Raw genomic sequence first — 136225 nt, forward strand, 5'->3', positions numbered from 1 at the left:
CTGACAAATCTTCTGTATTAATTTGCTAGGATTGCTGTAATAAAAGTACCACAAACCGAGTGGCTTAAATAGAAATTTATTTCGTCGCAGTTCTAGAGGCTAGAAGTCTAAGATCACGGTGTCAGCAGGGCCCTGCTCCCTCGCAAGGAGGAAGATCTTTCACAGCTTCCGGTAGCTCCTTGGCGTGGGCAGCAGCAACTCCAGTCTTCACATGGCGTTCTCCCCGTGTGTGCGTGTCTGCCTCTGTGTTCAAATTTTCCCCTTTAATAAGGACACCAGTCATGCTGGATTAGGGCCCACTCCAATAACCTCAGTTTAACTTGATTACCTCCGTAAACAGCATCTTTCCAAATAAGATCACATTCTGAGGTTCCGGGAGTTAGAATTCCAATATATCTTATTTGGGGGCAGATGGTTCAGCCCATGACATATCCCGACAGCCTATTGTTGCAGAATTCAGACTGGATTCAGATGGGGGTCAAATCCAGGCTTATTACTAACCTCTCTGGGGCTCAACTTCTTTCCTATAAAGCAAAGAGATCAGGCAAGGTAATCTTGTCATCCAGCTCTAAAATCTCCTCAGCTTAAAACCTCTCTCCACCTTCATCGAAACCCATCCATTTGATATTCATTCTCCGTGCACCTGGCTCTCCACCTTAATTCTCTCAATAATGGGTTACATTTGAAAAACACTTGATAATGAAATGACATTGTCCTCAAAGGTCCCAAGAAAAGTCTCACAGGAACTGCAGGGGCAGTGGACCATCAGAGGGGGTGCATATTTTGAATACAGATGGGACTTACCAGGACACATCAAAGCCCACTCCCCACTACGTGGGCCCCCACATGCCCCTCAGTGCTACTTATAGCTCCCGACCCCCTCAGACATCTGGTATACCAGCCTTTTCACACTTCCACCTCAGCCCTGACACCTGAGCCACAGTCTCCCACTCTGTCTCACCAGGACAGCTGCTTATGCAGAGCTACGACTGTTGTCCTTAGTGATAAAATTACCCTGTGAGGGCTGGGAAACCCACCCCACGCAACAGGCAGCCTGCAGCTGACAATGAGGTTCCCCGAAAACACTCAGCAGCCAAACTCCAAACGCTTGTTAGCACAAGTGTCTGCTCTGCTTACATCTCCTCACACAGAAGTTTTGAGCCCACGGAAGTGAGACAGACATACAGTTTTGTATTCCCTCTGCAGGCCCATGGTCATCCATGGGAGAAGCCAGTGGGCAACATTGGCATGTGCATTCGCTCTGGTGGGAGCACATTTTCTGTTTTCTTTTCCTACCCCCTGCTCATTGTGGAAAAAATGAAAACTATAGAAAAACATGCAAAGAAAGCATGAAAATAATCAGCCACAATCTTACCATACAGAGGCAGTTATTGTGACATCTTGGCGTTTTTGCTTCCAGAATTTTCCTGAGCCATTGTATGACATAGTGGAAATCATATTGAATACATTATTTTGAGTCCCACTTATTTTTTGCATGTGACATTCTCACAGCATTTTGCTAAGCCTGGTTGTTAATCAACTTCATAATGAATACTATTTGGGAACCTGGCAACTCCGTTGATGAAGCAAAAATCCAGTCTGAGTCAATTCTTTGGACTCACTGGTAGTTGTCCTTCACATTGACTTTAGGATTTCTTCAGGCCCCAGGAAGGTTGAGGGGTCTTGTTTACTATTACAAAACTCCCCTTAAATCGCAAGCCTTCCGGCCAGGCCACCAATTAAAGGAAAAGTGGTCAAGGCATTCCTTGGTACTCCAGTGAGGCAAATGGAAATCTAAGAATCGAGGAAGTCCAGGACCAAATGGGGGCAACAGTCCCTTGAGTGTTCTCTCAGCATCTCAGCTACCAGGACCAGCAGCATGAGTTGGAGAGAAGTGGCTCAGTCTCACCCTAAGTGTCCTGTAGGGTCAGAGATGGGAAGAGAAAGCCCAGGTGGACGAAACCCAACTCACGCATGCTCCATTGCCTCAGATACCGCCCACCCAGTGCATTTAACCCTCAGCGGCTCTGCAAGGCACCCAATCATCAGCCCCACTTTAAAGACGAATTAACGGAGGCTTAGGGATTATAGGTGACTTGCCTAAAATAAGTAAGGGGCTGAGCTGGGATTCCAATCCAAATCCAAAGTTTTTATACCACATGCAAGATGCCTCTCAAGGGCACAGAGAAGCCTCTCTTCCTGGAGGAAACTAAATAGATATTCATTTGCATCGGCAAGCTTCTCTCAAAAAATAAAGACCCTGGGTATGTTTGGTGTAGTGGATGATGCGGAATGACAGGTAGATCCTGGTTCAGGACTGAGATAGTCAGTCCCAGATGTCATTCCCCGAACATGCTGGGCATGTTGACAACTGATGGCTCTCAGGCAAGTTCCTCTCCAGGCATTGCCTTGAACAGCCCCTGACTGAAGAGAACCACCTCATCCTAGGTCACACCCCCTTCCCAAAGGCAAACTGCATGCAGTTACTGGTCCATGTAGGGGATATGAAAGACTTGCCCCCGTGCCCCAAAGTGCGACAGTTCTGAAGGGCCATCAGAGTCTACACCTGATGTGCACACATGGGCCCATGACCCCATGGGGTCAGCTGAGACTTTTGTTGCCACGGCCTCTATCCAGTTACTTCTATCCAGTACCTCCCTCTATCCAGTACTACTTCCTTCATTGTCTCACAGACACTGATCCCCACAAAAGTCCCCAATAAACCTTCCGCACATAAATCTCCTTCTCAGAAACTGTTTCTTAGATGACTTGCCCGAGACCACAAGACCATTAGTCATTTATACACTGTGAATGAAGGGGATAGAAAAACGCACATCTTCCCTCTAAGACTCCTGAAAACTGGTGTACTCCCCTTGTACCACACTGAGGGAAGAGGGTTTTACCTGGAAGAGAGGTGTGTTGGGGGGGGGCACAGAGTGCTCTAAGAAAGAGCAGGCCTGGATGGGGTGGCAGAACTGGGGCCTTGAGGCAGCCAGAGGGTGGTGTTCAAGTACTGAGCTCCTGGAAGTGCCAGGAGAGAAGGGACCTAGGAGGTAAGAGAGTGAACCATGGTTCTCAACACTGGCTGCACATGTGAAGCACCTCAGGATCTTTTTAAATATATTATCGCCAAGAGCAGCCGCACTCAACCCTGAGATTCTGACTTGACTGATCTGGGGTGGGGCTCGGGCATAAGCATTTTTTTAATCTTCCCAAGCGATTCTAATGCACAGCCAAGATTAAGAATCATTTGGCTAACAGAGGTGGGCAGGCAGAGAAAGCTTCCTCTAAAACCTACTCTACGAGTTTACTCTGCCCCTGGTGGACAGGCCCTGACTTATCACTAAAGATCACTTCCTGTGCCCCAGGGCATTGCTCACAGAGGGCATAGCCTCACCTCCTGACCATGGGAAGGCCCGAGGACCCTCTGGCAGCAGCAATGTCCCGGCAGGGCTCATGCGTGCACGTGATGAGGGGGCTGCCTTTCTAAGTAGTGGACCAGCTGCAAACCAGGGTGGTAAACAGGAATTCATTCTCAAAGCACTATCTCCTGGGATGCTTGCTAACCTGTGGATTCTCGAGCCCCACCCCAAACCTAGTACATCCGAATCTCTGGGATGAAGCCCGGGAATCCACAATTTTTACAACCCCTCACCCCCACTCAATTAATCTGCTGCACCTAAGTTTGAGAACTGCTACTGAGAGCTCATTTCCAGGGAGCTTTCTCTTATGCACAGTTCACTGAATGAAAGCTTTGCTCCCTGTGCATCAAAGGAGCCCTCGCCTGCTCCTAGTTTTCTGATGCACACTAGAGTAGGAGTCTCTTCAAGTTTCTAGATGACCGGATCAGCTTGCCAGTGAGGAGCTGAGCAGAGCATGAGAATCCTCTCCAGCAAATTCTTTCTAGTTCATTTTTCCTTTTAGCAGCAATGGTAAATACTGCTTGTGAATTGTCCCAAATATTATTTTTTGCAGTGTGCAACTGAATTGATAGTTTTACATAATAAAAGGTTAACGTGATGAGCAAACAGGAAATGAATAAAGCTTGATTGTTCAGACACAGAATTTGCAACTGAGAACACTGTACTTATCTTCACGCTCAGTCCATTGTCTAATGATTGTTCTCTCAAGATGAAAGTATGCTTATAAAATGGATAAAAATAGATATTAATAGACTTGCATGCACCTCCCCAGTAGAATCTTCTTATCCAAGGAAGCACACCATTTCTTTGACCACCCATCTTGGTTTTTGTAATCATAACTGGCATCTCTGAGCTTGACTGAAGTCTGGTCTTTATGAGGCATCTTGGTGTATTCCTCATACACAGCAGTACTTGGCGGTTTTAACTTCCTCAGTAACTTTGTAATGGTGCCAGCATCCATATTAATGAAATTATTTTGATTATTCTTTGTAGATAGTGTGTCAGTGGCAGTTAGCAACCCGGTAAAGAGCCCCACACGGATCCTCTGCTAGTCCAGGCCCCAAGGCTTCCCCTTTCTTCCTTCTCTAAGGCCACCACCTACTCTTTTCTTTTCTTCTGGGGAATCATTTATCTGCTCTGTTGTAGTTACTTTTGTCACCCCAAAGACTGGCTTAGATGGAGACAGTCTTTTCAGGACATTCCTTTCTTTCTGTCCCCTCAAATAAACAAAGGCATCCTTTTTAATTAGTTTTCTTTTTTATTACATTGGGGGACAGATGGAGAAGCCCAGAAATCCACAGGGAGAAGCAGCACTGGCTTAACCAGGCTCTCCAAGATCATTTTCTTAGGGGGTCCCTGGAGGTCTCTCCCATTGGGACTGAGAGCCTCTTTTCAGGTGTCTGATTCACAACTAAACCATCTCACCAGAGCCCCGTGTGAACTTGGGTTGGTGCTGCCACCAGGTCCAGAGGATTCCCAGTCCCTGCAAGAACCTGCGTGCCAAGCCTTTGTCCTGGGCACACTGCCTTTTCCTCCCTGAGGTCTGCTCACCCCCAAGGTTGGTCACTGAGTTTTCTGAGCAAGTGAAACATTTCCCCACCCGTTTACCAAACACCCTTGCTCTGTCTTCAAGCCATTCTGCACCAACTTTGAGCATTTCTTATCTGTACTTCTCCCTACCCCACCCTATTTGTCACCTTTCAGGAAGAAGGAAGAGTTTCCCACAAGAACTGCGGGTCAGCTGAAGAATGAAAGCAGAGAGTACGGCTTACACCAACCCTCCCCAACCCACACACTTGCATTGGCTGACCTAAGTTTTCTTGCCTCAAATTCCTAAGAACTTGTTTATCGGAGATACACCAAAGAAGGAAATAGCAATGCAGTCCCATATCCTGTTTTGTCATCCATTAGTAGTCCCAGGATAAACTATGGTCCTAGTCCATGGGTCTTCCTCAGGCTGCAATGACAGTGATCACCCTTGACTGTGCTTTCATGGACCTGGGTGTCCACCAAAGAAGCTTACCCTGAGGGATGCTGGAACATGGAAAGGGGCAGAGCAAGTACGTGGTAACCTTGCCCTGACACAGACACATCTCTTGGAGGGTTGCCTTCCTGCTCCCTTGGCGTATGCCAGACTTGAGTTTCTCTAGTCCCCTCCCACCACAGCCACCACGTCAGAAGGCAGGGAAGGGGTTCATTTCCTTCCACCCACCCATTACTAAGTTTTCCGCATTAGTAGCAGAGCTCATTTCTCCTTGGCCAAATGCTTCTGTCTTTCTCAGTTCAGCACATGTGGCAACACCAGCAACCAATATATGAAGCCAGTCTCTGGTGGTTTCTTCAGGCAATTTTTACAGTATGTAAACTTACTTATTGAAACAGAACTTTAAGAAACAAATGAAAATGAGTTCCTTTTCCTCCTCCAGGCTTTCTCTTGGTCAGTGTCAGGCTCTACTTCCCTCCCCTGGGTTATCACCTTTATCCTTCCCATAAGAGTCCACAGCTTCCACCTTAGAAGTCCCAGCCTCTCTCCTGACCTGGTTCTCCTAAACTTCCACCGGCCAGGCACTATGTCTGGTTGTACTAAATAATAGCCACCATTTATTAAATAGTTACTATCTACCAGACTTAGTATCAGGAAACTAACCTGCCTTTGCTTTTTTCATTCTCTTGACACCTGATGAGTCAGATTCTATTATTATCACCATTTTGAAGTTGAGGAAACAGGCTTAGAGTTAAGTAGCTGGTCCAAAATTCCACAATAAGGAAGTGGTAGGGCCAGGACACTTTGATTTGGAAACTTGAGTGTTTACGTGGCTTCTCTTGAAGGTAGTGTTGATTTGTCACCTCTTGCTCTAAGTCTAAGGACATGACTCAGGTGGTTCATAATCCATCCAGAACACAACCCACAGCACAGAAAACTCAAGCTGGGCAAGCTTCCAGTCTCTTCTTGCTTTTTGGCAGTCGTGAAAATCACAGAACTTTGTTGACTTTGCTTTTTTACCCACTGGAAAATGTAAAAATACATAAAATCTGTTAGATGATCCATTTATTACGTGGCAAACACTCTGAATACTGGTTTGCCCCACCACAATAGTCCCCTTTGTCATATTTTGCAGGGACATTTGGTTTAATCCCCTAAATCAACACTGGATTTGCTTTCTTATAAAGGAAGAAGAAGATGGAGCTTATCAAAATGAACAGGATGGGGGATAGTTTGCCTTGGGGGGCACCTTGAGGGGAAGGGGTTGAAAGGGAGATTTGGGGTACCTATAATGTTCTGTGTCTTACTTGGGGTGCTGGGAACTTGGGTTTCACTTGTTGAAAATTCGTCAAGCCGTCCACTTGGGATTTGTGCTTTCTCAGCACTCTCACCTCTGCCTGGACCACCTCCACTACCCTCTTCTCTTTCTGGGCTCCCCCTATCTGTCACTCCTCATTGGTGCCTCCCATGACTCCTCAGTCGAGCTGAAGTTTCCCTGTTTTAGGCTCTCATAGACCTGTAAATCACCTCCCCAGCACTGACTACAAGTGAAATGATCCAGCTGTTTTTTTGGTCATTGGCTTCGTGTGTGTCTTTCTCACAAACCTCTAAGCAACCAGGGCTTGCTGTGTCTACTGGGTCTGTGGCTGAGTCTCCCAGGCCCAGCACAGTGCCTGGAATAGGTGGCCACCGTGAGACAATTTGTAAAGGAATGATGGAAGGGAGAGAGAGGGAAGCAGGCAGAGAGAAAGGATAGAGGAGTAGAAGGAAGAAAGTGAGAAAAAGAAGGGAGGGAGGGAGCGAGGAAGAGTTGTGTCTCCAGGATCTGGTGTTTTGAGGCATTGCTAGAGGTTGGCACGGGAGGAGCACTCAGGAATATATTAAGTGAGTGAGCAGAGTCTCCTGAGAAAGAAATCATCCCAAGGGAAGCTAGACTCACTGTGGCCAAGACTGGTTCCAGGACCGTAGCCTAGGTTCATAAGGGAGGGCGGGGACCCTGAGCCCAGTCTGTCTCAGATTTTCTTCTGGTTCAGAGGAGGTTGCAAAAGAGTGATTTCTCTGTCGTTTCTGTAGGACCCTGAGAGAATGAAGTGTCAACCTCTGGGTGCAGGTGGCAGCCTCAGGGGATGGCCATGACACTGGCAAAAGAAGGGCGGGGTGACGCAGCACTGTGGTGATGACTGCATTTTCTACATCCAGTGGGCACTTGAGGCACAGCCCTGGTGGCCCAGGCTTGAGTGACCACAGCAGGGTCTATGCACGTGACAGTGATAGTGGAGGCCTTGGTGGCCTTGTGACAGAGTGGCTATTGTAGGCATGAAGGCAATCAAGCCTCAGTGAAACAGAGACTGGATCCCATGTGGGCACCAACAGGCTGCATTTCAGAGCAGATGCGAACTGCCCAGAGTGGGAAGGATTTGAGGGGCACACCTCACTCCCTTCAGACCTGGAGGAAGTCCAGCCAGAAAATTATGGCTAGAGGTTACTCAGTTTATAGTCTCAGGCTAGAATTCTCTGGAAAACACAAAGCAGCAAGAGTTGGCATCTAAAGAGCACATATGAATGAGGAGGGAGAACATCAAAGAGCCAATGAAGCCCAGAAAGAAAATAGCCCCTTGGGTTTGTGAACAGCTCTTCGTCCCAGGGTCCCTCACGTAAGCCGATCTTACGGCACAACTGTCACCCAAAGCCTCTTGTCTCTTGGCACTAGGAACACATCCCGGGGAGCGACTTCCCTTCTTAACTCAACACTCCCCAAATCTGCTCTGGGGCAACACTCCTGCTCTGAGGGAAAAAAGTATTTTATGAAATGGGAGGAGTCAAAATCAGCATCAGTAAATAGGAAAACTCCCAATTATTTTTCTTTAGGCACTATCTCAAGATAGACTTACGTGGGTAGGGCTTTCTAAAGTATTTTCACACCATTATTTTCTGAAACTATGGCTTTCAAACATTTTTGATTGTGTATCCTATTAGTAAAATCATTTTGGGCACACACCACAAATATACGTATATTTTTAATAAATTACATTTATACAATAGTATGCTTATTGTTTACTGTATTTATAGTGGAAATTCTCTCAGATCATGTTCCTTAGGGTTCAGGCATTCCAGTAAATACATATGAGGGAGATGAAGCAAGCGTCACAATCCTTACTTTACAGATTAGTCATTTAAGACCCAGAAGGGAAGAGATTTGTCCAAGTCAGAGAGCCAAAAACTGTACAGCTGGGATTAAAACCCACTTCCAGTCATTGAGCGATCCGTCCTCACCACCATCCTACCTCCCAGGAGTGTGGTCTGAGCCACACTTAGCAAGGGCTCTGATTTCTTCCTTCCATGTTCCAAACCCCATCTTTTGCCAACCATTACAATTTGGGGATGGATCCAGTCACATGACTTCCTTGTGATTTCCACATTTTTTCTTGCTTTACCTACTTTATCATTCTCTCATAACATAGGGTGAGCCACACCATCAGGGTTCTGGAATTGGGAAGCATCTGCTTTACAGGCCTCATCTCTTTCTCCCCGATCCATTAAGCAAGGATAATGCGGAGACTCTCCCCAGGTCTCACCATGCCCAGGGATTAATATGTTCTGCAATATATTTGTGGAAAGAAGATGCTCTCTCCAGCAGAAAGACCATGTGATGTGATTTACTTTGAGTGGCCGCTCTTGATGTGCAACACATGGCAATTGCACTGCCCGGCTTGAGAACGAGGTTGGAGGAAGGTTGCTTTTCTCAGCACTTCCTCTGCGCTCTGAGAGGGGTTTTGTAGAAACACCAATTCCCCGAAGTAGACTAAAGAAACTGAAGTACCTGGAAACAATGAAAAAAAGCCACAACCCAGGCAGCCAAGAAATAGGCAACTCGGGCTCCAGGAAGTGAAGTGGGATCAGGTGGAGATAGGCTTGGGGGGCGGGGGGTAATGGGAAGATCTTGCAGTTAAATCCAGTATTCTCTCTCCAGGAGGCACCAAGGCACATGCTGGAGTTATTGTTTAACTAAGGCGGGGCAATACCTGGAGTGCCCGTATAAGGAAGAGCCTAAGGAGAGAAAGCAAGCAGATGCCAGCGCTGCCAGCACGCCAGCCTGCCGCTTCTCCAAAGAGACTGCCACCCTCCTCCACCAGGCTCCATCCCACGAAGCTGCTGCTGCCAAGCCTGTGGGACCTGCCCAGTCCTAACTCGGGGAACGCGCCATTCCACGTACCTGACTAGGAAACAGGTAGGGTGTGAGTGGTGACCTCCCAGGACTTGGGACCAAGATAGTGCCCCAAACTTTAGCCAGCATAGGAATTTCCCCAGAGTGTCATCATTGTGTAGATTCTGAGTCTCCACTCCCAGAGATATGTATTCAGTAGCTCTGAAAACTGGGTATTTCTGATATGAGTTGTCTGAGGGTAGACTTTAAGAAAGGCGAGGGTAAAGTTTGTTCCATGGGAGATTAACTCTCCAGAACCGTCTGGCCCCTTTGGCAGCACTGGGAAATCCAGTTCCTATTCCTTGAGGCTAGGCACCTCATCTGAGTCCAGAAGTAGTCAAAAAAGCTACTTCTTTGTCTGTGGCCAAAAAGGGCTAAGAATTACAGAGACAGGCAACACCAAAAGAACCTGAGACAGTACATAAGATTTGTCTGATACAAATCAAATTATTGTTATTAATATTTGCTGGACACTATGCAAGGCACTAATGTTCCCTGATCTTAAGGAGTCACCTCTTTCTCCCAAGAGACAACCATGATGAGGTCCTCAGGGTGACGGGTCCAGCCCCTCTCTCCTCAATGTTTATAAAAGGTCAGACTGAGTGCATCCTTCCTCTCTCAAACCTTTTACGGCAGAGTATGCCATTGACAGATGGTAAGAAAGCCCGAAGCCATGCAAAAGACTAGAGCAGAATTGAGAAAAGAAGGTTGATTTTCTACCACCCTTGGGACTCTGTCTCTTGAACAAGTGTTTCCTAAAGCACGGTGCATAGAACACTAGTGCTGGGAGGGGTGGGAGCTCCTTGATGTAAAATGTCTATGATCAAACACTTGGGTAAATGTTTCCTCCTCCCTACCCCCCTTAGAGAGTCATGATTCAGATTTGCATATAAAGGGTCCGAGAAGGCCAAGACAAAGAAACTAATGCAACTAACTGTGCCAGCACTTCTCATACTGAATACTCGTTGGGGCCAGTGCTCTGGACTCTGGCGAGCCTGGGTTCCATCTCTCTTTCTGTCTTGGTCCCTGAATTCTCAGGGGACTCTTTTCTACCATGCACTACTTTTTGCTTTGTATAACCTTTTTAAATAAAAAATTCTGCAATATAGGGTGCCGGCCTGGTGGTGCAGCAGTTAAGTGTTCATGTTCCGCTTCTTGGCGGCCCGGGGTACCCCGGTCCGGATCCCAGGCGCGGACGTGGCACCGCTTAGCAAAAGCCATGCTGTGGTAGGTGTCCCACGTATAAAGTAGAGGAAGATGGGCATGCATGTTAGCTCAGGGCCAGTCTTCCTCAGCAAAAAGAGGAGAATTAGCAGTAGTTAGCTCAGGGCTAATCTTCCTCCAAAAAAAAAAAAAAGGACATAAGCAGAAAAACTGATGAAATTTCAATAAAGTTTACAGTTTAAGTTAATAGTATTAAAAAAAAAATTCTATAATATAATGTGAAGCCAGGCGTGCTTCCCCATCTGCAAAGCCGGTTCTTTCAATAGACAACCAGGAAAGCTCAGCCAAATGTTTCCTCATCTTAATAATTAAGATATTTGAACAAGGTGATCCCTAAGAGGTCTTCCAGCCCTTTGTAATCTATGATGCTCATGTTGAAAGTCAGCTGACGGTCTTCTCTTCCAGCTCCTGCATAACCTCAGAGATGATCTGGTTAGCTAATAAACACATATAAATTTTTAAGAGATGGCATAGGGTTGTGGAAATGAAGGCTTGCCCCATGGCCGCTGCCTCTGGTAGAATTGTACGAAAGTTGAGACATATCGTGTCCTAATGTAAAGCCCCAGCAATGGGCTACCTCTGAGTCCCTGGTCTGGAAGACAGCCAGGGCTCCCGGGTTAACACTCTTATTCTGCCAAATCAGCCACAAGGGACCTTTAAAACTGAGAGTGGCCAGAACCTCTGATTTCTCTCTGAAAGGATGGTCCCTCAGGCAGTACTCTGCCTCTGATCACCTGCAGGGTCAGCCCAGCCAGGCCCATCTCTCAGGCCTGTGGATCAGGCATGACCAGGACCTCCCATGCAGCTCAGAGACCTGAGCCAGACCCCACCGCAGCCTGTGCACCAGAGACCCTGAGGTGCTTGTGTCCATCAGAACTGACCACACTCCTTCCTTCAGGAGATGCAGCCAGTGACCACCATCTGGATCCAACTCGTTTTCAAGCAGCTGAGGTAGGAGAGGTCCTTTCCCTGGTTCTCTTAGCCCAACATTCTGTCCTCTCCCCAGTCTAATCCTTAACCAGAAGTGGCTGCCAACCAGCTGAGCGACAGCATTTAGCTCCCTCTCCAAAATCTCCAGCTTCCTTTCAGGAACTAAAGAAACTGTCAGATGGCGTTGCCTGGGGGAGAAGTTCAGGGCAGAGGCATTCAAGATGGGCTGGTGCCTACTTCTCTGGCCTGCGGGCCACCTCAGGCACATTCCATCAACTCAGAGGCTGTCCTGATCCAGCGCCCGTGTCTTCCTCTGACACTGTTCGCGAACCCTGTCTTCTCCCTTCAACCGGGTCACTGTCTCAAGAGAGGCACTGGACTCCCCCATGGCCCCTGCCGGCCTCACCTGTCCTGGCATGTGGCCCAGGCAGCAGGCGGGAGCTAGAGGTCTCCACCACATCTCAGGCTAAGGCTCTGCAGGCACGGTCGTTCTCCCCACTGGCCTGTCCCTCCCACCGCTTGCCTCATGCCCCCTCACAAGCAGGCTCTAGGCCATTTCTGTTCCTCTCTCGACTGTCTCTCCTTCTTACCCCAGCCTCCACCTTCAAATGCTCTGGTCTTCTTGGATTTTTTAGAAGTGGGGATGGGAAACAATGAAGGAAGGATAGCGGGAGCCCTCAGAGACTTAAAGCCCCCCTCGGCGTGCTTTTCTCTGCATCACCCACCCACTCAAACACACATTTACACACACACACACACACACACACACACACTTGTGTTCTAAGTTCGTTCTCTTTCATGATGCTTTTTGACATTTAATATAGAAAGCTCTTGTTTTCAAAAGACTTTTCCCCTCTGCTGGCCCACCCTACAAGCGGGACCCCATCCCCCTGGATTAAGATTACTTTCAGAAAAGTCTCAGAGCGAGTAGCTTGGCCTGGGCTTTCTGTACCACTGTCATGGGGACCCGAGCTAGTGGGAGAAGGAGTCTTCTTGAGCCAGAGTGCTTGGCTGGTGGTGCTACTGGACCTCTCTCCCCACCCCTGTCACCTCCACACCAGGGTGGGGAGGTTCCAAGTCCAGGGCTCTGCCCACTCACCTCTGTGGCTGCCACAGGCCTGAGATGCCTGGAAATAGCTGTGCACAGACTGGGACGCCCAAGGTAACAGGGCTAGAGGTCCAAATGCTGCCTTCCCTCTCCTTTTCTCTCCACTGTGTGTGGCCAGAGGCAGAGCCCTGGATCTCACCATATGATCTGGCTTAGAAGGAGGGACCTCATCAGGGAGTGGCAGCCACTGCACGTCTGTGTTCCAGGTGGACCGTGAGTGCTCACATCTGAGGGAGAGGAAAGCACGGTGACATTTGGACACTAGTTCTGCACTGTGGGATGCTGGAACGGTGTGAGGATGCTTTCTTTAGTGGATTTTTCCCTCCCCTCCATCTTGGGCCTCTCATTCCTCCCACTGACTTCCTCCAGATCTCCATCTCCACTAACCAGCTGTCTCTGTCTCTCTGCTTCACTCTGTCTGAGTCTCTCTGTCACTCTGTCATTGTCTCATTCACTTTCTCTTTGTCTCACTTCATTGAAAGCCTAAGATAGGCCAAGTGGAAATCCTTTAACAATGAATCAATTATCTAAATGTGGTATCCACTTCCAAAGAACACAAGGCTCTGAACCCAATACGAAATACGCTCAGGGTTTGGCTGAGCCCCTCTGGTTCAGGCCTCTGGGCAGTGAGCAGTCTGGAGCCTGGGCCTGCTGAGGAGCGTGGGTCTGAAATGGGAGCTCTTAGACCCAGATTGTAATTTGACACATGACAGCCCAACTTCCTAAATCCTCCTAATTTGCCTAAGAGGGGCCTTGAGCTAGCTAAGTAGGAAGTACATTCTCTCTTCAAGGATGAAAAAAGAAATCCATGCCCAGAAATCCGAGATCATATCAAATATTACACAGCATTTCCGGGACATGTACAGTTACAGAATCCAGAAAGAATGTCCCACCTTGTCCTCAGAATACACTGACAGTCGACTCAGGAACTTTCTAGCCCTCTTTCATAATTGAATGATATATATCAAAGAATTTTTGGAATGGGAAGGAGGATCCTTTCATGCAAAGACATGTTTCTTTTTTCTGTTTGCATATGACAAACCTAAACTTAACTGAAACGAATGATATATTCGGTGGGTCCCTGTTTCATTGTCTGCCCAACAGTGTCATTTAGGGTACCTAAGAACCTGCATTCTCAGTTCCAGAAACACAGAATGGTACAGTTGGAAATCACTTGAAAGAGTAAGTCCAACCTTCTTGGAGTTCCAAATGGGGAAACTGAGGCAAGAGGAGTGGACCGGCTTGCCCACAGCTCACAGTCTTAGTGGAGCTGCACAGACTCCTGTCCATCGGGCACTTGTTCTGTCTGTTACCCTGCAGGGCCTCCTGAGAAGGACTGACCCATCAGCTGAGGCCTCTGAGCTCCCTTAGGCTGTGAGTTCCCGAAAAGGCTGGGTCCACATGGCAAGGTGACTGGGGAGAGAGGAGGATGGGGTTGTCCTGTCTATGGGCCACGGAAAGTAGCTTCTGCCTCCTGCCTCTCTCCTGCCAGGCTGTTCATCTCCTTGGCAGTCAGCCTCGATCCTGAACCCAGAGTCACTGGCAGGCAACAGATAGTTCTATTCTCAGCACTTCCCTCTCTGGCACCTGTTCCAGATCTGGGGAGCTTTGTAGCTTTCTAAATCTGAAGCCATGGCGAGAGGCTTCTTTCGTTTCTCCCTCTCCCATGGTCCTTGATGGATATGAGATTTTCTCCGACCCCTCTCAGCCCTAATTAAACAAACAGTAAGGTGCCCCCTTCCAGGGGCAGTGAGATGCTTTCCTTGCAGGTCGGATCTTCAGCCTTGAAGCTGGGCACTGGAGAGGAGTCTACTCCAAGCACTGTCCAATTTCTCCTATTTGATCTTAAGCCTCAGTTTCCCCTTCTGCAAAGTAAGCCCTGCATAGGCTTCCTCCAAGGCCTGCCTTTCTAGGGATCCCAAACCCCACTCATGGTTTTCAGGCCACAAAGACATGGAAACACGCTGGAATGACCCTGAAGTGGGGGAGTAGCTCAGGGAAAGCACTGGCCCAGGGGTTAAGTTTCATTTAAAAATCCAAAATTTGGGGCCCAGCCTGGTGGCGTTGTGGTTAAGTTCACGTACTCCACTTTGGTGGCCCAGGGTTCACCAGTTTGTATCCAGCATATGGACATATGTACTGCTTGTCAAGCCATGCTGTGGTAGGCATCCCACATATAAAGTAGAGAAAGATGGGCATGGATGTTAGCTCAGGGCCAGTCTTCCTCAGCAAAAAGAGGAAGATTGGTGGTGGGTGTTAGCTCAGGGCTAATCTTCCTGGAAAAAAAAAATCTAAAATTTGGGGTTGGCCCCATGGTATAGTGGTTAAGTTCCCTGCACTCTGCTTTGGTGACCTAGATTCACAGGTTCAGATCCCAGGCTCACACCTACTCCACTCATCAGCCATGCTGTGGTGGCAACCCACATACAAAATACAGGAAGATTGGCACAGATGTTAGCTCAGTGATAATCTTCCTCAGCAAAAAAAATAAAAATAGAAATCCAAAATTTATCTTCATTCTCACCCTTCCACCACCTCATACAAGCCCTCCTTGAGAAATAGTCACTGACTGTTTCTATGAGTCAGGGGAGACAGTTCTCCTGACTCACAGTAGATTTGTATGTGCACAAAATACCGTTTTTCTTTCTTTCTCCCTCCCTCCCTATCCCTTCTCTCTTTTTTTCTCTCTCCCTCCTTTCTCCTCTCTGTGCTTGCCTGCATCTCTCCCTCGCTCTCCTTCCCTCTCTCTCTCTCTCCTTCCCCTGCTCTTGCTCTGTCTCTCTCTCCTTCCTCCCCCCTCTCTCTCTATTCTCTCATTCTCTGTCTCCATCCCACCCTGTCTCTCCCTTGCGCTGTCTCTCCTTTCTCTCTCCCCACCCTTCTCCTTCTCTTTTCCCTCCTCTCTTCAAAGCCCTGAGGTGTGCTGATGTGGCATATAGCTGAAAGCAGGTTTGCATGGGGCTTTTTTCCACCCGAGAGCAGTTAAGTGCCTTATTTTCTCCACTTGGGTGGCTAAATTATTCTTGATGTGTTAAACAGTGTAATTAAACACATACACATGCGAGTGCGAGGGCCCCTTCCCCCACCTTTCCCTGCTCCTTGTCAGCAGAGAGTGCCTCAGCCCCAGCCTTCAAGCTCTGTTAGTTTTAATTTGAGTTGTGGAATTAGTAATGGGTTTTGCTGGAACACTGTTGTGGGAAATGGATCGCTCCTCGTACAGGGTTTGGGCACCATTTCAAATGAGTATTTGTTAAAGGGAAAACCGTCCCTTGTCGTGTTCTGCTACATTACATCAGATTTATTTCCATTGTTCTGAAAAACACCAGCCAGGAGAGAGCTGTGCGCATCATTCCTGGGCAGGGAACAATTGAATGGTGCTTCCTGTTTCTTAGCTGATTGAAAACAAATGCAAACAGAATCATCCTCTGTTGCTAAGCTCATCTTGGAGGCCTGGACACCAGGGCAAGCCCTGCACCCGTCGCTGTGAGGCCCAAGGGGAGAAGCCATCCCCGGTTGGGTTGTATGATATCACCGGCAGAAAGGGATTGGGTGGTTTAGTGAAGAAAAAATACAATGTAGAAGAAAAGCAATCGAGTGGTGAGAACCCCAGCAGGTCAAAGTTGAAAGGATCTGCCCAATTCAAGAATTCTTCTGCATCCCCCTTTTATAATCATCCAACCTCAGCTTGACTATCTCCGTTGAAGAGAACGCCTGCCCTCCTGGGTTTGGTCGTCCATGCCATCAGCGGCTCTTTTCTTTGGTGCTGTCCAAGAAGGCAGCCATTGGATATTTGTGGTAGTCATGTAGATATTTAAATTTAAATGTAAATTAATTAAAATTAAATAAAATTTAAAATTCACTTCCTTAGTCACACTTGGCACATTTCAAGTGCTCAATAGCCACATGTGGCTAGTGGCTACGATATTGGACACAGCTCTGGGGTCTAGAGAGACCTGCTCTTGGAAGTCTGGGAGGTGACTGGCCAATGCCTAGGGTGCCCACCACCTGTTACAGGGCCCTGGCCCCTGGGCTCAAGTTCAGGGCCAGGGCAGTGGCACCTGGGGAGATCCTGACAGGGTGATGTTCACAAGACCTACCACATGATTTTTACTATGCCCTATGCCAAGCCATTCACAAGAATCTTCTCATTTAATACCCACCTAGTGCTATGAGGCTGGTTTTATTATCATCGCCTCCAACCCATTTTATGTGTAAGGAAGGAGGCTCCGAGATATTAAGGGCCTTACTCAAGGCCGTTCAGTCACCAAGCAACGTCTGGATTCACACCAAGCAACCAACTTCCACATGTTCTTGACCACCATTCCATGACGTTTTTTTTATTTTTAAGGGACAAGGCCAAGCCCAGTTTTCCAAATGAGAGCATAACCTTGGGGATCAGAGAGTAGCAAGGGGGAGCCCAGTTGTGGGACCAGTGGTGGTTACATCTCTGCTCTCACGGACAGGGTTTTTCTGGAGGGCTGGGGACCAGGACTGCAGGGCTGGGTCTGACGGTCGCTGTAAGTTCTTCAGTCTTTCTCCCAGTAAGCATTTCTAGATCTCCAGCTTCCCAGGAAGTGATTCTAGGTTCCTGTGTGTTTAGCTGATGGGATGTTTGTGGCAATGTCACCACCTTTTCCAGGTGGGTGTAACTCCATGCCAGGAAACCCTGCTTGCAAGCAGACAGCTTCCTCCCTGGCCAGGTTCTCTACGTTACTCTCACACCTTCCTTTGGATACCACTGAGAGTGTTGATGTTCCTCCTGAAATGCAGCCCCCAGAACTGAACATAGCGGACTACATGTCCATGTGGGGTCAAGAGCAGCTTTACAGGGGCCTAGAGCTGTCCCTTCGGGAGCAATGCCTTACTTCTGTCACAGCAGTTCAGATTGCGTCAAATCTTTTACCGCATTGCCTCATTTAAAACAGGAATTCGAGTAAGCCATACAAAATATTTTCGAACTGAAATTGAGCCAAGGCAGGTCCCACTCACTATTTACTTGCACAGTTAACTTTTAAATGTGAAGACATATTTGCAGTTTCCTTCGTTAAATTCCATCATCTTGGTTTTGAGGTCTCTTAGAATTTCGATTCTGCCATCTGCTTGGTTGGTTGTTCTTTCTTTCTTTCCATCATTAAAAAGGATGAAAGAGTTGAAAAGTGTCTTCATTTTCATTTCAACATCTTCATCCAGGACCAAGATAAACACGCTAAACAGGACACGACGAGGAACAGAGTTCTGTGACTGTTACAGTGCAATGATTCCAAGATTATACAGAATCATTCATCCACAATCTCTGGTTCAAAGGGAATTCTATTTACAATCCTCCACTGTGTGATGCTGCACTATTCCTCTGTGCTGTGCATACTGTAGGATACAACTTACCTCGTCTAGCAGCCTGGTCTGGTTTCACCATCTTGTAGAAGGCGACTAAAGGGAGATTTTACCAAATACTTTTAAAAATCAAGATAGCGTGTATATTTATATATATATATAGTGCAACACATATGACCATATATATATATATATATATATATATATATATATATATATAACATGGCAGTCTCCTGTTCCTTCAACGTAGGAACTCTATTTTTGGAAAACAAAAAAAAAAAGAGAGAGAGAAAAAGTTAGGTAATTCGTTTTGGTAAGGCTCTATTTGCTTCCAGAAACACGAGCATTATTTCCTAAGTACTCAAAGTGTTTCTTTGCAAGTTTATTTCTGAATTTTGCTATGAATATCATGCATCTTAAAAATATTATTGTGAAGCTATAAAAAATTTTAAAAATCAGTGCTTTGGGGAAATGAATGTGTTAATTGCAAATAAAGTTCCAGTTTTAAAAAGAGAATCTCTCACAAAGTTTCTTACATTAAGTTCCCATAAGAATTAATAACATTTGGCTCAATTTATAAAAAATAAACTTGTAAGCAAATATTCATAACACATTTGTATTTGTATAAAGTAAAGAATATCTGTGTTCTTCAAAAGACACTGTAAAGGAAGAAAAAGATAAGCCACCAACTGGGAGAAGATGTTTGCAACAACAGATTTGACCAACAAAAGATGAATATCCAGCGTAAGTAAAGAATTCCTACAAATCAATAAGACAAAGACGACGCAATAGACAAATGGACATATGAATATTCATTTCACACCAGAGGGAATATAAATGAAGACTAAACATGCTGAAAGATGCTCAGTCTTACCAGTCAGTGATCAGGGCAACATAAATTAAGACTTCAAAGTGTTACCATCTTACTCCCACCAGATGGGCACAAATAAGAAGCCTGCAAATATGAAGCATTAGTGAGGAGATAGAGCAATGGGAGCTCTTTCACATTGCTGATGGGATTACAAATTGGTACACCCTAGGAAAATAATTTGGCATATTTAATGAAGCTGAATATATTCATATTCTAAACCCAGAAATTCCACTAAGTAGTCATACCATTTCACATGTTCGTCAATAGTCTATGAAAGTTCCAGGTCTTCCATCTCCTCACCAGCACTTAGTTTGCTCAGTTTTTTTTTTAATTTTAGCCTTTTTAATGGGTGTGTGGTGGTATCTCATTGTGGTATTAATTTGCATTTCACTGACAACAAGATGGGGAAAATTTTTTCATGTTGGTTATTGCCTTTTGTTTTTTTTTGGTAAAGTAGCCATTCAAATCTTTTGACCATTTTTTAATGCGTTATCTTTCTCTTATTGATTTATAAGAGTTCTTTATATACTTTGGATACAAGTCTTTTGCCTGATATGTATGTTACTAATATTTTCTCCCGGTCTGTGGTTTGCATTTTTGTTTTCTTAATGATGTCGTTCAAGCTTTTAATGTTTAATTTATCCTTTTGTTTTTTCTTGTAAGGCTCCTATTTTTTGTGTTCTATCAAAGACACATTTACTTACCCCAAGTTTACAAATATTTCCTCCAATGTTTTCTTCTGTAAGTGTTATAATTTTAAGTTTTACCTTTAGGTTTGTGATCTTTTTAACTTGATTTTTAAGTATGGTATGAAGTAAGGTTCATGTTTGTTTGTTTGTTTCCATATGGATATCCTGTTGATCCAGCATCATTTTTTGAAAGACGCTTCTATCCCCATTGAATTGCCTTGGAAACTTTGTCAAAAATTGACCATATATGTTTTGATCTATTTCTGGGTTCTCTACTCTTCTCCATTGATCTATTTGTCTATCTTTTTTGCTAATACTATAACTTTACAAGAAGTATTGAAGTCAGGTTAAGTCATCCAACTTTATCTTTTTAAAAAAATTCTTTGGTTATTCTAGATCCTTTGCATTTAGATGTAAATTTTAGAATCAGCTTATCAATTTCTAAAAAAAAAAAAGCATGCTAGAATTTTGGTTGGGATTGTATTGACTCTATATATAAATTTGGGGAGAATTGCCATCTTGGCAATACTGAACTTTCTAATCAATGAACCTGATATATCTGTCTATTTATTTGGGTCTTCTTTAATTTCTTTCATCAGTGTTTTCTAGTTTTTGATGTAGAGATCTTGGATGTCTTTAACAAGATTTTTTTCCCAAGTATTCTTTTTTTTTTTTGGTGCTATAATTTTCCTATTTTTTTTGCTGCTAATATATAATAATACAATTTATTATTTATACTAATCTTGTGATCTTGCTAAACTCAATTATTAGTTCTAGGAGTTCTTTTGTAGATTTCCTAGCATTTTCTATAATTAAAATATCAGATAAGGACCATTTTTCTTATTCTTTATGATCTTTTGGTCTTTTATTTTCTTACTGAACTGGCTAAGACCTCCAGTACAATGTTAAATAAAAGTATTGACAGTGGGCATCCTTGCTTTAATTTTGATCATAAAGGGAAAAAATACACTCTTCCATTGTTAAGTACAATGTTAGCTGTAGATTTTTCATAGATACCTTTCATCAGTTTGGGGAGATTACCTACTTTTTCTGGTTCCCTGAGAATTTTTATCATAAATATATGTTGAATTTTATCAAATAATTTTAACTCAATTATTGGTTTCCTTTTTTTGTTTGTTTTTGATGAAGATTAGCCCTGAGCTAACATCCATTGCCAATCCTCCTCTTTTTGCTGAGGAAGATCAGCCCTGAGCTAACATCTGTGCCCATCTTCCTCTACTTTATATGTGGGACGCCTGTCACAGTATTGCTTGATAAGTCGTGCATAGGTCCATGCCCGGGATCCGAATTGGTAAACCCAAAGCAGCTGAAGTGGAGCACATGAACTGGCCCCTATTGGTTTTATTTTTAGCCTTTTAATATGGTTAACTACACTATTTGATTTTTCAGTTTTAAACCAACCCTACATTCCTGAAATAAACCCAACTTGATCTTGATGTGTTATCCTTTTTCTTTTCTTTTTTATGTTGTTGGAGTTGATTTGTAAAATTTTGTTAAGGATCTCTGCTCATGAGGGATACTGATCTGAAGTTTTATTTTCCAGGGGACGGATTTCTTTATGAGGCTTTGTTGTTAGTGTTATGCTGACCTGATAAAATAAGTTCAGCAGTGTTTCCCTTTTCCTCTATTTTCTAAAGAAGTTTGTGTAAGATTAGAATTAGTTTGTCCTTGAAGGTATAGTAGAATTCACCAGTGAAACTATCTGGGTCTGTGGGTTTCTTTCTGGGAAAGGTTTTTACAGTAAATTCAATTTATTTATTAGATATAGGGTTACTCCGATTTTCTGTTTCTTCTTGTGTCAACTTTGGTAAGGTGTATTTTTCAATAAATTTATCCATTTCATATAACATCGAAGTTTTGGGTCTTGGTTTGCTCGTAGTAGTCTCTTATTAGCCCTCTAATGTCTATAGGATGTGTGATGATGATTCCTTTATCGATGATGGTATTGGTGATTTGCGTTCTCACTCTTTTGTCCTTGACTAGACTCCAAGGTTGTCAATTTTGTTGATCCTTTGAAAGAAGCAGTTTTTGCTTTGTTAATTTCCTTTACTGTTTTCTTCTTTATTAATTTCTGCTCTTGTCTAGATTATTTACTTCCTTCTACATATTTTGGGTTTTCTTATTTCCCTTATGATGTCATCTTTGACTCATGAATTATCTATAAGTTTTAAATTCCAGATATTTGGGGTTTTCCTAAACATCTTATTGTTATTGATTCTAAATATAATTCTGTTGTTGTTAGAGAATACTGTGTGTGATTCAATCCATGGAAATATATTGTTTTATGACTCAGCATTTATCTATTTTGGTGAATGTATCTCATACACTTGAAAAGAATGTACATTCTGCAGTTAGATGGAATGCAGTATATTTGTCAATTATATCAAGGTGATAGTGTTATTCAGATCTATGTTTTCACTGATTTTTTTTTTTTGTCTGGTTGGTCTATAATTACTGAAATACGGGTGCTAAAACCTCCTACTATGATTGTGGAATTGTTTCTTTCTCCGTTTAATTCTGTTAAGTTTTGCTTCGTGCATTTTTAGATTCTGTTATTAGGTGCCTATGCATTTATGATTTTTATTTCTTCCTAATGAATTTTTACCAATCTTAAATACCCCACTTTATCCCTGGTAATACTCTTTATTATGAAGTCTATTTGATCAATCTATTAATATTCATCCCAGCTTTCTTATGTTCATATGCTATATCTCTTTTCATCCATTTATTTTCAGCTTTTTTATACCTTTGTGTTTAAAGAGTGTTTCTTATAGGCAGTATATAGTTGAGTCTTGCTTTTTTATCTACTTTCTCAGTTGCTACCTTCTAACTGGAGTTAAATTAACATTTAATTATTGATATAGCTGAATTTAGGTCTATTTCTTTGTTTGTTTATCCACTATTTCCCCTTTATTGACTTCTTTTGATTATTAATATGTCTTAGTATTCCATTTTGACTTAGCTATTGACTTTTTGGCTATATCTCTTTTTATTATTTTGTTAGTGGTTGTCTAGGGATTATAATACACTTATCTAACATTTCACATTCTATTGCACCACTTCATGTATGATACAGAAAACTTGCTGCCATGTAGCTCCCTTTAACTCCCTACAGTTATCATATGAATACATGTTCATATGTTACAGTTGTCATATGAATTATTCTGTACACATTGAAGCCTCTCCAGACAATGTTATAATTTTTGCTTTAAACACATATATGTATTTTTAAAAATTTAAGAGGAAAAAATAGTCTTATGTATTTTCTCAGATATTTACTATATACCATTCCTGAAAATTCAATTTTGTGTGTCATGATTGCCCTGCAAATTGAAGAACTTCCTTTATCATTTCTTCTGAAGCACGTCTTTGGACGATGAATCCTATTAGTTTCCCTTTATATGAAATGTCTTTATTTCACTTTTATTCCTGAAATATATTTTCACTGGATATGGAATATCTGATAATTTCTACATCTAGGTCATTGCCAAGTTGGCACCTGTTGATTGTTTTCTCTTGAGAATGGGTCACATTCTCCTAGTTCTTTTTATTTTGAGTAGTTTGGGATTATATCCTGGACAAAGCGAATGTTATGTTGTATAGACTTTGTGTTCTGTGAGAATCCTCTGGAAATTTTTTTTTTTTTTAAGCAGGCAATCAACCCGATTAAGTCCAGTCTATGCGTTCTGGCTCACCTCCTCTGGGAAGTGATTCAAGTCTCAGCTCATTTCTTTAAGCCTTTGCTCTGCTGGTTTAGAACTGTCCCCCACATCCAGAGTACAGATGGTGTAGGCTAAGACTTGTGCAAGTTTATGCACAGAATTAGAGGATCCCATTCTCGGGCTCCTCCCCCTAGAACCTCCCCACAAGTCTGTAGGAACTCCTTTGTGGGAAGATGGGAGAGTTTCCATCAGAGCTTCAGTCATCTGCACCAGGCCACTTCACGACTGGGGCCCAACCTCATGGCAGAGATGGGAGACAGAAAAAACAAAAATCTGGAAATTCACCCTCATGCTTGATCTTCTCAAGTTTTGACTCCCCATGCAATTTTCCTGCTTTTGTTTTTATTTCAGGGACCTCAAGGAATTGTTTTATTTTTTTCCCCCAGAGGTTATAGTTATAGTCAGCAGGAGAGACGCCTATATAGGGGGCTCCTTACATTGCCATAAAGGAACTAGAACTCCTACATAATTTTTAAAACCTGTAAAGCGGGCAAGATTAAAACAATGCAATGTGGAGATACATAAATATGTGATAAAGCTACTTTTCAGTAAAAGCAAGAGAATGATAAGCATGACATTCAGGTGGTGGCCTCTTCTGGCGGGGGGCAGGTGAGGGAGTGGCAGAGAGGAGGGCACAGGTAGCTTCAGCAGTGTTGGTAAATTCATAAGCTGGGGGGTGGGTTCGTGGGAGTTCGTGTGATTATGGTGCTTCATAACCTAAATAGTTTACATATTCTCTTCTATGTATCAAAGTGAACTAATTTAAAAATAAAGAATTTTAATAGTTTGTATAGTTTAAAGTCTTTGGCTACCTATTGTTCAACCGTCCTCGGGAAGGTTTCTACCAACTGTGAGGCTCATTGGGGAAAAAAATCTTTCTTTCTTAAATATGTTTAAAGCTCACTTATCTCGAAAGAATAATAACAACTCTTCAACAACAACAACAAAAAGACAAGAAAATTTCTTAGTATATATTAAAGTTATTCCTAAGAGCATCTGTACACACACCTACACATATTGATTTTCTCCATTTCCAAAGATAATCCAGACAGGGAATTTCCATGTGGAAGACCAACACATGTGGGTGGTCTTATCTGTGGGATGAATGCCCTTACCCTGTGTCCAGGCAGAAGGAGGTTAGGTAATCCACCCATGTATTCTTATAACTATCCTTTTCTGAGTGGGAGAAATGCAAGAAACATTAGGACAAGATTTTTAGAGTCAGAGAAATAAACAATTCAGATCTTTCTATAAGGTTTTATGATGTAAATCTCTTCCCACATATTTTCTCATTTTATTTTTCAACAAAGTATCATTGTGCCCATTTCACAGAAGAGAAAGCTGAGATGCCGAGTGCTTAGAAAACTTCCTCGGGATCGTATAGCTAATGAAGGCCTGAATGACGACTTGACTCAGGATATTCTGAAGTCATTTAACTTTTATGCATCTTTTCCATATAGTAATAAGAGTTTTCCAATAAAAAGACTTGCTGGTTATATATGTGTAAACTTAAATAACTTTCCTTATTGAAGGACTTCTTGGAGTCTTTTGCGAATCTCCATAAGGACCGTTGATATGAAATATTTCCAAAAAAATTTGACCTCATAATCTGTTATTTATGGAGCATTTCATGAGGCTTCTGTTCCACAGAAATACTTGAGAAGAGCTGATATGTGACGTTCATTCCACCAACACTCACAAGAATTCTATGGAATACCTACTGTCTGCCAGGTCTGGTATGAGGTGCTGGCAGACCAAAGATGCTACTGTCTAAGTATCTCAGATCTTTCAGCCATGAAGGGGCCCTCCTCGTCTTTCGATTCATTTGAATAATGTTTACATGCTTGGGACCGTTAGGTGCTGCCTGTCATTTTCCCTCTTGTTCACTAAAATGCTCCACCATTCTCTGAGGTCCTTGTTGATATGCCCCCAATTCCGCTTTGATCTGTGCTCCTTAAACTCATTTATAGAAACCCTAGCCCGCGATGTGACTGTGTCTGGAAAAAGGGCCTTTAAAGAAGTAATTAAGGTTAAATGAGGTCATAAGGGTGGGACTCTAATCCAATAGGACTGTGGCCTTCTAAGAAAGAGATCTCTATCTTTCTTTCTCTCTCTGCCATGTGAGGACACAGTGAGAAGATGGCCATCTGTAAGCCAGGAAAAGAGTCCTCACCAGAACCCGACCATGCTGGCCTCCAACTTACTCCACAGTCCTTTACACAGATCTGATCACGACCCACCTTTTCAATGGCCCTGCAGGGCTTGCAAGGTGTAAAACACTTCACAGTCTAGCTTTCCAGCCGAACTTCCTGGCCATTTCTGCAATACTCCCTGTGCCCAGCCCCCACCAGTTCTCCACCTGGCAAATTCTTCTTCCTTCAAGGCCCAGTTCAAATGTCACCTCCTGTAGGAGAATCATCCCAGACTCTCCTCAGCAGTTCTCATAGCTCCTCTTCTTTATATCCAATGGACTTTGTACGTACACGTTTTTAATTAGATAGTTTCTGTTGAATGATAGCTGGTCGTTAGAATAGCTAATCTATCTTTCACACTTGATAACGAGCTCCTAGGGGGTAAAGATCATGTCGTACTTGTCTTTGGATTGCCGGCATTCAGAAAAGTGCCTGGCACAAGGTCAGTCCTCAATAAATGTTCATTAATGTACAAATACCCCCACGGCCTCTCGTGCACATAAGAGCATACTAAGGAGCTGTTCAGTGCAAGGATGGAAAACTGAGCTGGGAGGAGGGATGCTTGAATTCTAGTCTGGCTTGCCCACCCATTGGCTGTGTCACCAGGGGTGGCACTGATCTGCATCTCAATCCCCTCATTTGCAAAGGGGGGACATCTAAACGCCCTTCCAGGGCTCACATCCAATGATGCAAAGGACTTGATAGCTTGTCTCTAAAAATCTCTATTTTTCTTCCCAGAAAGAAAAGACCTTAGACGTTTTCCAGGGAGAGTCATGGCACACAGCCAGGAGCCTCTAGCCAGGACCCCCGTTGTCAAGTTCAAGGGCCAGGACTTTAACTCCTTGCGGGATCATTGCCTCAGCAGAGGCCTGCTGTTTGAGGATGAGACCTTCCCTGCCAAGACTTCTTCCATAGGTCTGCAGCTGCTCCAGGGACGAAACCTCTTCAGCCTGAAGTGGAAGCGGCCAAAGGTGAGTGAGCCCCCTAGGAGCACACCCCGCTCCTGGGCCCTCTGAGCTGCCTGCCGTGGTGCCTCCCACTGAAAGAAGGATGGGCCTGAGACCTGGTTTTCAGAGATAGCCCAAACCAAACTGGAAGGAGAATGAAATTCATCTGGTCCCTCACAGCTACCATCTTGTATCCTCAATGGGATTGAAAGACCCTGTACCAGGAAACAGGACCCCTGGGTTCTAACCCAGTTCTAACAGTACATCACTAGATTACATGACTCAGTATTCTCATCTGAAAAACGGGAAACCTTGGGCATGAAGATTGTAGCAGATGGTCTCTAGGGTCTCCTCCATCTCCATAATTGAACCCTTCTATCAGTCTTTGTCACTCTTTATTCTCCTCAGGTATCAGTCTTTATCTTCTTTTCTCTTTCCCTGTTAGAATTTACTCAAACAGAAGATATCATTTCAGTCACTTATACAATAGGATGAATTTAAATAATTGCTTCATTTCTCTCATGTTTGGATTTTCAATCTTGTAAAGGCTTGATTCCTAGAGAAGAATTTCAGACATCAGCTGTAAAATTAAGGCAATATCACAGGGCAACATTCACACCCCCCTGACACCCCCACCCCAGGAGATCGCCACTCACTCCACCTGCAGCAAGGTGAGCCCTGTTGGTTTCTCCAGAACTACCTCAGTGTCAGAACATGAAGCTCCAAGGGAGATTTCTCAGCACACTCAGCATCCTATAATCTCGTCAGGGCTTCTGTTGACGCAAAGGACCCCGATAAGCACCGCTTTGAGGGCCCTGATGCCCAAATCTCCTGTTCCTGCTTCCAAAAGCAGCCAGCAGAACCCAGAACAGGAAAAAATTATATAATGTCTAGTAAGTTCATGATGACAGTATTGTCAAGTGTCGCTGAGCACAGACTAAATGCCAAGCATCTACTGAGCACTTTCAATAAAGCCAGGTCAGGTTACGCAGAAAAGGTATTTTCTGATGACATAGGACAATACATAGAACTCTGGAGGGGCCAACTCTTGCCCTGGCTTGTGACAGATTTGTAGCCTTGGGGAAAGGGAGGGTTATTGGAGATCAGATGGGGCTTGGGGTGCTATTTGAAGAAAGATGAGCATGCCTCAGCCTTCTAGGGTCCATCTCACCAGCCAGAGACAAGTCCCCAACGATGACCCTCTTCTTCTGGCCTCCACCTCCTAAGGGCGGCTGAACAAGAGAACTCTATTTAAAGTTTGGAAAAGAGTTATATTTTTTTTGCCTTTGTTATTTTGAGAAGCTGAGATCCTTTTAGAAAGTGTTTTTTTTTCTCCCCACAAGGTGGTAAGCAATAGATGTGAGACCGTATTTATAGTGTTGAAGAATTTATAACATTTCTACTTAGAAAGAGTTGAGAGTTTCTTATCTTAATTCCAGCAACATCTCAACTTGTGATGTCTTTTGGGGTCAAGGAGAAACTAAGGCAAACAGAAGTGAACTGACTTACATAGAATCATGCCAGGAACCTGAAGTGGAAACAGCCAGAGGCCAAATAAGTTTTACTCTCATTCCTCTTCTCATCCAGAAGCTTCTCATCCCACACTCTACCAGGGGTCACTTTTCATTCCAGCACTTCTTTTAAAATGAATATGTAGATATGTCATGTTTCTTTGTGTCCCTTATCACTATTGGTAGCACTTACATTTGCTTCTCTCTCTTCTCTCTCTCTCTCTCCCTCTCCCCCACCCCTTCTTTTCCCTACCCCATTCTTCTTCTCCTCCTTTCTTCTAACAGTTCACCTAGTCCATTTGCTGCTGAAACTTTGTTTTCAGTAGAAGCTCCTTCTACTATTTCATTCAGCTTTTCTTGGTTTAAAGAATTTCCACCCGACCCCACACACCCCAGACTCCGCCCATCAGCAGGCAATCAGGCTCTGCAACAGCCTGTGACTGTGCAGTGGAGCAAATGGCCCTAATGCGACCCAACTCCTCATCAGCCTCAATGCTTCCTACACCCCCAGTCTCAGCAAGAGACAAGGCTGAGAATTACACTGATACATGGAGTATCTATGTGACATTTCCCTGAACTAAATTTGGTACTTAGAGTGACTTTCCTTTAGAATTTTTATTTCATGGTTAATAATAATAAATTGTATCTATCAAGTGTATACACGTGCTAGGTATTAATCTAAGCACTTTACATGCAGCATTTCATTTACTTACCATAACGCTCCTGTGAGGTAGATAATAGGATTATCCTCATTCAATAGATCAGCACTGTCCAATAGAACTTTCTGTGATGATGGAAAGGTTCTTCCTGCACTGTTCAGTACAGCAGCCACTAGTCACATGTGGCTACTGAGCACTTGGAATGTGGCAAGTGTGACTGAGGGATTGAAATTTTAATTTTATTTAACTTAAATTTAAGTAGCCAGCATGGCTTGTGGCTACCATATTGGAGAGCACAGAATTGTAGATGTATGTCTTCATAGCACAGTCACCAATGTGTCACATTGAAGGACTGAAATTTCATCTTTGTCCCCATTCTTTAGTGAGAAACATTTCACTGCTCAACTGAAGAATGGCCTGTGGGCCTAAAATATGTTGTCTGATGGGTGTTTAATGCTCGGCCCCCAGCCCCACTGTGGATTCTGGCCTGTGGCCATCCCAGAATGAAGCATTGCCTATTCAGACAACAACTTTATCTTCCAAGTAGCCAGAACAGAGTTTCTGGAAGGATGATTCACTAGACATGATTTGCCTTGGGACCAAAAGGAGTTCTTCCGAAAAGGGAAGGCTTAACTAAGTGGAGATATGAGTGTAGGTGGTGAAGGCAAGAGATGAGAAGATAACAGAGAGTAAACATGCCACAACCAATTGCCATTGAGCTAAAGAACTTTGATGCCAATAAAGCAAACTTCTCTAGCAAAAATAGAAAAAGGAAGTGACACTGCCTCCTCGCCCAGCCTGAACTCTGGCCACCCTCTGAAAGCGCCTGTGTCTGAATACTAAGATGCTAAAGCTGGTGCTCCTCATCCAAGAACAGCACGCCATCTGGGGAAGTGCATGAGCAGCCTTTGAAAAGAATGCAGGAATCGCTGCTGAAAATATACAAAGTGATGTCACATTGGAAGAGACACCTCCAGATACAATTACAAGAGAGTCCCGGGTTTGCTACCACTTCAGAAAGAGTAGTTTCTAAGATTCCAGGAGCTTTTGCATTACATGAGCTTCTGGCATACCTAATATGACAGAGATTGCTCCAAACTCCATTGAGGAAGGGCTCCACAATCCCAAACTAATTTACTAAGATTACTTAGTTTGACTATGGCTGATGGCTTCTGTGTTAGTCAGGGTTCTCTAGAGAAACAGAGCCAGTAGGATATATATCTATATCCTAAGGATATGTTTATGATAAGGAATTGGCTCACATGATTATGGAGGCTGAGAAGTCCTCAGTCTCAGGTGTGCAAGCTGGAGACCCAGGAAAGCTAGTGGTTTAGTTCAGTCAAAGTGGGAAGGCCTGAGAACCACGCGTGGAGTGCTGGTGGTATAATTCCCAGTGCAAAGGCAGGAGACTGATGTCCCAGCTCAGCAGTCAGGCAGAGAAGGGGGAATTCTCCCTTTCTCTATTATTTTTTCTATCTGGGCCCTCAATGGATTGATAATGCTGATCCACATTGGGGAGGGCACTCCACTTTACTGAGCCTACCAATTCAAATGCTGATCTCATCTGGAGACACTCTTACGAACACACCTAGAAAGAATGTTCAGCCAAATACCTGGACTCCCCATGATCTGGTCAAGTTGACACATAAAATTAACCATCACAACGTCCTTCTGTACAAATGGATGATTCAGAGCCCTCCAAGGGCCAGTCCGTCTCACAGAATCAGAAAACATTGAGGTCGAGAAGACCCTGCCTGCTGGTATGGTCCATGGAGAAGAGCTAAGCACCACGGAGCCTGACTGTCTGATTCATAGTCTGCTTCCTGTGGGACCTGGAACAAATCACTCAACTGCTCTGAACCTGTACCCCTGCCCTTGCTGGGCCTCAGCATCATCTGAGGAGCTCTGAAAATCCTGAGCTCTATGCCTGGCTGACATACTAAAACCAAGTTGTGGGAGGTAGGACCCAGCAGTCTCCATGTCTGGGGAGCTCCCGGGTGGTTCTGAGTCACACTCAGGGCGGTGACTGCTCGCTGCCAGTCTTATCACACTTACTTCATTGCTCCTGGTGTGCCTGGCCCACCTGGTGTCAGGACCTGCCCAGATCTAGAGTGTTTCCATCTTCCCAGCCATCTTTACCTATTTCTTCTCTGTGCCTTGTCTCAGGAAGTCAGCCTAGCCGACTAAAATGCTTCTGGCTATAATCTCTGTCTCTTCCTACCTTTGCTTTTTTTAGATCATCCAACACCCCTCTAAAGCCCAGGGTGGGGAGATAACAGGCAGCGTAGAGAACAGAGACATAGATGCTGGTTTTGTGCCCAATTTTGAAGCAAACAATAGCAGTGTTTGCCCACAAAATTATTGTTATTGATTTTTTATTTGAAATGATTGCCATTTAATTTGCGTAACAATCAAATATCTTTTTGTTCCTGAATTAGCTAAAATTTTTGTTTTTTAATTTTATTTTAGTAAACCAGAGAAAGTTGTATATTTGTCAAATGCTTTCATAGCATTTATTGGAAGGATATAAATTGTTTCTCCTTTAGAACATGTAAATGTTATTTTATGTTATTAAACGTCCTGACGTGAAACCGTTCTGGCATCCTGCTTGTTGATGGCAAACCTTACTTGATAGCGGGTTAGTCTAATAATTTATTATTGATTCATTTGCTGAGTGGATATAAAAATATTTAGGTGTATTTCCATAAGTGAAATCAGTGTGTAGTGTGTGTAAGTGTATTTGTGTGTTTTTTCTCTCAGGTTGGGCATCCACGCTATGCTAGGTTCTCAAAATAAATGGTAGCAGGATTCTTCTTTTTTTTTTTTCTTTTTTTTAAACTCCAAAACTGTAAGTTACACCAGAATTGTCTATGCCCTGAAAGTTTGAGGAAACACAGGGGGAAAATCATGTGTACTTAGAAGCCTTTACAGAAATATTAGAGAGATATTCTTTGATCACTTTAAAATAGTGTTCCAAGGTTATTGATCTTTTGGGGTTATTTACTAATTTGAATCATTTTGGGCCATGTTAATTTTTATCAGAAAATCATCAGTGTTTTTTTAAGTGATTAGTATGGAATTTTACATCATGTTTTTATATTGCTAAAACCTCATTTCTATTTCTAATTTTATTTGGGTTTCTCTACCGTACTTGCCAAAGCTTGGGTCTATCTATAACTTCTCCCCTAAATAGAATTTTATTGATTTTGCTGTTTTTTCTATTTTATGATTCACTAATTGTTCTCTCTATTGCTCCCTTCCACGTATGTTTGCAAGGCTCTTTTTGTCTTTTTCTTTCTAACGTCTGTGAGTTGATTGCCCAATTCATGTTTTTATTCTATCTTGTTTAAATAATGAATGCATTGAGGCTCTGGGTTTGTCTATGATATGGCCTTTTTAATTTTGCAATTACTATAGAAGAAAGGAATCAATATTTATTGAACATGTACCCTGCCCAATGCTGCACTAAGTATTTCATATCCTTCCTCATTTGTAAAATGGAGAGACTCCTGCTTTGCGAGGCTGTTGGGAGACGCCCGTGGAGAAGCGCCTGGCCCTCAGCGAGGGCTTGGTAAGGGCAGCCAGCGCTTCCAAGGCTTTTACATCTGATTCTCCCAACTGCCCTCCAATTTGTATTAATGCTCCCATTTTACACAGGAGGAAACCGAGGCTCAGCAAAGGACAGGAAGTTGCTCCAGGTCACCCAGGGGGAAATGTGGGGCAGGACTCCACAGCATGTCTGTCTGAACCACCCTGGAGCACACCCACCCCTCCTCTGTGGATCACTGGAGCGAAGCCAGGAGAAAACAGCAAGGAAGAGCTGAGGCTGTGGGCAGGTCAGAAAGCTGAGCGCAGTCGTCTTCCTTCCAGTCCAAAGGCCAGGCAGACTCCAGCCTCTTTAATTCCTGCTAGAGGAGGATGGTAGGCATCCGTCCACTGACAGTAGGCCTCCTTTGAGACGTTTACTTCCTTTTGCCATTGGAAGGAAAGGGACAGTTAGAGCCATTGAAATGCCCCACGTTGTTTTGAAATGGAGAGAGTTGCTCCCTCCAGGGCCCTGCTCTCCACAGCGTGCCCCTCAGAGGGTGCTGCCCTGCTTGCTTGTGTCGAGAGACCTCCAAGTTCTGTCCAGCCATGGGTATGGCAGAGAGTCAGGTTGGGGCCGCCCCAGGGTCCCCCTCACCCCGGGAGGACCTGGGCCTGAGGGCACTTCTCCTGGCCATCTGAGAGGGCCAACTGTTTGCAGAGCAGGCGGTAGGAGGAGGCTCAGGGGGTGAGGAATATAGCACACATGCAAGCTGGGCCCTCAGTGTGATGGGGACCCTCACATGAATGCACGTGAGCTGGGCCCACACCTTTGTTTGCTTCTTAGTGGCTCCATCAGGAAACTGGCTGTCTACGAAGGGCCGGCAGGTCGCACAAGGCACAGGGCTCTGTATATTCACGGCTGCTGAGCAAATGAATGCATTCTCACTTTGCAGCCCTGCTCTCTGGGAACTTAATTATCAATGTGAAAAGAAACAAAATAGGAACAATGACCAAATTATGCAAACACATACAACGGAAAGCCAGGAAAAGCTGCACGGAGAGGATGCTGGGGATAATCCTGTGGGCTCTGAGGAGGGGGCAAACCTAGAGGACTGGTGCGGCTGGGGCAGGAGCCAGGCCCTTGGCCCAATGTTCCCCTAAAGAGCCTGGGGAGCCCCCCCAGGAACTCTCACAATCCCCAGGTCTGCTGAGAGTTTCCACCATTCTCCCCAGACATTGCCGCCCTGCCGTATCCTCTAGCGAGCCCCTCTCTGTGGCTAGCAGGCATTACGCGTTTTAGAGGCTGGGGAAGGACTAGGTACAGAGTTACAGCATCTGAGACAAGGGGCCTGGGGTCTTCCAGAGTCAGTGTGTAAGTTAGCCAGGGTGTGGGCAAAGATCTGAGTCATACGCATCCTGTATCCTGTACAGCATGTGGCTGGACTTGAACCCAGAGCCCGGAATGTCTACGCTGACTTCTGAGAGATGACAATTCACAGAGAAAGCTCTATTATGTTTATAAAAGCTTCCTCCTAATAAATCTATCCTATTCATTTTTTTTTTTTTTTTGGTTGTTCATAACCTCTTGAAACACTGCTCATTGGGACCAGGAGGGCTGACTCTGTGATGTAAGGATCCTGAGCCTTTATTTATATTCTCTCTGCATGCAGTTTGCTTATGCCTTTATTGCCTCTCTTGTCAGTTACATATACACCCAAGTGACATCTGCCTTCCTGATAGCAATAAAACCTGAGGAATGAGGAGAACTTTCCTAACTCAGATTTTAAGCACCTGTTTAAGAATTAACCTTTACCCCTCAAAGATAAAGTTAGTGATGTCTTGGGTACCACAGTGGGACATAGAGGAATGAAAGATGCTCATAGCTTTTCTCCATCTTTCTTAAGGATTTATCAAAGGGGATATCAGAGCCTCACTTCATCCTGGAAGGTGCAAGCAGATTTGACATCCAACAAGGACAGGCAGGTAAGAATTCACCCCTCCTGGCCCTGGATCAGGGCAGCCTCCAAGCAGGGAATGTGGAAGGTGGTGTCCACCCAGACCCACAGAGTTCTGTCCCAGCTGAGGAGGCAAGGCCAGCACCCTCAGTGCTGCTGTGGACGGACTGCCCACGCCCTGTCCCACAGCCTGCAAGTCGGCTCAGAAATGGATGTGCAGAGCCATTTGGCATAAGGAATTATTGAAGAAAGGGAGAAAATGGACACAGGGTTTAGTCTGAGCTCTGAGCAGAGAGAAGCATCAGCTGCTGGAAGATGGGAAGGAAAGAGAGACCGAGAAAAGGGAAGCAAACATTTATTGAGCTTCTGCAATGGCTGTGCCAGATACTTTGCGTGTGCTGTTATTTCACGTATGTCTTGAAACATCCCCATTCTGTGAAAATGAAGGGAAATGAAGGGTCCAAGAGATGAAATAATTTCCTTAACTTCACATAAGCAGTAAGTGACAGAGTTGGGTTTGAATCCAGGGCTGTTAGACTCCTTCCCACCTGCCAGCCAGCCACGGGACAGAGTTGTTGCTAAGAGCTGAGCAGTGTGGGCAGGGAAGTGGACACCTGCCTTGAAGGAGGCCCCTGGGCAGTATCAGGTATGGCCAAGTGAAACCCCTGAACAAGAGATGGGTGGCACTGGCTGGGAGGGGAAAGTGGACAGGCAGTTGAGAGACACAGCCAAGTAAGACAGCAACTCTTCTGAGAACAGAAAAGCCCCCACCAGCCAATAATCCTCCTATTAGGGTTCCAGCTAACTGGAGGAAGAAACTCTCTGTGAGTGTCTTTGTGGCTTCTGCACCCAGCACAGCGTCTGACACGAGGTGGCATTCAAATAATTGATAGTGTTGAAGGTGAAGCAGGGAAGACTCAAGAGAAGGGGGTGAGAATGCTCAAAAGGGCTCACAACGATGTCCAAGGAGAAACCTAAGGCCACATGTCCCTCAAAGGGGAAGAGGAGAGAACCCCTGTGTGGGCTGGAGAGGCCCTGACTTGGGTAGGGGCTGAGCAAATATTAGCAAAGAGAAACATAGTCAGTTTTCCCCAGTTATAGAGAGTGCCAGTGCCCCTGATGCTGGCAGCAAAATTCACTGTAACTTTAGCTCTGGGACCCCCCCGCCCCCGGCAAAATGAGAATCAGAAGGCAAGTTGGCTCACCAGCTCTGCCCAGGCCCAGCTGGGGCTCTCTGACCTCCCTCACCACCATCACCTCTCTCGTTACCACCCTCATCACCCCATCTTCACCACCAGCCCCACCCTCACCCCTATCGTCACCACTACCCCTCATCAACCCCCCACTTTCATCACCACCCCCACCATCCACACCACCCCCGTCACTATCACCCTCACCATGACCACCAGCTCCTTCTCTGTCTTGCCTGGAACTGATCTCAGTGAATCCTGTGCCCAAACAGAAAAATAAGGTGTTATTCAGAAGAAGGTGTGCAGACTTTGGTGAGAAAGACCTGTGAAAAGCATGGAATGGGGCTTCCAAGTGTGTCCAATAGACCTCTCATGGCTTATGTCCCCTCACAGGAGATTGCTGGTTCCTGGCAGCACTGGGCTCCTTGACACAGAACCCACAGCATCTACAGAGGATCCTGATGGACCAAAGCTTTTCACACCCGTATGCAGGAATTTTCCGTTTTCGGGTACGTGTACCACTAGGCCGCTCCTTACCTGGGGTTCTCTGTGAGCACAGGGACGCAAGTGTCTTGAATATTCTTGTGCCCTGGCAGCCTGAGATGGAAGAGTCAGTTATCTGCTAGTTACTTCGCATACCTCCAAAAACGGATTTGAGCTCACGATCCGACAACGTATAGGAAAGATGAGAGTTAAAATGTTTTTGTGTAAATAAAAAGAAGTGGCAGAAACAATTGGCAAAAAAAAAGTCATTGATCAAGAACCCTACACATCACTGAGCTTTTGTCGATGTCTGTTGCTGTGCCATATCTTGCTATTTTGATTACAGTAACTTTAGAGTAAGTTGCAACAGCTGGTAGGATAAGTTCTCCTTCATTATTCATTATTCTTTCCTCAAAAATATCTCGGTAATTCTCGCACATTTATTCTTCAATGGGAATTTTAAAATCATTGTGTCAATTAAAAAGAAAAGCCACTGTGATGAGGAGCGGAGCAGCATTAAATTTATGTATTAATTTGGAAAAAATACATTTTTATTATTTAAATTATTGCTTTTCAGAAACAGTATATCTTTCCACTTATTCAGAACTAATTTTATTCAGAACAATAAAATGCTGCAGTTATGCTTTCAGATTGGTGTTATGCCCTCAAATATTTTACAGTTTTGTAGCTGGTGTGAGTGAGATTTTTCCCTCATTTCTAAGTAGGTGTGGTTAACCTGCCTCCTTAGCACAGTAGGTCGAAAGTCAGTCTCCAAATCTCAGTAGATGTTGCTGAAAAGAGGAAAACTACTCCTTACTATATATTAAATTGTATCTAGCCACCTGACCAAATTCCTTTACTAGTTCTAATTTTTTTCATTAGGAGAGTTTGGATTTTTTTTAGTTATCTAATATTATCTACAAATAAAGATAGTTTTATCTCTTCTTTGTTTTCTGGTGAGCAAGATTGGCCCTGAGCTAACATCTGTTGTCAGTCTTCCTCTTTTCACTTGAAGAAGATTTGCCTTGAGCTAACAACTGCGCGAATCTTCCTCTGTTTTTTGTATATGGGATGCTGCCACAGCATGGCTTGATCAGTGGTGTGTAGGTCTGTGCCCAGGATCCAAACCCACAAACCCTGGTCCACCAAAGCGGGCTGCAGAGCCGTCGCCTATGGATTTTTTAACTGGGTTGTTAGTTTCTTTGTTGTTGAGACATATGTGTTCTTTGTATATTTTGGATATTAACCCCTTATCTGATACATGGTTTGCAAATATCTTCTCCCACTTGTTAGGTTGTCTTTTCGTTTTGTTGATGGTTTCCTTTGTTGTTCAGGAGCTTTTTAGTTTGAATGTAGTCCCATTTGTTTATTTTTTCTATTGGTTCCCTTGCCTGGTCAGACATAGTACTTGAAAATACGCTGCTAAGACCAATGTCAAAGAGCAGACTGCCTGTTTTCTTCTAGAGGTTTCATGGTTTCAGGTCTTATGCTCAAGTCTTTAACCCATTTTGAGTTAATTTTTGTGTATGGTGTCAGATAATGGTCTACTTTCATTCTTGTGCAGGTGGCTGTCTAGTTTTCCCAGCACCATTTATTGAAGAGACTCTCCTTTCTCCATTGTATGGTCTTGGCATGAAAATTAGCTGTCCATGAATGTGTGGGTTTACTTCTGAGCTCTTGATTCTGTTCCATTGATCTGTGTGTCTGTTTTTGTGCCAGTACCATGCTGTTTGGTTACTATAGCTTTGTAGTATATTTTGAAATCAGAGGTGTGATACCTCCAGCTTTGTTCTTTTTTCTCAGAATTCCTTTGGCTATTTGGAGTCTTTAGTTATTCCACTTAAATTTTAGGGTTCTTTGTTCTATTTCTGTGAAAAATGTTGTTGGAATGTTCTAAAGGATTGCACTGAATCTGGAGGTTGCTTTAGGAAGTATGGACATTTTGACTATGTTAATTCTTCCAATCCAAGAGCAGAGTATCTTTCCATTGCTTTGTGTCTTCAATTTCTTTCAACAATGTTTTATAGTTTTCAGTGTACAGATCTTTCACCACTTTGGTTAAGTTTATTCCTAGATATTTTATTCTTTTTTGTAGCAATTGTAAATGGGATTGTATTCTCAGTTTCTCTTTCTGCTGCTTGGTTCTTAGTGTACAGAAACACAAATGACTTGTGTATGTTGATTTTGTATCCTGCAACTTGACCATATTCATTTATTATTTCTAAAAGTTTTTTATTTTTTTATTATTTTTTATTGTTTATTACTTCTAAAAGTTTTTTGGTGGATTCTTTAGGGTTTTCTATCTATGAAATCATGTCATCTGCAAATAGTGACAGTTTCACTTCTTCCTTTCCAAATTGGATCCCTTTTATTTCTTTTCCTTGCCTGATTGCTCTGGCTAGGACTTCCAATACTATGTTAAATGAGTGGTGACAGTGGGTATCCTTGTCTGGTTCTTGTTCTTAGAGGGATAGCTTTCAGTTTTTCTCCACTGAGAATGATATTAGCTGTGGGTTTGCCATATATGGCCTTTGTTATGTTGAGGTACTTTCCTTATATACCCATTTTATTCAGAGTTTTTATATTAAATGGATGCTGTATCTTGTCAAATGCTTTCTCTGCATCTATTGAGATGATCATGTGATTTTTATTCTTCATTTTGTTAATGTGTTGTATCATGTTGATTGATTTGTGGATGTTAAACCATTCCTACATCCCTGGAATAAATCCTGCTTCATCATGTTGTATGATCTTTTTAATATATTGCTGTATTCAATTTGCTGGTATTTTGTTGAGGATTTTTGGATCCACGTTCATCAGTGATATGGGCCTTCAATTTTCTTTTTTTGTGTTGTCTTTGTCTGGTTTTCATATCAGGGTAATGTTGGCTTCATAGAATGAGTTCAGAAGCTTCTCCTCCTCTTCAATTTTTTGTAATAGTTTGAGGAGGATAGGTATTAAATCTTCTTTGAATGTTTGGTAGAATTCACCAAGGAAACAGTCTGGTCCTGGACTTTTATTTTTGGGGAGGTCTTTGATTACTGTTTCAATCTCCTTACTGGTGATTGATCTATTCAAATTCTTTATTTTTTCTTGATTCAGTTTTAGAAGGTTGTATGATTCTAAGTATTTATTCATTTCCTCTAGATTATCCAATATGTTGGCATATAGCTTTTTGTAGTATTCTCTTATAATCTTTTGTATTTCTGAGGTGTCCATTGTAATTTCTCCTCTTTCATTTCTGGTTTTATTTATTTGACCCTCTCTCTTTTTTTCATGGTCAGTCCAGCTAAGGGTTTGCCAATTTTGTTTATCTTTTCAAAGAACTAGCTCTTGGTTTCATTGATTTTTTTTCTATTGTTCTTTTAGTTTCTATTTCATTTATTTCTGCTCTGATTTTTATTATTTCCTTCCTTCTACTAATTTTGGGCTTTTTTTGTTCTTCTTTTTCCATTTCCTTTAGGTGCACTGTTAGATTTTTTATTTGAGATTTTTCTTGCTTGTCAAGGTAGGCCTGTATTGCTATAAACTTCCCTCTTAGAACCACTTTTGCTGTATCCCATAAATTTCAGCATGTTGTATTTTCATTTTCATTTGTCTCCAGGTATATTTTTATTTCTCCTTTCATTTCTTTATTGCCCCAATCGTTGTTCAGTAGCATTTTGTTTAATCTACAAGTATTTGTGGCTTTTCTGATTTTCTTCTATAGTTGATTTCTAGTTTGATACCATTGTGGTCAGAAAAGATGCTTGGTATTATTTCAGTCTTATTAAATTTATTGAGACTTGTTTTGTGCCCTAATATGTGTCAATCCTGGAGAATGTTCCATGTGAATTTGAAAAAAATGTATATTCTGCAGTTTTTGGATGGAATGTTCTGTGTATTTCTACTAAGTCCATCTGGTCTATTGCATCATTTAAGGCCAATGTTTCCTTATTGATCTTCTGTTTGGATGAGCTATCCATATGTGTAAGTGGAGTGTTAAAGTCCCCTACTATTATTGTGTTACTGTCTATTTCTCCTTTTATGTCTGTTAATAATGCTTTCTTTATTTAGGTGCTCCTATGTGGGGTGCATAGATATTTACAAGTGTTATATCATCTTGTCAAATTGTTCCCTTTATCATTATGTGAGCTTGTCTTTGTCTCTTGTTACAAACTTTGTTTTAAAGTCTATTTTGTCTGAGATAAGTATTGCTACCCCAGCTTTCTTTTCTTTGCCATTTGCATGGAGTATCTTTTTCCATCCCTTCACTTTCAGTTTGTGAGTGTCTTTAGGTCTGAAGTGTCTCTTCTATGCAGCGTATATATGGGTCTTGTTTTTTTAATCCAATCAGCTGCCCTATGCCTTTTGATTGGAGCATTTAGTCCATTGACATTTAAAGTAGCTATTGATAAGTATGTACTTATTGCCATTTTGTTATTTTTTTCTGGGTGTTTTAGTAGTTCTTCTCTGTTCCTTTCTTCTTCTCTTGCTCCCTGCCCTTGTGGTTTAATGGCTTTCTTTAGTATTATGTGTAAGTTCCTTTCTCTTAATTTTTTCTGTATTATTATAGGTTTCTGGTTTGTGAGTACCATGAGGTTCATATATAATAAGCTACATATATAGCAATCTATATTAAGTTGATGGTCTCTTTAGTTTGACCTCTCTCTAAAAGCTCTACTGCTTTGCTCCCTTCCTCCCATATTTTATATTTTTGATATCATATCTAAACTCTTTGTGTGTGTGTGTGTGTGTGTATCCATTACCCTCTTATCACAGAAATAAGTAATTTTTAGTACTTTTGTCTTTGACCTTCATATTATCTTCAGAGGTGGTTGATCTGCTACCTTTAATGTATTTTTGCCTTACCAGTGATTTTTATTACTTTTTTTGGTAGTTTTCTTATTACTATTTGTGGTCTTCTCTTTCCAACTTAAATAAATCCCTTTAGCATTTCTTGTAAGACTGGTTCTTGTTAATAAACTCCTTTAATTTTTGCTTGTTTGGGAAACTCTGTATCTCTCCTTCCATTCTGAAGGATAACCTAGCTGGGTAGAGTATTCTTGGCTATAGACTTTTTCTTTTCAGCACTTTAAATATATCATGCCACTCCCTTCTAGCCTTAAGGTTTCTACTGAGAAGTCAGCTGATAGCCTTATGGAATTTCCTTTGTATGTAACTTGTTCCCTTTCTCTTGCAGCTTTTAATATTCTCTCTTTATCTTTAATTCTTGACATTTTAATTATAACGTGTCTTGGTGTGGGTCTCTTTGGGTTTATCTTGTTTGGTGCTCTCTGTGCTTCCCGTACATAGATGTCTCTTTCTTTTCTTAGGTTAGGGAAGTTTTCAGCTATTATTTCTTCAAATAGGATTCTCTGCCCCTTTGTCTCTCTCTTCTCCTTCTGGAACAGCTATAAAACAAATGTTAGTGTGCTTGAGGTTGTCCCAGAGGTCCCTTAGACTGTCCTCATTCTTTCTAATTCTTTTTTCTTTTATCTGTTCAGCTTGGGTGATTTCCTCTAGTCTTTCGTCCAGCTCAGTGATCCATTCTTCTATATCATCTACTCTGCTATTGAGTCCCTCTAGTGAATCTTTCATTTCCAGTATGAATTCTTCATTTCTGATTGGTTCTTTTTTTATATTTTCCAGTTCTTTGTTGATGTTCTCACTGAGTTCATCCATTCTTCTCCCAAAATCAGTGAGGATCTATATGGCTTTTTGTTTGAACTCTTTGTCAGGTAGATTATTTCTGTTTCATGTAGTTCGTTTTCTGGGGTTTTGTCCTGTTCCCTTCTTGGAATGTATTCCTTTGTCTCCTCATTTTGCCTTTTTCTCTGTGCTCATGTCTGTGTATTAGGTGGGTATCTATGTCTCCTGATCTTGGAGAGGTGGCCTTATTTACGTGATGCCTTATGAGGCCCAGCAGTGTATTTCCCTCTTGTCACCAGTTCCAAACACTCCACAAGTGTTGCCTGTGTGGGCTACATGTGTCCTACTGTTGTGGCAGGGTTTCTCTTACTGCAGTGGCACATGAAGACTAGACTGTCTCCCTGGCTGGCTGGTTGTAATGCTCAGCTGTGTGTGGTTGCTATGGGCCTTTCAGTCACTTTATCAGGTATGGAGAGCCCCAGAACAGTTGGCTAGAGGGTCTAATATCACATTCCTATTGCAGTTTTTCTGTTAAGTGAGTAGGCCCCCAGCATGGCTGGTTGTTAGGTTCACTGGCTTATAATTGCTGTAGGCCTCTGGCCTGCAAGGGTCTTGTCCGCTCTCTCAGGATTGCAGCTGAGTGGGACTGGCCCCAGGCACAGGAGCACCCAATTGTTTCAGGCTTTGGAAAGTGAGGCCAATCCCCTATGTGGCTGTTTGAGAAGCACAAATCTTCTGAAGCTGACAAGCCCCACTGCCCACAGGGCCACACACACTGTCAACACAGTCCTGCAACATGCATGCACTCCAACCCCTTGAGAGGACCCAGTCACCCCTCTGGAGAGGCCCCACACACTCCACCAACTCCTCATGCATGCCCTGCCCCTCAGAGGCAGACCCACAAGGCCAAATGCAGAGGCTACAGGCACCCAGCCTATACATGCCCACAAGTTGCCCAAGGGCTTGCTGTTGGGTGGAGCCAGTCCCTAGGGCAGACTGCCTGCCCTAGCTGAGCTGGATTAAATTGGTGCTATAATGGGTGGGACAGACCCTGGGCTAACAGGCCAGGAGAAGAACTCCAACAGTGTTCACCAGTGTCTGTGTCAGCCTGTACTAGGCCACAATAATGGCTGCCACCAATGTCTCAGTACCCACAGAGGTCTTACCTCTCACTGAGATGCTCCCAGAGCCTATCAGGTGAGTCTCTTTTCACCAAAGGATGGTGCACCTTTTTTTCTGATGATTTTAGGTTGTTTTCTGACACAGATGAATTTGTGCTTGGGCCCTTTAAGAGCTGGGTTTTTCCCCTTATGTCCAATAGCTTTTCTGGAGGTATTCCCCATTGTAGTTAGTAGCCAGCAAAGCCAGATATTATGACACTCATCTCAGTTGTGCTGAGTCCAAAAGATGTTTATAGCACTAATGCTCCTCTGCTTAGATCCCCTTCTCCTCCAGGGAATGCTGTGTGCCTTAGGATCACTCCCAGCCAGCCACAAAGCACCGTGGCTTGCAAAGGTGGCTTTTTTTCTCTCCAGAAAGGGCATTCTGCCACTTCCACCTCAGTCAGGTCTGTCCTTTGTTGCAGAGGTTCTTTTTATCCAGTTTTCAGTTCTCTCTCAGTGGTAATTGCTCCAAGAGTAGTTGTGAATTTGTTGTGTCCATGGGAGGAAGTGAGTTCAGAGTCCACCTGTGCCACCATCTTGACCTCAAGTCTGGAGTTAATTCTTGAAATTCATATTTTTTCTAGGAAAACCAATTGTTTCTTCTATAGTTCCAAATTTATTGCCCAAAAGTTGCTTATATGGTTTTCTGAAAATTCATTTAATTTCTTCTAATCTGTGGTTAAATCTACTTTATCAATTCCTGTGCCACGTATTCATTTTTCCTTTTTTTCCCCTTATTCCAGCCAATATGTTGTATTGGTTGTTGAACAAATAAACTTTTAATTTTCATTGTTCTTTCTCTTCTTATTCTTTTGGGGCTTTGTTTTCTGCATAATCTATTTCAGTTTATTTTTATTAATTTCCATTTACTTTCTCTTGGTTAATTTGTTTTGTTTTCTGAACATGTACATTTAATATTCTTAGTCTTTTTTTAATGATTAAAGCTTTTTAAGACTAAATTTTCCTCTGAGATCTTATCTGTATCTATAGATTTTGATATAAAATGTCTTACTTTTATTAATTTTACAATAATATTCTTTTAGTTTTGATTAAGTTTTATATGGGGTAATCTTTTGTTTGTAGAGGTTTAGATTTATTAAATTAGGGTCAGAGACTATAATTCATAAAATCTCTACATTTGGGGAAATTATTAAAGTTTTACTTATGGCCAACACAATAGTTTTTGTAGATGCTTCATGGACATATGAGAAAAATATATATTATCCAATGGTCATGAGTTTTATATATGGAATCATGCATCTGATTTATAGATTGTATTATCTGCCGTTATCTCTTTCATCTTGGCTTATTTTTTGTCTGCTTGATTTGTCAAATTCTAAAAAAGATAAATTGAAGTTCTTCCCCAAAGTTATAGTCTAGAGGTTCCTCTTATGTTTTCAGATGTTCTCACTTTACATTTTTCCTGCTATAGTCTTTGGTGCCCAAATTTTTATGTTCTTGCTGTCTGATTGTTGGAATAAAGCTTGTATAACAGCTCTCTTTGTTATATTTAACACTTTGGCCTTAACTTCCTCTTTATCTGATATTTCTATTGCCACTCCAGCCTCCTATGATTTATGTTTCCCTGTTACATCTTTGCTCATCCCTTCATTATCAATTTCTTTTTCACTATGTTATAAGTATGTTTCTTGTACAAAGCATATTTAAAACTCATTTCTTACCATTGTTTCTCTCACCCATCATTTCCACTTAAGATTTTTGTTCTAATTTCATCCTCATTAGGTAAGAGTAGTTCCTTAAATAATTTTCTCAGATTACATGAGTGTTTTTCATTTGCTCTTATTTAAGAACAGTATTTTGGTTGGATTTAGGACTCTTGGATCACATTCTCTTTCCTCAAGAACCTGTAAACATTACCCCATTGTCTTAAAGTTTCTGATGTTGCAGAAGAAAAACCCAATACTAATTTGTGCTCTTGACTTTGTATGCAACATATTCTTTCAAACTGCAAGTTTATAAAGAGCTCACTCTCTCCTCAGTGTTCAGGAATTTCTCTGGAATATGTTTCGAAGTGTGCCTTTTAAAAATTAATCTTGCCTGGAATTCAGGGAGCAGTTTCAGTCTGAAGACCTGCCTCCTCTTTCTGCTCAGCTAACTGTCCCTCCATTGTTTCTGAATGTTCTCCTTTATCCTGTTCTCTCTTCCTGAAGTCCAATTATTTGCATATGAGGTCTTCTAACAAGCACTCAGGTGATGCTGACGTTGCTGGCCCAAGGATCACACTGAGGAGTAAGCTAGAGGGTGCAGGGTTCAGCTGTATCTGGGCTCGTGTCAGGGCTGCAAGTGTTTTTAGAGTGACAGAATGTTAGAACAACCCAAGGCTGAGGCAGGACATGCTCTGCCCTTCTGGGTGGTAAAGGAAGTCCCATAGTTCCGCCAGAAACAGCTGCACTGCTGACCTCTGTACATCTCTTCTCATCACTCTGAGCTTCGTCCCTGCTCTCTGGAAGGGGCCCAGTACCAGGGCAACTCGGATGCTTTGCCCAAAACGCTTCTTGTTTCCCTCATACTCATGGGTGTTGGAAAAATGGCACCAGCATGCTTCTTGGAGGGTGCAGATATTATCCAGATGCCAGACCTCCTCACCCTGTTACATCTTTGCTCCTGGGGAGAACCAGGAAATGCAGGTTAGTGGCCTCATTCTTGACCACCAGTCAGGCCATTTGTATCCTCTCTGGGAACGATGATGTTATCTAATGTTCCCTTTGCATAGGGAGAGCAAGTTTGATCAGCATTACTGGTATAGAAAGATGGGAGTGAGGGTGACTTCTAAGGGGAAACCAACCAGAGGAGCTCATTCAAGCCAGGACTCATTCATGATGGCTGCTGTGCGCCAGGCACTATCCTAGGTGCTGAACAAAAAGTCTACTGAAAAACAGTTTCTCCTTACCAAACTATGATCTCACGTTCACAATCTCATCTGATCCCTATCGTAGCCCCATGAGGCAGTTCTTACTCTTACCACCACTTGACAGATGAGGAAACTGAGTCACAGAGAATTAAGCGTCTTACCCAGTGTCTGTTGCTCAGGTAACTAAAGGCAAAACCAGGAATCAAGCACAGTTCCACTGACTGGACACTGTCTACTACACTTTGCTATCCAATTAAACCCAAAATCCAGAGAGAGCTGTCCCGCCAGTACCCCTCTTCTGGGAGCTGGGATTAGCTTTCCTTGGTGCTTCAGACACATTTCATTATCTCTCTCTAATAACATCCCTGTTAGCTCTCGACTTACCCACCTATACATCTTACTGCAATAGGAACACACATCCACATCTCTTCTCATCACTCTGAGCTTGGTCCCTGCTCTCTGGAAGGGGCCCAGTATAGGGGAAACTTGGATGCTTTGCCCAAAACACTTCTGTGACTAACCAGCTGCAGTGCACTGGTTTGTTAATGACCATGGAAACATCTTCTTTGCTTTGTCTCCACTGACATCTCTGTCTTAGTCTCCATCCCAGCTTTGAAAGTGCCTCCTCAGCTGAATGCAACAGCCCAACATCTGGAATATCCAGCTGTGGAAAAGGCTATGTGGATAGCTTCCTGTCACTGCTGAGAAGATGATAGATCGCATCCACTCAGCTTTACTCTGAGCCCACCTGTCAGAGACTTGCCTTCATCAAGGCTCAGGCCTGAAGCCTGAAGCCCTGCTGCTTATCCATCACAGGGGAGACCAGGGAAGAAACTCCAAAAGCCTGGCTTTGTTATGAATTTTCCTCATTTGGCGATGTCCCTGGGTGAACCATTAAGAGTTGAATGTGGAAGATTAAAGCAGTCTGTTTTAGAGAGGAACATCTGGTTCATTTGTGCTCTTAGCAGTAGCAGCGCCAGCCAGTTTCACTTCTGCTGCTTGGATGGCAGGGCCAGCTTGATGTGAGGAGAGGAGGGCCAGAGGGAGGCCATAACTGCTCAGCCCTCCTGAGCAATCCTTATCATTTGGCCTCCAGGCCTTTGCCCAGGCTGTCCCTGCCATCTGGGATGCCTTCCCCCATCTCTTCTCCACCTGCTTAAACCCTGCCTCCTCCCTCATGCCTTCGGCTCCCAGTAGGCTCTCCTTCCCCAATTGGTAGATACAACACTCTGTATCTACCATTCTCCTTAGTTTTTCAGCATCTACTACCCCTACTGCCATTTTGTGCACAAGATGTACCTTGAGAGTCTCATATTTGGAGCTCACAAAGGACTTACCAAAGTGAGGACAGAGTTGGGAGCAAAGCTGAACTAAAATCCAAGTCTCCTTCCTCTCTGCTTTTATTTTCCTTGTCTAACAAAGTCTGTGACTCATTTTCTCCATCTCAGTGGAGATGACATGCTCGTCCCCTGTTCATCAACATGGGCTGAGATTTTGGTCTGGATAGAGTTCATTTTTGCACTGTGGAGGTCATATGGTGATGGCGGCTGGTTTTTGGTATCAGTCGGGGTTCCAAGAGCTCCTTCCTGCCTCAACTCTGCTAAGGCGTATATTTACCTCTCTTCCAGTTCTGGCAATGTGGCCAATGGGTGGAAGTAGTGATTGATGATCGCCTGCCAGTCCTGAATAAGGATTACCTCTTTGTGCATCCTCGCAAAAACCAAGAGTTTTGGCCCTGCCTGCTGGAGAAAGCCTACGCCAAGTAAGGATGGGCCCACCACTCAGCCCAGGGCTTCAGTGCTGGCCCTGCCCACCTGGCTACTTGCCCTGACAGATGCTCCCCACCAGCCAACCCTGGGACTTTCAGAAGCTCTGCTGAACACAAGCAATGCCTCTGGGAGCATCAGAGCCTTTGCCACCCAGCTGGGCATCCTCCCTAAACAATCACTGTTTTCAAGGCTGTGTTGGGGCCATGGGGAGAGCCCCAGAGGCACATAGTGAGGGGTGGGCAGGACAGAGCTGGACAGAGATATACACTGACAAGGATATTATTGCAAGGGCTGATATAAGGGCCCAAATGAGATATGATATCATGGTCAAAATCTGATGAGAAGGCAGAGAATAGAGGAAACAATCTCGACTTTCTGACTCACAGAGAGTCAGGCTGAGGCTGTCCAGGGGAGCTGGCACTGAGCAAGGCCTTGAAGGATGGGTAGAATTTCAACAATGTGAATGATTCAAGCAAAGACGTAGGGATGGGATGATGCAAAGTGAGGTAGGAGCAGTTGGGGACCTGGTGTGGCTGCTGTGAGATTGCACTAATGTGTAGGGGCAGGGCAGGAGTTACTTGATATTATGTGGTCCAAATGCCATGATTCAGGGCCTACCTTCTGGTGTTGACAAGCTCAAGGACTTATAAACACCCCAACTCATATGTGTTGCTTAGATTCTTGAGTTGCTTTCATTCAACAGATGTTTATTGAGCATTTAACCAGAGGCCAGGCACTATGCTTGGCACTGGGATAGAGACTCTCAGACTGGCTCAGGTGGGTGTGTACAAGAGGATGTGTGTGTGAGAGAGGTCACTGTCATAAAGAGCCACATAGGCGGGGGGATGCATCAGAGCCAAAAGTCAATTCTAGGTGATAAAAGGATGGAGGACCACATTTTCGGGAGAAAACGTGTAGCAGAGAGTATCACCAAATCAGATTCTTCAAAGATCGTCCTAACCAACCATCATTTTATAAATAGGGAAGCCAAGGCCCCAAATAGTGATGTGGCAGGTGGAAGCAGGCAGCGTGAATCTGCTAAAGTCTTCAGTCATTTGACCAGGGGACATCTTTAGCAAGGCTGAAGACTGTGCCCAGTCCAGTCCCAGGCTGTTAGGAGCGGTAACAACCCTCAATCTACCCCTGTCCCTGTCCTTCTTGAGGTCACAATCTGAACAGTGAGACATTTCAAGACCTCTTTTTTGCATTCTATCTTTTGAGCCAACTTGTGAAAAACTAAAGCTATTGCTCATTTCCAGTGTCAGGAAGAACTGCTCATTAGCATTTGAGAATGAAGCTCAGATAACAGCCAAGGTTGTTGAGCCAATCCATATGTTTGGGGAGGTTAATTCACTTCTAAGCTACTTACACAAACACTGTCATTATCTTTCCAGTATGGATTCTGCCCTCAACACTTCAGGGCGTCGTTTTTTTCCTTACGAAAAGGGAGTAAAGGGGGGAACATGGCAGTTCACTTGGAGAATTAGAAAGCTTGTGGGCTGAAATGATGACTTTGACCCCATTTTGTTAACAACTGACCTAAGGCAATCATTCAGCTTGAAAAGAAATAGGAAAGTGGACCCGGAATCCACATTCCACCGCCTAAAGAAATCTAGCAGAGGATAAAATGTTTCAAACTATTAAGCTATTTAAAAGCTTTTGCCGCCATCCAAAGAAGGAAGTTAGAGAATGCAGGAAGGAATCAAATAGAATTATAGCATATCAGAGCTGGAAGGGACCTCTGTCAGCATCAAACTCTACCTTCTTCTTTGAAAAATAAGGAAACTTAGGCTCAGAGAGGTGAAATGACGTGCCCAGGGTCACACAATGTTTGGGGCCAAGGTGGGATGAGAACTAGTCTCCCTAGTCGTGTGTATTTCCATCATTCTTGAAACTGTCAGCCCTACACAGAAGGATTTGTCTTTTTACTTCTTTGGAACTCAGTGTCAGGTACACAGGGACCACAGCAGAAACATGGAGAACCCATCCGTCCAGGTGGAGATGGCTCTCTTTCCCTCCAAAAGTGTAGGCAATACCGAGTGAGCATGTGGACTCCAAACTTTCAACTCTCCTTGTGGCTGGAGAGTCTGGAAATGAATTGGTCAAGGCAGTCAGAAGTGGGGAGAAATCTCTGTCTGCAGATGTTTTCCCCCAGAGGTCATACGACAGAGAGGAGACTGGGGGACAAGTTCTGGTAGGCTGCATATCACCCTCTATAGAATCTCTACAGTTAGAAATCGCAGCATTTCAGCATTCTTTCTGGCTCTCATTTAGACATCTGAATTATCCCTTCTTTCATATCATTGCCAGGAGATAGACATTTCCCCAAAATAAGGCTGAAGCAGAGAGACGCAAACAAGGCTCTCTCAGAATTCCTGGGTTCAGGTGACAAGGCGTAGTGACAGGTGTGGGGAACAGTTCTCTCTATCTTTCCTTCCCTTTCTATCTCCTGTCAGCAAAGGGGGCTAAGAATAGTTGCCATGTTCCTGAAGCATCAGTGGGATTCATGAGCTCATGTTTGTAAAGCAGAGAGATAGCTCTTGTCAAAACACCCAGCTGCTGCTGGGACGAGCTTTGTGGGCATTGTGGAGAGACAGTGAGAGAAGATGCAGAGAGAGAGGGCTGCTGGCCGCCAGTCCTTTCCCTTCTATTGGGTGTGTCTGTGGTGACTGCAGATGGTGTGGGTGTAAGACATCAGACAAGGCCCATAGATCCTGAGGCTGTGGGCCTGAAGTGATGGGACAGGGCCCCATGGCTGCTTTTTCGCGGTGGCTCTGGCGCAGCCCTATTGAAGCCAGGGAGGGCCCCTGAGTGAATCACCTGGAAGGGGCTGACACAGTGCAGATGTGGGCTCTGGAAAGGGTTCTAGGACCCCAGTCTTTGTGAACTTCCCGTACTCTTAGCAAAGCTCTCTTAATTTAGGACTAGGAGCCAGAATAATACACGTGGGTAATCAAGAGAGTCAGGCACTCGACCCAAGCAGGCATAATCCTGATAAAAGGCAGCCTTTGCAGTTGACTAAGCAAACACGCCAGAGATAAGAGTCTAGTACCAGGCCTCACCCTGGGTCAGAGAGAGGCAGAGATAGATAAGATTCAGAACCAGTTTTAGATCCAGTTGAGATCAATCTGTCATGTGATAGTTTCTGCAGAATTTCCCTTTTGTCTGTGTATCCTTAGCTTCCTTCGATAAAAGACTTTCTACGCCATTCAAGGCATTCATACCTGGGACAGTGTCCTGCTTAGAGTGGCTGCTCGATATGTATTTGCTAAAGTGAATTTACATGAATTCTGGGTGATCCCTAGAAGGAGAGAATGACAGGGGTGGGAATATGGTGAGAAAGGAGAGTCTGAGGGGGCCCAGAGCTGACCCAGTCAGCCTCACTGTTTCCAGGTCTCAGGCTGAGGACCAGAAGGAGAAGGGTTTTGTCCAAGGTCTCAGGTCCCATTAGAGGCAGCAGTACAGACGCAGTCAGGCCCCTGACCCTTGCATGGTTTTGCATTACCAGAAAGAAAGCCATGGAGGAGCTTCCCCGATGCCACCAGCCTCTGAAGGGCTTGGCCTCCACTTGCCCATCAGGGACAGGGGTGCTCAAGTCCCTGGTGAGAAACCTGAAGGACAGGCGTAGTCCCATGGGCAACTTTGACCCAGGAAGCAGCCCCAGGGTCTCCTGCCTGGCCTGGCCTCAGCTCCATAGCCTTTGCCCTGCCTGTATTTTGGGATTCCACGGGAACCTTTCCAGCTCACCCCACTGACTGGAACTTGAGTTCTCAAAACAGATCTGACCTCCCCTGGTCCCTGCTTCAGTGGTTCTCCTTGTGACTGATCAATCCACCCACTCTCCCAGGAGCACCAGTCAGCCCACGATGGGCACCCCTCCACCATGCTCTTCCAGCTCCAGAAGCCTCCCCGATTTGATTCTTTCTCCCTAGAATGCTCGTCCCACTTGTCCTGACCTGGGTAAAACTGAACTCAGAGGTGTACCCCTCCCAGAAGCCTTCTCTAGACCCCCAGGCTGGGCTCAGGCACTTCTTCTCTGTTCCGAGGTGACCCATTTGCTCTCAGAGCAAATAGACACACAAGGAAGGCAAAGAAACTTGACGTGTCATTCTAAGGAGAGAGTGTCCTGGTGGCCAAGGGGGACCAGGACACTTGGTGTGGCAGAGGGGGAGACAAGTTTGAAGGTGGAAGCAGGAGAGCTCAGATTTGCTGTGCCTGATGATGATGGCAGCAAGCACACCCTCTGTGAGCCAGACACTTTTCCATGTGCTCTACACGCATTAACTGGCAGAACCCTCACCACACCCACTGAGGCAGGTACTGTCACATGCCCATCCCCCAGACGAACAAAAGGAGCCTTAGAAAAGCTCAGCCTCCTGCTGAGAGCTCATGAGACGGGGAGCCAGGAGTTGGACCTGGGAGGGAGGGCAGAGGCGCTCTGAAGAACAGCTGGGAGAGTTTCAAGTGGTTTGCTTTGGAATGTTAGGTAAGACTTGTCCTCCTCTACATTACCTTCAGTAAAGTCGACTTATCGCCCTCATGATTCTGGGGCGAGTGGGTTAGTGCTGAGAATAGGAATGGGAATTCTGGACCAAGGATTGCACGGAGAGAGAACAGAGGCTGCTTGTGGCCATAGTGGGTGTCAGGGTCGTTGACTGTGAACTCTCTGAGGGCAGGAATGGGGTCTCACCCATCTTTAAACATTCAGTGCCCTGAATGGTACCCCAAACACAGTAAATACTTAACACTTTGTTAAACTGAACGGGAAACAGTGGATTCTCATCATAAGAATATCCAGCATTCATTAAGGGCTTGCCGTATGCCAGGCACTATGTAAGCCTAGCCCCATGAGGTTTAAGTAACTTGTCCAAGGCCAAACAGCTAAATATGTAGTGAGCTTGGGATTCAACCCCTGGCATGTGGCTCCAGCACCTGCACTCCAGACCTCTACACAATACTGCTGCTCGTGGGGCTGCCCAGGCCCCAGAGACCAGGGGAAGGAAGGTGGTGAGGGTGGCATCTCTAGAATCTCCATCCAGGTGAATACAGGTGGGTGGCCATGGTCTAGGGGTGGATCAGGCAGTCCTTCACCTGGGAAATATGCAGGGGTCAGGTGTGCAAACTCCATCCCCAGAGTTCTCACCCCAGGCATTGAGCTGACTGTCTCCCTCCCAGGTTTCGAGGGTCCTATCTCCACCTGCACTATGGCCACCTCCCTGATGCCATGGTGGACCTCACAGGAGGGGTGATCACCACTGTCAACCTGCACTCCTCCCCTTCCGACCTGGTGATGATGGTAAAGATGGCAGCCAAGGCGGGCTCCCTGATGACCTGCGCCACCCCAGTGGGAGTGAGTAGACCAGGAATCCCTTTGCACTGGTGCCAGCCTTTCCTCCCCCGGGAGTGTTCATCCACTGGCCCATTCAGCTGGTGAGAGGAATGGCCAAGCAGCCGTCACAGAGCACTGACGCTGTGCTTTACCAGGGTCGCCTCATTTAATCCTCACAGCAGCCCTCCTCCGAGATATGGATTGCAGAGTTAAATGATCTCAGAGAAGCTAAGTAAAATGCTCATCACCACACAGCCAGTAAGTGGCTGAGCAGGGGTTCAAATGTTGCTGTCTAACTTCAAAGCCTTTACCTAGTGCTTGCCGGTGACCAGGAGCAATGGGTCCAGAGTGACCAGGGAGCCCTCTGATTCTCACTGAATCTAGAGGCAGCACCCCAAGGGCAGTGTGTCCCATTTTAAAAAGCTTGGATAACTCTCCAAATGTATTTGAGTCTGTTCTGAGACAGCTAGTGCCCCATCCACGAGGACGCTTCCTTCACTCTTAAAACATGTGGACTTTGAGTTACACATCCCTAATCTGAAATGCCACCCAAAAACTAAGATGCACTTTGAACTCCAATTACTCCCAGCACAGGGGTGGTGGGTATTCCCAACTCCTACAAAATGCTCAGCAGACACGTTTTGTGCTGTGTCTCACTGGTGATGAGTGATTGGAGGAGCAAGCAGCCCATGTCCTCAGGACTCTGTGGGGTCCTATCAGTATGGGGTGTTCTCCCGATGTCTCGAATACCTGGACCCTCAACCATCCAGCAGCCTTTAGACCCTGCCTCTCTAGAAAAGAGTTCCAGGAACATATGCCATTCCAACGTGAGTCAGTAGGACGCTTTCATCAAGCCACATCTCAGCTGCTGATTGAATTGTGCTTTTCTACTTTGAAGAGGCTGTGAATGTTTAATGCTTCTGCTTTTCTCCTTTAAGCCAACAGGTGAGGCCACGAGAATGCCAAATGGCCTGGTGAGTCAGCATGCCTATACAGTGACAAGCGCTGAGCGGGTAAGTCACCCATGGGCCATGCCCCAGTGTTCTGGTTCCTGGGAAGAGGACTCAGAATCACATGCCTTCAGCAAGCCCAGCAATGCCGAAATGAGTATCTATCATTCTCACCCCCATGGTGGCGCCCATCATGGACAGCCTCAGTTTCTTCTATTCATACAGAAATTTTGGTGTCCCATGTCCTCATCCCCCAGGGACCCACCAGAGATCTTGCTATCCTTGAACTTATCTCAGATAGGCTGAGTGTCTAGACTAGGGGATTTGCCCAAAAAGAAAGCAGAATGAACTACACAATTGACTCTGGGGGAAGTTTTGCCCTGAAATGGTTTTATTTGTTAGGTACCAACTAAACTGCTATGACAAAGACACTCCAAAATACAGGGGTCCAACAAGATAAAATTCCTTTCTCCCCCAAGTGAGCAGGTGATCCCAGAGCTGGTAGGTGGCTCTGCCGTCCACAGCATGGGGCTTCTACCTGGGAGCCCAGGGCAGCTGCTCCAGCTCTCCTCATCTCCCAGCCAAAGGAAGAGCAAGAGGCCAGGGGACTCTTTGGTACATCCAGACAGAAGGCGTACATCGGAAAAAACACACAGCATTTTCCTTCAGATCCCATTAGTCTGAAGCTAATCAAGTGCCATACTGAGGCCCAAGGGAGTCTGGGAATCATACCACCTACCTGGGCTGCCATATGCCCAGCTAAAATGTTATTCCCATGGGAGAGGGGAGGATGGCTATTGGAAGGCAGTCTTTCCCCTTGATGTAAGAACTGACTTTGTGTGGACAAAAATGTATGTAATTACCGTGTGCAGTACCATTTGGTCTGGAAAACACTGCCAAAGTCCAGCCTCCAGCATTCATAAATGAGGAAGCTGAGACCTCAGAGGCAAAGGTCTTTCACAAGGTCACACAGCTACTTGAAATGGCTGGGCTTAGATACCACGCCACCTCGGTTCCTATCTAGCATATGCCTAGCACTTCCTGGCCTTGTGATGACTTAATACAAATGTTCCCCCATGTCTGTATTTCTTATAACTCTTGAGGTGTAATAATGTCTTTCTAGGCCCTAAGAGACAGTGTTCCAAACTCCAAGATACATTTTTCACTGGTATTTATGGGCCAAGGAATGCAGAATGTCAGGTTCTATTTCTGGCATGCTTTCTCATATTTGCCTTCCCTCTCTCTGTATCAACATCTCTCCTGTCCATTGACCTAAGGCCACCTGCTCCATTGTTTCGTGTGTTGGTGGACGTTCCAATCCACAAAACAGGGGCAATATCTTCTGTCTCCCTCAGGAAATCAGTAACAAATGCTTCCGCTGCACAGTGTCTGGGAGACAGCGGGCACCTAATAAATGCTTCTTGGATCAATGGATGAGTGTGTTTGCATCACTGAATGAATACATTTGTTCTTGGCCTATGAAGCTGGCATCACTGACCCTCCATCATAGAACATACATGAAGAGCTCAAAAGACATTTGCCACAAGCAGGGAAGAGGTCGTCCTGATAGACCCAGGCCAGAAGAGATCCCAGTCGCAGCGGCTCCAGACTCCCTTCTTCTGGATTCTCCCATGCCCTTCTCTGAGTTCTCAATGGGAACAGCCAGTGCCATCATCACACCTGGCCACATGCGGACACTCTGCTCCCCGCAGCTCCCCTGTCCCAGATGTGGACAAGTCCAGGCTAGGGATAACAAATCAGTTTTCTTGTGTGTCAACATTGATCAGTTAGCAAAGCTACCTGGATTACTATGTTGACGAGACTCTGGCACCGCTTCCAGATTTGAGGAAAGAGAGCTGTGATCAATTAATGACATCTGTGCCGGGCATGGAATGAAGAAGCAGTGGTACTTGCGTGATGTACCTGCCATTCCTGGACAAGGCCCTTTTTATGCATTGAGATAGCCTTTGTATCTCCTCAGGTCACAGGGAGGAGGGGCTTGTGTATCCACAGGTCCAGATGGCCATGGAATATGAGTCTCCACAAAGACATGGCCAGGGGATGGCAGTGACTGCCATGTTATCAAGCAGTCATGTCAACATCTAGGGTCGAGGTGATAGAGATGAACTTGGGAGTTGGGCTGTGGGCTCAGCTTGGGTTTGGGTTCCTCATGATTCTGCTCACAGCCTGAATGTCTGCTCCCCCAGAGCACACTTTCAATTGTTCTTATAATACACTGAGCAGTCTGAACAAAGGACACCTCCCCTGTAACAGTAGGTGATCAAGACTACGTGTCCTCTATGGTCAATTCCTGCCATTCTGTGGCTGCTGACACTTTCCAGCATATGCCCTAAGAAGCACCAGCCTGGAGAGATCGTCTGTGAAAGCAGTTTTCCAAATGTTTGGAAAATGTTGCTTGCCATGTCCTCTGCTTGGAAATTCACAGTGGACATTAGCATTTTAAAGGCTCTGAGAAGGCCTGTGTTAATGCTACAAGTATAGCTTGGTTTTAATTTAAGAAACCATTTTTTCTAGGAATAGTTATCAACAGCCTGTGGAACTAGCTAGAATTCAAGAGAATACATTTGAGGAAATACTATCCTAAGATAGATAACCTGGATTATCTCTTGCTCAGTGGCACCTTTTCTGAGAGAGTTGACCAGGGTCAGGGGTACAGTCAGTAGCCAGGAGAATGAGGCAAGGAAGCCAGCCCATTCTCAGATGTAGCTGTGACCTTGGCCTTGAATGGACTCAAGCCACCTGGCCAAGGCCCATGTGATCACCACTAGGGTACTGTCAAAAAGGAGTGACATCATTGGACAAGGGCCCAAGAACTGGACTTGGTTAAATGTTCCTCCTCCAGAAAGAGGAGGTTATAACTCTAACCATGAGTGCTAAGATTAAACAAGCCCATAAGTGCAGTGTGCTCTTTAATCTGCTCATCCTCCCTCTGGGCGGGACACAGACAGGAAGATAAATGAAATTGGCATTTTTTATTATGTACCTAGCGCAGTCGGTGACTCCCCTGGGCAAGGGGGTAGTGTTTATCTGCATGCCTCATTTAGCCCTCTTTCAGCCCCTTCCCGTCACCGGCCACTCTTCTCCCCCCTGCCTAGCTGAGCCCCGGACTGTCTGTTAGGCACTGAGTGTGGATCATTAAGCTCTTTGGGCCACCAGGCAACCATTTTTCATGTCCCTACTCCACGGGCTCCAGCAGGGGCTGGTGGTTAATAATACACCGTGTGCAAGGCGGGGAGTGCCTGGAGGTGGGGCAAGGAGGGTCAGGATGCTGGGTTTATGCCAAGAGCCCCCCATCTCAGGTAGGATTAAAAGCCAGAGCACCTTTCATGGCAGTGCAGTGATAGAAGCAGATGGAGAGGAGCCTTACCCAAGCCGAACTCCTGGGCCCTTGACTGACGGCACTGCTCCTTCATGGCAATCACCTACTTGTGATCACATGGACCTTGGCCAGGTGGCTCAGGGGTCATACTGAGGCCAAGGTCACGGCCACATCCAAGAATGGCCTGGGCCCCAGAGCAGCTATATCTTTTATCTACTCCCAATTCCAAGACTAGGAGCCTGGGCTTTGGACACTGACAGTGGCTGGGATCAGAACTCTGCCTCTGCCACTTACTCTGAGGCCTTAGGAAAGTTGCTTAACATCTCCGATGCTCGGTTTCCTCCTCTGCAAGAACAGGATTTTGTGAACATCTACGTCAGAGGACTGAAGGATGTAACACACAGCAAGCACCAGCCAGCCCCGGCTCCGAGCCCTGCCTCCACACGCGAGTTTCTCTTCCATCTGGGGATATTCCACTCAGGGCTTTCTCAGCCTCCTCTGACCTGGAATCGCTGAACCAGTTCGCCCCTTCCCTCACCCCTCCAGGCCTCCGTCTCCTCAGACAACATCAGCACAGATCAGTATCACAGCTACAACTCAGTCATCCTTTAATTCCTCTCACAGGCTGAGGGCTACTGGATCCGGGAATGTAAGTTCCAAGGACTATGGTTGTTTTGCTGTAACTTTTCTGGCTACAGTGGTCTGAAGGAGCAAGTGTGCCAACCTCCGTATCTGGGAATGAGTGAGGATGGGGTCCCAGAGGAAGGAAAGTTCAGGCCATCAAGGTGCCCTGCTCACCAACAGAAGCAGGATGATGGGGACCTGGTGCAGGGCCAGGACTGCAGGCTAAGGAGGGCTAGCCTTGGATATCTCCACTCCCAGGCCATCCTGGTCTTGCTCAAATCAGCCTTCTCTACTGTCCTTGCTCAGGACAGCACTGTGTAGCCCTTGGTACAACTCCCAATGGGCCACTGGCACGGAAGCAGCTTTGTCCATGGAATAGAGACACCAGCTCTATTGGAGGATGCCAGAGACCCATAAAAATCTCTCCTCTGCAGCCCGTGGCAACATCTCATGCTATTTATCTGCTATTAAATCTCAGCTCGCCCAAGTTCTAGGATGCAGTCATATGGAATGATGAAGTTGCACCTGCCCTGCAAGATGCTGAGCAGGAAGCGGGGCTGTTTTCTCCTCTATCTCATTCCAACTCCACGCAGGCAGCAGAGAGACATTGATTTTTTTTCCTTGCAATTTTTTTTTTTTTCCTGGCTGCAGCCAAATGAGGTCAGAAGTTAAATTAGTCCTTGGAGGTGAAAAACAGCTGCATTCATATCCCTTCTCTCTGCTGACTTTTGCTGGATTTTTGCTGGACTTTTGCTGGACTTTTGCTGGACTTTTTCTGTTCTTCTTTACAGATTTGGTACAGGAATGGCTGGGAAGATCTTATCCACCTGTGGAACCCCTGGGGCAACACCGAATGGAGAGGGCGCTGGAGCGATGGGTATGGCATCTGAAAACCTCTCTCTGTCCTTCAGGAGACCCAGCTTTCAGAAAGTATCTTGCTCCCCAAGGGCGGCATCTATCTGTCCTGCTGTGGATCTCACTGCAGGCCTGTCCAGTTCACCCCTGTGTGTGGCTGTCAGTCCATCTCACACTCCCATGATGCCATTTGCCAAGCATCTATGAGACACCTACTGCATACTGTCTATACTAAGTACATTGTGTTAGGTGGGTACTGGAATATATACAGATGACAAGACCCAGTGTCTGATCTCCAGAAGGTTACAGTCCAGAGCCGTGAACCCACATACCCAGAATTAGTTTTTAAAGGGACTGGGGGAGGCAGGGCAGAGCCAAGTTGGCAGAGAAAGATGGAGAGAAGGAGCTTTAGCCCATGGATTCTAATCCTGATGATGCTATGTCATCAAGATGGACAAGGCTTCATTTTGGGTAATTGGGGGAGCTGAGGCAAAGATCTAGATGATCTTTTTATTGAATCCACCTGGGTCGCCCATCCTGCCCTGCGGATCTGGACTTTCACATGTAACCCACGCCTTGCTCACAACAGGAGTGAATGGAGCTCTGTGGGTCTCAGAGGCCCCTGTTAGCCATGTCCCAGCAGCTGCTCTCTGACCTGTGGGACCCAGCTGTGTGGTCAGTGGTTCCCAGGGAGCTGGGCTGGCATTTCCCAGCTTCCAGGAGGACTGACCCCTGGTCCCTTTCCGTTTGCTGACTGAGAATGAGAGCAGTCCTGAGAAGGATCGAGGGCCAGCCACGGGTTACTTGCTCCTCTGGGCAGCCTCCGAGGGCCTGTGCGTGCCCATGAAAAGCGTGAGGCAGCGGCAGCCACAGCACATCGCTGGGGTGGAGGGGGAGGAGGGGGAGGAGGTAAGGAGAACATGACCTGAAAGGAAATGCGAAGCCTTCAGACAAACAGAACAGGACGCAACAAGCAGTGAAAATCAATACAGTGAGAGGTGAGCTCTGGAAGGCAAATGCAGAGCTGGCCAGCGTCCCAGCCCCAGATCTGGGCCACCAGAGCCCCGCCCGCCACCTAGGCTAGGCCATGGTGGGGATGGCTCTGATGCTCCGTGAGCGCCCACCGCTGATGTGCGCCTGCGCAAGCCGGTGCTGGGCAAATGTGAGCAAACGTCCTTCCGCTGGGGCGGAGGGTAGGGAAGCGAGGGAGTGAGGGAGGAAACAAGCCACATGTATTCATAGAATAAACCTGGATGTGCCTCAGATGTCCCCTGGAGAACAGGGCAGCCGATCCCTTCCGCAGAAGGGGAGTGACCGTGTGAAACCATGAACTGCTGGGCGGTGTTCGTATTTGCTGTCGCCCTTCTTCCCTTATCTCACCTCTAGTCTCCCTTCCCTCCCAAGATTATCTCTTGCCCTTTCCAATGTAAATCTTAATAACCTCTGGCCTTTTCCAGATCTTCCCAGTCATTACCCCGAGCTACCAGATATGGCCCAGGGAATGATACAATCGGCCAGGATCCCGGATCTGGGGTTGGCTGTTGGGGTGGGACTGGAGGAAGTGCCATGTCAGTGACACCTTCCCCTTGGGTAGGAGAACAGCCAATCAATTCACATGCGTTGATAGTTTGCCCATGTCTCCCAAATATCAAATGACCGGTGACCACAACCGAGGACATCAGAGATCAGGGAAAAGAAACTTCCCTCCAGCTGCTGTGTTCAGGGAAAGCTTCATGGATGGGACTGAACTTGAGTTCAACCTCAAAAAAAAAAGGTCTGACTCACTTCAAAAGAAATCGCTGGGTAGGCGGGGATGGGTAGGTCACTGTGCTGAGCCCAGAACATTTGTAGTGTGTTCAGGGCCAACAAGCTGGCCTGAGGCAGGGGAACCTGAGAGAGAAGTGTTGGGAACTGGGCTGGAGCCCAAATGCCAGCTTAGAAGTTTGGGTTTACACCCTCCAGGCCTGGGATTCATGAAGGCCCTTGACCAGGAAGAGAGGTGTGCAGAGCAGGAATTAGCGGAGGGACCGTGCACGCTCTCCATGGGGTCATGTACTTCCAGCGCTAAGGTTCACCGTTTCCCACCAGAAACCAGGCTGGAAGGAAGCGGCAGGGGCTGCATAATCACTGTCTCCACACAGGTGGTCGATCTCCTCCCTGCTTTTTAAGGAGTGGAGATGGATGGAGAGAGCCACATGGTCTAATCTCAGCCGTAATTGAAATTTCAGTCGCACACACTTAAAGGCAAACTTGCATGAATCGATAGTGTATTGATTTACACTACATTTATTTTCCCTTACACACTGCAGAAAATGTAATTATTGCTTAATTATAAAATTGCCATTTTACAATAACACATCTGACTGGCTCAGCCTGCAGCCAGAAGCCTGGGTGGTGGTCCCTGCCTCACTCTCCCAGCACAGAGGTGACCCAGGCCCTCCATGCAAGCCACTTCCAGAAAAAGATCTCATGACACTTCTGTGCCCTTGGGGCCCGTTGCCCATGAGCCTGCTTCCACTTTGAGGAGTGGACTGAATAAGGGACAACAGCTCCCTTCTGCCTGTAAGGGTGTCGTCCTTCACCACAGACCCTAGGACTAGCTTCTGGAACACGTTATCTCAATGAAGTGGACAGCTTTAATTATTAATTAAGCAAGCAAAAGATTATTGCATGCCTACTATGTGCCAAGCATTGTGTTAAACCCCTGTGACGATATAATGGTGAGCAAGCCTCACAATATCATGGTGCCTGGAGTGTAGTGAGGGATAGCAAGAAATCAGTGAGCACTAGTGACACAGGGAACTAAGTGCTGAGACAGGAGTGGTACAGGGTGCCATGGGGCCTCAAAGATGGGGTACCAATCCCAGAGGTGGGGCAGGTGCACCATAGGGAGACATGCAAGGTTTCTCAGCAGAAGTGCCTTTTAGGAGGAGAGAAGAGTACAAGTTCTTGGTTACAGGACTGAAAGCAGGAGGGGGGTTCCAGGAGAGGGAACAGCATGGTGAAGGCCAAGAGGTTGTTGGGGGTGGGGTGGCATGGACAGATGGACACGGGACAACACAGGTATTTCTAAGGAAATGAAGACAGTCATTGCTTCTGGAGCATAGAATTCAAGCAAGGGCAGAGAGAGAGCTGCTCAGGTAAAGCTGGAGAGGGAGGCAGAAGCCAAGTTTCCGTTTCAGGAGTGTGAACTTCATCCTGAGAGTAAAAGGGAACTACCGATATGTCTTCAACAGGGAGAGGCCATAATCAGACTCTGCTTTAGAAAGATTTGATGTCCGAGTGGAGAGCGGATAGGAAAGCAAGCAGGACTGAGTTGGGGAACTCTGAGATGGAGATGGTTCCTAAACCAGGGAAGCAGCAGTAGGGATGGCAATCAGTGGATGGCTTTGAGAGGGGTTAGGAGATAGAATCAATAAATCATTAATTTTTGGTGATTGTTTGGATGTGGGAGTGCGAGAGGGAATGACTCCTTATGTTTTCATTCAGGCAACAGGAGGAGGCAGAGGATAAAGTATCGTGTGGGACGCGTTGATTCCAAGGTCACTGTGGGGCTCAGGTGGAGACGTGGGATGGACCATAGCCTGTATCCATATAGAGCTCAGGAAAAAGGCTCAGGCTGTTACAGTTTGGAAGCCCTCAGCATACAGAGAATGCTGAGTCTGTCACTAGGTAGAATGCCAGTCTCCACGTGCACCCCAGGAACTAATGGAGGCCTGTGCAAGGGGCCTCTGTTGGGCCATGTGTGGTTGAGATGAAACGCTCTGGGAGATCTCACCCTATGGTCTGTCTGTCGATCCTCAGGTCTCTGGAGTGGCAGGAAATCCATAACCAACAGAAAAGCCAGCTGTTTGAGGAGGATAAAAACGATGGCGAGTTTTGGTATTTACTCTTCTTTTAAAATTATATTTTAAATCTTTAACTATTGCTCAAACCCTCCATCCCTACCCCTTTCCCTAAACTTTTGAAGAATAGAGATGAGCTTTGCAGAGACCTATGTAGAAAGAGCCTGTTTTTTCCACCAAGACAGAAAAGCTTTGGATAGGAAATTATTTGGGTGCTCCCTCTGTGTGAAAGGCATTTCAGCTCTGAAATATTGGAACTTCCATGAAATTTTCATGGTGAAAGGAAATATTGACACCAAAGCTTTGAAATCAACAGTTTCCTGGAAACTTGGAAACACTGTTATTATGCCTGTATCTTCTCTGCCATCTTTTGGGGTCCCTGGAGCTCCACAGTCTCCTCTGGCATGAACTGTGACCTCCCAGGCCTGAAGCTAGGGTTCTGAGTGAGACATCAGTGTCATCACCCTGCAGCTACTTAGGACTAGATGTTTTAAAAAAACATTCTCAGCCATATGCTCGCATCTTAAAGGATAAGATGGACATTTCTCTGAGAGGTTATCTGGTTTGCTTAGTGACATCTTTAAATGAAATCTAGCATGTGTGAAAAGGAGCCTGGGTCTAAGTAATTAAGAATCAGAGGGACAAATGTAAATTAGAAGGAAAACTATTTGTAGTATCTCTACTTTAATCAAAGTACCAGGTGGGATTTTAGGTGTTGAATCCATTGTATTCTGATCCAGTCCTCAACAATAAATTTGGCAAAGTGTCCCAGCAGAAGGTGATTTTCCTAGCAGTGTGTAGGACCCATGGCAGAGAGAGACTGGCAGTCATCCTGCTGGCCATGAGAGGGACATGCAGAACCAGAATTTGACTCTGTCCTTGCCCTCCCAACTACTGGTGGGAGTAAAAGTGTCCTTGACAGTGGATGGGCCAGAATGAGGCTCTGATCTTTGGCTAGGACAGTGGTAAGTCAATGGGTACTTTAGCTGACAGGCAAAGGTAGAGCAAAGTAATAGGAACCCCCATCCTAAGGACAAAACTAGTGGTCACTGAGTGATGTGTATCTATTTTTAACAGGATGTCATGTCGAGATTTCCAAGAGAACTTCTCCTGCTTGTTTATATGTAACCAATTTCCAATCCTCCTGGACCATGGAAACATGCCCCATGAAAGATGGTCCCAAAACATGTTTAACGACCGTGCAATTCCAGGCAACACTACAGGTAGTTATGACATTGGTAATTATTCTGCCAGACGGGAAGCTGCCAGCCCTAACCCTGTCCTGGCTTCAGGTCTCAATGGCCCTTGATTCTGGACCATCAGCCTGAAGTTGAAAGGAGAGGAACTTGTCAGCGTAAAGGGATAGCCATATTTTCCCAAGGGAAATGACTGCTTGTGGGGGTGGGCAGGAGAATCTCAAATGTGCCTCCCCTGCACTTTCGTGTTCTCCCACTGTCCTTCTACTAACCTCCACCCACCTACCAGAGTAGGACAGGCTCACTGCTCTTCGGTAATTGTCCAGGACAGTGCAAGGGGCTTTGGAAAAAACACACTAGACAGAAGTCAGGGCCTGAGTTAAACCATTGCCTTGCCATATACTGGCTTTGTGACCCTGAGAATATAGCTGGTCTCTCTGTCCTCAGCTTCCCCAACTGTAAGCAGTGGAATTAGTAACCCATGTTTGCCCCTTGAAACCAGAGTACCATCCAGACACAAGGGAGAATGTTCCTGCCTGTTTGGGTTGATGTATCCTGCAGCAGGATGCTGAGATCCCAGAGGTAGGCACCTCAGAACCTGCCTTTGGGCTCCCCTGGGATAAATCTTGTTGATTGTGACCTTGGGAGAGTCATATATTCTCACTGCACTTCCTGCTCCCCATTTGTGACACCAATGCATAAAATAGCTCCCTGCGAAGACGAACTTGAGTATGCTTACACATCCTTGATTGAAGAGGCTGTACAAACAACATATTTGTATGTGTGTGTGCCTCTAGACATGTGCGTTCCCTTTCCAATGCCTGTGGAGAATCTTTTTCTTGAATGACCCGCTACCCCAGGGTTTCCCTCTTTTCAACCTCCAGCTCTTCACTCTGCTGGTCAGAGAACCTAGTCACCTGAAGGCCATGGTCACTCTAAGGAACTGCTGAGTCACTCTTGGGCAGAAAATTTACTGATTCATCTTCCTGACCTGCACCTGTCTGACTGTGGGGTCAAAGTCCTCTTCCCTGGTTACAGTGCATATTAATGAACTAATCAATATTATACATTGAGGCCATTTTAAGCAATTCCTTACAAGGGAGAGAGGGAAGGGAGCCAGCCAGCACCTGCTATGTGCTGCTAAGTGCACTGTAATGTATCATCTTGTTCAGCTCTCACAAAAAGCCTATGACTGTGATGGCCCTCGATGTCTCCCCATTCCTGTTTCAGAGCTTCCCAGTTGTGACCCAAACCTTCTGATGTGTATTAATTCATCTCCATCTTGACTTGTCTTCATTCTTTCATGCGTTTGAACCATGGTTTTCACATTAGTTCTCTCCCTTGCTCTGGCTTTGAAGAGCACGCTCGGGTAGTAGAGTACTATAAATTGCCATCTCTCTGCCTATTTTCCTCTGTCTCCGTTGGTGCTTGGGAGATTGACATCATTTCAAGGCCCTGATGGGTATCACCAATGCATAAGTTCATGCATACCTGAGGACTCTGGAATTCCACTTATTATTACCAAAAGAGCCCTCAACTTTGCAGTTTAAGAAACATTCTCACCAAGTGGGGAATATTCTTCCCCTCCTTGTTTTTGAGAGGAGAAGACTGAGGCTCAAAAAATAAAGGTTGTGCCACAATAGTAACTGTCGGGGCTGAGACCCAGGCCTTGGGTCTCCAAACCCAGAGTTTCTTGTCCAACCCGCAATGGCTGTCTAAATGGACATGGCCCCACCTGGGAGTACCAGGAGCCGAGTTAAGCTCCTATAACAGCTCTTTCTGCTGCAGAAGGACTTCAGAGGGAGACACAATCCATCTTCTCTGTGCTCGAGAGCATGGAAGGATACAATGTCGTCATGTCCTTCAACGTCAAGCCACAAAATTTAAAGGCAGAAGACGAGAAATTTCCACTCAGCTTCCATGTGTTCAAGGTAAGGCAGCCAACTTCAGGGCTTCCCCTTTCAGGACATTTGAGAGAGCAGCTGGCCAGGCTGGGAGAGTTCACTGAACCACAGCCTTGGAGATAAAACCCAAAGGGCTATGGAGTTCATCTGGTCCAACTCTAAATTTGCAGGAAAACCTGAGACAGAGAGGAAATTAGACTTGATGAAGTTTTCGGTGAGACACATCTCTTGCCCATGTCACTTGTCAGCATTTCCTGGCATGCTGCAGGCTCTAATGCTTGTTTCTCAAAGAGTAGTCTGACCCAAGATCAATTGTTATAATAAGGCAGATTCCTGGGACCATCCCAAACCTTCTGAATCCGAATCACCACGGACAGAACCTGAAAATCTGCATTGTCACGAGCTCCCCAGATGCTGTTTATGCACATGAAAGTTGGAGAATCATTGGTTAAACTTTGGAGGAGTTTAAGGAAAAACACAATCCTGGTATAAAGCCAGGAGGTATGTTTTTCTCTTATATTTAGACCAAAGTCCAGTCAGCTCGGCGGTTGGTTTGCAAGCATCTGCTTGGCCACTAATCCAGCACCAGGTTTCCCTCTCCACCCAGCCTCCCCTCTCCTCTCATGGCACTCTCAACCAGCTTTTCAGCTCCTGAGGGGCCATCCCCTACCACCACACCTGTACCTACCCCAATTGAGAGTAGGTAATCCGGGGATTCATTTTTTTTTTAAACTACCACTTAAAAGAGTTATGAAAGAAAATCTGATACCTCTGCTCCTTCCTCCTCCCAAATAATTTGACACATCCCAAAGATAAAGCGAATGGTTCTCAAATCATATACCCCACAGCCTCTCTGCACCGATGTGGTGAACTAAGATCATGCAACCATCACATGCTGGGGTCCCCTCTCCTCATGTTAGAGTTGAGGAAACTGAGGCCCAGCAAGGTGAAGTGACACGGTTAGAGTTAATGGCAGAGCTGGGGACTGGGCACCAGGTGTCCCCTAAGCCTTCAGTTAAATATACCCTCTCTGGTGGAGCTCTGATCATAGCATCTCCAGGAATGATCTCAGTTTCTGTTCACTGAGACTAAGGCAACATTCGCAACCATGATTCTTAGCCCATATGGACAGGTGGGGCTCCTAGGTACACCAGTCGTGGCAGGGCAGTCCTGGACGCTGGCTGTGGTTCACTCTAATAAGAAGGCCTCACTGATATAGTCTTTCAGAGTTCCAAGCACCTTCACATTCATTGTCTCAAAAACCCTAGTATCCCCATTTTTATAGATGTGGAAGCCAAAGCTCAGAGATCAAGAATGGCCTGTCCAAGTTGCAGCTAGGAGGTGACAGGGCATTGCTTGATACCAGAACTCATGGCCCCAGGTCCAGGGCTTTCAGCTGGGCTCACACACTTGCGTTTCTGGTGATGCTCACAGCTCAAGGAAAAACAGTGACTATGGCTCTAGAAGGAGAAGAATCTTCTGGGTTCTGCTCTCTGAGCACATTTCCACTTCCTAGTTACATGAACTCAATGGAAGAGAAATTTTTGGGATTTAGCACAATACTTTTGAGGTACCTCAAACCTGCTTAGATTATCAAAGAACATCTAAGGATGCAGTAGTGGACAATCGTCATTTTTATCACCACCAGGCACCTGAACACTCTTCCACTTGGTGGAAGGCAGGGCCTAGTCTCCCACTGCAGCAGCCAAAGAGGCCAAATATTCCCTCTCCCCAGCCCTTGGAGGCAAAGGGGTAGATTGGTGTCCCAGTCTTGTCCAATTAGATGCTCCCCTCAGCCCACCCCACCACACACAGTCTCGGTCACTCTGGGCTTTGACTCTTGAGGAAGTAACTATAAGGTAGGACCAGCCAAGGGATTATTTGCAGCAAATCTTTGGGCCCAGCAGCAGTAATACAGGCAGAGCCCGTGGTGGTGTCCAGCTGTGTTGCCACATCTTCTGGTTCCTACACATTTTCCAAGCTGCATTCTCTAGACTTCTCATTGACCCTGTAAGCTATCCTTCCCATAAATTATGTTCTGCTCACCCCACCCTTGGTTGGTTTCCATTGCTCTCAGCCAAGAATCCCAACTGATTCAAGTGCCTTCTAAGAAGCCCCTCATCCTCAGAGTCCCCCAACTCTCACCTCTGAAAAGAATTGGAGGAAAGGAGTTAGGAAGGGCTGGAAAAGAATTGAGGCATCTGGTCTACCGAGCCAGATTTACACAGTTCAGGGCACCAGAGAGGACAAGACCAGACAATGTCTCAGCCAACTCTTCCCTTTCCTAATGAGAGACAGAAGCACAGAGAAGGTATGAGGGCTGCTCCAGTACGCAACTCCTGGGGGTGCTGTTCACATTGTCATCTATGAGCCTGGTGCCCCAGAGCTGGGCAACGAAGCAGCTTTGTGTTAAATAATTTGCCCAAAGTCTTTATAGTTCAGAAGCCCTGGAAAGATTGTAATCACATGTTTTTTAAGTGCTGCAAGGCCCATTTCTCTACTTTTCAGTCAAAGATGCATTATTTCTCAGCTGCCCACTTTTCTTAGGGGCACTCAGATCCGAGATCTCCTCAGGGTCCTTGGAGATCCCACTGGGTCTTGCAGGATCCTGATCAAGTAAAATGCCAAAGAAGAGTGCAGATCTTGAAAACTGAAGAGATGCTTCCGTTCATTTCACAGTTCAGCTGAGAAACAGGCTATGGTGTGAGGCCAGCCAGCAGACTCTCGGAAGTCTCCAGGGCTCTGGTGGTGTTAGTGGGTGCAGTGCTGTCCAGATGACAGCTGCGTTTAGTGCTCTGGGCCTCTGTGGGCCTGTGACTCCCCAACTGCTATGGGAACACTGCTTTGCCTTGCAACAAACCAAACATAGGTGGTGTACAAATAGGCAGGGAGAAGACAGGACAGAGAAAAAGGGCAAGGGTGGACGAGCCATTTCATCCTCACCCCAAAGCTCCTCCCCAAGGCTGGGACTTTCCACCTCCCTCCTAGTTCACCCCTGGTCTGCAGAGAAGTCTACCTAGGCAAATCGAGTGGTCCTGGTGGGGACCAGGATCAGCAATGAAAAGAACTAAAAGCCACCCCAATGGTGGAAGACAGTGCCTGGCGGCGAATCTTAATTACAAAGGAAGCAACACAGCTTGCTGTGTTCTCACCTCTGCTGCTTGGACTGCTGAGCCTCAGTTTCCACATCCATAAAATATAGAGCCTAGCGTCTGCTTGCAGGATTACCGTGACAATCCAACGCATTTCACAGAAGCACTTTGCAAACTGTGGAATGGCTTAAAAATGGGACTGCATCCTCGGTGCTTCCTTCTGCCACGCGGAAAGACTGGGACATAGGTATTTCCCCATTCAGACACGCACATACAGTCCTTTCAAACCCTGGGGGGCCTAGAACAAATTCCTATCGTATTTTGCAGTGGTCTAATGGACTAAGGAAGTTTTCTTCTTATCAGAGCTCCTGATATTGGGGAATTTCCATTGGTCCAGGTTTTGCTTTACATCCAGGCCCCATCAGTATCTGACTTCTCCTAATTTTATCATCATTGCTGTAAAGAGTACCCACAGCTGGCTGAGCTGATGAAGGGACAGTCTCCTTCTCCCAGACACCCTCTTCCCCTCCCTGATTTCCTTCCCCTCCGTGCTCCCTACCATGGGTTAGGTTTCCTTTTTCAGAGCTCCACACAGGGAATGAGTAACCATCCCCGTTCACCCCAGGGGGTGCAAGGGAACAGGCTGAATGTTCAAGAAGAAGGAAGGCAGGGCCCTGAGCCAGGCTGCCCGGATCCGCTCACTTTCGTGTTTTGGTTTGGGTTCCTGAACGTGTTTTTTTTCTTCTTCTCCACAGATTGACCCTCAGGTATGGCTCACGGCAGCCCTCACTGGGCTTCTCACACCTCTCTTGTCATCCGTCCTCTTCCAGCACCCGTGGCCTTGATGCATCTCTCGCTGTTTGGTGGCTGCAAATTCGGTCTGCTATGTGCTGTAACAGATACCAGCTTAGACTATCCAAATAGGTCAATGGTGCGGGACACATTTTAGCCGTCCTGGTCTAAAGACTGACCCCCAAGGGCTGCTCCCTAGTTTGACATTCCAAGAGGGGCTGCAGCCGTGAAACCATCTTCAAGCATTTGGCCTCTAATAGATAACACTATGCAGCCAGTTCCTTTTTTAAAAAAGTTATGTTATTGAAGTCATATTGGTTATGACATTGTGTAAATTTCAGGTGTACATTATTTTATATCAGTTTCTGTTTAGACTGCATCATGCTCACCACCAATAATCTAGTTTTTATCTGTCACCTCATGTGCCTCTTTAGCTCTTTTGCCCTTCCCCACCCCCTTCCCATCTGACAACCATTAACCTGTTCTCCTTATCCATGTGTTTGTTTATCTTCCACATATGAGTGAAATCATACATGATTCTTATTTCTCTTAACATAATACCCTCAAGGTCCATCCATGTTGTTGCAAATGGCATAATTTTGTCTTTTTATTGCTAAGTAGTATTCCAGTGTGCCTGTGTGTGTGTATGTGTGTATATGTATACCACATCTTCTTTATCCATTCATCTGTCGATGGACCCTTGGGTTACTTCTACATCTTGGTTGTTGTAAATGATGCTGCCATAAACATAGGGATACATAAATCTTTTGGAATTATCGATTTCATGTTCTTTAGATAAATACCCAGTAGTGAAATAGCTGGATCTTATGGTATTTCTATTTTTAATTTTTTGAGGAATTTCTATACTGTTTTCCATAGTGGTTGAAAGAGATTCAGGGCTAATCAAGGTCCCTTGGTAGGATCTTTAACCTCTCATATTCTTTGTCAGCTCCCAAATACCCCACAGCCTGGATGCACACTGTGCAAATGCAATTTCAAGGCACATCCTTTAGCTTCTTTTACAACCAAACTGCCACCCATCATAAGTAGATATTCTGGCTTGGCACTGGTGATATGTGAGTAAGGATGGAGAAGGACAGATAGAGTTTGAGAAGCTTGACCTCACAGGCACTCAGACTCCTTTAGTGGAGGTGGGCTCTGTTGGGCTGTCGTTGCCAAGTGGAGGCGTGTGTGTGGGGACCAAGGATGGAACAGAGGGAGCGGGATGTAGCCACAGCCAACAGGTGGTGACTGTAGCATGCTAGTGGGTCCGGGGAAGCTCCTCCAGGCCTTCCAGGGTGCCCTAGCAGGTAGACAGAGGCCAGACGGGTATCTCTGAGCAGGAGATACTCAGAAGCCTGGGCAAGAAGCAGACAGCAAGGAGGCCTCTCTGTCACAGCAGAGGCCCAACCACAGAGCTGGGTTTATGATCTGACTCTTGTGCCTGGCACCCCAGTCATGGAAGTGGAACTTCCAGAAGGGTTTCAAGGGAAGCACTCAGGTGCAAGGAACAAGTTGGTGTTGTAGTTCCCAGAGCTGGAGAATGAGGTAGAGACTTGATCCAGAAGAGGCACAAGCCCCATCCCTAGACCTACAGGGTCGGGTCTGTGGACGACTAGCTTTATGTCAGTTTGTCACTGGGTCTTCTGAGCCCTGAACCAAGAAGCTCTTGTCATGCCCCTATACTAACACTTCTTGATGCCAGTGAGTAAGTCTGTTCTGAAGGATCAGGAGCGTGGACAGGGCCACGAGGGTCCAATGGAGGGCAGGAGAGCAGGGAAATCCTTATCTTCTAGATTGTAGGAGGCACGATGCCCACACACCTTGTCACACGCACTGTCTACCCATGTGCAGGTGTGCATGCACACACACATGCACCCAGAGCCACGGGACAGTGCTGACTCTCTGGAGAAGGACCAATCTCATCATTGCTTTTGCCAGAAGTGCCCAAGCAAGCCAGGCTCCAGACAGACCAGTGCTGCAGAATCACCTCAAAGGTTGCCCATGGCCCCCTGCTACATATCTGGGACAGTGGCCTCTCTCCTGTCTCCCCTTGTACCCAGCCCTGTCCCCAACCCCTGAAAAGAAACTCTTCCCTTCTCCCTATTTTTCCCCAAGGCAGAGCTCACAAAGAATCATTTCACACTGCGTAATCATTCTAAATGGAACCACCATCTCGATGATATTGGGGAAAATTTATTTAGTAAGGGGGTTTTATTATGTAATATATATGTGACATTCGGTAATAGGAACTGCATTATATTTATTGTTTTATCTCTAAGAAAATATTGAAATAAAAGGAAAGTGATCAGGGCCTGTTATTCTCCGATGAGAAGGAATTTCAGGGCTCTGCTGGAAAGATGGAATGGAGGAAGTGGAGAGTGCAACTCCGCAGCGCTGCAGCATCCAGAGAGTGCTTTTGCAAAAGGGTCAGGAGAGAAGGGGCTTTAGAGGCTCCCAAAGTAATTCCGTGTTGCAACAATCTCACTAGTTTTCATGGAAGTCTTCTTTATATACAAGCGGAGAGATAAACCCAAAAACCCAGGATGCTGTTAGATTTAATGAGGTAAAACCGTGTCATATTTCTTTGCATTCATTGTAGTGTTAGCATCTAGAGTAAATAACAGTCTAAACTCTGTTGCATCTTGAGAGTTCAGGTAAGCACTGTCTCCCTTTCTAGGGCCTGTAATGCTGTTTTGGTGAACGGGGAGGGGTCTGGAAGGTGGTGGGTGGCTGGGGCACATGCACACCGGGGCTTTCTCACCATCCTCTGTTTCTTTTAGTTCCAGCACTTCAAGAAGTTGCCGCCCACATTTTTTTCCCGGTTCAGAAATGCTGACATTTCTGTCAAAGTTTCTGAAACTATGTGCAACCTCACGAAGTGCTTCAGTCTGAACCCTGGGACCTATGTAGTGGCTGCCACTGCACACACAGAAGCAGTTGATTTCCTGCTCCGAATCTTCCTGAAAATGCCAGATAGTGACAGGTATAGAACCTCTGGGATTGTAAATGTTTTTACTGAATTTTATAAAAGCACATTGCATCATTCTGGGCAGCACATACTGTCTGAGGGGTATGCAGCACCGGCCCCTCTTTCGGGAAGCTCACCACAAAGGGAGGTGAGAAAGTTCGTGCGCCAGTAACTAGACCACAAACAGGATGCAGCCATTGCTATATGGAAATGCAGAGTCGCATGGGAGGACAGAGTAGAGGGACACACCTATGGCAAGAGGGACCGAGGGAGGCTTCTTGGAGGAAAAGACCTTTGAGCTAATCCTTGATGGAAAACATAATTTATCATCTCAAAGAGGAAGGCAATGCAGCTGGAAGAAAAAAGCTTGAACAGAAGCAGGGAAGTGGGTGAGCACAGGGCTTGTTGAAGAATAAGTGATATCGGCTATATGCACAGGAAGGTGGTACACGCCATGCACAGCAACTGTCTGAAATGTGGCCAGAACTTAGAGTGCATCAGGGAGACAGTGAAAGATGGGCCTGAGTGATACAGTCTGATCATGGAGGGTCTTTGGTGCCAAGACAATGGTCAAGACTGAGATCAGCAAGTATATACCCTGCTGGGTACTTCATCCCCTTTTGGAATTGAGGCAGACATCACCATAATCATGGCAGTCTTTACAGTTGAGCATGGATGAGAGCTTATTAGTCCAGCATGCCAGACAGCCACTGTGCCACCAATCAGAGTTGGAACATAGGACAGAGCTTATCTGCCATCCTGGCAATGGGAGTCACTGGTTGTGAAAGGAACAATTTACTAAATGGTTTGAAGACTAGATGATGTCTACCCAAAAAGACTGGACTTGTGGTCGTGATGCTTGTATGCTGACTACTGTGGCTGCCCACTTCACATCCTGCTGTGCTGAGGGCTCTCTGCTCAGGTCCTTGGCATAAATGTCCAATGCCACCTAGGTTGCCTTCCATATGTAAGCCTCCTTTGAATAGTAAGCTGGTTATCTTTGTCACACTGTCTTCCTGATTTTCTAGGCACTTGGGCAGCAATTTCCATCTCAGACCATTGAAGGTAGGTGTTTGGCAAGGTTTGGTTGGCACGCTTCATTGGCCACATCCCATCCCTAAGAGCTTCTGTCCTTCCCTCTTGCCTCCCCACTGACCAATGAAAGCAGAGACACAACCAGTCGATGATGGCTCAAAGATACAGGGTGGAGGGGAGACCAGGCCTCCAAGACCAGGCTGGATCCAACCATCTTCCTTCCACGAACTTCCATTTTCCCATTCCCCTAAAAGTTTTATCTGATTACTGGATGAACCTTTTGTCTCAGATCCAGGTGGGGGGTTCTTGTGCCCTCATTATACCTTACAGGTGGCCTCCTTCCCCAGAAATTTGATGTTGGCTATTTTCTCTTTGATCCAGCCAAGTCTTCCAGAAAATGGCTTCCAACAAAGAATTTTCTACAAATATGCTCATCAGGTACAGTACTTAGCAGGGGACAGGTGAGGAGGGACCAGAGGGAAGGAAACCTCTCCCAAGCCCTTATCAGGATACAGAGAGGAAAGGTGACTTGATGGGTCATTTTATCAGCCTCTCTCCCTGGATGTCTCCAGAACTGATCTGGCTACAAAACTCTGGAGAGAAGTGGTGCCCCACTTGGGTGACATCTGGGATGGAATGTAGAGCTTGGAAAGGGAGGAGCTAATTATGGGGTGTGAGAGAGAGACAGACAGACAGAGAGCTTTTTAAATCTTTAAACAGGCAATTGGCAATACCCCTTGAAATTTTTCCTTCTCCCACTCTGCTGCCTTGCACCAACCTTGGCATCATCCCTCCCGGGAGCTGGCCAGCTTCAGAAAGCACCAACAGTCTTCTTCCTGCCAAGCCACCTATGTGCACAGGGGATTTTCTTAATGGTTTAATAAACCATTATAAAGAAATCCTTGACTTGTCAGTATAAAAACAGCTGCCAAGGGCTCTGCACAATGGACCTTTTACCATTGATACAGACAGTTGTGTGTACCATGCCAGCCTTGGGCCAGCAGAGGCCAAGGACAGGAAGGACACCAGGGCTTCAGAGGACTAATGGGGCAGTCGTAACCAGGAGGCAGCCCAAAGGGAAATTATTCAGGCAGCCTTGGCCCAGAGGACAAAATAGAGAAAAATGAAGAATGTGGCTGGCATGAGGGGTACATATTGCGAGGAGCAGCTCAGTATGGACCTCCTTGAAATCATTATTGGCCCAAGATTCAGGTCCACATCTGGGCTGATTCAGAAGGCCCTTTACTTGATGCAGGACAAGGTCTGCCAAGATGATTGTCCCCAAGATGATGTTGTATGCATCCCTTGTCCCCAGTACCTATCACTACCCTTGGCACAGAAAAGGTACTCAATCAATTTGCATTGAATTAAGACAGGTTAGCTTCCCCGGAGCAAATGCCCAAGCTAAGGTTACTGAGCTGAGGTGATCAGCAGGACCTGATTAGGATACCTGAGACCCAGCTTCCTTCAGGGGCAGGTAGTAAAGTGCTCAACAAGGTCCATGCCCCTGCACATCTGAAATAAAAAATATAATTTTTATATCCTCCTAGAGGGCAACTGTAAGCCCATATGGGGCTTTTGTAGGAATTAGGATGAGACACAGATGCAGCTTTGTGCCAGGGTGCATGGCTGGGAAGTGGAACATGGACTGAACTCAACACCCTTTTTAGCCCTCGGCCAGGAACCCTTGAGCAGGGCCAACCTAGCATCATTTTGCACAACCTGAAAACTGTTGTCAGAGGTTGTGTCCTTGAAGGAAATGTGAAAGCAGAATATTCGTGCATGCGCTCCCTGTGTCCCCTCTCCTCATCTCTTGTGCCATTTAACTAGCCTTAAGTGAACACAAAGACTGCTTCCCGCTGCTACCAGGATCATGAGCTACCTTCATGTTTGTAGTGGTGGTGATGGTTCCATAACCCAGGGTCTGCCTGTGGGGAAGGAAGGACTCATTCAACCTCCAGGACAGGCCAAGTCTATCCTGCATCATTTCTTCAATTGGCAAACACGTACCAGATACCTAGGTCATTGCAAGTACCATGCTGAGCTTTGGGAATGCAAACATCAATCCTTGGGGATCTTACATTGAGCTGGTAGAGGCAAACGTGAAATTCTTTGGGAATTTGTTTATCTTCATTCCTATCCTCTTCTCCTCAAATATTTTCTTGGTTACCAGGTTCAGGGTCCAGGTCAGGGGCTGTCCTAGGGTGGGGGACGCGCAGAAGGAAGGAGACATGGTCCATGCCCAAAGATGCGTATATTCTAGTTGCTGACTCCATGTAAGTTAGTTCCTCACCAACATGTCAACTGCTCTTCAAATTGAGGTGCTGTGATTCTTTCAAGAAAAAAAATCAGTGAGGTGGGCACACAGCACCAACTTCCCTGACATAACCAACCAGTGAGACCTGAGGGCCAGTTTTAGACACTGGCGGGATGTGGTTCTCAAAGGGCATCCTGAGGGGTCGTCCTAGTTGAAGGACTCATCTAAAGACAGGCCGTAAGGCCACTTTTGCTTTCAGTTCTATGTGGGGAGGCCAACCCTGTGGACAGAGTGGCTGCTGGGAGACCTCACGCCAGCTCCTTCCACCATATAAAAGCTTTCCCAGGGTGATGATGTCGCGTCATCCCCTCAGCTTTTACCAGGCTCGATGTAAGAACAAGCAGCATATAGAAACAGCTCTCTTCTCTGTCAAGTTGTCATAGAAGATGCTGTCCATGAAGCTGCTCAGTGTCCCCAGGAGAAAATTGGATGCAGTTAACACCTCCAGAAGCTCAGACTAGCAAGAGTTTTTCTCCTCTCAACTTCAATTGCTTCTTTTTTGTAATCCCAGGAAGACCATGATGTCTCCCTTTTTGTTTCAGTGGCTGAGAAGACTAATGCTAAGTATGTGCTCAATTAGAGCAGCTTCTCTTAGCCTAGGTTCCTGGCATTTTTATCACCTGTCACCACACACACACACACACACACACACACACACACACACATACACATACATATACACACACATTCTCAGTAGGCATATTTTCTCTTAGTCTCTTTCTGGAAGCAGATGGGGAAACATACCTTCAGGGCTGAATTGATTCATTCAACAATATTTCTCTGAAGTGCCAGGTACGAGGCCAGTGAGGGGGAACAAACGCTACTTTCAGTCCAATAACAAATGAAGAGATAATGCCACGTGGCCACACAGGATCTCCAGTGTCAGGAGTGATCAGCACTACAGACGTCCAGGGGAGGGAGTTGTCACCCTGGCCTGGAGCAATCAGGAAGGGCTTCTTGGCAGTGGTGAGGGGCCACAGTGGGCACAAGTGCTCTTACAAAGGCAGGCAGGTGCGCCCCTCAGCTCCTGGGGGCTGATGCGATCCCTGCATTCCTCCTTCGTTTGGATCAGGGACTGGACATTGATGCCACCCAGCTTCAGGGCCTTCTCAACCAGGAATTCCTGAAAGGTAAGGACCTGCTGGCCCCAGCCTCATCTTCACTGCCAAGCCAGTCCAATGTCGCCCTCCTGACATTTCTGTCCTTCCTATTCTCCCCCCTCAGGACCTCCAGGGGACACTTTCTCCTTGGATGAGTGCCGGAGCATTGTAGCCCTGATGGATGTATCCTTTGCCATCATCCCCCCTGCCCCTTCCCCAGCCCTGAGGGCCCATCTGCTCAGTGGGCTTCCCCAGGGGTCTAATTAGGACATTAGAGAATCCTGTTCTCACTCTCAAGGTTTCTCTTTTGCCTTGGTTCCAAGGCCTCACCATAGAGCCTGGGTTTCTGTGGGTTCTATACTGACTCACTAACTCTCCAGGACAACCACAGCAAAAACGACAGTAGTGACCATCTATCAAGCGTCTACTGTGTGCCAAGAACTGTACTGGTATATATATATTTTTTTCTTTGTAATTTTCACAACAACCCCTGTGATAAGTATTATCCAATCATACAATTAAACAATCAGGGTTCAAAGAGGTTAGGTAATTTGCCCAGATCATGCAGCTAGTCAGAATTTGCTCCTGGATTTGAAGTTGGAATTTTCAGCCTTCAAAGTCTATGTTCAACATTATCCTACACTGCCTCCTAGTAGCACCACTGGGAATTATTCTCCTTCCACCCGTCCCCTTGCCCCTGGTGGAGTCTTCGCTATTTAAATTCCTTGTTCAACAAGCCCCCAATTCAATAAAGACAACAACCACCGAAACTTGTAGAAAACTCCTCGGTCTACACAGTAGTTGCACCTCATTATTACTAGTTTGCTGCATTTGCAGGTGAGCAGACTGGGGTTGGAACAGTCCAGTGACTTGTCCAAGTTCCATGGCCACAAGTGGCAGGGCTGGGAAGTCTCCTAACTGCCATCCTGACTTCCTCTCTCCCATGAGCCACTTCTTCCCCCACCTGCCACGTCTCCTGATGGGCAGGCAGGAGAGACTAGCCCCATGTGTACATAACCCCAGCTGCCACCTTCTAGCTCTTCACTCGGGTGTGTGCTGTCTCCTGGGAGCAAGACAGATTCCCCGGCTCTTCACACTTAACAAGACTCCATTGGAAATGTGAAGCCAGCCATTGTAGAACAAGAGGGCTTCTTTTTTTTTTTTTTTTTAAAGATTTTATTTTTTCCTTTTTCTCCCCAAAGCCCCCCGGTACATAGTTGTATATTCTTCGTTGTGGGTCCTTCTAGTTGTGGCATGTGGGACGCTGCCTCAGCGTGGTTTGATGAGCAGTGTCATGTCCGCGCCCAGGATTCGAACCAACGAAACACTGGGCCACCTGCAGCGGAGCGCGCGAACTTAACCGCTCGGCCACGGGGCCAGCCCCGAACAAGAGGGCTTCTTGAGGAAATCATGAATCAGGTGCTGTCTCTGCTGGCAGTGGTTTGGGATCACTCAGAGACACTGCCCTTCCTTGCCAGATGAAACAAAATAGCCTGTGGCAGGTGACCCTCGGGGAGGTCAGGCCTGCCAGACCCCTGCAGAGCGGACAGGCCTTTTCTACCTCTAGTTCCTTAGAGACTGATTCTTTTCCTTTCATTAGTTCTCATTAAACCCATGACACAGAGTGACCAAGGCTGGCTTCATACACAGAACACATTCCATCCACTCGCCTGCATTCACTTCTCGTGCTGCCTCCAGAGGTGCAATGACCCCCTCAAGCTTCTCCCCACTCTCCCTGCCAGCAGCCCCACTCCAACTGGTGAAGGCTGAGTTTTGGTCTCTCTCTCTTCCTCTGGATGCAAGTGATGTTGGCCCTCCTTTCTCAGGGCTTCTGTCTCCTTCCAATTGTTCATTTTTCCTTGTAAAATAAATCTAAGGCAGGTCCTTTCAGACACAGTGGGAGCCAGCTGGCTTGGGGCCACATCCAGGTGACGTTGGACCAACTGTTACTAGTTGATGGATGGAGCTGCTCCTGCTTGCTGGGCTGGCAGGACCTGCAGCCCCTCTGCTCACTGCACACTGGACTGGTTAACTCTTAACTCCCCAGCAGCTGAAAGTGAATGGGAGGCTTGACCAAGATGAGTTTTCAAGGCTGTGGAGGCGTCTTGTCCACTACCAGGTACTGGCATGTTCTCTTTTGACTAGCACCCTCATCTGTCCAATTTAGCAAATAGTCACTGGGTGCGCAACACTGCACTAGGGTTGAGGGGTAGGAAAGAAGAGAAAACTCACCCCTACCCTCAAGGAGAGCTCCCATTTTGTTTGCGGAAACGTATATGCCCAACTAGGAGCACCAGGCAATGCCCGATCAAGTGGCGGGATGAGGAGCACTCCAGGAGGCTGAAGCAGAGAGGGGTCACCGTGACCTATAGCTAAAACTGCCAGCAAGCACTGCCCTTCTCCTTCCTACCCCTCTCCTTCCTCGCCCCACCACCGCAACATCCCCCTAACCACTGGTTCATCTCATTCCCTTCCCATCCATCTGCCAGAACATGCTGCAAAACCACAGATGTGGTCTGTGGCCTCCCCGTTGTTCTCAGGACAAAGTCCAAACTCACCAGAGCTGTGCACAAGATCCTCTGAGCTGGGACCCTACTGTGGGGTCCAGGAGAAACCCCTTCACTCATCCCACTCATTCCTTCAGACCCCAACTATGAGACTCCTCACTGTCCCCTCCCTGTACTCCGAGCCTGGCCAGGGCCCACCCACCCTGAGAGTCTGGCCTCAGATGCACCTTCCCTGTGGGGCCTCCCTTCAGCCCTTGCCTACCCCCAAGGCCCAGTTAGTTCCTCCTTCAGCTCCTAACAACAACCCACAATAAAAAAATAAAGTGTTCCTGTGTGGCTCTACCAGCATGTGTCACCTAATCCCTGACTTGGGATCATTTGGCTTCTGACACGGTACTGCAATGGCTGACATGTCCCCCCCCATTAGATTGCAGGGTCCTCCAGGACATCCTCTTCAAGGTGGGCACTGGGACTCACATGGGCTTCTTGCTTCTTTTCCTATTTCAGAGTGTTTTCCAGAACACCCAGGAGAACTCTGGAGTTTTCCTGAGCCAGGATTTGTGGAAGACCATAAAAGCTACAGGTAAAGCAGGGGACCTTTTGAGCCGTGCTGATTGGAGGCTGCGGGTTGTGTGTGTATGTGATGCCCACTCCCCTGGCATGCTGTAGGCAAGGCTGGTGCAGTGATGCTGGGCAGTCTGGAGAAAGCAGAGCTGCAGCTTCTGCATCCTCTGGTTACCGGGGCCTCTGCGGGCCTCCAGGCTCCGGACTCAGACTCCATCCTCCTCCGCCTGAGTTCTCATGTGTCAGTCAATTTTCCCAATTTCCTGTTCTCCCCAGCACAGCTCTAATTGTGAGAAAATAACCCTGCCTGATTGATAGCCTAACAGAAATCGCACTTGCCTTCGAGACACTTCCATCTCAGCATCTGGGCCATCAGGGTTAAATACCCTTGGGCGGGCTGATGTGCTCTCTTCACAGAGGGTTTTGGGCTAAATGAAATCAAATGGCATCTGTCGGCTTCGAGTAGGCAAAAGCTTTCAGTCCTGGAATAATGATCATAATACCATAGGGTGCAAAAGTGCTTCCTAGTTGAGCAAGAACTTGTTCTCACATCATCTCACTTGAATGTCTCGGCTCCTCTGCAAACCTGGAAGGGCAGGAATCATTATCTCACTGTACCATGGGGAGAAATGGATTACAAAAAGTTAAGTGAGGAAATTGCCACCTTCCTTAATAAAATCTAAAATCAGGGGCCAGCCTGGTGGCATAGTGGTTAGGTGTGCACGCTCTGCTTTGGCCTCCGCAGGTTCGCAGGTTCACAGGTTCCGATCCTGGGCATGGACTTAGTGCTGCTCATCAAGCCACACTGTGGCAGCATTCCCCATAAAATAGAGGAAGATTGTCACAGATGTTAGCTCAGCAACAATCTTCCTCAAGCAAAAAGAAGAAGATTGGCAACAGCTGTTAGCTCGGGGCCAATCTTCCTCACACACACAAAAAAAATCTAAAATCAGATTCCCCCAGGTTACCACAAGAATAATTCTCCCTCTTGTGGCTCCAGCGGGTGGAAACATGGCCTGCTGCTCCCCACTTTAGCATATTTCCTGCCCTTAATTCTTCATAGCAGAGGGCTGGGGTTCTCAAACTCAAGCGTGCATCAGAACTCCCTGGAGGCTTGTTAAAGCACAGACTGATGAGCCTCACCATCCACCCAAAGTCTCCGATCCAGGAGGGTTGGGGGAGGGCTGGGGTGGGGTTCAAGAATTTGCATTTCTAAGTTCCCATGCTCCTGGTCTGAGGACCACACTGAGAACCACTGAATAGCCAGTGAATGATGAAATCTTTAAAGGAGATCTCACTAATGACTCCAGCATAATGAAAGGCAGAAAGATAGAGAATAGTTGGAATTCAACTCAAAAGCCTTCAGGCACCAGGCAGGTAACCGAAAGGGGTAATGGAGCTAACCCAAGAAAAGAGGGTTATTTGGGAATGTGGCAAGCTGGGGAGTCGTGCCCTGTCGAAAGGCATTCAATTCACATGTTATTAACTCTGCTGGAGAAACCAAGCATTCCCCTGGCTGCATCCCCTGGATGGGTGGTTTGACCTGGAAGGTTCCGCTGGCCTCCCAGAGCTTACAGGCCCGACTGTGCCAGCCTGCTGTTGTCTACTAGGTGGTGGATGCCTCCCTAAAGCTTATGACTAGACGTGCAAGACGACAGGGTCCAAAGAGGGAAAGCCACCTCTGGCCTGCCCCCTGGAGGCCATCTGCTGAGTTGTGGTCTCCCCTCGGAGGACTGACCTCTTCACTGGATGACTGACTTAGGACTGAATCCCCCTTTTCCAGGAACCACACTTGCCCACACAGGCAGCATCCACACCTAAGACCCACAGACAGTCATGGGGTTGGGGAAGAAGGTTGTTTTACAAGGTCACCAGTAGAGGGAGACCTGAGAGAGGCGGGGCTGGGACAAGCCCCAGGTGTCCTGGCAGCTCCCACCCACAGGGAAATTATCAGATGATGATGAAGGCTGATGTGTCCCCAGAACAGTGTTGTTGGGGCCCAGCAGCCAACAAGAAAGAGGCAGCTGGAGAATCAACATCACTGCAGAGGAGCGGATTGGCCCCCGCACCAGGCTGAGGAGGAAATGGTGGTGGGAGGCCCCTAGGCCCTCTGAACCGGTTTCTCAGACCTTGGAAGGCAGAGGCGCACACCACCCCGGCCTCCTCCCTGCTCACTGGCTCACTCTGTGGTCCAGACTTTCTTGCAGAGGTCTCCATCAGCGATGAGCTGCTGGACCTCATGGCTCTCCGGTACAGTGACGGTGCTGGCAGGATCAGCTTCCCCAGCCTGGTCTGCTTCCTGATGCGGCTTGAAGTCATGGCAAGTAAGTGTCACCTGCAAGACATCCTGAGACCTTCACAGTCACCAAAGAAAGCTCCAGGAAAGGACCAGGAATGCACTCCTGCCCCAGGCCTGGGCAAGGGTAGTAGGCTGGACTGGAGTCCTGTGCGAGGAGCCCCTGCCCCAAGAGACAGGGCCAACGTGAGCCCACGTAATGGTGTAGTTGACGTGTGTCCCCGGCATCCCTTATGCACCCTTCTCTCCCCAGGACGTTCCCCTGTCCAGCCTCCCATCTGCTCCTCCATCTTCAATGCCTCTTTCAGGAACAGGGTTAAATCACTGTGTCCCCTGTCCAGATGGTGTTCAGGGTTTACACCTGCTCTTCAGTCACAGTGAATGGTTTGGGTCTCTGCTGAAGGGATTGCATGCCAGAGCGAAGAGGTGGGGGCTGGAGGTCTTTCCCAAGGCTTCAGAAATCCAACTCTGTAGGCCAGAAGTTTTGACATGTTTTAGCATCATACTCCTTTGTTTTAAATGAAAGTTTATGTAATGGAGCTGCTGTGGTTGAGGTAGAAGTGGGATCTGGCCTCCACTCTAATCCTCGCCCCGTCCCTGGCATGAGGCACCTCTGTAAACCCGGCAGCTCTGGGCTGGCAATCAACAAAGATTGAAAGAACGGAGCCCTAGGAAGGTAAAAGAGGAGCCTGAGGCATCAACCTTGTTCCAGAGAGTTCTCAGCTGGACAAAGGACGTTCCTCAAACTGTTCCCCTGAGATACTTCCTAAGACAAGCCCACACATCCCCACATCAAGTGTAGAGGGATGCACAGTGCAAGGAAAGGGAAGAGAGAGAGGGATGTGAGGGCCAGAGCCGTCAACAGGAGCTCTTTGGAAGAGGCGAGCCCTGAGATGTCCCTGTAGGGTTTGGCTGCAAGGAGACAAGGAGGGGAGGCAGGTACGCTCTGTGGAGAGTGAGAAAGTGGTTTACACAACATCCCCACCTTTGCTTGGATCTTCACATCGGCCCAGGCCTGCCTCCCATGGCTTGGCCTGATTCTTTTCTTCCTCTCTACCCTAGAGGCTTTCCAGAAGCTATCCACAGATGGAGAAGGACTCTACCTGACAAAAAGGGAGGTGAGCTACCTTCCCTTCCTAGAGATAGGGCACAGCCCCAGGCTACCTCTCCTCATCTGATTCCAGGGGGCATTTTTCTCCCTGAGGATATTGAACAGGCTGTCAAAGGCCAGCCAAGCTGCTGGCCCCCCTGCCTCCAATTATTGCCTTTATATATTGCTCTCTGCCAAGGCTGCTTTAGGATCTTGGCAGACAGATTTTATTTTTTTCCAATAGCTTAATAAAGCAGAGGATTATGTGGGAGTAATAAATCCAAGCGGGAACTGAAGAACACCCGCTTAGCTCGCTGTACGTTAAACTTACTCCTATTGAGTTTTAGAAAGAGCTTCCTGGCCCAGCCAGCTGGTCGACCTCAGCTACCCCTCTCACTGCCTGGCTATTCAGGGGGTAGCAGAAGATAGGCTGTGATGGCGGCTGAGACCTTTTGCTTGTGTTGGAATTATCTGGAAAGGGTTGATGAGAATAGAGTGAGATCTTTCAAGGGAGGAAGGTACCATTTGCCCTGCTGTGTATTAAGCTAACAAATTTAAAAATGGGTTGTAATGACGATGCTTATTTCTCAGTGGATGAACCTGGTCATGTACAACTGAGCAAGGGGAAGAGCAGACTCCAGAGTCCAGGTAAGATATGGCGGCTTTAGAATCATTTTCTTATGGGGGTAAAATTTCCTTTCTCCTCCAGGAACTGCCCATAAGACTGTCTCTGGGAACAGCCTCCCCAGAGATTACAGAGCCCCTATCTGTGTGAGCCAAGGTTCAGCTGCTCTGGGCCCCTGAGTTTCAAGGCCAATGCTGCAGATTTCAGCCAGACCATGCAGACCAGCGGGCATTCATAAGAGTGTGGCCTGAAAGTCATGAGTGAGGGATTTAGAATTCATTTTTTTAATTAATTAATTTTTAATTGAGATATAATTGACATTTAAGATTGTGTTAGTTTTAGCTATACAATATAATGATTTAATATATGCATATATTGTGAAATAATTACCACAATAAGTTTAGTTAACATTCATCACCATACAGAAATTTTTTTCTTGTGATGAGAACTTTTACGATTTACCATCTTAACAACTTTCAAATATACCATATAATATTACTGATTCCAGTCACCATGCTGTACATTACATCTGAGGGACTTATTTATCTTATAACTAGAAGTTTGTACCTTTTGACCACCTTCACCCCCAGCCTCTGGCAACCACAATGTATTCTCTGTATTTATGAGTTCAGTTTTGTTTTGTTTTTTAGATTGCACATATAAGTGAGAGCATACAGTATTTATCTCTCTGACTTATTTCACTTAGCATAGTGCCCTCAAAGTCCATCCACATTGTCATAAATAGCATGATTTCCTTCTTTTTTATGGATGAATAATATTCCATTGCATTATGTATACCACATCTTCTTTATCCATTCATCCACTGATGGACACTTGGGTTGTTTCCATGTCGTGGCTATTCTCAATAATGCTGCAGTGAACCTGGAGGTGCATATATATTTTCAAGTTAGTGGGTTTTTTCCTTTGGATAAATACCCAGAAGTAGAATTGCTGGATCATATGGTAGTTCTATTTTTAGTTTTTTAAGGAACTTCCATGCTGTTTTCCATAGTGGCTGCACCAACTTACATTCCCACCAACAATGCACAAGGGTTCCCTTTTCTACATCCTCACCAACCCTTGTTATTATTTGTCTTTTTTTGATGATGGCCATCCTAAAAGATATGAGATGATATCTCATTGTGTTTTTAATTTGCATTTCCCTGGTGTTTAGTGATATTGAGCTCCTTTTCATGTACCCATTGGCCATCTGATATCTTCTTTGGAAAAATGTCTGTTTGGATCCTCTGCCCATTTTTAATAGGATTGTTTTTTTTTTTCATTGAGTTGTATGAGTTTTTTATGTATTTTGGATGTTAACCCCTCATCAGATATATGATTTGCAAATATTTTCTCCCATTTGCTAGATTACCTTTTCATTTTATTAATGATTTTTTTTGCCTGTGCAGAAGCTTTTTAGTTTGATGTAGTCCCACTTGTTTATTTTTGTTTTTGTTTTGGATGTCTTTGCTTTTGATGTCAAATCCAAAAAATCATTGCTAACACCAGTGTCAAGGAGATTACCCCCCTATGTTTTTTTCTAGGAGTTTTGTGGTTTCAGGTATTACATTCCATTCTTTAATACATTTTGAGTTGAATTTTTGTGTATGGTGGTCCGGTTTCATTCTAGAATTCTTAATCAAAGTTCCAAAGAGGAAAGCCAGTCACTCATCACAGGAAAGGCTAATGAGCAGAGCAATAGAAATGAGCAGACCTTGGGGAGAGGAGAGTTGGGTCCAGCCCCAGATCTACCATTGCCTCATTATGCAGCTGTGGACAGATCACAGTCGTCTGTAGGCACCAACGTCTATACCTCCATCATGAATGTGCTGAAGAATTAATGCCCATGTCACTTGTCTTCTACATGTTTGTTTTCAGGGAACAGACCCTAGAGTTACATAGTCCATACTCCATGCTACTGTAGCAGAAGCCCTGACAGAGTCAGCTATAATCTTCCAGGCCTGGGGAGCTCAATATTTTGTACTACCCATTGTTGGAAATCTCCAGGTGTTAGGTATTCTTTATCTAGAGACAACAATCTACTTCCCTGGAACTTTCTACCCATGCTTCTAGCTCTATTCTCTGGACCACTGTAGAAACAAGTCTGGACATGCCAGAGCTTCCAGTACTTGAGGATAGCTTTGCTGCCTAGCCCAAAGCCTCTCTTCTTTAGTCATCCCTTTGGTTCTCATCCAGGACCTATTGGTGACCATTCTCTATATGCCAGTGTCCCTTTGAGATATCCGGTTCCCCTATGCAGCGGTCCCAGGATCAACACATTCTGGAACCCTATTATTGTTGTAAACAGCATTTATTTAATCTGCCAATCATGTACCTTGAGCCAAGAGACAGACACTCTCTCCATAAAGAAATAATATTGTAGCATAAATATTTCCTGATAAACACTTGGTGCTTCTTAATGGATACAAGTTAACAAATGTTCCAGAGATCAAACTTAATTAGATTCAACTATATTTTCTTGAATTCCCCTTTCACTCCTTTTTAAAAATAGAACAGTTGATCATTTGCAATTTCCAATCTGGCTGATTCCTATTCCAATCTTCATGATTTCTAATATCAGGAATGGTTTTTCAATTGTATCTTGAAGCTAATTCAGTACACAGGACCTAAAGCTTGAACTTTTGAAATAACTGGATTCTCTCTCATTATCCTTTCTCCTATATAGGGTCCCAATTCCCTCTTAACTAATTTTTCCACACTTCCTTTTCTGAAGACTATGTAAGAAGGAAGTAAAATATAAAATGAGTGGTTATGTGTGGTTTAGTCTCTTTCATTAATGCCTATCATCATCCCTAAGAATGCTCCCTTGCCTTCCTCATCAACCAGCGCCCTCTGACATCACATTATTAAAGCATATCCACTCATTCTTGGCTTGTGGGTTGCTTTGCAAAATTGGAGGCAGGAGGTTGAAGAACTTCGGCCTTCAAATCTACAAACCCACTTTCCTTTGTAATCATCTCCCACCTTCATCTTGTTATGCTAGAGATCGGATTCATATCCCTCTGAGGATGTCCTGGATCTCGTTACCTTCCATCTTTGCAAGGGCCTGATTGAATGAATTCTCGCCTCCATCTTCTGAATGCTAAACTTCTCTCCATCTCTCTTCTGGAGTCTTCCAATTCCCACTGAAACATGCTTAACTTTTAAATTTCTTCCATCTCATATTCTCTTCTAGCTACAACTCCCTCTTTCCCTTTACAGCCAAACTGATACAAGAGCTAATTGTGTCCATGTTTTCACCTCCCACTTTCCCCTCAGACTACTTCAGTTCAGATTTCTCAGGTGTCATCTCTCTCCCAGACTTTTGCATTGGCTACCTGTCTGATTTTACTGTATCTACCCCTAGCCCTCAAATCAATTTCCTGCAGTCTAAGTACACTTTCAAAAACTCAAATCCAGTCATTGCACTCCCGAGGGGAAAACTTTTCAGTGTGTTCCTACTGATATTCAGGAAAAGTCTAGTCATGAACATGGCCTGCATCATCTGGCCCCCCATCCCCACCTAGCTGACCATACTTTCCTGCACCCTACTCCCACCACACCAGCGTTACCTTTATTTCCTTCAACAGTCCATGCTTCTCCTGACCTCTGGTCCTTTGCCCTCACTGTCTGCTCAGCTCTGGGGTTAGTTACCTAACTCCTGATCCTTCACGTCTTAGCCCCATTGGATTCCCATATTATTTACTCACATATCACTCTTCCCCGACCACAACATTCAAAATGCTTTTTTATTGTTTTTGCTCACTCCTTCCTTATTTTTTTAGAGCCTCATCGAAATTTAATTCATCACCATACAGTTTACCCATTTAAGATATGGGGTTCAATGGTTTTCAGCATAGTCACAGAGCTGTGCAACCATCACCACAATATAATTTTAGCACATTTTTCATCAACACAGAAAGAAACCCCATGCCCATTATCAGTCACTCCCCATGTGTGCCCCACCCCTCTAGTCCTAGGCAACCACTAACCTACTTTCTGAATCCATAGAGTTGCCTATTCTGGACATTTTACATATTTGGAATCATGTAATATGTGGCCTTTTGTGACTGACTTTTTTCACTTAGCATCATATTTTCAAGGTTAATCCATCTGGTAGCATGTATCAAGACTTTATGCTTTCTTAGCCACAAATATTATTTCATTTTGTAGATATACCATGTTTTATTGATCCATTCATCAGTTGATGGGCCATTTAGGTTGTTTCTACTTTTTGGCTATTGTGGATAATCCTGCCATGAATGTTTGTCTACAGATTTTTGCATGGATGTATGTTTTCATTTTCCTTGGGTGCGTACCTAAGAGTGAAGTTGCTGGGTCAGATGATAACTCTGTGTAACATTTTGAGGAACTGCCAAACTTTTTTCCAAAGCAGCTCTACCATTTTACATTTCCACTAGGAGTGAATGAGAGTTCCAGTTTCTCCACATCCTCGTCAACTTTTGCTATTTTCTGTCTTTTTCAGTTAGCCATCCTAGAGGGTGTGAAGTGATATCTCATTGTGGTGTTGATTTGCATTTTCCTGATGGCTTGTGATGTTGAGTAACTTTTCAGTATATAATTGACCATTTGTATATCGTCTTTGGAGAAATGTCTGTTCAAACCATTTGTCCATTTTTAAATTGGGTTATTTGTCTTTTTGTTACTGAGTTGTGAGGGTTCCATATATATATTCTATATATATATGTATGTATTCTAGTTACATGCCCTTTATCATACATGTGATTTGCAAAAATTTTCTCCCATTCTGCAGGCTGTCTTTTAAGTTTCCTGTTGCTATCATTTACAGAACATGAGTTTCTAATTTTAATGAAGTCTAACTTACCTATTGTTTCTCTTGTCACTTATACTTTTGGTGTTGTATCTAAGAAATCAGTGTCTAATCCAAGATTATGAATATTTACTCTTATATTTTTCTCCTAAAAGTTTTATAGTTTATATCTTACATTTAGGTCTTTGATCCATTTTGGGGTAGGTTTTGTATAGGATGTGATGTAGGGGTCCATCTTCATTCTTTTGCATGTGTATATCCCGTTGTCCCAGCACCACTTGTCGAAGAGACTCTTCTTTGCTCCATTTTATTGTCTTGGCACTCTTTCCAAAAATCAATTTCTCATAAAGTAAAGATTTATTTCTGAACTTTCAATTCTATTCCATTGATCTATATATCTATCCTTATGCCAGAACCACACCGTGCTGATTACTATAGTTTTATAGTAAGTTTTGAAATCAGGACGTGTGAGTTCTCCAACTTGATTTTTTTTTTCAAGATTGTTTTGGTGATCCTGGGTTCCTTACATTTACACATGAGTTTTAGCATCAGCTTGGCAGATTCTGTAGAAGAAAAAAAAAAGGCAGCTGGATTTGGATAGCAATCACATAAATCTGTAAGTCAATTTGGGGAATATTGCCATCTTCACAATAGAAAATTTTCTGATCTGTGAACATGAGATGTCTCTCCATTCTTTTAGGTCTTTAATTTCTTTCGACAATGTGTTGTTGTTTTCAATGTAGAAGTCCTATACTTCCTTTGTTAAATTTATTCCTAAGTATTGTATTCTTTTTGATGCTTTTATAAATAATTTCATTTTCAGATTGTTCATTGCTAATGTATAGAAATAAAATTGATTTTTGTATATTGATCTTATACTCTGCCACCTTGTTGAACTCATTTCTTAGTTCTAATAGATTTTTAGAGGATTCCTTACAATTTTATATATATATAATCATGTCATCTGCAAGTGGAAGTTGTTTTATTTCTTCTGTTCTAATCTGGATGCCTTCTATTTATTTTTCTTGTCTAATTGCCCTGGCTAGAACTTCTAGTACAATGCTGACTAGAGGTGGAGAAAGGAGATATCCTTATATTCTTGATCTTGGGAGAAAACACCCAGTCTTTCACCAATAAGTAGGATATTAGCCGTGGGGTTTTGTAGATACCATTTGCCAGCTTGAGGAAGTTCCCCTCTGTTTGTAGTTTAATGAGTCAACAGACTTTTAATTACTTGCTTGATGTCTGTATTCTCTGCTACACTGTAGCTGAGGTGTCTCTTGTTTATTGCTATCTCCTTAGCATGTAGCACAGTGCCTGGCATAGAGAAACCACTCAGTAATGATTTCCCAAATGGCTAAAATAAATTATCCTTTCAAGTTCGTGTCTTCCTTCATTTTGTTCTCATCCCAACCTCTGTAAATTTTGTCTTAAACCCAAGTCTTCCTGCTATTTCCGCCATTTCTCTATTTTCTTTCCCATTGGGATTACTAGGGAGCTGATAGTTAACAATATCTTGTCATAATCTCCAATACATCATGATGTATAGTCTTTTATAAAGGCTGTTGTCTGACCTATTGATCCTCTCACCCTTTTGAAATCTGCTTTCCTGTGTCCAGGGCACATTTCAAGTCTGCCCAACTTTCCCTTACTTTGCCACTCCAAGGTCAAAGTTACTTTCTTCCAGGATTTCCATAACTTACAGGTTCAATCCAGAGGAGAATTCCCTCTCCTCATCCATTTAGTCCTCTGTGCAGTGAAGCAGTCACTGGAACAAGTGAAACCTTGTCACATGAGCTAACCCCAGAGATTGTGGTTGCTGAAACCCCTTACCAGTCTAATTTCCTTCCAGAACACTCCCTACCAACTGTGTACAAGAAGTGTCAACCTTCCCTTGGCTCAACACAGGCTGGGCTGTACTCCCATTGTGAGCCCGCTCTGTTCCTCTCTCTCTCATTTTCAACCCAACTGCTCTCCTCTGACTTCATACATTAGAAAATAGAAATGTGCAACCCGACAACAACTCTTCCTCCCCTCCATCATATCTGTTGTTTTTTTTTTTTTTTTGAACAAAACATATTCCTCCATTGCCTCATCACAGGGAATGTTTATGTTCAAATTGTTAAAAGATAGTAAGTTCATACTTTAAAAAAATGCTAATACTCAGTGCATTGGTATATGGTCCTTGGACATTTAAGGCTATGTTAATTGATTTTGGAGTGTAGAGGAATAATACACTGCAAGTGACACCCTGCTGAGAGTTTGTCCAGCTAATGTCATCTACATTCATGTTGGTCTACTGTCAATATGGCTGTAAAGTGCCTTATTCTAACAAAGTTAGTCTTTATAACAATTTCCCACTACACAAGAAGACAGTGTCTTGAGGAATGGGTCACCTTCTCCTGGTCTGCATGAAGGTGAAATATGGGCAGCAGTGGCCCTGATCCTGCTGATTTACCTACAACAGTTTTCACCAGAGTGGGTCTGCTTCTAGTCTAATGAATCCAGCTCTCCATCATTCAGACCAAAGCAGTTCTTTCTGCAAGTTGGGAGTCTGGATTTGCCTGGGGGTGTGCAAACTCTCCACCTGCTTCGACAAACAGACACCTGGTGATTACCAGGCACCCTTTGAACCTGGGTGCCCAGCCTTCCAGAGCCAGCTTTTAAAGAGGAATGCATCCAACTGGGAAAATGACAGACACCCTGATGGCATAAACCAAGATGGAGAAAGAGTTGGGACCCAGGACACAGGAGATCCAGCCTAGATCCTTCACTGGCTAGGGAAGCCCAGGGACCAGAGCTGTGCAGCTGAATGAGGAGGGGAACAGGAGGAACGACCTTTGGGGAAAAAAGTAGCCAGTAGTTTTATCTGATCGCTTAACCATGGGGAAAATAGTGTTAAGAAAGATTTTGAGATTCTGCTGGAGAGTTTTGGAAGAATTATTGGATAATGACATATAGACTAAGCAGATTTTTTAAATGAGGTAATTATTAACTCCTGGAAGAAAAAAGAATTATAGAAGAAAGGAAATGTGATCCTAGAGTATTTCTTCACTCAGCAGTGAACAGTACGTACATAATTGTAATAAAATAAAAATTGAATATTGATTTAACGAAAAATGTGACATAACTATAGTAGAGAATGGAGGGAGAGAAGATGCACGTATGAAAGTAGGTTAGGAGTGCCCAGCCCCATCATCCATCATGAGAAGTCAATAGGCATTTAAAATTGATGAGTCAAGGGGTAACCATGTATGCGTGTTATTTAGAAATATGGAGGTAAGCATCAGAAGAAAGAGTTTAGAGAGAGAAATTCGAGATAGGAATGGAACAGGGACTGCTGTTTTTCCTTCATGCCTTATAATACTTTTTGAGTTTTTAAATTATGTATATCGGGATGGATTTTTATCAAAAACAAGCGAACTAGCAAATAGTCTAAGAAACAAGAGTTTAAGATTCAAGGAAGGGCAGGGAGACAGAGAAGAAGAGTGAAGGCTTCTTCCATACCACATGGGCAGGAAAGTTGGTTGATTATAGTTGGAGAAAAAATGTCTGTGCAAGAATGTTACTTTAAGCCAAGAGACGTACACTAGAAAAGCCATTCTTCATCAGGAGTCCACAGCCCAGCTGGAACAGAGGAAAGAGCTGTTGTTATTGTAGCTGCCCCTGGTCTCAGCCCTTCCAACCTGCCCAGGGGGTTGGAGAGACATCTGCTCCCCAACTTTCCCTCCCGGCTGCTGCAGGCACTCAGGAGCTAAATGCACTGCAATTTGAACTCAGACAGGGCAGAGCGAGTGGGTAGGGTGCCTCTGAGGAATTTTGAAGAGTGAATTGGGCACCTTCCCATCCACTGGGGAGCCATGGGAGTGATGGAGCTGGTCCAGCCGTGCCAGCAGGTGGTACATGTGCTCCCTCTGCTGTCTGGCAGTCCCAAACAGCATCCGTAGGAATGGGGCCAGGACTCTGTGGTCGGTCCCTCAAAGGAAGGAAAGGTCTCTTTACCCTTCCTGAGCCTTCTGTGTTTGAACGTCTTTGTCTTTCTCTAGGACAAGCTCCCAGGGATTACTCAAGAATCCAGCTCTCATTCCAGGAGGCTGTGCTGCCCCTGTGGTTGTGATACACTGAATCCTGCCTCATCTGAAATGTAGTCAAAGCCGCCTTTGAGGAGCCTCAGCCAGGTCCTCAGATGGTCAGGATCTGGTAAGCCTGAGGTTACAGAGCAGGTCATCTGAGCCCTTTGGGACACCAGCCCGGAATCCCCTGGAAAATGAAACAAGAGATGTTCCACTGTGGGAAAAAAAGGGGAGAAGCTATATCTTGCTTCACTGCCACCAGTCCAATCCATTTCTTGGAAGAGAAATGACCACAGGGTGCTGTGTGTCACACAGGAGTGGTCTACTGGGCATTTGCGGAATAATCTTACTCTCCAGTGTCTGAATTCTGAGTGTTTCACAGCCAAAGGGCAAAATAAAATATGGTTCCCATAAAGGTCTTGGACTCCATGCCAAGTAGGATCTTAATTCTGGTTGAAAACTAAATTTGGGGAAGGGAAATTCCAGCCAGCAAGGCAGGCACCTCCCTCCCTCCTTCTCCATAAAGTGGTCATCAGGTGTCTCAAAAAGATCATGATCCACTAGAGCATAGAATGCATTCCAGAGGATGACCAGGTCAGACCCCACTCAGGAGAACTTGCAGTTTGAGAACTCATTCCTGGAAGCATATTCCCAGTGGCAGAATCTTGGCAAACGTGTATGTCCAGAGGACAGGTGGGTGGGGACCTTCCTAATTATGACCTTTCCGAGCAGACACCAACAGAAGTGGATGGTGTGGGCAGGAGTGCGCCATCACACAAACACACACTCTCAGGAACAAGGTCAGTGTTTGGAAGTGGACACATCCTAGTACAAGGAACAAACACACAGCCAACTAATCTGCATCCCACAGGGACTGTTACAAAGCATTCATGATTATTTCAGTGACATAGCAGGGTCAGACGCACAGCACAGCTTGGGCCAGGTCGTTTTTGCCTCCTGGCCCTGTGCTTAGTTAACCAGGATGGATGGCCATGCTTATCAGCATGGACTCTGGAGGCAGACAGAGCTAATGCCTGAAGACCCTGAGTCCTGGGCTGTCACACTGCCTCATTACATAAGGTTTTCTGCACACAAAACACTGGTACCAACAGGTCAACGTAGACTCTACTGAAAAAGGGAAAGTCCAAAATCATAAATGAGCCATTTCCTGCAGGACTCAGAGATGATCTTCACCTTAACGTCCAGGTAGAAAGTCCAACACACCTGCCCACTTTGCTGCCCCAATGACATGTCACCCCAGACTCCTGCTGGGCCTGCTTGGGCCCTGCAAGACAAGAGGGATGGAATTTTACAGGCTTAGGGTCAGTGGTGAGCAGCCTGGGCTGGCCATGCCCCCTCTAGGTCAGCTGGATTGGTTCTCAGGATGCAGAGTGGTTTCCTCCCTCACGAGGCATTGCTCAAGAACCAGTCTTTAAGAGAGAGTGCATCAGACAGCATCAGGCAGGAAAACAGGAACTACTCAAGGTATTTCGAGAAGGAGGAATTTAACACAGGGAATGAGGTGCTTACAAAGCTGTTGGATTGGCTGGAGGAGCAAAGACCAGAGGAGGTCACCACTAACTCCCAGGTTCACCACCAGCTTTCAGAGAACCAAGAAGCTGCCGCTACCACCCAACCAGACACTACGGGGAACTGCCAGAAATGATCACTGCTGCCTGCAGCCCTAAGGCAGGTGGTTTGCAGGACAAAACCTCACATCTGCTGAAGCCTCTATGTCTGCCCACCCTGCTGGAGGCAGAATAATAAGGCTGCTGCCTCTCTTCTGCCTTCCAAATGACACATAAATACATCTCACTAGTGGGACTTACAATGTATCTGGAACTCTCCTGGCAAGGTGGTTCTCAGGCTTCCAGGCCCTGCCAGACAGGAGAGAATACAGATGGGGGTGGAAAGGGTGTCAAGTGCCAACAGACAATAGTCAGCACAGGGAAAAGAGAAAAATGGGGGTAGAGAAGGAAAGACAAAGCAGATGGAGATGGAGAGCTGGAGGGAGAAGGAAATTCAGACCGAGGGGCAGACAGAGGAGGCCTTGCAGGGAGCAATATGGACGAAATAAGATGGGAGATACAGAGGACAGGAGAGAGATCAGGACATCAAAACGGAAGCAAGAAGGCTGGGGTCTACGGATGTCAATGGGAGTGTTGGCAATCGAGCCCAATCATCTGAAATCCATCCCAGTGGAAATGTTGACAACAGTGATCAGGGTTGTGGCTATGATTCTCAAGCTTTATTGTACATAAAAACCACCTGGAACAATAACTTTTTAAAAAAAAGCTTCTGAAATTCTGATCCAGAAAGTCCAGGGCTAGTCCTAGGAATCTGGATTTTTTTTTTAAAGCTCCCCAGTGATGCCTGTGGTCCTTGGGTCACATTCCAAAATCCCTGCTTTTGCAACTCCACTGAACAGTGGAAATGCTCTGAGCTACAGCAAGCAGGGTAGCTACCACAAGCCTACTGAGTTCAAGCGCAAAGTCTGCTCCATCAGAGACTCCCCCAGCCCCACCCCCAGCGACACTCTGCTACCTGGGCCGTCTCTAAGACCTCTTCCCACCACCTCCTCACTCATGCTCACATCTTCCCTTCCTTCCAGCTCCCAGAGAACTGATGTCCTAGTTGATTTTTACCTCTAAAAAAGCTAATTAAGCAATAATCCTAGAAGAATCCATCACTGTGACAAGGCTGTTGATTAACCATCCCCCCAGCCAAGCCAAAAGTGCTTAATATCCCAGCAGAATGGTCCATACTGAGAGCAGCAGCAGCACTGGGCAGCAGCGAAGCACGCGATGGCTGTGTCTGAGAAGACACAAGCAGAATGGGTAATTGGGCCCAACTCTGCAGCCAAGTGGAGGACGGTGGAGAGGAAGGTGGACTCGCCTGAGGCTGCACAGGCTGGGGCATCAGTAACCAGACTCTAGACCATTCTTTCTGAGACCACCAAACGTCCCCAGAGAGTTTCTAAGGTTACAAACCACTCTCTGGACCATGGGAGACGTGTGAAAGGGAGCCAGACGTGGAGGCATTTTTAATTCTCCAACTTTACAGCTGTGTCCACTATAGAGCTGCTGGAGTAAAAGCAGAAACAGGCAAAACGATAAAATGGCTGCCTTTAGAGATCAATTTCAAGTATAGACTGAAATATAACTTTCTCTTTTCCACATTTAGAGTCTTAATCTAAACACCCCCCTGTTCCCTTAAAAGATTTGCTTTCTTCAGTGCTAGTAAAATAGTCTCTTTGACCGAGCAGGATTTGATAAAATACTGTCTCCTGATGGTCACAATGTCGCAGCTTTGAAGCATCCACCTCCAAAGGCTCCTTAGCCCTCAAGGAGCCAGCGGGGCCTCAGCGTGAAACCTCCAGCCAGCCCGGCCGAGCGTGCACCATCTGAGCTGCCATATCTGTGAAATTGTCCCATCGTCTGTCTGACTCCATCTTTGTTTGAATTCTGGTCTCATTTCTGCCACTTTTTGCATAGAGAGTGGATGAGGTTGGCAAAACCTCTGGACCTTGGGGAAGGAAACTGACCCCCAGCTGTGCCACTCAGATTTGGTCACTGACGTGCCATGTCATCTTAAGTCTTTGAGTTTCCAATTCTGTTCAGCCACAAAGAAAAGAAAATAGCATATAGTAAGCAATGAAAGTTAAGAGAATGAGTGACTGGACATCCGTAGGGGAGCATGGTGGAGGGGGCAGAACATGGGCGTGGCCTCTGCGGACCACGGTGTAAGCCCCGGCTCAGCCTCCGTATAGCTGTGGGTGCTTTGGAGAACGGACTTCTCTTTCTGGGCTTCCTTCTGCTCTAAATGAAGGGGCTGAACTTGAAGATCTCTAAGGTCCCTTCCATGTCACAAACTTGGAGAGCCAGGTCGTAAGTTCTAAACCTCAATCATCAAGGGGAAGCAATTAGCCAGCACAAACGAGCTCCTAGCAACGCAGCAGCGACAGCTCTTACTGGGACCCACTGTCTAGGGAAATAAATCGAACAGGGCTCTTCTCCCTCAGCCTGGGAGCTGCTGCTCCTTTCAGGACATTTGTGACAATGGACATTCAAAGGCCCCTGCACTCACAGGGGGTTGGCTATTAGCATTGATGTGGCCCTGGGAAGGCAAAATCAGGATGATGGTGGTGAGACAGTGACACCTAGTGGCCATCTCCACTAATCACAGCCCAGCCCTGCTTCTCAACTCTTGCCAAACCCATCCTCCGCATGGTTACATGGCATCAGGAACCCACAGTGCAAGGCATGCAGGGCCCTGGCTTGTAATCTCAGTCTTGCAAATGCCTGTCTGTCTGGCCTTAGTCAGTTTCTTCAATAGAAGTTTGGCTTTTAAGTCCTTCCCTTCCAGCTGCCTTGTTCTCTGAGACTCTGCCATGGCTTAATGATGTATAGTTAAGGACCCTGGGCCCATGTGGTGGGCAGGATATCCCTACTGGGAAGGTGCAGCCCAGAGTTCACCGCTGGGACCTGGTGCTCCATCCACATGATCAAGCACAGTCCCGCCACTCCACACAGCCACGAGCCAGGCCACATGGCCAGGCCACCGACAGCCGACATTCCATGCCAAGGCCTGCCTCCATCCCAGCCACCAGCTGCTCAGGTGGGGGACGGTAACAGAACCAGCCAGAAGGAAGCCTTGTTGAGCTAGCTTTCCAGCGGGGGAGGGCAGTTCGTCTGGTGTGGCCCACTTTGGGGACCACAATCTTACCCTACTGGTAGGGTCCGTGGGGTTCGTGTATCCCTAAAGAACAATGCAGATTGGTTCTTTTTAACCACTGTACCCCTATGCTGATGCCCCACAAACCGAAGGACTGGAAAGGGGGTTCAGAACCTCCCCCCAGGGCCCAGGGACTTACCCTATCTCTTGGCACAGCTGAGGACACACAGGCTGAGCTTGTTGGGTCTTTCCTGAGACCCATTTTATTCTCATCCTGGAAAAACTGGGCTCCTGCCTCTTGAACTATGTTCCTATCGCTAATTTTTGGTCTGTGTTTATTAGTCTTTCTCAGGGTAGAATCTTTGAGTGCTTGCATGACTTCCGCAGAAGGCCTCGGTGCTTCCCAATACACAAACTGCAAAAACGCTGGATGAGGCTGTCTTTATGTCACCTTTACTCCTCATGGCCTCCCGTAGACCATTGCCAAGAAGTATACAGGGGTAACGCTTCCTTGAAGAAGGAAGCCATTCATTCAGGTTGGGGATGCAAATTCTAGAGCTGCCACAGCTTCTGGTGGTATGTGGTAACTTTCCCTTGTCATTAAATGGCGTGTGTAAAAATGCTTTCTTGGAGATGGAGAGCAGCTGAACTATCCTTCAAAACACCTATCCTATGTTAGTCAGGTTCCACTTTGGAGTCAAAAATACACCAGCTGTTTGAGTAGGGAAAATTTAATATGAAGAATTATTAACTACTGAAAGGGGCAATAGAGCACTCGACGGAATACAGGGCTAGGAAGTGCAGGAAGCGGCTGCTGCCTCTAGGGCTGAGGGGGTTACCCAAAGAAGGAGTAAAGAACTTGCATGAGATTCAGACCACACTGGAGAGAGTGTGGCTGCAGCCCCTCGAAGGGTAGAGAAGTTAACCGGGGCAGCAGCAGACTGGAGCTGCAGCACAGGAGGTGCTGGGTGCCAGAAAAACTCACTGGAGAGAGCACCCTTGAGCAGGAGAGCCCAGAGGCTGTCGCCTGTGGGAAGAGGAAAGGCCCATTGGAGCAGAAGAGGTGCTGGTCCTCTGTATGCCTTGCAGTGTCCCTCTAGCACCCTCTACTGACAAAGCCTAACATTACACCTGCTGGCAAAGGAGAAATGTTTACAGGGTCCAGCTCCGGTAGTATCAAGCAGGGCAAAGAAGGATGGGTCTAGAGTTGCGAGGCAACAAATTGATACCATGCACACCTACTCTGTGCCAGGCCCTGTGTTATGAATTTCCCTCATGACTCATAACCTCAAGCATAATTCCTTGAAGGAGATATTATCATTCCCATTTTAATGTTGAAAGTCACCAAAAGCTGGAAGTCACCTAAGAAGGATGCGCAGCTAATACGTGCCTGACCTGGGGTTTAAGCTGGTGTGTGTGTGACTCTAGAGGCTGTGTTTCCACACCAAGCTAACGGTGCCTCTCTCCATAAAGGACAAAGGACGGTAAGATCCTGTTCGCTCTGCCCGCCCTCCTCTGTGAGCTCATGTAAACCTTCCCAGCATTGCTTCCTGGGCTCTCGCCCTCGGAGAGACTGACAGTGAGGCAGATGCCCTGGTGCTCTGAGGCAGCAATTCCCAAACCAGACTCCCTGGGAGGGCTTGGTGAAAATGGAGGCTCCTGGGCCGACCTCTGCAGATTCCAATTTAGCAGATGGGGTAGGAACATGGAATCTGCATTTAACAAGCTCCCTGGAAGTCTCGATGTGCTCCAAGAGAGAGGCACCAACCTCCACTGGGCTGGAAGTGGAAAGTGAGGAGCTGCCTGGCCGTTGACAGGGGGAGAGGAGCTAACAAGCTCCCCTCAGCCCCAACACCCTGCAGAAAGGTCAATATTGATATTTGGTTTCTGAAATGAAAATTCAATCGGGCACATGGATCTGCGTTATGGGTGATGAAGTTGTAATGACTGTAACAGAGGCGGAATTGATTCCTACTTGTCATCCTGGGAAATTGGAGGATGGGCTCCGGGACCCCCATGGACAGGAGGTATTACAGAGCTAGAGCAGGCCAGAGGTAATCCCATCTGGCTCAGGAATAAGAGCCACTAGCTTATGAGTGCCTACCATGTGCCAGGAATCATGCTCCATTATCTCCAATCCTTAAACCCTCTTGCAAGGATTAACGCCACAACTACCAGATGAGGAAACTGAGGGTCTTGTCCAAGGCCACACGGAGTTGAAATTCAGGCACAGGTGGCTCTTGTTCCAAAGCCATGCTCTTTCCATGGACCCACATGGTCTGGGAGAGGAGCCAGCTCCTGACTCGGGGCCCTGCCGGGGGAGAGCCAGGCTGGTCCTTAGTGGGCTGAGGGTTTGCTGCCCTGGGAGGGCTGATCCAGCACAGCCTGCAGGAGGGCCAGAACGCAGGCCAGGAGGCCTGGAAGTGCCCCAGAGGGGAGAAGGGGATGCTGAGCCCATACTTTGGGCCCACCCAGACAGCCAGATACGAGGTGAGAGAGGCTGAGGGGAAGCCACGGATGGGGCCTTTTTAAGGAACAGGGATCCAGTTCACCACTAACTGGGGCCCCATTGATGTTACAATATCTGATCAACCCCCTGAGTCACTGTGGAAAAGGCCCCCAGTAAAATCACATGCAGGAAGGGGGAAAATTCAGAAATGTCTCGAGCGCCAGCCTGTTTAGTCCTAAAAAGGGTGAGAAGAGCTGAAACTCTTCCCTGTCACACAGCCCAACCAACGCAAGAGAGAGAAAACTCAGCGTGGGCTCACTTACACCTTGTGAAGACAAAGCAAAAACCAGCTGGGATGCGTCTGCAGCCGCCCAGCTCTGCCTGCTCCGGTTTATCTCCAGTGGCCAGCTCATATCTGTCATGAGGTGGGCCCTCCGGAACCGTGTGGACCAGTACAGAGTCGGACAGATCCAGGCTCAGATCCCTGACGCCTCTCAGTTGTGTGGCCTTGACCCTAACCCCTCTGGGCCTAGCTGCCCTCCTCTGTAAACAGCCATTTGGAAATACCACCTCCACCTCTTGCCCAGCCCATTGAATGTACAGCAGCAAGAGTGAACCCTACTGTAAACCATGGACTTTGGTGATCGTGATGGGTCAATGTAGGTTCAACGATTGTAACAATGGACCACTGATGGCGGTGTTGATGGTGGCAGGGGGATATGCTTGTGCGGGGGCAGCAGGTATTGGGAAACTCTCTAGGCTCTTTTCTGTGAACCTAAAACTACTCTAAAAACTAAAGTCTATCTAGAAGAGGGAAAAAATTACTGCATCCCAAGGTTGTCATGAGAATTAAATAAGGTAATGTTGTGTAAGGGCCCAGCCCAGTCTCTGGCACTAAGTGGGCTCCATGGTAGCAGAATGAGGGGGATATCACCCTCGTTAGCATGATGCAGACCCCGGAGAACCCTGACAGTGGGAGAAGCTCAGCTCTATCACAGCCTCATCTCCCTCGGAGCCCTCTAGGGTGTAGGGCATATGTAAGACCAGACTGACCAAGTGACCTTGTTAACAATCAGGAGACAGGACGGCAAGTATGGCCCAGGGCTGGATATAATAACAGACCCAGGGCTAGGATTGGTAAGATCCAGTCCTCCCTGCCTCCCTCTCTCCAGAGAAACCTTCTTATTGCCAAATGAAGGGAAGGGAAAGGGCTTGGCAAAAGCTCAAATCTGGCTGGCCACTCCCTTGCTCAAAAGTCCTCGCTTGCTGCCCAGTGCCTCTACCTGGCACAGAAGGCCTTCCCTCCAGCTACTCAACCCCACAGCCACGCTGGCAGCCATTCAATGGAGTAGAAAGAGAACAGGTGGGTGTCTGTAGACCCAAGTTTTAGACCCAATGCTGTAGTGGCTGTGTGACCTTGGGAACATCTCTCCCCCACTCTGTGCCTCAGTTTCCCCAGACGGGATTCCTTCCTTCCTTCTTTCACTGAATGTGTCACTGAGTGTCGACTATGAGCCAGACAATCTCTCAGGTCCTTCCTATTGCAATATTATCTTTTATTCAACATAGTTCAAATGTACTGGCAGAAATATAAAACCACACACACAAAGCATGAAGATGAAACTTTGAAAGGTTTCCTTAATCATGGTTCCCAGAGACGGTGCATTTCCTCCCAGACTCCACCTCTTGAACCCACATTTCTGTGCCCACCTTTGTGGGAATGGGGTGCTTGCTTGAAACGTGCTCGGATAACTTTGAAGATGGCAGGGCTGTGACCTTGTCCTCAGTATCTGTCCAGGGCTGATCCGGGACGAAAGTGGATGCTTCTTGATTCCCCTTCAGCCTCCCTCCACAGCCACCTCTCTCCTCCCTGCCAGACCCGCTCCCCGGCTCAGAGCCTTTTGAGAGGGTTCCGGAGTTTCTTTGGAAGAAGCATATGATGCCCAAACAGGCATGAGCTTGGCCCTAAACATATATGGTTCTAATCCTAGCCCTGCCTTTTCCTTGCTGTGTGACTTTGGGAAGTTACTTAAAAACATCTCTGAACCTTGCTGTCCTCTATCTATTTGGTGGAAAGAATAAATCTCTACCCGACAGTGTTGTTGTAAGGATTAAGTAAAATGACACATGTAATGTTTCTGACCACATAAATGGCAGTATCACTTTATTTAATATGAGATGTTAAGTATCTTGTCCTCAAATAAGATAATCCATGTAAAGCGTGAGGATGGGGCCTCGGTAAGAACTCGGCATCTAATAGCTATCACCATCATCCTTATTTTCATCACCCCCTTCAGTCATTTCATTTCCTTCTCTGTGACCGCCAGGTGGCAGCATGGGGCTGTGGAACCAGAACCCTCTTTCTTAGGCTGTCACCTCACAGATGTGAGTGATTCAGGGACCCCTGGGTGACAATAACCACATGGCTGTTTATTGAGCTCCCGCCACGCTGGGTGCATGGGAGCACTTAGCAGACGCCTTCTTTCCCTCCTCCTCAGGACTTAACGAGGGAGGTACGGCTGTGTGCCTTGTCCTGGGGAGGACAGGTGGGCTCAGAGGGGAGGGTCCTCTGTGTGGGCAGAGCTGGGAATCACACCCCCTCTCCCCCGCCAGCAGCTGGGGCACTTGCCCATTGTGCTAGGCTGCCTCCTGGTGGGTTCCAGGAGCCCCATTGCAGATGAGGACAGTGAGGCCCAAGGAAGGAAGGCACTAGAAGCCAGGGCCCCGACCCCAGGAATGTGCCCTTTCCCATAGAGCCAGGTCTCCAGGGCGTGTCCCATCGGTCAAGACCCCCACTGCCCTGAGGCTCAGCCTGGGCTCTCTGGGGGGCAGGGACGCCAGGACAGCAAGCACCCCTGTCTCCTTCTGCCTCATCCAACAGGACCTCTTCTGATTCCCAAGGAGTCTTCGCAGCCGGGAGCCCCAGTGATTCGTGGAAAATGTCATCCAAATCCGCCTTTGATTGAACCCCTCTAGCGATCACCTTTGCTGCTCTCTGGCCTCTAATCCTCTCACTCCCAAATGCTCCTGGGGGGCACCCATGCAGACATGTATCCTGCTGGGGCCCGTCAGCCAGCAGGTCTGGGCCAGAGCAGACCTGGGACCACCAGCTTGTCCCACTCAGCATCTCCCTTCTTTTCTCCCTCCTCCAAGTCTCACCTGACAGCCACCAAGACGCCCAGGCTCCTCGGACGCTGAGTGACTCTCAGAGGAGGCTCTTGTTTGAAATTAAGGCCTCAGTTTCCTCCTCTCTTAAATGGAGATAAAAATAGTCCTGCCTTGTAGGGGTGCTTATGAGGATTTACTAAGGTAATATATTCAATGAGCTCAAAGCAGAGTTTGGAGCCTGACAAGCAACCAGAGCAGTTAGCTACAGTTAACCACAGTGTCTACCTGCCACCTCCCCACTCAGGGACGGCCAGAGCCCTCCTCTCTCTCCTGCCTGTGGAAGTGTGGACCCCAAGGGACAGCAGTTCCTCACAGAGGCTGAGAGGTGCAACGGTAGGAGGGCCCACTGAGGGCTGTGCAGGGTCTGGGGGCTCCCAGCACATCAGCAGTTCTGGCTGGAGAGAGAGCAAGGACCTGCAGCCCAGAGAAGATGCACCGAGTGGAGGGGCGATGCACAAGGCAGCCATGATCAGGTGTGGGGCTCAAGCTCTTCAGAGATATGGGAGTACAGGGCCGAGGAGGCAGGAGGGCTGGGGAGGGGCAGCCGCTGCATCCTAGGCAGGAACGGGCCGGCCCCTGCTGGACAGAGAGTGTGGTCCCAGGCGGAGCCCAGGCAGGGGGCCGCTGAAGCAGCTCCATGAACCTGGGTAAATGATTTCATCTCTGAGGCACAGTTACAGGTGTTTTTTGGTAACCCACAAGTCAGCAGGTCACCCTGCCTGTAAGAAGGAGGCCAGACGGGCTCACACTCCCTGAGCGAGTTCAGCTGCCCCGTGGAGGTTTACACTCGCGCCCAGACCTCCCACCTCTGAGCTCCAGCTCTGCTCTGGGCTCGCCGCCGTTCCCTCCTCCCCTCCCAGGTGTTGGCCTCCTCTCCTCACGGAAGCCTGTGTCCTTTCCCCATGTCCACGCCACACTGAAAATCAAAACTCTTTCCTACTCTTCAGGATAGAGTGTTCCAGGCCTTTCCTGGGCATCCTGCCCTGCTTAGCCCAAAGCTCAGGAGCACACCCTTGGCCAGCAAGGAACCACCTCCTCTTTGGGAGACTCCTTCACTCCCTGGTCCGGCTACACTTGGAAGTTGGCTTCTGCCATGGCCCGGAGGCTAGAACCTGAACTGGCCTGTCCTGGCAGCTTGTGTGTCAGATACAGAAGGCCATGGCTTCACGTTCCTCGGAAGTGTGTTTTACCAACAGCTACAGAAGTTTGACTCCTCTCTCAGCCTGGGAGTCCTCATCACTCTATCGGCTGGGTTTCCTCCCCGGACTCTGGCATACAAGGAGGCAAGGAACGAAACAGGAGCTCTTGATGCCTGTTTCAAAACTACATGGCAGTCAATCAATAATTTGCTACCTTTGTTAATGTGACAGAAACACTTTGCTCACAAGAAAACTTCATGCAGGAGCCCCAATCCATATAAAATAGTAAAAACAGAACTGCTTGCCTGGGTCTGGAGGAGGCAGAGGGAATAGAGCTCCTAATCCTGGTCTCAGATCCCCGCCCCCCCCCCGCCCCCCCGACCTCACAGGGACCTACGGCCCCCTGGGCCCTGGAGAACAGAAGGGGAAATAAAGATGTCTCCTTAACCAACATAAGGACATTAGGTTTAACTCTTAGGAAGATGAATGCAAATTAAAACTGCCCTGGGAGTCTATCTTGGCTCTATCAGATTGGCAAAGATCCAAAAGGTTGGGAACACTCTATTTTTGGCAAAGGTGTAGGAAACAGACACTCATGCATTGTAGGCAAGAATCTAAACTGATGCAACACCCTTGGAGGGCAATTTGGAGACATCTATAAGACAAATACACACAGACTTAGACCAGAAACTCCACGAGCAGGAACTTATGCTACAGCTGACCTCTCTCTGCACATAGGAAAATGATCTTACGACAGTGTTTGTAAACAATGTAAAAGGCAGTAAACAAACTAAGTGTCCGTCAACGGGGAGAGGTTAAATAAACAGTAAGCACACGCAATGGGTTACTCCATAGCCACTAAAATGAGAAGATGCTTTATGTCAGTCAAGAAAGATATCCAAAACACATATTGCTAGGTGAAAAAATGAGGCAATAGAACAGTGGGCAATGGATGCTACCATTTGTGTAAAAGTAATTGGGGAAAGAATAGAGAGTTTTTTTGCAATTGCATAAAATGTTTCTGAAAGGATAACAAGAAACTTGTAACTGGCTTCCTGGAGAAAGAACTGGGTGGTGGGGAAAAGGAATGGGAGGGAGACTTCTTACTGTAAATCCTTTTGAATAGTGGCCCATGTCACAGAGTATCCTCTTCAAAACTTAAATTAACAAAGAGAAAGCAGTTGCATGAGACAAAAGCAAAGATTTGCATTGGTCTCTTGCTTTAGCTGTGTCCAGAGTGATTTGTACTCTCAAAGAATCCAAAAAGTCAGGACCCAAATTCCATTTTGAAAGATTTCCTAACGTTGCTCAATAAAGTAAGCTTCTAGACTTTTAAACTCAAAAGGCTAGAGGATTTCTGGCTCCTGCTTGGGGTGTAGAATTCTGCAATGGGCACAGTTCTCACCTTTACCAAAAATAATGCCACATTACCTACAAATGATGCCTTTCCTTGAGCTCACCAGAGAACTGAGATGAAAAGCAACAAATTGAGCTGAAATCGAAGGAAAAACGGGTACCTCCAAGGAGAGATGGGCCACAGTCCTTGCTTACGTGTTACAGATGTTGGACACCATACAAGCTGGAAAGAAGAATCCAACCAAACTTTTAAATGAATTGCTAAAGGCCAGGTGCAGGGACCGCATGAACGTATAGACCCCTTGGGAGCTGCAGACATCAGGGAAGCCCCCATCCATGCAGAGTTTCCATGGACCACTCTGATGCTCTCAGAAGAGACTGCGGGGAGGCAGAGAGACTGAGGAAACCTCTCTGTTGGGTCAGGTCTTGGGAAGGGGAATGGTGCTTCAGGGAAAGCACAAAGTTCCACACAGATCCTTCTCCCTGTGTCCCTTATGGCAAAAAATATAAACCTTTGGAAAATGGCAGCGAACGCTATTGACTGTTGGGCAGAGGAGAAGACCCATTGTTGCTGGGAAAAGGGACGAGTAAACGGTCTACCCTGGGTGAGGGGCAGGGTCACTGAAGTATCCCCCCTCAAGACACAGGGACACAGCACCCACCCAAGGCTGAGGCTGAAGCAGAACAGCAGAGAACGCCCCCAACCCCGACCCCAATCCCCAACCCCAGGCTAACAAGCATTCAAGGGCACAAAGAGAAGTGTTCTCTGAGAAATGGGGGCGAAGGGAAACCCTGAAGGGAGGACTTGTTAAGATGTCAGGTCACCCCAAATGGATCTTTACAGTCAGTGCAATTCCAAGGAAACTCCTGCAACACTTTTAATAGAAAATGTCAAGCTAAGACTAAAATGTATATGGAAAGGCAAAGGAACTTGAAAAGCCAAATCAATTTTGAAAAAGAAGAACAAAGGTGGAGGAACTGAATTATCTGACTGCAAAACTTACTAGCCTTACTATAAAGCTACAATGATGAGGTCGGTGCAGTTTCGGAAAAAAAAAAAAAAATATATATATATATATATATATATATATATATAAAATATAATATATATCTCTCTCGAAGGTACAGAATAAAGATCCCAGAAGTGGATCCACACATATATATCAACACATTTTTCACAAAAGTACAAAGGCAATTCAATGGAGAAAAGATGTGCTTTTTTAATAAATGATGCTGAAACAATTGAATAATCATATGCCAAAAAAAAAAGAAAGAAAGAGCAAAGCTGAAGCCAGACCTCCCACCCTATACAAAAATTACCTCAAAATGGATCAGAGACCTAAATGTAAAACCTAATATTATAAAACTCCCAGAAGAAACGTAGAACATCTTTGTGACCTTGCCGTCTGGAGATGACACCCCGAATCTGTCCGCAGTGGCTGCAGAGGCCCGGAGTCAGGTTGCCCAATCCCCTACCTCCTTGATTGACTTCCTGGAGACATTTGCAGGCTGTGGTTATTTTAGTTTAAATGCAGAACTGAAACTGTTCATCCTTGTAGCACTTGCTCTTATTGGTTTCTCATGCTTGCTCTGCCCCCCTGAATCTTGCTTCGGATTTCTCTCCCCATAGCACTCAGGTTGGGGTCAGCTGCAAGCTCGGTGTGTCTGCTCAGCAACTTCATCGAAGCCAGAAAGCAAACTGCTCCTTCTGTCCTGAAGTCCTCAGCCCCAAGCCTCTGACAGGTGCTTCTCGGGTCTTCTCTCCTGCCCTCATCCGATTTCCCTCATACAAAGCGAGTGTTCAGTGAAGTTAGAAGGAAAAAGCAAATGACCAAACCCACAATCTCCTCAATGTTTCTCTCTCTATTCCCTCTGTCTAGCCACCTTTCTGTCTGTCTATCCATCATGCTACATAGGCCTGAGTCAACCCCAGAGAGTCTTGGAATAGTAGTTGCTGAACCACGTGTCTGCCTTTGTGCATGTGTGTATGTGTGTGTTTGTGTGTCTGCATCTGTGTGTATGCATATGTGTATGTGTTTATACAGAAGAAGTGTGTGAGAGGCAGAAGCAGAGACAGAAAGAAATGAATAGGAATGAGAATTTTTTTTTCTTGGAGAGAAAGAGCCAGAAATTACATCCGTTCAAAAATATCCTGCCTCTTCCACAGATAAATATAGCGACGTGAGTAGATGTGTCACCGAACGAACATTTCAAAACAAGTCGGGGAAGAGGCTGCCGCGGCTGGCCCTCTCCCCGTGCTGTTCTGTCCCTGTGCCCCCAGGTTCCCAGAGCTCCCAGACAGCGGCCGGGAGGAAGAGCGAGGAGGGAGACCAGTGCCCCACCTCCCCCGGTTCAGGCAAAGGGAAACAGTCACAGGAGCAATGGTTCTTCTTAGAGGGCTGAGAGGGTCCAGGCCACAGATGTCCCCCCACAGAGAAGAGCTCCAGAGGCCACTTCCCTCTGTTATGAGAGAATGAAAGCTCAGAACTGGAGGGAAGCCCCACAGAGGCATATTTACCAGGTGTGGTGGCTGGAGCACATAACTGGAGCTAAGAACACGTGACTTGGACCCAAGGGTGGCTTTAAAGTCATTTGGCCACCAGTACAGGAGAGGCACCTCCCGGCCAGGATGGGCTCCAGCCCTGACGAAGGGGAGGTCTGGTGGGCACGGCACTGTGTACCAGCTGAGACAGCTCCCCTCAGACCCACATGCTTTCGATCCTTCCAAGCAGCCCAGTGAGGGAGGTATTGTCATACTATCTTTCAGATGGGGAAACTGAGGACAGGAATGATCAGTGACTTATCCGGGGTCCCATGGGTGGTCATGGCAGAGCTGAGCTTTGTCTATTCTGACAGTGTCACTCTGCCTCACGGCTACACCACATGAAGGAGGGGAGAAGCTCTGCTGGCACCCCGGTCCAGCCCGCTTGTCAGCAAAAGCCTTGGCCAGCTGTGCTCTATGAAGGGGCAGCGCCTGGGTCCTAGTTCCTGCGGGAGCAGAGAGTTGTCAGATCATCGCAGGTCCTCTGTGGGGAGGCAGTTGGGGCTGTTCTGCAATTGTGAGCTTCTCTGTGTCTCACGCCTCCCTCGCCTCCGACTCAGCCTGGAGCCGCCCTCCAGCGCCTCCAGCATCTGTCCCTCGAAACTGCTGCAGGCCTGGGACACCCCTGTTACCTGACCGAGCAATAGCACCTTTGGCTTCTGGGCTCTGAGCTCTGATGAATGTACCATATATACAATAGCCTTGTATATTAGTTTCTCACTGCTGCTGAAGCCAGTTACCACAAACTTAGTGCCTTAAACAACATCAATTTATCGTCTCACAGTTTTGTAGGAAAGGCACCAAAATCAGTTTCGCTAGACTGAAATCAAGGTGTCTGCAGGGCTGCGCTCCTTCTGGCTCTGGGGGAGAATCCATTTCCTTGCATTTTCCAGCTTCTAGAGGTGCCCGCGTTCCTTGGCTGGTGGCGCCACATCTCCTGGACCTCTGCTTCTGTCATTGCCTCTCTTTCTCTGACTGTGGTTCTTCTGCTTCGCTCTTATAAAGATCCTAATGATGATCTTGGGTCCATCTGGATAATCCAGGATAATCTCCCCATCCCAAAATCCTTGAGCACACAGGCAAAGCCCCTTTTGTGATGTACAGGAATCCATTCAGGGGCTCTGTGGGTTAGCACGTGGACATCTTTGAGTGGGCAGCATTATTCAGCTTACCACACCTCAATGTCCTCACTTGGAAGATGGGGGTGATTATCTGTACGTGTGCTGGGAGGACGAATTATGTTACGAAGTGCTCAACCCCGTACCAGGCACAAAGTTGAAAGTGAGTCTGAGAAGCGGCCTCTGCCCTCCTCCCCTTCCACGTCAGCTTTCTCTGGAACCGCTGGCGCCTGTCCCCAGGCCTGGCTCTCAGTGGAGACTGAAAGAATCCCTGTTGAAATAAAAGGCCTGGTGGTGATGGATGGCTCTGACCTCCCAAATGCCGAGGCAGGGCTGTTTGTAAAGTTAAAGGCTTTTAGGCAGCAGGGGGAGGAATCTGAGCAGAAACGTGGAACGGTATGTTCAGGGACATAAATTCCAAGTGGTTATTGTTGGGAAAGCTGAACGGAGACATATTCCATCCGCATTCCCCACGTCAGAACTGCTCCCCCAGGTTGGCTCAGATGAGGCCCGTTCCAGCAACCGAGCACCTCTCTTTGTAGGCAGAGGTGAGGCCCTTTGTGAGGGAGCAGGGCAGCCTGATTGTTATTTCCCCAGAGAGACTGTCCCCGCTCGCTGCCCAGGCCTGGGAGGGTGACGGCTCTGGGTGGCAGGCTGGAGCAGCAGGTGGCTAGTTGAGGAGTGCAGACTGGAAGACCTCGTCTTCTGAGGAGGAAGTCAGAGCACTGAGGGGGCTGTGTGCTTCACTGGGGGAGCATGGGTCAGGGAGGGGGCTGGACCCCCAGGAAGACCTCCTTCGACCAGAGCTCTCACTCAGTGCAGTTTAAACCAGTTTTAATCCAATACTCCTCTTAGTAAAACCTCTTTCAGCATGCGCCAATAAATGCATATTTATTTCTAACTTATATGGCATAAATTACTGTACAAATATATTATGTACCTTAAAACTTTCAAAAATATAAACATAGTAAAGTAAAAGGCTATGAATTAACATAAACAGAAGATCAACATTTTGGTCCTGCGTTGGAGGAAACCCATCAGTGGGCATGCCCCACTAGGGAGGCCACCGGTCATGTCAACCACACTTGCATTAACTGCACTCTTGTTGTCTGAATCTTGACTATTCATGTGTTCAATTCAGTGAGCACCTCTCCTGCCAGGCAGGGTTGATATCTTGTGTCTTCACCTGGCTTATAAAGTTGCCTAAGACTAAGAGCATTATGCTTTCGACAGTGCAAAGTGCATGGTACACAGCTGGTGCCTAATAAAGTCATTCAGTAAATAGTTTCTGAACATATGCTTTGAGCCCAGCTTTGTGGCAGGCACTGGGAGTTCAAAGAGCAAAGCATTGTCTTGCCCTCATGGAAGGAGCTCTGCAGAGCAGTTCTCTGCAGAGAACTGGGTGTGGGAACAGTTAGGCCAATTGAGGCAGAGGAGCAAAGGACAGGCATCAAACAGAGGAGGAGCATGTGCAAAGATCCAAAGGCCTGCGGGAGCCTGATGCATTTGGGGTGTGATCACTGGGTGCTTACAGCTGGAACTCATGAGGGAATGGAAGGGAATAGTGAGAGAGAAGGCAGGAGGTGGGCCACAAACTTTCTAGGCAGGCTGAGCTGGTCACGTCTGCTTTAGGCAAAGGAGCTTTAAATGCTTTCATGGGAGCTATCTCACAGGCCAGGGGAGGAGATGTGTGAAGACACTGGCCCCTGAAGTTAGGGGTGGGAGCTGCCTAAAGGGAAAAGATCCTTAAAGAGAGAGAGAAGGGACCCAAAACAATCTTTCCTGGTGCACCACGTGGCCTTGAGCCTGGAGAACTTGAGTGCCTGACCATCTGCCTTGGGCCCCAGGCCTCAGTGGCTTTAGGCCTCGCTGGGGAGGGCGTGGGCGGGAGCTGGACCTGGGACATCAGATTTAGCCTCACCCCAGAGGCTGAGAGGAGTTAAGAGAAAAGTCTCACATCATTTACTCCCAGATCAGTGAGAACGTGCACAGTCTGAGGAGCTTGGAGAGGGCAGGAGAGAACCCCCTCCAGGAGGGACCTGCTCTAAGGTACCTGGAGGCCAGAATGAGCAGTTCCCTCTGTGTCTTCAAGGAGTGGCAGAGAGCAGACTTCCAGACATTTGCATGTGGCCCACAGCTGAGGGTTGAAGGGAGAGCATCTTGTGTAAGAGAAATTTGGAGCAAGGGTCAGTGTGATGAGTGCAAGCTTGAAAAACATGGGAAGGAGAAACCCATGCTGGTTCGCTTCAGGATGCCCCAAGCCCATAAAGCCCCAGGGCAAAGTCACCCTTGGGAGTGACCCATTTTGGTGCACCAGCTCTGAGTGGTGCTGGGACAGGGATGGGAAGCACCTCCAGCACCTTTGTAGGAAGATCCATCACTCCAACATGGGCAGGCGTGGGTGAAGCGGGGAGAGCCTGAAGATGGGAGATCCGTGGTCCCCGGGTTTAGAGACACAGTGGCAGGAGATGCTACACAGCTCAGAGGGTTCACTCAGCCCTCAGGGGTGGGATACGCCCTAGGATCAGACTGGGTCAGGCCAGCAGAGAGGGGATAAAGGCTGCCAGCGTTGGCTCTGCCCTGACCCACTGGGACCCGGCTTTGGGACGCTTATGTGGACAATGAGAAGGGTGGGCTGCATGCCCTGTGGGGTTCCTTCTAGCTCTGACATTCTTGGCTCTGTCTGGATTCACACACGCCCTGTCCTGTTCTTTTCCATTTTCCAGCCTGAGCCAAGAGCCCACCAAATGGCAGGCCGCCTGAGAGGGGATTGGGCAGCCCTGTGGGTTTCTGAGGAATTGCAAACAACTGGCAGTTTCCTTCCTGAGAAGTAGGGGAGATATGCAGAGCCCTCTTCCCCGACTCCCACCCCTCTGTAAGCTCAGGGAGAAAGCGCCACCCTCCCCTGGGCTCTCGTGGCCTCCGTGGCATTCTGTGAATGAGTCTGAAAACAAACCGTTGGGGGGAAGGAAAATAAACCACTGGTCCCAAAATAGCTCCCTGAAGCTCTGCTGGCAGCCTAATCCCATGCTTTGCTACAGAGACATTCTGTTATTTTCACAGAGCAGAGCAGGCCACCTGATGGATCCTTCTGGATCTCTCTGGGGTAGGGGCAGGGGGAGTGAGCTTGCAGCATGCGCATGAGGACAGGCTGGGTCAGGAGTGAGCGTTCTGGCCTTGGGGCGATGGATAAAGTTCCACAGACCCAGGAGGGAGCACTGCAGACTTCCTTTTGCAGCTGTCCCTGGTGAGGGATGGAGTAAGGGACAGCCTCCGGGCCAGAGGCACTTAGGTCATGATCCAGTGAGAAAAGATGTGGAACAACGTTTCCCCTCTCTGGTCACCAGGACTTAGAGCAGAGAATGAGCATGAAGGAGCTCAGCCGAGCCATGCCGTTGTGCCAGCTGCCTCAGAAGAAAATGCCACCAAGAACCATAATTAGGGATGAGGAGTCGAACAGCTAACGCATACAGCACAGATGGATTTACAGTAGGGCCCGCAGGGCCCATGGACAGAGTTCAAGGGGTCTGTGAACTTGGATGGGAAAACATTTTACATCTTTATTTTCACTAACCTTCAGGCGAAATTTAGCATTTCCTGCTATTATGAACGGGGGCACAGAGCTCGGAGGTTTTGGCAGCGTCTGTGATTTGTCACCAGTGGAAATCGCAGATACTTCATATCACAGCGCTCTTGTAGCAGATATCTTAAATTACTGCGTAGACTCATCGCAGCTACGGGATGATGGCGGTGGTTAGACCTGTCACCAGATCTTGCTCAGTGTGTTATCGAAGAAGCACGTACAATATGCTATCACAAATTTGAGAGTTTAAAAATATTTTGATAACCATATTCCCATGTAATTGGTTTCCTTTGTATTCTGATATATTCTGTTTCATGCATTGAATAATTCTGCTCTGAGGAGGGGTCATGAACTTCATCAGATTGCCTTGACAAAGAGGTCCAGGACCCGTTTTCCCTGCAGACCCTGGAGTCGTCCTCCCACCCAAACAGCCAGTGTGGCGGGTGCAGGGCTGAGAGGACCCATGTGGTCCTGCAAACATTTTGTGGGTACAGATCCCTTTGTTTAAGCAAAATGTTTCCGGAAGCCCAGCCCATCATATGAAGGTGGAGGTGCTCTGATTGAATTTGGGAGTGGGGGGTTCTTGGGGCTGCCTTACCCCTCCAGCCACCTCTCCCAATCACATGCCCTCCCCCTCCTCCCCGCTTCCCAGAAAGCTCCACGGACGTCTTAGGTTTCCACAGAGCACATCTCAGATCATCAACCCAGGACAGCCCCTCTCTGGGGACCAGAGGAGCAGTACTAAGGTCTCACCTTGTTGGTGGCCTACCTTCCAGACTACCCTGCCTGTGGGAAGTCCTGCCTGTAGGCTTGTCTGGGGCTGGGTCTGGGGACGTCAGTTATAAACCCAAGGTGAGGCCACCCATGTGTGTGTGGAAAAAAACAGGAAAGGGGTGAGAGTGTGGATCCCAGGACACTCTTCACAGTGAGCTCTGGGCTCAAGTAATGGTTCCACCACTTACTAATTATGTGGCCTTAGGTTTCATATGTTAATTAGTAATAATAACAGCCTTCACTTTGTTTATTTTTTTATTCGGCTTTGTGAGGAAGATTGTTGCTGAGCTAACATCTGTGCCAATCTTCCTCCATTTTGTATGTGGGACACCACCACAGCATGGCTTGAAGAGTGATGTGTGTGTCTGCACCCGGGGTCTGAACCTGTGAACCCCGGGCTGCCAAAGCAGAAAAGGCGAAAGTAACCACTATGCCACCAGGCAGGCCCCTAGCCCCGACTTTAAAAGGTTGTTTGGGGGATTACAGGAAATAGCACATGTGAAGAGCTTGGCTGTCTCAGTAAATTCCTTCTGCAACCTGATCCCTTTCTCTGGGGAAGAGGTTTGTACTTGCCATGGCCTCCTCCTGCCACACACTCCCTCCCTGTCCTTGGCCTCTGAGGTGACCTGACAGAGATGACCTGGGAGCTTGTTGTCACGCTCAGTCCTTCCCATCTTTCCAAACCTGTCACTTGGCTTTCCTGAGGTGTTTTGGTAGCAGCCGCAGCAGCTCACCCAGATGGCACACACTGCAGCTATTATCTAATCATCTAATAATTAGCTTGACATTTAGAAAGGGCCTCGAAGGCCTTGGGATGACAGTGCTGTTTTCAAATGCAAGGATACTGTAGTTTTGCACCTGTGCCAGACAAGATGCGAGCAGAAGGGAAAAGCGACGGAGGGTCTGCATGGCTTGGCAGTCCTTGGCATGTTTAAGCGCGGGCAGATCATCAGGGAGCTAAGGAAGCATAAACCCAGGGCCCCCCAGTTGCGCAGTCCCATGTTTTCTGTGAAACTTGCAAAAGTAGTATATGTTTGCATTTTTTTCCTAAAGACACTCTCCAAAATTGTTTAAACTTCAGGCTCCAGAAAACCTAATCCACACCTGGATTTAAACCAAAGTTTTCTCTTGTGTCTGGAAGCTGGCCTAGCCTATTGTTGCTGTTAAGGACTGGCAAATGGATTTGGGGGTGCAGCCGAAGAGGGGGTTAAAGAATCTGGTGATTTGTAGGAGCAGAAGATTCTGGCACTTGCGGTTCTCAGGGAGTCAGAGTTTCCTGCTATGCCACCTGCTGGCCGGCAGACTTGGGTGCAGCCACATACTCTCTGAGCCTGAGTCCTCCTCCATCAAAAGCAGTGAGAAGGCTGATCTGCCCACAGCATGAGGTTGACACGAGGAGAAAGTGGATTATCTGTCAATGCACTGAGATGGAGGTGTCCGGGGTGACTGCAAACACACACAAAACATTGATTTCGGGATTAAAAGACCAGAGATAAACTCCCTACCTCAACCCCTGGCAAGTCATAGAACAAGGTGCATAGCCTGTGTCTGCCTTACTCGACTAAGAAGTAAAATGTGGGACACAAAAGTCTCCCCTCACCATCATCAGCAGGAGCACAGAGGCTGGAGAGGGCGGAGAGCCATCTGCGCTGATACCTGGAGCATCACAGTCCTCCGGCTTCTGCAGCCTCAGACCTTTTGGAGTAGCCCCTGGAACAGACGACCAGGGAAAAGCATGTGGTTTCAGCCAGGACATGGAGGAGAGAGGTGGGGAGTAAATGAACAGCTCCTGAAGCAACAAGGCCGGGCTCTGTCGTCGTTTCTCTTTGTGGCCCCACCTCCCAGCTGGGATCAGACCCCACACCCCTCTGAGGGCTTCTCTTCTATTTTCCCGATGTCTAATCAGTTGTTGTCTAAAATTCCCACCCTCCACATCTGCTGCTTCATTCCCTCCTCTCTCCTCCTGCAGGCCATCACCCATTTCTTATCTGGTTGAGAGCAACAGACATCTAATGCAGGACTTCCAAACCCATGGGCTACAGGTGTGCTCAGAGTTCCACCCCCCCACCCCCCCCACCCTGCCCGCCCCTAGCCCTCAGTGCGGCCAGACCAGGCTTGGGGAGGCTGGAGCCTCTAGACCAGAATTTTCCAGCCTCGGGAAGCCTCCTTTGTTAACCTCAGTGTGTAATTCGAATGTCATCATTTTTTCTGTTGCTTTTACGTGGGAAATTGGGGGAAGCACCGGTCTCCCCAGTGCTCCTTCTGCCCACACAGACCCATCCGAGGCACTGTGTCCAGAGTCATCTCTGTGGGGTCCAATGATGACAGTGCAGCTTGCCTTCAGAATGGCCATCAAGCTTCTGCACCGTATGAAATTTCCTGAAAGCTACAAGTGCTGGCAAGCGGACCCAAGCCAGGCTCCTTGTCACAGCGTGGGCTGAGGAGACATGCAGGGGAGGCAGCCTTAGGAGACATCTGGGAAGGTCGCTCTTCCTGCTCCTTCAGCCGGGATGCTGGTCCTCAAACTCTACAGGGCATAAGTGTCACCTGCTGCACTTGTAAAAAATGCAGATTGCAGGGCCTCCCTCTGTGACACCAAAATTTTCAATCAGAGTGTTTGCAATGAGGCCCAGCAGCCTGCATTTTTGGGAGGCATGCTGATGGCGGACACAGGTGTTACACAGACCTTACTTTGAGAAACTGCCTTGATGACATCAGCTAACTGGCAGATTTCACCCAGTCGGTTCAAAAGATGAAACAATGGCGCATGGGCAGGAATTTGTAGTAAAAAGCTGTGCATCAGCCTAAAACCTCAAATCAAACATATCTCTTTGAAAAAATACATAGAATAAAGGATCATTAAAATATGGAAAATGGCTGAAAGGAAGACCATCTGAGCAAACCAAAGTTACTCATCCGTAAGAACATTCTCCCAGAAGGGCAAACTGCATGGAAAACATAAAATGTAATCCTAAGGCAAGAAGAAAGTCTTGAAATTCTGGAAAGAAATTATCTGTAATCTATAACCTGGGCAGACAAATCCAGCAAAGTGCTCTCTAAAATGTGCCAAGATGGAAATTAGACTGAAGACATGGATACGCGTGTGGCCAATGCCAGATAGCCAGGGGGTAAATGGTCGAGCTCCTTTAGGAGGTTCCCAGAGTGGAGACAGCATCATCAATGGCGTTGTTACCTGCAGTGTGAGCCTCAGCAACAACTCCAGCCAGTGCAGGGACCTGTCCCCCGACTCTGCTGGATGCCTCTACGGGCTGTCACAACATTTTCTGCTTCCCAGATGGATGCGTGGTCTGGCTCACAAGAGCGCCATGAACTCTACAGACAAGTGGCACCGAACGTTTGACATCCAGACTAACTTGGAAATGCAGCTTGCCCGTTCACCATGATTTTGGGGGGATGTTGGGATCTTCCAGTTTCAGATGTTGCCATCCCTGCAGGTTGTTGCGGCTGCTTGCTCATCTGCCTCCTTTTGCAACCGCATGAACCATTTCATCACAGTGTAAAACTCCGCCTCCCCCTTCAAGCCGGAACATGGAGTGGAGCGGAGGGCTCAGGATCTGTTCAGGGCGTTAAAGGGCTGTGGCTAAATAGAGACCCAGGAGCGACTGCAGGCTTCCTTCAATTAGGACAAAAGCTGTGGTCCTTCTTCTTTGCTGGAGGAAGACCAGGAGGTGGGTCTGGAAGGGGCCACTCCATCTGGCTTAACAGCACCTGATCTGGGCTAGTTCAACACCAATGGGACGAGCGCCTGCTGACACTGTTTCTCCAGAGGAAAGGTGGGATTGCTTGGCTTGTGTTGCTGTGGGATCTCAGTGAACTGGCTCAGCGATGATGACTCAGGAGGAGGCTGAGAACCAGCATGAGGAAATGTAGAGAAGAATCCTATTTTCAGCTTTTGTGTGACGCACTATTTTTAACTGTGATAAAATATCTGTCAAGAAAAGGAAAATAAAAGGCTCAATGGGATCCTTTCTGAGATGCACTGGAAACTCATCTCGGCCGAATGTAGAAGAGCCAAGTGGTAAATATTGAGCTGAAGCCAAATATTGCCATTATAGATACCCTTGGGGATACAGTAATAAATATAAAATTTTATTTTAAGTATGTAATTAGTGCTACACTTTATTATTAAAATGTTTAACGTTCCGATTTCTAGTTCGAACTTACAGGGTAGGAACAGCAATGTCTTAGCACCGTCTGCTGTGAGATGGCTCCAACTGTCACGCTGGGATACACACTTACAATACTCCCTAGACCCTCACCCTTCTGAGGTCGCTCTGCCGATGTTGGCTGCTCATGATGGTGATGTGGTCCACGTTCCCAACTTTCCTTTTTCTTGAACTATAACCGACTAAAGACAATTCCTATTCAAGTCCTTGATGTAAAGAAGTCTTAACCAGGGCTTCTTGAAAGACTCATGGCACATATTAAATTAAATAACTAAAAATGAAATGTAGCTCTCATGGGTTAATTTGTTTATTATTTCAGGAGCTTATTATACCAAAGGATTCTATCAAGATTAGAAATGTAATATAATCTAAGCTCTATTATTCTGCTTTGTGTTAGTAATTTAATTGTTATAACCAGCACTGCAGGTGGCCACCATCAAACCCTACTTCAAGGTCGTTCCACCATGTGGAGCCTCAGGGACCAGAGTCCAGTGTGTGCTTGGAGCACAGAACCCAACCTCCAGCAGGCTGCCTGGCACTGAGTCGGCCGTCAGCACGTATTGCTGAATGAATGAGTGGCTAAGTAGATGAATAAACGAATGAATGAATAAAGATGTAAGGCACAGCCCAGCTCCAAGGAGTCTGCACCTGAAGGCTGCACATACACTAGGCAAGGTGAGGTTAGAGGGGACAGACCCAGAGCAGCAGGAGGATAAAGTCAACCCTCTGGGGACGTCACAGTATATACAGAGAGGACAGCACAGGCAAGAGGTTGTGACAGGGCTGCCGGCCAGAGGTGGGGAGTGGGTGTCCTGGCAGGAAGGTCAATGGGTGTCCTGAGAGCAGGAGACATGTGAAGGTCACACAAGGGACACAGGGCTTCAGGAGCAAGACTCAGACCCCAGGCAGGGTGAGTCGTAGAGGACCAGATGTCAAGGCCCAGAGGACCCAGATGGCAACTGGAACAGGAGCTGGAGGCGGGGCTTGGGCACTGGAATACAGCCTGTTAGTAGACCTGAGATCAAGGCCAGGAAAGGACCCCAGCCATGAGCATGGGCCGCAGAGGTCAGGGAGGGCTTCTTGGAGGTGGTGGGGTGTGCCCTGGACCTGCAGGACATAGGACGATGGAACAGAAAGAGAAGAATGTTTACCACCGAATCCTTTGCAATTCCCCACAGCTCAGAACACACCCCTCAGAGTTAGGCGAGACAATTTACTAAACTGCAAGAAAGATTAGGGAAGGAAAAGAGAGTTCACCCTTGCCTAATGTGCTTCCTGAATCTCACAGGTGCAATGCGTGAGGCACAACAAGGTTGGGGCCAGTAGTGGTCGAGTCAGAGACAAAAGGACACTCCAGCACAGTGGGACCTAGGACCCCACCATCTTCTCTAGCACAAAAGATGCCCTGCATCTTCCAGCTAATTGGAGAGCTGATCATGGCTTTATGGTGAAGGTTTGGGCTTGTTTGGTATCTTTGGGTTTTTTCTTTGTTTTGCTTTGTTTTGAAAGGGCTACAAACGAGGGAGACAAGAGGAAATGACTCTTTTTTTCTCCAGTGGTAGGACAAGTTCTGCCCTCAGACACAGGAAAGACGACCCCTCTCTGGGCCACGCCAGTCGGCGGGACCTGCTGTGGCCCTCCCCACAGGCCATCACGGCATGATCATTGTTTTAGTTTCCTATTGCTGTTGTAGCAAGTTACCACGACCTCAGTGGCTTCAGTCGACACAAATGTATTATCTTAAAGCGAGTGGGTCAGAAGTCTCACCGAGTATCAACAGGGCTGCGTTCCTGTCTGAAGCCTCCTGGGGAGAATCCATTTTCTTGCCTTTTCCAGTTTCTAGAGGCCGCCAGCATTCCTTGGTGTGTGGCCTCTTCCATCTTCAGAGCCAATAATGGCCAGTCAACTATGTCTCACCTTGCGTCACTCTGACCTTCTCTTCTGCCTCCCTCTTCCACTTTTAAGGGCCCTGGTGATTACATTGGGCCCACACAGATAATCTATGTTATAATCTCCCTATCATAAAGTCAGTTGATTAGCAATCTTAATTCTGTCTGCAACCTTAAGGTAAGGTAACATATTTGCAGGTTTTGGGGACTAGGACGTGGACACCTTTGAGGGGCCATTAGTCTGCCTATCACAATTGCCAAAGTCAGAGGCTAGAATAAGTTTTATCTAACACTCTCTTAACTTGGTTTATAATGTTAAGTATTTTGCGAGATGGTGTGTGCTCTTGCCCTGGGCCCTGCAAATGTGAGGGCTGCTCTGTTGGGAGCCGGGGCTGTCCGAGCTGACAGGAGCTGCAGCAGCTCTTAGTGGGGTGAGGAAGCACCGAGGACTCCCAATCTTTGGCCAGCAGCTTTCCCTTCTGGACACAGGTTCCAAGGCTCCTGCAGCCTGAGGGCCTCCAGAGGAACATGTCACCTTCATCGTCTTATCTCTGACTCCCAACACTTTGCTCTCTTTACAATAGCATTCCTCCCAAAGAAGGGAAATTTCTAGTTCTTTTTGCTTTTTACTTTTACATAAAAAGGGTAGAAGCAAGGGAAGAAACCTCCTACTCATCCAGCCCCAGTGGTACAGACACATCAAAGGACGCCAAGCCCCTCAGGCAACCAGAGCACAGCTTACATCATCCTGCAGTGCATTGCTAAGCAACTGCAGGATCAACATCTGTTTCCATGGAGATGTCACTTCATCGCCATTCTCCAGGCAGAGCAGAGAGGTGAGTCTGGGAGGAATGAATCTGCTGGGCTGTGCCACAGAATAACAAAATCCGGTGGCCATGAGTGAAAAACCTATAATCCAGGTGGCAGATTGATGAGAGAGAGCACTAGGATGAGAAAGAGAGGGAGAGTGAGCCCTGGGTGGGTCCAGTGCGGAGTCACCGGCAGCACTCAGGTCCAGGGGCACATCACCTGGCCCACCCCCTCAACCCACAGAGTAGCCAGGAGAGGCCTCAGACTCCTGCCCAATCTTGTACAATGGTTCACAGGCCACACTGAAGCCAGAACTTGAGCCTCGTGCTTCCCTGCCCAGGATTCATCACGCATGAAACGAAGGAACTAAGGATCCATAATACTCTTTGTCCTGTTGATTCTAGGAAAGCAAAGAGGGACTTGCTCCATTCGCTCCATCCTTTAATTTGGCCTGCCCAGTACAGTACCTTCTGGGGGTGACGGTTCTACTCACCTAAGACAAACCATGGTGCTGCAAGGCGTGGCCTCTGAAACTATGGTGGTGGAGGGTAATGGGAGGGAACTGGTGTTTACGAGCCCTCGCTATGTGCCAGGAAGTACACTCCGTGCTTTTACAAGCTGTCTCAACTAGCCCTAGAATTCCACCCTGTGGAGCGCCAGAGCCTCTTCTTACAGGCAAGGAACTGCAGCTCAGAAAGGTGAGGTGGCTTATTCAATGTGATGATAATAACAGCCAACTTTTAGACATCACTTACTGTGTGCAGGCATTGTTTTAAGCTCTTTACAAACATGAATTCATTTTGTCCTCACACCAAATCTGTGAGGGGGGTATTATTATGTATCAGTTAATAAGAGGCAGAGCCCGGCTTTGAAGCCCGGGCTGCCCTTTCCGCTGCACACGCTGCCCCCAGTATCAACGCTCAGGCTCACAGCTGAGGAAGTGCGGGGTCAGGCACACAGCATGAGCTGAGGATGGATTGGATGTTAGAACAGGATGTGGAGTGCGTTTTCTCCTCGTGCCCCAGAATTGCAGCCAGGGACCAAAGCTGAGGGGAAAAGGCACTGAGGACCCCGTGTTCTGAGTTCAGAGGCCTACCTGTGGGGGTGCCAGCCCCTGTCTGCAGACTCAGGAAGAGAGCCGCCTCCCACGAAACACCAGTGCTCTGCCCACCTTCCCACTGGCAGGGCCAGCAGGTGCCAGAAGAGGCCTGGGGGAGCGTTGGGGAGGCAGCGCTTCTAGGGTGGACGGAGCTTGTGGTGAGAGGCTCCTCCTCTGTAGCTGGCGAGGGGATTGTCAGAGACCCCCTGGTTACTGGAGTGTCTGCAGCAACGGAGGCTGGTGGCCTGCCTGAGGCTGGGCCCGTGTTCACTGAGCTGCAGACCAGAAACCAGCCCTGGGGCTTGTGGCAAGAGAAGCCTTGGAGTACTTCTGGGAACACTGTCTGATGTAGGTCCTCCCCGACTGTGGGGAAGAAGAGAGTGCAGGCAGGTTCCTCTGACCCCGGAAATCAGTGCCTACCTCTGGTCTAGAGATTTCCGAAGGCAGAGCCCTGGTGGCGTGCCAGAAGGGCTCCGAGTGACAGAGGCGGAGTGTGTCTGCAAGGAAGATGAGGCAGCCCACCCCATGCCAGTTCTCCTAGCCCTCAGAGAGCCCGGATGAATAGCTAGAGGGTCCCGGGGTCTGCATAAGGGAGCGCTGAGGTCAGCAGGAAGCGGGAGCAGTGGAGGCAGCCCGGACAAGTCATGCGGCCCAGACCCAGAGTGGGTTTGTAGGCACGTTGCTGGCAGGGCTGAAGATAGACACAGCTGCCCTCAGGAGGGGTTTGGGACTCAGCTGCACAAGGGACTGTGGGGAGCCGACCACAAGCCCCAGAAAGCCTTGTGCACCATCTCCGCAGAGGCCACCACATCACCAGCACCTCCAGTACTGGCCAGAACCAAGCAGAACCAGAATGAAGCCAGGGACACCCCCTCCCCACCACTAAGGAAGGGCCAGTCATGTGTCCAGAACCTCCTTGGCCTCTCCTGGGGGCCCTGGCCAGGGGGGCCAGAGAGTAAGTCCTGGGGGCAGTTAGAGTCCGAAGAGGGAAGCAGACAGGAAAATAAAAAGAGAGAAAAAAGGCAGAAGTGGGTAAAGAGCAGATCCTTCCCCACTTTTTTCAAGCAGCAAAGCAGCAGGCACAGACCCCCTGCGGAGCGGCCTGGAGCTGAGCTCTGACAAAGCCTGAGTGCGAAGTTTTAAGATAAACAGAATTGAGTCTAAAATACTGGAATGAGACTGCTCGAGAAATCAAGTGCCAGAAAGAAATGACATCTGGCCAAGATATCCTTGAGAGACACACAGGCTACCGGGAGAGAAAGAGAAAGGGGGCTGATGTAGCCCAGAGGCTGGCAAAGAGCAGCCCTCAGGCTGAGGATGGTTTTTCTATTTTAAATGGCTGGGGGATGGGGAGGGAGGGGGCTGGGCAGAGAGAGGGTGCTCATCTGCACCACTCACATCATTTACTCTCTGGGCTTCACAGAAAAAGTTGGCCAACCCTCTTTGTAGCCTAAATGGGGAGGGGATGCAGTTATTTAAAAAAAAGTAAAACTTTCATATTTTAAATTCTATATAAATCTTCTGTTGCTTGCTTCTTTCACGCGACGTTGTGTTTGGAAGACTCACCCATGTTAGAGAGTGGTACAGTTGATTCATTTCCCCTGCTGTAAACAAATGATTACAGTTAATTTATCCACTCTCCTGGTGATGAACATTTAGATTCGTTCCAATTTTTTCCTATACCACTGCTGGGAACATTCTGGTTCATGTCTCCTTGTGTCCGTGTGCAAAGATTCTTTGGGATCTATACTTAGAATTGCTGGCTCAGGGAACTCGTGCAGCTTCAACTGCATAAAATAATGCCAAACTGTTCTCCAAAAATTTTGTGTCAATTTACACTTCCACCATTAGTGTTTTGAGTTGTCTTTCCTTCACATCCTCACCCACACCTTGAATTGGCAGAACTTAAATTTTTGCTAATCTGATGATACAAAAGAGTATCTCATGGTCTTTATATTTGTCTGAACACAAAGAGGCTGTGTATTTTTTATATGCATATGGCAATTGGTTTCCTCTTTTGCTTATTCGGTGGGTTATATTTTTCTTACTGATCTGTGGCAGTTCTTAATATATTCTGGATATTAATTCTTTTTTTTTTTTTTGAGGAAGATTAGCCCTGAGCTAACTGCTGCCAATCCTCCTCTTCTTGCTGAGGAAGACTGGCCCCGAGCTAACATCCATGCCCATCTTCCCCTGCTTTATATGTGGGACGCCTACCACAGCATGGCTTGCCAAGTGGTGCCATGCCCGGACCCGGGATCTGAGCCCTCGAACCCCAGGCCACAGAAGCTGAACGTGCGCACTTAACTCCTGCGCCACTGGGCCGGCCCTAATTCTTTCTTAGTTTTATAGGTTGTAAATATCCTCTCCCAATGTATTACTTGTGCTTTGCTTTAATTTTGGCGGTATTTTTGAGTGACAAAATTGTTCGATTTTAATATAGTCAAAATCCCCCATCTTTCTCTAAAGTTTGTGCTCTCTGTGCCTTGTTTAAAAAATCCTTTCCCGGGCCAATTCGATATAAAATTGTAACACTTTTTTAAGTTCTACTTTTCACATTTGTATCTTTGATCCATCTGGAAATTAGTTTTTGGTGTAGCAGGAAGTAAATGTTAATTTTTTCCATTCAGATAACCAAATGTTTTCATCCTTTTGCCACTGCTTTATAAGGACACTTCTGAAATATCACGTTTCCGCCGCACTATCGATCTACCTACGTGTCAATGTCACGCCGCTGCAATTACTGTAACTTTATTAGTCTACCAAGTCCCTTTGCAATTTCGGGTCCTTTGTTTCTTCAGTTGGATTCTACAGTGAGTTATCAGGTTCCATGAAAAAAAAAGGGAGCGAGTATTTTATGAGGATTGTATTGAAAACATAGATTAATTAGGAGATAATTAACATTGTTAGGACACTGTCTTCTCCCGTCTGTGAGTGTGGTGTATCTCTCCACTTGTGTCTTCCTTGGTGCCCTTCAATAACATTTGTTTTTTATAAAAGTCTTGCACAACTTTGGTTAGGTTTATTTCTAGGTACCTTCTTTTTTCATTCCATTTGTAACAGACAGTGGATAGCTGTCTGCAACCCACCTCCTTCACATGACGTTCTTGGGGCGGCAGCTGCACAGCCAGAAGCTGAATATCTCAGGCCTCCTGGTATCCAGGTGTGGCCCTGGGACTAGTGCTCCCAGAAGGACGTGATCAGAAAAGCAAAGTGTCCTGTCGCTGTCCCCTCCCCTGTTTGCCAGCTGGATGCTGAGGGCATCAAGATGCTATGGAGGGTGGAGCCACATGGAGAAGGGGAGGAGCCTAACTCTTGGAATCACCAACAACCAGGAACGGCCACTTTGAACTAATACTTGAACAAGAAATAAACTCCTGTGGTTACGCCACTGACGGTTTCAAGCTCATTGCAGCAATTGGCTTTACCCTCAGTAATACTCTATTTGGGTAAGGTTTTAGCTTTTTTTTAATATTATCTTTTCTACTCAATGTTGCTGATGAATAAAATATATGTATAAATATTGTATGTATATTTGCATATTGATTTTATATTAAGAAAACATTCTAAAGCATCTAATAATTTCTATTCTCAGATTCTATGTACAGAGTCACGTCATCTGTAAAAATGACATCTTTGTTCCTTCCTGTTCACTCCTTACATTTTTATTTCTTTTTCTTGCCTCACTATCCTGACCAGGAGCTGACGCACTCTTATCTCACCTCTGATTACAACAGGAATCCTTCTGATGTTTCACCATCAGGTGTGAAGTTGGTTTAAGGTTAGGGAGAGAGAGCATTTGTTGGGTTAAGGAAGTTTCTTTACTCCAAGGTAGCCAATGATTCTTATTATGAATGGATGTTGAATCACAGTAAGTGCTCTTTCTGTGTCTGTTGAGATAATAACATACTTTTCCTCTTTCATCTTTTTGTGTAGTGAATTACATTAATAGATTTCCTAATATTAACTCATCTTTACAATCCTGGGCTAAACTTGGTCGTGAAGCATAATTTCTTTTATACACTAATGAATTCTTTATCTAATATTTTGTTCAAGATTTTTGTACCCATGTTCATAAGCGATGTTGAACTATAATTTTCCAGTCTCTTTTCTGTTTCCTAGTTTTGATGGTAAGTTTTACCAGCTTTATTAAAGAGTTAAAGAACTCATCTCAGTGTGGCCCAATGGTACAGTGGTTAACTTCATGCTCTCTGCTTCGGTGACCCAAGGTTTACGGGTTAGAATCTCACACATGGACCTACATAACTGCTCATCAAGCCATGCTGTGGTGGCATCCCATTTACAAAATAGAGGAAGATTGGCAATGGATCTTAGCTCAGGGCCGGTCTTCTTCACACACACAAAAACCCTCATCTCTAGAACAGTTTGTATTCTTAAAGAGGGTCTATCTAGTCATGGAATTTTGTGTTGTGTGGGGTGAGGGGGGAGGAGCCTATTAAGCTATCTGATGAGGGTTTCTTTTTTTTTAGATCATTATTTAGTCACCAATTTAATTTATTTAAATGTATACTCAGGTTTTACATTTCTCATTGAACAACATTTAATTCATATTTTCTCTAGAATATTGTCTATCTTGTCTAGAAATTTACATTTATTTACATAAAATTATTCATAATACTTATTATTTTTTAACCTGTATTTTTGTTTTTCCTAATATGATTTGTTCCTGCCTCTTTTTTTTCCCCCAATATATCTTGCTAGAGATTTTTTATTCACCTGTTCAAAGAACCAGATATGGTCTTCATTGATTCTCTCTGCTGTACATTTGTGTTCTATTGTTTTAATTTCTTCTCTTGATGCTGTCGTTTCTTTCCCTCTTCTATTTGAATTTACTCAATTGCTCTTTTTCTTAAGTTGGATATTAGCTTATTAATTTCCAGTCTTCCTAATTTTCTACTATAAATATTAGATTCCCCTCTAATTTCTATCCAAGCTCCTTCCACAAGTTTTTGATGTAATATTTTAACTGTAGTTTAGTCATAAGAGTTTTCTAGCTTCCATTTTGATTCCTCTACCCATGACTTATTTAGAAGTGTAGGGGGCGGGGGGTGGAATTTCCCAGTGCATAAGGAGTTTTGTGTTATGTTTTCATCCCTGATTTCTAACTTAATTACTTTGTGTTCAGATAATATGGTTGGTATGATACTGATTCTTTGAAGGTTGTTGAGACTTGATTGGTTCATACATAGTCAATTTTTGTGAGTATTTTATATAAATAGATGGATAGATGACTAGATGGATAGATAGATGATTGAAAGATAGAAAGAAATTGAGAACAGGACCATTTGTTCTAAGTGTTCGTGAGAAGAATATGTATTCTCTAACAGGTAAGTGCAAAATTCTACATATTCCTTTAAATCAAATTTCTTACTGATGCTGTTCAAATCCTCTGTATCCTTACTGATTGTTTATCTTGATGATCCAACAGTTGTGATAGAAATGTGCTAACACTACTCATCATGATTATGGTTTTGTCAATGCATCTTTCACATGCTCTTAGCTCTATTTTTCTGGTGGTACGAAAGCTATGTAAGATTTCTCTTTGCTACTGTTTCATTGATGTATATTTTTCCATCCTTTCACTTTGGTCATTTAGTGTCTTTTTTAAATATGTTTCATACATTTCTCATCAACAGAGTATGGTTTCTCTCTCTCAACTGATCCAATAATTTCAATTTAACCAGAAAGTTTAATCCATTTAAATTTAGTGAGATGATTGATACATTCAAATTCATTTCTATCAGAGATATCTTGGTTTATATGTATTGCTTTTTAATTTAACTTAATTTTGTTTTCTAAAGTTTTATTGAGATATAATTGACATACGATAAACTGTACAGATTTAAAGCATAAAATTAGATAAGCTCTGCATATGTATACACCCATAGAACCATCACTACAATCAAGATAGTGAATATATCCATCACTTTCCTCTGTGTCCTCATTCCACTTTGTAATTCCTCCTTCCTGCCCTCCTCAATCTCCATTCCCAAGAAAACATTGATCTGTTATGTATCGCTATAGATTAGTTTGTGTTTTCTAGAATTTTATATTAATGTAATCATAAATTATATACTCTATATTGTTTACTTATTCCATTCAGCATAATCATCTTGAGATTCACTCATGTTCATTCCTTTTTATTGCTGAGTAGTATTCCATTGTATGGATAGACTTTAATTTGTTTATCCATTCAATAAATGTTGATGGACATTTATTACAAATAAAGTTGCTATTTACATTTGTGTCCAAGTCTTTGTTACGGATACATCTTTTCATCCCTCTTCATAAATTCCTAGGAGTGAAACGGTTGAATCACATAGCAGATGCGTGTTTAACATTTTAAGAAACTGTCAAACTGTTTTCCAAAGTGGTTATACTATTTTATATTCCCACCAGTAGTGTATGAGAGTCCCAGTCTCTCCATATTTTTACCAAAACTTGATATGAGCAGTCTTTTAAATATTAGCCATTCTAATAGATGTGTAGTGATATCTCAATGTAGTGGTTTTAATTTGTATTTTTAATGTAGTTTTTTCAATTTGTGTTTACCTAATGACTTATGATGTTGAGCATCTTTTCACGTACTTATTTTCAATCATGCATCTTCTTTGGTGATGTGTCTGTTCAAGTCTTTTGCCCATTTTTTAGTTAGTTTGTTTAATTTTTATTGCTGGTTTTGGGAGTTCTTTATATATTCTGTATACAAGTTCTTTATCAGATCTATGCTTTGCAAATATTTTCTCCTACTCTGTGGTTTGTCTTTTTAGTCTCTTAACAGTATATTTTGAAAAGCAGAGGTTTTTATCTTTGATGAAGTCAAATTTATCAATTCTTTCTTTCATGGGTTGTGCTTTTAGTGTTATATTTTTTTAAATCTTAGCCTAACCCAAATTTGCAAATATTTTCTGCCAAGTTTTCTGCTAGAAATGTTACAGTTTTAGGTTTTACATTTAGGTCCATGATCCAATTTGGTTTAATTTTGGGATATGATATGGATTGAAGTTTATTTGTTTTCTGCATATGGATATCTAACTGTTCCAGCACCATTGAAAAGTAGAGTCTTTATTTTCTGTCTGTGTAATTGTTGATAGTTTCTATTGCTAAGTGTTGAAGTATTCACATGCTCTTTACCATGACCCTCCACTGGGTGCTTTTAGAAAGATTTGGGGAAAGCAGAAGACCTTATATTGGTGGCAATAGGCATGAAGCCCAGGTACTCAGCTGCCCCTGGAGGGCGGGCTCAAAACCCCACCCACATCCTGGCCTCTTCTCTTTTTCAAAGAAAAAGACTTAAGCCACTGGAAGGACAGGAAACAGGGCCTAGGCAAAAATCCATTACAAAACAAAAGCCATTTGACATTGGAGGAGGGGTAGGAAACCCTTTTGCTCCCTGTCAACTGCTGTTGAGTAGCAAGAAACCACTCAGTTCCAGGACCCTCTGTTGACACAAAGCAGAGGTCTACTGTCACTAGGATTGGGGACAATGGTGAGACAGGAAGCTCTCCCCTGCCTAAGATGTCCCACAAGTACAGGGAAGGGTTTGGTTTCCACAAAAGTGAGAGGCAGGAATAATGAGAGCCAGGTGCACAGAGCTTGCCTAAGACTAAGGCTAGATCAGAAAACCTGGGAGCCCCAACTGCCCCAAGATGAGCACTAAGAATCTGTATCTGTGGAACAATGTAGAGAGTCCCCCTCTGTGGTGCAGCATGCAGGACTACCTGAAAGATGGGGGCAGGGGAGCAAGAACACTGAGAAAAACTTTCTGACACCCCAGACCCCATACCAAATGCAAGGTAGCAGCAGCTCACCATTGAAGGAATTCGAAGTCTGTGATGCGATAAAATAAACTACAACAATTATAAAACTAAAACTCAGTACAACTGCTAATTATAATTCATTATAATTGATTCAACTCCCACACTGATAAAGGAATACCCATTTCCTGGCATAAATACTATTTACTTCAGGATTTACTGTTATTCTACATACAACATTTGGAACACGTTTAAAAATTATAAAGACACACACACACACATACAATGATAAGACACACAGAAGAGCCAGAAAAAAAAAAAAAAAAACCTATTGTCAAGAGATAAAATAAGTCACAGAACCAGACCCAGAGATGACACAAATTGTTAGAATTTTCAGAGGCTTTAAAATAATTATGATTATTTTGTAGGAAAGAATCTAATGTAAAAGTTAGACAGTGTATGTGAATAAATGGAGAATTTCAGCAGATAGATAGAAGTTAAAAAGAAAGTCAAATAGAAATGCTAAAATAAAAAAGATAAAGAATTCCTTTGATGGTTTATAAGCAGACTATATACAACAGAGGAAAGAAAGAGGGAACATAAAGACAGATCAGTCAATAGAAATTATCCAACCTGAAACACAAAGAGGCAAAAGAATGAACACAACAACAACAAATGAGGAAAGCATCCAGTGGGCAATCTCAGTATCAATGATCTAAAATTGGAGTTCCAGAAGGAGGAAAGAAAGAGAATGGGACAGAAAAAGTACTTGATTATATAATATCCAAGAATTTTCCAAAATTAATTAAAAGCAACAAAACATATTTCCATGAAACTCAGAGAACTCCAACAAGGATAAATTAAAAAATAAAACAAAATGAACAAATGAAAACTAAGTGTATCATAGCCAAACTGCTGAAACCTAAAGATAAAGAGAAATATTGAAGGCAACCAAGGGAAAGAAAGATGATACCCATAGAAGAAAATGACTAGAATTACAGCAGACTTTTTATCATGAACTCTGCAAAACTAGACTCTAGTAAACTATCTTTAAAATACCTGGTGGGTAAGAAAAAAACCTGTCAATTCATAATTTTATACCCAGTGAAAATATCTTTCGAAAATTAAGGCAAAATAAAGACTTTTTCAGATAAACAAACCTGACTGAAGGCATTTCCAGCAGGTCTGCACTATAAAAAATGTTAAAGGAAGTTTTGTAGACAGATGGAATATATCAGATGAAAATTTATATCTCCACAAAGAAATGAAGATTGCTAGAAATTGTAAAGATAATTGTAAATAGAAAAGACTTTTTGTTCTTGTTTTTAATCTCTTTGCAACAAGTAAAATGTATGACAACAATAGCACAAAAGGTAGGAGGGAGGAAATGAAAGTATACTGAGAGCTTCTTACACACTATGTGTAATAGTCTATTATTTGAAAGTTATTTATGGTAAACGTTAGAGCAATCACTATTTTAAAAATAGTGGAGATTTGAATCACAAATAAAAATTTAAGTAATATATGCCCTGATAATATATAGTTGATACAGTTATTTTAAGTGAAGGAGAAGAGTATAAAAGATTAAAGTAGAATAAGTTTGCAAACTGCCTTGTCTGCAACAAGTGGTGATGAAGAGCTGACAAATCAAGCAATAAAAGTCTGTGTATATTTAACATGGCAAAGATAAATACAAACTGTTACCTTTGTGAACCAATATAGCATAGTAGAGGAAAGAGAGGAGATCAGGAAGAAAGAGGAAGCATGCTACCTTGGTTCTGGTTTACAGAAAAGAACTAAAATATTCTGTCTACAGAAAGTTAAGGATATTTTATAAAGTTTTCATCATAAACAGTAGAAAAACAAACAAAAAAAATCTCCTTCCTAACATGAGAAGAACCACATAGGAAAAAACAAGGCCAAGAAGAGAAAGAATAAGAAATTAAAAGAAAGCGACAGTGTGAAAGACAAAAAGAATTAAGTAAAAAAAGATTTGTGATAAAAACAAAAAAAACCAAACAGAACAAACAAAAAAGAATTAAATAAAGAAAAATAAAATGGAGAAATAAGAAATGGGATGTAAAATCATATGACAAAACTCAGAAAAATTTATTGTCATGTCCATAAATGTAAATGGGTTAAATTTACCTCTTAAAAATATTTCAGATTGGCTCACGAAGAAAAACCCAACTCTCTGCTGTATATAAAAGACACACCTAAAACGAAGTTATTCAGGAAGGCTGAAAATAAAACAACAGGCAAAGTTATGCCAGGCAAATGCCAGTAAGAAGAAATCAAGGGTCATAAAGCTAATATAAGGAAAGGAAGCATTCAGTTCAATGAAATCATTAAACGAGTCGGAGAAAGACACTTTATAATGCCAAAGGTTATAATTCACAACTCAGGGGTGAGAATTCTGATTACTTATATTCTGGCCAACATAATAGCAAGTTTTATACAGCAAAATTACAGGAAATATGAGGAGAAATTGACACTCATATCAGGAGATGTTAATTTGATCTGCCACAGGGCAGATCAAGAAAACAAGCAAAAAGAAATAGGTCCAATTATAGTCCATGTTAGTAAGATAAGAGGGCAAACTCTGTGCCTTAATAATAGAGAGCACACCTTCTTTCCAATGCCCAAGGGGGTCTGAACACTTGTGAAAACCTATATGAAGCCACAGACAGAACCTTAATAAATAGTACAGGTGATATTCTCTGATCACAATGTAATAAAACTAGAAATTAATAATGATATCAGAAAAAAATCCCTTTTATCTGGAAATTAATAAACTCCATTTTAAACTACTCTTAGGTTAAAGAAGAAAACACAAGCAAGTAGAATTTCTAAAAACAATGATAAAGTACATATGTTAAATCCAATGGGAATAGAAATGAAACCGTACTCAGAGGACAATTAATAATCCTCCATAGATATATCAGTTTTAAAAAAAGAATTAAAACAGATGAATTAAGATCTAACTCAGAAGGATAGAAAAGAACAATAAATTAAGCAGAAGGAAGTAAAGTATAAAAACAACGTAATTTGATGACAGACAAATGTCAAACAAAATACGTAAGATATTAGTAACCTAATCAAAAATAAAAAAGGAGAAGACACAAACAAAAAAGAAATAGGAGGAATAAATACAGAAGAGAAAATTAAAATAATCATATGAAATTGCTTTACATGACTATTAGGGAAATATATCTTAAACCTTGTGAAATAGAAGTCAGTTCAGGCTCAGAGGGGTTGCATGAGCTACTGGTAGAGCCAAGACTGTGCCCCAGTCTTGTGACCCCCAAGTCAAGGCTTTTCCAACACATCCACTGCCTCCTGCCTGGAGCCTCCCAGGTCAAAGGCTGGAAGGTCTGGGTCTTGCCTAGTGTCTGCAGGAGGGGAGACTGGGAGAAATGGGTGGCTCTGGATTTGTACAGCCAGTAAAAGAAATCACCCATCATTTTGCAAGGGACCAAAAGACCCAGCCAGGCAGGGTCCCCCCTCTTAACGAAAGCCCTAGGCCTGTCCACCAGGATGAGCCAACACATTGGCAGTAGTAAAAGACACCACAGCTCACAGTGCACCCTACAACAGCCTTCTGGCCTGACTTGACTCTGACCTCTTCCTTCAGTCAACCCTGACTACACTACCATCTGCCTGGGGTCCTCGCTCAGGCACAGCACGCACTTCCACTACTTCCCCAACCCTTCCACTTCCCAGGGCTAGATCCCAGCCGGCTACCGTGCAGGCCTTTGTCTCCTCAAAATCCTGACACAACACCCGAGAGGCAAGGGGTCGCACCAGCATCCCCAAACCCAAGTACGGATTCCATCCAACAGAGAGCAGACTGCAAGAGGGCCAAGCCAGGAACAGCAGCCCCACAGGGTGTGCAGAGAGATGCTTAAATATCCACTGGATGTTACACAGTGGAAGACAGAGCTGTGGGACAATGGAATAAGTATGAGCCACTTTGTAAACTTTTTTTGCTCGTCATAAAAGCAGAATGGAGTGAAAATAAATTTTCTTATCATTGCAGACTCCTATCCTCACCCGCTGTGTCCAAGAAGCAAACTCTATTATTAGCATCTTGTATATTCTTATTCTTCCAGGATATTCTATACATAGAAAAGCATATATATATATAAATAGGTTACTCATCTATACTCATGCATTATATTAAATTTTAACACCAAAGGGAGCCATTCATTCATTTGTCCAGTCAAGTGCTCATTTTAAATGGTCTGGATGCTAAGGACACAACCCAGTGCCTGCTCTCACAGAGTCCAGCAGACAGTCACCAAATGACCACACAAATGAAGATGTAGTTAGAAACTGAGCTCCAGTGGTGAAATAGATGTAAACGTCTGAACTGAGAAGTCCTGCGTGTGACAGCCATGTCTGTCTATGTTTAACGGACCAGCAAGCCGGGTGCCCCAGACCTCACCACGGACACATTCTCTTCGAATCTCTAATATGCTTCCCGTTAAGAAGCAGAGCCGTGACTCACTGCCCTTGCCATCTGCTGCACAGACTCACATGACTCACGGCCCCCACCCCACCCCGTCCCCCAGGAGTGCTTCAGAGGAACAAGAGACAAGATTATTCCATGTGACTCAGGCAGAGAGAGGCACAGCCTGGCCTGGTCCCTGCCCACTGCTCCCTCCTGCCTGAAAAACAGTGGTGGGCACTGCTCTGGCCTCTGAGTGACACATCTTTTCAGGGAAGGGCTGATGGACAGATTGTTCCCTGCAGGCAAGGGTCCTCAGAACACAAGTCGTGATTAATTTCCCCGGGCGGGAGCTGAGCTTGCCAGGGAACAGTGAGGAATCATGGCTCAGTTTCACCTCCCGCCCTCCCTGACCACAGCTTTCTGCAGAAAGTCCCAAATCTGGGTCTCTGGTCCTCTGCACGCCAAGGCCCAGGCAAGCGTATCCATGCATTTGCACAGGGCTGTCCCACCCCAAGCGACAGGACAATGCACAAGGGAGCCAAGGCCCCAGCACCTCAATGTCCAAACACCCAAGTGGAGCTCCCCATTCCTTCTGGAGCCCAACTGCCTCCTGCACCTGCCTGCTTGAATTACTCACTCCACCTTTCGTCCTGAATCCTGGTCTTGAAATCCTGGAGTTCACTTCAGCTCCTCCTTCTCCCTCACTCCCATCACCTAATCCATCCCAGTCTGCCCCTTCTTTCCATTCTCCTGCTTCTGCCATCTTTCATGCCCTTTCCTCCACAAGGACTCTTTCAGGACCCCCCTCACTGTCCTCACTGACTGCAGGCTGTGGGCTTCTCCACACCACCCTTGACATCTTTTCCTAAACACATCTTGGTGGCAATTTCCCATGCTCCGCTGGTATCTCCTTGGGGTCTACAGCAAAGATCACAAACTCATAGGCCCATGGAGGGCAGGCAGGTGACAGAAAGGAGGAAAACAGGATGACAGTGAGTTGATAAAGGGCCACAATAAAGGAGTGGTGAGGACTGGGGCAGATTGGGGAATGCTTGTCCTGTTTAGGGGCGGCCATCACCCAGCCACAGCTAAGTGTAGCCACAAGGGAGCTAAGGCCCCAAATCACCAGACCTCCAGCCCTTCACGAGAACCCAGCTTTGTTTATGGAATCTCTAAATTTATAAATGTTACTAACTAATTCACATTTGAAACACTGAGTAATTTCCTTATTTCTGCATTTTGGACTTTCCTTGGGCTGGGTCCTACCTACACTTCCAGCACCATCCCCCGTGGCAGCTGTCCTCCCTATTTACAGCCAAAACCATACCATGCTCTTGGACACTAGGCTATTTTCCATTCCCGGGACACGCCTCGCCTGGCACACTGACACCATTCCCAGCACAGTCACGTACTTCCTTTTGATGTCTATCCAAACCCTACCCACCAATGAAGGGTCACCTCGCTGCCCTCCCTTCACCCCAAGACTGATGACCCCGTCCTTCCCCACTTTTGTGCTTCCCCGGCACATTGTATCTCTGTCTTGCGCCCATCGTCCCCGCGTGATTGGAGACTCTTAGATTCAGACGCTGTCTTGTTTGCAGAACCTGCGCATGGCAGGCACCCCAGAGATGGTTCAGGAATCATGCTAATTAGAATTGAATAAAGTGGACTGATACCACACCACAGTGGGGCTTTGGGAATTTGGGGATTCTGTGTCACAAACCCACTGCACACCCAGGGCCTGCCTCCTTGGCACAGCTCCCTGGGCTGCACACCCAGCTTCCCTGGGGGCTCTGGCCCTTGGCCCCAGCCCAGCCTGTTGTGTGTGTGTGTGGGGGGGGGGGGGATCAGCACCTGAGGAAGTTCTGAGTCACCACCTGAGCTCCAGCCTAATGCTCTTCGCAGGCCTTGGCGTTCGTGAACTGGCCCACTTCTTGCCTCGCAATTCCCAGCAATTTATAGCTAAAAACATCTGTATGAAAATGGGCCTTGCCAAAGTGTTCGCAGCTACTCCCACCCCTCCTCCTGCACCTGAAGTCCCAGTCCCCTTCCGGCTGTTTATGACTGTTTGCTGTGGAAACGGCTGGCTTCGCGGCCCAGGAGGGAGCAGGTGCAGAGGAGCTGGGAGAGCGAATGAGTTCATGCGAGTCAACGAGCCTACCCTACTTCTCATTCTGACCCCAGGAGCGATGCGGACCAGAGCCGCCAAGGGAGGCCATGGAACACGATCAAATGCAGCTGGTTTTCGGGGAAGTGTGAGCCGGAGGTGAAATGGCCTCCAGATGTGGGTCTGAGAGGTCCCCTGCAGAATGCCGCTGAGCTTTTAGCAGGCTTGCTTTGGGGAACCAGATAAACCCTCAAGAAGAGGCAGCTTTGTCGGCTTCTTTGCATACAGGCCTGGTCTTGTGGTCTCTACCACTGTGTGCACTGCGGGGCCCTGGGCCCTGTATACGCATGTGGGCCTTGACCGTTTAGACAGGAGCATCCAGAAAGACACAGAGCC

The 136225-nt window shown here is 46.0% G+C and overlaps 1 protein-coding gene across 1 annotated transcript; it reads left to right on the plus strand.

Moving 5' to 3' along the window:
- Positions 1-9462: 9462 nt before the first annotated feature.
- CAPN13 (calpain 13) lies at positions 9463-93118 on the plus strand. Its single transcript, XM_008514755.2, has 23 exons — positions 9463-9634; positions 26437-26669; positions 34248-34326; positions 35882-35997; positions 47266-47399; positions 52582-52756; positions 53674-53748; positions 58441-58526; positions 62309-62386; positions 63427-63572; positions 65334-65476; positions 69297-69308; positions 72117-72319; positions 73333-73369; positions 73721-73777; positions 76729-76786; positions 76881-76939; positions 78807-78875; positions 79771-79846; positions 82023-82151; positions 83186-83241; positions 83805-83861; positions 92677-93118. Exons 2-22 carry the CDS (start codon positions 26472-26474, stop codon positions 83829-83831), a joined length of 2013 nt encoding a protein of 670 aa, XP_008512977.2. The 5' UTR covers positions 9463-9634; positions 26437-26471; the 3' UTR covers positions 83832-83861; positions 92677-93118.
- The last annotated feature ends 43107 nt before the right edge of the window (positions 93119-136225 follow it).

This window comes from Equus przewalskii, chromosome 14 (genome assembly GCF_037783145.1).
Source record: "Equus przewalskii isolate Varuska chromosome 14, EquPr2, whole genome shotgun sequence".
Lineage (NCBI taxonomy): Eukaryota > Metazoa > Chordata > Mammalia > Perissodactyla > Equidae > Equus > Equus przewalskii.

What these genes read in the sequence shown, in the direction of transcription:
- CAPN13 (XM_008514755.2), top strand. Translation starts at nt 26,472, where the DNA reads ATGGCACACAGCCAGGAGCCTCTAGCCAGGACCCCCGTTGTCAAGTTC. An exon ending in CAGTGACAAGCGCTGAGCGG is followed by an intron (nt 53,749 to 58,440) that starts GTAAGTCACCCA and finishes TCTTCTTTACAG; the next exon opens with ATTTGGTACAGGAATGGCTG. An exon ending in GCGGCTTGAAGTCATGGCAA is followed by an intron (nt 82,152 to 83,185) that starts GTAAGTGTCACC and finishes TCTCTACCCTAG; the next exon opens with AGGCTTTCCAGAAGCTATCC.